The sequence below is a fragment of the Lepisosteus platostomus genome, chromosome 20, assembly GCF_059453375.1.
Source record: "Lepisosteus platostomus isolate fLepPlt1 chromosome 20, fLepPlt1.hap1, whole genome shotgun sequence".
Lineage (NCBI taxonomy): Eukaryota > Metazoa > Chordata > Actinopteri > Semionotiformes > Lepisosteidae > Lepisosteus > Lepisosteus platostomus.
In genome coordinates, this window is record NC_142630.1 from 11,015,806 (window position 1) to 11,159,984 (window position 144,179).

Below are 144,179 nucleotides of genomic sequence, written 5' to 3' on the forward strand. Positions count from 1 at the left end.
GTCAGTGAGCTTGCTGCAGTGCAGATTACAAAAGAATAATGCAAGGAGGAGCAATGAAGGATCTCTCCTGTGACAGATCACAAGGCCATCTGTCATTGGGCCATACAAAAGTCTGCATCCAAACTTCTTTTAGGCCCTTTTATTTTGTAAATGGAAAAAAAGATCAGATAATCTGGTTATTTTGCTGACAAGATTTATTATTCCTTGAGGTAAAATAGGTTCCTGTTTGCATATCTGATATAAACTTCCAATATATAACTAAAATAATAATAATGATTTTAAAATTGATTATTATTATAGTTATTAGTTTTAATTGATATGTTATTTTTTATATATTACATGTACCAATGTTTGAAGGAGTTGGGAGAAATAAGCTTCAACATTTTGTGAATATCATTTTCACACAACAGAACATATTACACCTTGAATATGATATGTACATGTAAGAGTACTGTGAAATAGTAAAAATCTAATTAGATTTTACATCTTTCTACATTTCACAGCATTTGAAATTTACACAAATTGAAAAAACTGTATCTTTTTAGCAAATTCACTGAAGATCGTTTCCATTGTTTGAAGATCGCTATTGTTTTCACAAAAAATGTTGGCAGTGTAGAGTGCTTTTCTGGGGATTAAAAGAAAAGAAAAACAGAATACTTACTGTACTATAAGTAGAGAGAAATTTTCATTATGTACTGTATGTGATATCAAAAAACGGAAGTCTGAAATGACATTCAATTGCAATTAAAATATTTGTTGTTATTACCAGATGTGTTTATTGGTTTGCTCTTATTACATTATTATAACTGTACTGCTATTATACACAAGTAGTGCAGTTTCACTACTTCACAGTACAGTTTCAATGTAATCATACAAGTTCAAAAACTGTATTAGTATTATAATGTAGTTTTAGAAGTAATGTTTCTTACAAAAGATCTAGATTAAGTCCCTTTTGATGGTGTGTTAGAATTATGGTAGATAATACTCAAATTATGTACAAATAATACCAATATTTCTAAATTTTAAGAAAAAATATTTTTATCTATGTGCCATTTCATTACATTACATGTTTACATTAAGGGTCCATGTTCTTTTATGGGACTTGTATTTCTTTTTGTTATTAATGGAAAATGCTTGTACTGTAGATAAAGCTATTCTCTGAGGGTTGTGGCACTTGGGGTTCACCTGTAGAGTATGGTTTGTGTTGTCTGAGCTGATTCAGCTCTCTTCATGTTATGGAAAGAGGACAGCCCAACTGTCATGTGAAATTCTTATTTAGGCTAACTAGAAAGTCTGTGTGAATTCTCTGTTTGTGTCCTTACATTCAGTATTTACTGTAAATCTATGTTCATGCTACTGTACATGTCTCCTTGTCCTAAAAGCTACATTTCTGGGAACACAAAAGGTTGTGCAGAGCTGTACCTGGTTTATAAAATGCACACTGACGTGTTGGAGTCTTAGAGCAGTGTGGGTAAAGGTATGCTGGTGTCTTTTTCTCCTGATCTTTCTGGAGCCTCCATAATAAAGTTATTTCAAAACTGCACTTTGACTTCTTGCATCCCGATACACCTTTCCAGGCAGCAAAATAAAAAACAAAGCTATCTCCATCCATCAATCATTCCATTTTTAACCACTTATTCCAATTTACAGATGTGGGGAAAACGGAGCCATTCCATTTCAGGGCGCAGACACAAAAACACTCACACTGGGTCCAGTTTTCCCATTTTTCCCATTAAAGTCATTTAACCTGCCAGTATTTCTTTGGACTGTGAGAGAAAACCGACGCACCCAGAGAAAAACCACACGAACATGGAGAGAACATTAAAACATCATACAGATAGCAGTCCAGGACCAGATTTAAACCCAGGGCCACAGCACTGCAAAGCAGCACTGATAACCACCATGCAACTGTGTCACCCACAAACCTACCTCCTGTCACATATTTCAAGTCTTGGGGTATAAGTGACAAATGAGAAACACTAATAAGCTCCCCTTGTCGGCAACATGAGCCCTAAGACTCTTTCTTAATGTAATTTGCTTTGTGAGACTGAATGAAGTAATTAAATAGGTTTTTCAAAGGTTGTGAAATGCCATGGTGGTTCGTTGATTCCTGATGTGTTATTAATTAAGGAAAAAGAAACTTGTCTGTGTCTTGACTTACAATATGTTATATCTGATAGCATATAAAAGGTTCTGTATATACGTCATTTTTTCACTCACCCCCTGCCTTCTAATTTATATTGTTCTCAAGGGAGATACTAGAAAAACTAATTTCCTTGCTTTGCTTCAGCATAAAAAATGTACTTACCACTGGGAATTATTTTTGTTGTTTTATATTTCTCTCCTGAACTATGTATTCTTGTGTTATAAAGGGTCCTTTGTGTTCCTCTGCTTTCTTGTATATCCTCTTATACTGTAAACACGGTATAAAGTTAGCATTATAACACTAAGTTTTGTATTGCTGTGCTATTAAAAGATATGTAATAGTAATATACCTGTACTGTATATTTTAAGAATGTACAGTATAATGCAATATACAATATTGTAATCTATCGAAGTACATCTAAAATAAGTTTTCCTCAGGCTTCTCCATTTTTAATGTCAAATGTTATCTTCATAAAATTGATATTATGGCTTACATTAATGAGAAGTATTTTCTTATTAATTTCTAGCTGTTTCACAATTTGAATATGCATTGTGCTAATAGTGGTGATTGTAGGTAAAAACATGACTGACCACATCCTTGTAATGCTCCAGTGCTTCAGCGCATAGCAGGCAATCCAATAACATGCTTGTAGAACCCAGAGCTTGACCGCCATCATATTTTGTCAACGGTTCAAGGTCTCATGCTGAAACCATTGGAGTGAAAGTGATGTATTGCAGGTTATCGCTTCTCTTCTGCGGTGTAATTCATTAGCCTGTCAGCTGAAGGTTTAATGTTTTATGCCACAATCATTTTGCTAAATGCACCAATTATTTTAATTTCTAATGCCCGCAATTTCAATACAGATATATGATTTGAATACAATGATTATTCATCATCATCTCCTTCATGAGTCAGAATTGTTCATGTTTTTCATGGAAAGAACAGGGGTCAGCAATATTTTAAATCCTATTGAAGTAATTATCTCCCAGTGTGACTTTATTTAATTTAAAAAAATAAAAATCAATTAATGGCTAGAACAAATCATTGTTGTAAGTAGCTGTGGCTTTGATTTGTGAAGAAAATAAAAAAGTATGCCTCATGAATTTAGAATTAATATTCAGCAAATGTACCACCAGTATTCAAAGTTGTACGTATACTGTAATGCAAGTTAGGGCATTAGCATTTTAATGTTTACATAAGACATATGTTTTGCTGAACCATTGAATGTGAAATATTTATTTTTCTTCCAGGGATTTTGTAAATTGTTTGGGGATTTTAGGATCTTGGGAAACAGCAATAAGCTATTCCTTTCCAATTAATCTTTTTTTCAATGGCCGCCTAGAGTTACCATGCTGATAGCATTCCCTGTCTATTCAACCATTATTTAAACAATGGAAAGATGTTACAATGGTTATGGCGGATTAGTGTACAACAGTTCTTTTCTCAATAGTCTTAGTACATATACAGTAGAATTCAAATTAGACTTTCTGTCTAGGGTGAGAGGAGTCATATGTTCTCAGTCCAACCTTGAGTCCTTTACTTTTGAGAAAGGCTACGTGTTTCCACAACCTTCACCAGACCAAGTAATATTCTGCTAATGGATGGATCATTTACATTATAAGCCCTAAAAGCTTTCTTTGACTGTTTCCATTTAATATTCATCTACATCATAAATTATTTTAAAATGACAAACTGTACTGTACTATACATGTACAGTAATACAAATATAGGTGATGTCAATAAATGTATTATGAATGTTAAGTGTGTAAATTCATACAAACAGAATAGTACATGAATACAGTGCATTTACTGTACTAACTGTTAGTCAAGTGGAATAAAGTTGAAGTGTTTTCCATGAATGTTTCAAGGACAGTGCAGTTATTCACTTCGCATACCACTGAACTAATAAGATTCTATCCCACATTCTCAGGAGAGAGCTGCTTGGCTTTATAGTGATATACCTGTCCTATTGCATTTTAACTCAAACATTTTTAAACGTTTCTATACACACAGGAGTACTATAGCCTAGATATTTTTGATATCCATCCACCTTAAAGCACTCAATTTTCCTTCAACTCCTGAAAATCTATGAAAGTGTGGTTTGCTTCACCAACAGGCTGTTTGCATGGATCCTGTTAAGACAACAACTTAATGAAGAGGTTTCATTCAAAACCCATTTTGTTAAAAAATAAATTTCAGTTCAGGGTAATTTTCAGAGTTACACCCCACAATACTGGCCAGTGAGATGCGTGACTCAACAGCTATGGAGTCAGACACAACTCTGCTAAAAGCAAGAAACCAGCCAGAAAGTAGCTTCTTCTCTAGAGATATACAGTACCTAGTTACTGTAAATGCTTACATCCTGTCTGAATAAATTGGGTGATAGAACCCACCAACCTAATCTTTATATTGTCACCCTGCCAGAGCATGCCAAATGTCATGATCCTATTACCCTTGTACCAATGGCTATCTTTGCTGGCCACCACCAGGCTCACTGAAGTCACAAAGGTGCATAGGATTTATGATGGTGCCTGAGCCAAGGGACATATTCTCATATTCAAACCCCATCACTATATTGATTGACTGTATATTGCCGTTCTTCCCAGATTTTCACAGTGCATGAAGAAATCTTTTCACCATATTGGAGTGTATGTGCCTTCTGTAGTCTGTTCAACATAGAACATGAAGCAGGCAGAATAATGCAAACGCACATTGTTTTATTGCTAGGCATTGGTTGTAGCTTTATTTTCTGTAACTATTCTTTCCTTTCTGGGTAGTCCTGCTGTCGCCACATGTGTTGGGAATTCTTTGCAAAAATAGATGATTCAGTGGAAACAGCAAATACATGAGTTGTTAAGGTATTCTGGTGGTAGTGGAAGCTATTATGTTTTATTTTACTGTAATTCATGAGGTACTGTTTTATGCTATAAATCATAACACACCAGTGCTATGGGACTGCCCTGCTCAAGTGCATTATTTTGGGCTAGTGGAAGTGTGTTTTCCACCTTGGTTCATAACCATGGAAACTACTGTTTTTTATTGCTATCAGTCTGTTTCCATTATAGGCTCCACCACTTCTTATCTGTTTGCTGTTTATCTATGGAATATGTTTGCGTCCTTTTAGCCTGCCTCTCATTGAGGTGTTTTGTGTTACTAATTTGAAGTCCCAAGGGGAGATGTGTGTTTTGGATGAATTCAAATGACAGCCTGTATTGTTATCTCTTGAAACATGTACTTCTTGAATTCTATCTGTGACATGCCCTAGTCTCAGCCAAAGTGGTCAAAGGGATCTGTGCACATAAAAAGACACAAGACCAATGAAGTGAAGTCCAGGCACATTGTAGACGTTTTCATTTTTTTTCAAAATCCCCAAATATTGTAAATATTTGTCTTTTGTCTTTGTCTCCTAATGTCAGAGTAAGTAGTCAAAATATATGATAAAGCCTGGGGAGGGGGTTCTGCAGGACAGCATGATTGAAAGGCAGATTAGTACGTCTGTATGAAATACTGCGTAATAACTTCTGAAATTCAGGAAAAAATTGACTTTCCTCTCATTTGTATTATTTCTTCTGTTGTTGATGTTATTATATTACATTTATAAATAAGTCAGTGAAGCTGTTAATTAACACTATTACAAGTCCAGAATGATCGTCTCTAGAAAATGTCAAATGACATACCGAAACCGCAAGGTGAAAATGCATAATTAAGAAAACATATATATGATTTCACATCTACATCTAGTGTGATTCTTAGGTTTCTAAGGATCTGATGCTGGTAGTCTGAATTTTATCTCTTTTTCCTCTTTGCAACTGCTACTTGAGACAATGGCAAATCTGTACATGTCTACAGGAATCAAATGAACCATGATAATAATATACAGTATCTGAAACACTACTGAGTGTTATTTAGCAGTGGGTTAAATTTATTTTTTTGTTTTAATTGGGCTTATTTAATTCTTTTCAGCTCTTAACCAATGTACTGTTACAGTTAGCCCCATTGTAGTATTTGTACAGCATTATACAAAAAGACAACCTTTTCCCAAATTGTTTATATTTGATATTGTAATTTCATTTTTCATAATCAATTTATAATTTTATTATCATTTTGAGGGAGGCCTCACACATTGGCAGGGTAATACATAAAAGAACATTGGCTCTTTTTTCTGAATTCACTGAAAAAAAGCCAATTTGGAAGCTAATGTGAAAATTACTGTTGTAAACCTTTTATTTATTTTAAACAACACAAAAAGAGAAATATTTAGGAATATTTGTTGTGTTTTTAGAACAAATTCAACTACAAGTTTGAGAGCATACAGGTAACGTATTCATCAACAGATTAACAATGGTGTCTCTGGTCAATGTCCTTTTAAAGCTAGAAAATATTGCTGCCTATTTGAGAATTATAAGAAACTTCTTCTGACAGTTGAAATATGACAGTTGAAATATAAAGTAAAATGACTCACAAATATGTCTGTTTAGAAAAATGTAATAACAGGATAATAGTTAAATCTGGCAACTGTGATTCCCAATTGGTTCAATTAGGTCTGACAGTGAAACCATCAGTTGTAATTTCCTTTGTTATAGTCAGCTTTTGGGCCTTTCAGTGTCCTCACAGTGAAATGGGAATAATCAAAGTCAATAATTAGTTGGCTTAAAGAGCGGTGCCACGGCATGTTTCAATTGGCTTACTGTTGCAATAACATTTTCAGGATGTTTTATACACCCTCTATGAAAATCCTGTCCCTACCTTCCTTTGGCATTAACCCTATGCTTTGGAAAGTTTTTTTTCATGTGTAACATATCTTCAAGCAACTGCTAGTTGATATCCAAATAAAAGATGAGAGGAACTATGGTGGTGTGTTCACAGTGGACCCAATTGTTTTCTTTTTCTCTGCCATTGTCCTTTGGATTTTGGAATGAGGAAAAATGGAAATTTGGCTCTTTTTCAAGGCTGCTCAGCTCTCAGAAAGTCTCACAACAGATTTGGCAGCCTGTAGAGAAGCCAACAGATGTGATGGGCAAGCCCAGAGCAGCACTGAAATCCACTAGAGTGCTTCAGAGAGAGGACAGCGTACCTCTGTCTGAGTTACGAGTCTCAATCCCTGCTCTGGCTTGTCAGCCTGGGATAGAGTCATAGGCTAGAGATGAGGTGGTGTTCTGGATCTTAATAAGTCACTAATCGGTAGAAGGGCTAAGGGAATGGAGGGGGTGGGAACATTCTGTTCCTTGGGAAATTGCTTAGAAGAGCAGGATAAATGATGAAAATGTTTGTATTTACATTAACATCAGTCAGAATGGTTTGGCAGCATAAGTTAATTCAGTTGACCCCCGGATGTAACTGATCCTCAAAATATGTGCATGGTGAAGGAAGAAAATTCAAAATATTAAAGTAGACACACAGAAAAGATATGGAATACAGCAGTAATAAAAAGGCACATAAGACAATTAAAGATAAAAAGGACATTTTTCTATGCTACCCTCTCCATCAGCAGGTGAGCACATCACCCATGAAAAATGTACAGGCATGTTCCTCTATAGTTTAGTAATACATTAGACTACCATCATTCTCGACAGTATAAAAGTCTTTCAAAAAGAATATGGTACTGTATACACACCTACTCTTTAGGTTACAGTAATGCAGAAATGAGTTTTGTATACAGTATACAGTGTACAGTATACAGTATGTATAAAATTGTATACAAACTAAATGTATTTTTTATTTGTCTGATGCTCTTATTTGCATACAGCTTGGTATTTTACTGGAACACTTAAGGAGAATTAAGGAGAATTACAGTACCCTTACTAATGCTACCAAAATAAAAATAAAATTTTTTTACAAAGAACCAAGGCTTTCTTTTACTTGGTTGGATGGGATCCTGGGACTTTTATTAGGTTTTAGGTTCCTGTGGTCAGGATTCTGAACTGTAATAAAGGGTTCTGGGTTTAAACGCCAAGTCCAGTATACAGTATAACATATAAGCAAATAGAGGAATAAGACCGGAAATTAATATCATTATCACATGCCCCTCATAAAATACAGAAGGAAAGTGCAAAAGTAAAAAGTGAAGAAAAGTATTTGATTACAAATGCAGGACATTGCTGCATATCTGAAATAACAGTGTTTTGGAGTTAAATGAAGAGAGTAGTTAATCATCATTGTCAATAGGATAGGCATGAGGTACTTGCTCATTAGTCAAGTACAGTAAGTAACTCCTTTCCATCTTTGAGGATTTAGTAAAGGCTATATTTTAGATATGTTCCTGTCAGTCAGGAAATGTCTCTCTAAAGGTTATTCAAATGTTCCTGTTCCAGACAAGTGCTTTGCAGGTTTTTAATAAAGAGCTACCTGGCATTATTTGTGAGAGCCAGAAATACGGTAACACTCTTTTCTTAAATGAGATACAGTTATCTGAAATTTCCTTGTCTAAAACAGTTTCCAAAAAGCACTTAATTCTATTGTTTTTTAATTAAAATTTTTGCAAATTTTGTTCCTTATAATTTAGCTCTTGTACAATTAAGAAAACACAATTCTTTAAATGTAAAGTATCATTTATTGATAAAGGGTGATTAAAATTTAGAATCTTTTAATAAAGATCTGCCTGTATAAAAATTATATCAAAATCTTGTTAAAATTAAAAATATATCTTTGCTGTGTAATAATTTTGTACTGCAATACTTTAGTTGACATTAAGCAAAGTCATATACCTGTATAATCTTCATAAAAACATTTAACATTGCTGTCTGTAAATAAAAAATACTAATAAACAGGATATATGATGTACAAAACCATTGCATGTTTAGGAATTATGAGGTTTATGAGCATTATGGTATGCTTTCATTGTTTTGCTCCCAACACAGTGTTTGATGAATAATTAAAAAATCTTTTTTTTTGTTTCCACTGTCAAATACCGAATTGTTTTGAAGAAAATGGCATTCTGTAAAGGGATATTGTATTACATTTTAATCATTGTTGTTTTGCCTAATCAATTGAATAATAAAACTCATAATTTATTTACATCTTAATCATTATATTAACTGTTCTTAACCATTTCCTTTACAAACTTATACCTCTGCTTGTACTTTAATATTGGATTCCTTAATGTATGTCATGTGCTTTGGGGCTTCTATACTGTACAGTTCTGAATAATTCCTTTAAAATGGAAAAACTAACCAATTTGAACAGCGCAGTAAGATATCATAGATTTGTAAAGCTTTAAAGTGGAAGTTTATTGTTAAATTTTCAATACTGCAAAAGCCTAAGCAATTGCTTTCAGGAATATCGATTCCCTTTTAAAGGTTTTCAGACCCTTCATACAGTGCCTCATTTTAAGAAATTACAAAAGGATGCATATACATTTTTTTATATTTTATTCAAAACCTGAAAGCTTAAAATGAAGACTTCGAAGGGCACGATAAGTTACAATAAATGTCAGCAAAAACAAATGAGAAAAAAATAAACTATACTGTATTTTATAATTCAGACCAGTGAACTCAATTGTTGTTGGAAGCACCTTTGGCAGAAATGATCCCGGCAAGTCATTTTGTTTAAGTCTCTACTGCCTTTGCACACTGACTTGGTACACATTTTGCCCAATCTTCAGATTTTTTCAACTTCTCTCAAGCTGCCTGAGGATCGGTTATGGGCAGCAGTTTCCAAATCTTTCCTCAGATCCTCAAATCGATTCAAGACGGGACTTTGACTAAGCCACTCAAGAACATTCACCTTCATATTGATAAATCTTTGCAGTATAGCTTATGTCCATTGTTGAATGGTGAATTTTGTCCTAGTTTTACTAGGTCGGACATATATTTGCCAGTATTTTCTGATAAGAAGCAGAATTCTAACGAAATCCAGCCACTGCCATGCATGACAGTAGGGATGCTGTGCACTGAGTGGTGCAATATGTTAGGTTTGTTTGAGATGTAATATTTTAGACCAAAAACAAATTTGTCTTGTATGACCACACAACCTTTTTGCACATGTTTGCAGCATCACTTAAGTGTTTTATTGCAGATTCCATGCAGGATTTGAGATGAGTTTTCAATCTGCCATACAGGCCAGCTGTGTGGAGTGACTGGAATATTGTTAATGTGATGCACAATTTCTCCCATCCCAGCCTCTGACCTCTGTAACTCTTATTTACCATTCACGTCATAGTTACATCCTTAACCATTTTCCTCCTTGACTGGCTGATCAGTCTGGATGTGCAGCCTGATCTAGGCAGTGTCTGGGTGCCTTTCACTTCTTAATGATCAATGTGTTCAGGCTCAAAGAGATATTAAGGGTCCTCCTCATTACACCTTTCCCTGACCTGTGCCTTTACACAACTTTATCCCTGATTTGTTTTGAAAGCTCCTCAGTTTTCATGTTTGCAACTTTGAAACCATGTCAGTCAGTAATATTGCACATACTGTACCTGTAGATAGAAGCCACTCAACTGCTGTAATTGTGTGACTCATTAACGTAACTTTGTGCACCTAAATTAATTTAGGTTTGCCACAGGAAAGGGTTTGAATATTTATGCAATCATGACTTTTTCATTTTTCTTTCATATTGAATTTTACCTTTTTTGTTTTTTGTTTTTTGCTGTGAATGTGTGGAGTAGGTTGTGTATATAACAAATATTAATTGCTATTTCCAGCTGTTAAGACTGCAAGTGTTAAAGTAACAAATTTTGGGTAACTGGGTAAGGATCTGAATACATTTTGCAAAACACTGTATATGGCTGACTCCATTAATAGTGTTCTGCTTTTTAACATTTCAATCTTGTTATGTTACACCATTCATTCTAAAGTAAGAAATGTTGTTTGCTTAAAAAGACCTTTTAAGGGCTCAGTGTGCTTGTTTCAACCTTTTAAGTTATTGTTGGGGGACTGTATGGCTGTCATGTTATCTGTTTATTTCATTGTAACTCTGTTTCTGCAGTCAACAAAGTGCCCTGTAAACAAGATGCAGCATCCCAGTGGGCCTCCCTGTTTAACATGTTCAAAGCAAGAGAAGTACAAAACAGAATTTCATTTGACAGACTGCTCTATTGCATTCAGCTGAAATCTATGGTATGTGATGTTATAGTAGGATAATGATGCAGGCTGATTTGGATGAAGAGCTTTCTCGCTAGAAAAAACCCATGAGTGTACACATTTTCAGATTCATGGAACTGGTGCTTATAAAGTTGGCTGGCCTATTCAAAGCACCGAATAATGAGAAATGTTCACTGTGGAGAGATGGAAAGTGGTATACATACAACTGGGACTTAGGAGGATGTGTCTCCATGGATAACAAGTGGTACCAAGTCTAGGCGTGCTGGTGATTCATTTCCAGTGGGATGCACTGCACACTCTGATGCACTTAAATGATATACCATCCGGTGTGTACAGTCATTGTCCATGGGATTGCTTTCTCTGTGGTCCCATTAATGTGGGTGCGAAATTTCTATGGTTCATAGTTTTATTATAGAATTTTGTGAGTATGCCAATTACTGTTACTGCACAATACATGGATGTACAGTATACTACATCTCAATGTTAATTATCTGCATAGATAATCAAGCTGCATGTCCTGTGTAACTAGAAGATAGAATCCTTCATTCAACCTTCAAACATTATTACCAAACACTTTTAAAATTGATGTAGTTATTTCTGATAGAATGTTTTTTTTCTAATCTGCATTATTTATGTCCAGAATGTGGTATACTTCATTGCAGTCGTAGTGAATAATTAATAAAAATGCTAATTTACAATCGAGCAGTAATTGTTAATTTGTTGTTGTGTCTATTGTTTTTTCAGACTGGAGTTCACTGGAGACATACTGTATACAGTAGATTAGTACAGAAAGAATTATTAATTTACTGTTTATTTTGTTTGCGTTAGCTTCCTCTCAGAGTTTTTACAAACATGCCATTTTGTGAAGTACTGTAGGTCCTTGAAAAATAAATTCAGGTTTTTCTCTAGGCCTGAGGAATAAGAAAGAGCATATAAAGAGCAAAACTGAAAAATGTGTCATTGCCCTGAAAGCTTGAATATACACTTATTCACTAAGTGTAGCTTTTAGCTTACCTAATTGATAACAAAAAAGATGCTGTAGGATGTCTTGAAGTCTCAGTAGCAAAACATCAGTTAGACTTGACTCCAGTTGCTGGGATGTGCGACTCATGCTTCTAGGAACAGCTGAAAGAAAAGAGGATAAATCTCTTTCACAGCCTATAATAAGAGATGACTTGCAGAATGTGAGCATTTAAGATATATAGATGCACATTTCTTTCTAAGGTTGAGCTCCAAGAAGACTTAAATTAATACTGAGTGAAAAACAAATTCAGATTTGTAAGATGATGAAATGTTATGGAATATCAAAGCTCATATGGTAATGCATGTTGCAATTCTCTGGGTTTTTCGGCACACATTCCATGAGAAAAATCAAGAGCTGATGTTTAATCATTTTGGATGCCCATAACACCCACAGGCTTATGGTCCTACTCATGCATCATCTAAAGCATGGAAAGATATATGAAGCAAAGGGGTACAGTCTGAGGTATGTCATTAACAATCAATCCTTTGCACTTCCTTGCTCATCATTTGAATCTAAGTACAGGAATATTTCTGTTGTCAGGTTTTCAATATTAACTTTATTTTGTGGCTTTTTTGAGAGATGTGTTTATGCTGATAATATAAATGTTGTAAGTGAAAAGAAACAGAAATTCAATAAAAAGAGAAAATAATACAGTATATTGTATTAATATATAAGAATTTCTGCTTTGCTTATTTTTCATTCAATGCTTTATTTTCAGTTTTGAATTAAATAGAGAGTCAATTTTGTACTGGTTTCCAAAGTGAATAATCTTAGTGTATTTTCTGTTTGGACAAGATTCAAGGAAAATTAAGTACTTTCATTTTAAACTGACACCAAAGGTCAGTATCCCGTTTCTACTCTTAGAGGTCTCACTAGATCTTTAGCATGAATAAACAACCTTACTCGACCTTGCTTTATACATAATCTTCAAAAAGGACGCTTCTCTTTCGTGCTTGCCACAACACAATCAAGCTGTAACCTTTTGTCATCGGGCACATTGTCCTTTCTGAATGCTGGAATGCACATGTTTGGCAAGTGTAAATGATAATTATGTAGTGGAATCACAGCAACTGCATGAAAAAATGTAAATACCAACTCCTGAGGGAAGATGGTCTTTTGAGTCATTGATTCATGTAGGTGACTTCTGCATATTAAAATGCACCACTATGTGCTCAGTGTGCTTTTTATTTTTTGTAAGAAAGACTGCATTTTACATTACCTCATCCTGTTTTTAGGAATGCTTATCAACTCACAATGTCTAATTAAACAGCTTAGTTTGATTGCAGGCCTTGGTTATTGGTGTTTGCATCTTTTGGGGAAACACATCAACTTGGAGCATTACCTTCCTAACTTTAACATCTTTGGGTTTTTTATTAATCATGATATCCATATCATTAGTAGTCTGCTATTCTGAATCTTATGGATTAATGTTGAGATTTCCTCACTGTGAATCACCCTCATAGCTTCTTTGATTGGTAAAAAGGGCAACATTAATATAATTTGTTTAAAAAGTTAAAAGTTTTTTACAGATTTAATTACCACGTATTTCCTCCTAAATAATATCACATGTCAAAGGGAATTGTGTATCTGTCAGTTAAAAACAGAACATAGAGTTTGCGTTAACTTTAGTCTTTCACTGTGATAAATGGCTTCATTCTAATTAACAGTTAAGTTTTTTCCTCTCACAGATCTACATTAGCAGCCTGACAGGTGCCAGTGAGCTATTGACAAGGTTTATTGTGTGTGTCAATGTCCACAGTCTGGATAGTTGTGGTGTATTTAACCCATGTCTAAATTACCGAGGTCATTATTGGCTCAGACTGCTGTGCAGTAAATAGAATTAATGTCAAAGATGCCACCACAAAAGAAGAAAGTAGATTAATACAAAGAAGAAAAATAAAGAATACAGTTGATGAATGAAGAAACACAGCTGCTTCCTGGAATGGGTGGGAGGGTAGGTCTTGGTACTAAATCAATACAGCCCACATTTAGCTATTTAGGGGCCAATAAGGAATGCCAACATCTGTCTGAAATGTGACACAAATAAGTCAATATCTTTTGCTTTTTAGTAGCCTGGTTGCAGATTGATTGCACCTGACTAGGATTCTATATGTGCTGTTTATAAGCACAAAGGATTGAGAATGTTCACCCACTCATTAGAAAATAATTCTTACCCACACATCTGGGACCATGAAATTTGGAAATAAATCATTTTATATGATGGAAATAAGCGTATTGAAAAAACTCATCTTAGTTTTATTTTTATTCAAGTGTTTAGAAACATCAATAGTATGATATTTGTGTGTTGAATTGAATCCTAGCAACAGTGTCTAATTACACTTTATTAGGTATTTAAGAAAAGGGGCATATGTTAAAGGATTAATTACTTTGTTTTTCATATAGAATGACTTGAGAAGATTTCTGTGGCCTAGTTATCAGCTGTGCAGCTGGTGACATTCAGGAACTCTTGCATTTGATCTTTTCAGAGAGAAAGTGGAATTCTAATGCTTAATATATACATTTGTTCAACTCATTATATTTGAATCATAAAGCTGCAAATAAATAACACGCAACAACCAGAATGATAGTGCTTTATTTATATGGTATAAAAAGGGCAGCAATTTCTCTAGACGGTGGTTATATAGCTACAGTATTTAATTATATTTTATTACTTATCTCAAAAAAGAAATAAGGTTTGAGGATGTTATTGAAAAGGAAAACACTTTAATTTTCAATTGATTTTTAAAGTATTTCAATGAAGTATAAAGCTTATCTAGAAACCCTTGAATTACCCCCTTTTCGTTTATTCAAAGGGACTGTAAATAACTACAAATTATGAAACAATATTAGTTTTCTGTATTCAGATATTATCCTGATACCTGATTATGAGAGTTGGAGGCCAAGATTAGCAATAACATTTAGAAAAAGGCTTTAATGATATAACAACAATGTAATCCCAAAAGAACTACACATAAGTCAAACTGCATTTAAACCGCATATTAGAAAGAGGTAAAAAGAAATATGAAAGACCAATCTAGCTAATAGGTTCTTTTACTAAGACGAATGCTAATTACATATAGTACTTATTCCAACGACTTACTTTGACTCATGGGAATTAATATTATTTAGACAGTCTGTTTCACAAAGTGAGGAGGAACTGGAAGATCCAGTCCTTGAGGTCTTTCAACTAGCAAGTTTTCTAGGGTTCTTCAAATCAGCAGCAGCCAATTGTACAACTGATCCAGTTAAGCTAATGATTAGCCCTGTTAGATCATACCAAAAACCCATAGACACTGCAGCCCTCCTGAACTGCACTATGTACCACAGCTCTAAACAAACATCCTTATAATCATGCTTAAAGTCAAAGTTAATATTTTATTATCTTTAAAAATGTAATAACAAAATGAGTGTGCATTCCCATAAATCACAACAGGTGTTCTTACGACACTACACTATAATGCTTAAAGTTTGTCCTTGTAGAATACATACATGTAGTGAAAGTTACTGTAGCTACAGTATGTTGCTCTGATGAGCTTCAGCTTTGACACACTAAAAATTATAAAAAATATTCAGCTTCATTGTCCAGAGCTAATTAATATTTTTCCCATAATTGATGGATTGATGCATTTTGCAAACTAGCAAATTCAAAATATTACACACCTCAGTCTAGCAGCATTTTGACATTTCACATAATTCTTGTGAAAATAAAAAACATCTCCATTTCAAGCTTTCCTTTCAAAAGATTTCTGGCTTCGATAGTCTCAATACACTGTTAAGATGGTCAAATAACTTCAAATAAAACCCTCATTATTGCAGAATAGAAGCAATGCTACAAAGGCAATATACTGCCATCTTGTGTGACAATACATGTATCTACTCAGTCCACTGAATTACAATACTGTCTAGAGAGCTGTATCCTGTTTCTTATGTTGAATATTGGGAAAAGAACAAAAATTTGAATAAAAACATTTATTCTGCCTAAAAGGAATAAATTTCACATGCCATTATAAAGTGTTTTAAAGTGATTGTTAAACTAAACGAAAATTCTGATTTACATAGCCAATTATGTATTAAAGCATAGAAACTTCATAATACAAATTTGTAAGATGTAGGAAAAAAAACATATAAAATGTTTCATTGTAAGTGTAAAAAACAAATTACAGAAAATAAAACATAATAATATGTGGTTCTTCTACTGCATGGTCAAACAGAAATAGGGCACTAGGAATCTTAATGTCTCTTGTGCAGTTATCCTGATTAAGTAGTAGTGACAGTGATGTTCTCAATCAAAATCTTAACAGCTAGCATACATTTTAGGAAGATTGCAATTACAGTAGTGCATTTGTCCTTCGGTAGAATTTTTACATGAATTGCATCACAGAGATAGAGAAATATGATTTTATAATGCACTATATTCCTGCACCATTTGTATTTGTAAGTCAATATATTGTATGAGCTAATTTCTCAGTATTTCATTGGATAATTTTAATAAACTGTGAATTAATCCCCCATGAGCAACTACAGAATCAGGTTTAGTATGCAGGTTAAGGGTGTTGATATTTTTGTCTGGTGTTCCTTAACTCATTAGAAGACCCTAATGACTTTAATGAGTTTAGAAGAATATCTCATTAACTGAACTTCTTGATTATTAGTTATGCAAACATTGTGGCAGCTACAGACAGAGCTGTTGAAGGTGTGACATGATGGTGGAGAAGCTGTTTGAAAACAATGATCACTGTAAAAGAAAAAAAAAGCTGTTTGTAAACAGTAAAGGAGACTATTATAAAAAAAGACTTCAGAATTTATTTCATAAAAATTGTTCCTACAGAGCCATCCCTGGAGCAATGAACCTGTTGCAATGGTGAAGGCAGTCATTTATATTTAATCAATCAGTTTGATGTATTGTTAGAGTCCAGAGAGATCCGATCGATGAGTCCTGACTTCCCACAATGCTATACTCCTTGACAATTGCGGCTAAAACAGTTGGTGGCAACAGGAGGGGCTCCATCAAAAGGTCACAATCTGAGAATAGCAGCAGGACACCTTTAAAGTTTCTCTGAAATAGGTTACAGAAAATAAAGGGTCTGTATTTATAAACCATACAGACATTATATGAATGCTTTTGTCTGTGTGATGACTAAATTGACTAAATAAAGAATAGTGCCAACGTGGAAAGAATTATGTAATGTAAACTTAAACAGTATTAATATTATTCATGAAGTCATATATAATCTAGAGCTTTTTCAGGCCCATTAGATTTACTTTTTTGGGGGTTCATGAACCTGCTAAACATTTCATTGGCAAGTTTTATTGAGACTATTAGTAATGCTTGCATGTAATCATTGATTTAGTTAAATAACTAAAAAATATTAGGGTATTTCCCTCAATGTTACTCAATCAAAGAAACTGGATAACTCAGAAGTAAAACACTATACAGTATATGCTATGGCACCTCTGCAGTATTTTGGAAAAAAAAAAATAAACTGTATATATATTGTACTGCAATTGTCAGCAATGGGCTTATGCTGTAGTTAAATCTCAAAAGCATTCTGCCAAAAATATTCCAGAAGGTTTTTCTGTCTTCTAGAGATGCCCTTTTCACTCTTTTCAGGTTTTAAGCTGATTCCTTGTATTGCTCTGCATCCTTTGTAGTTCCAGGACAATGTAAGATAAGATCGTGGTGTGATCCTTCATCACATGATTTAATACCATCTTAAGAGCATAAGAGAGGTTACAGATGAAAGGAAGCCATGCTGCCCATCTACTGTAGCTTATTTGGATGCTCATAGCTAATTAATCTGAGTATTTTATCCAACTGTTTCTTGAAAGAGGCAAAGATATCATCTTCAACACCATGGCTCTATCTGGACCCATGACTCTTTGTATAATAATAATAATAAACTTGATTTTATATAGCACCTTTAAAGGTGGCTTCTCAAAGTGCTATACAGAATGACAACAGCAACAACAACAATTAAAAATAAACAAAAAATACACAAGATACACACAATGAGAATACGCAGAGGAGACATTAGATGGTGGTACTAAATACAGTAGGAGCAGAGGGGTAAATAATGGAACCAGTTAAGTAAAGGCTCTTCTAAAGAAGAAGGTTTTGAGTCTGGATTGAAGGAGTGTAGAAAAGGTGACTCTCTGATATCCTTGGGGAGAGAGTTCCAGAGCTTAGGGTTCCAGACCTTAGAGCTTAGATGTCACGGTTAACATGTTTAACAGTGTCGAAAGCAGCACTAAAATCAAGAAGAATGAAGAAAAAAGTGCCTCCTGGTTCTCAATTTTCAGTGCAGATCTCTGTATTTCTACTTGTGTGGTCTGGTTTGTGTTGTGACTGTCGTTGTTGACAGTGATAGCTTTGTCAGTGTCCTTAAGGATTGTGAATATCTGCATCACAGTCTACTTTGTCCAAGAATATAAAGTTTAATTTTTTTAACCTGACAGTGTAAGCACTCATTAAAGACTGGGAATGTATATGATCCATTGTATTGCATACAGTTTTATCTGTGTATACATCTAACTATTTATCCGTGCATTTAGTTCACACATGTACCATATGTAGAAATATCTGTCACTTTCCAGTCTCACAAAAGGATTAGTAATTAATGCAAAAGTGTATGTATTAATGATGGTTTCGAGAGAGTTGCATTGTTTGTGTTTGGCCTAGTAAAACAATAAATTTAGCTTTGAAGAGCTGGGGTGAGGTGCACCCTGTAAACTCAAGGGCTGTTGGTTACTGTGAAAAAACACTAAAATTCTGTGAAGCTCTTTGCCCAGCAGCCTAGATACTATCCCCAGGGATCTTGATTTCCGCATGATCAGCTGTCCCCTGGAGGGGATGTTTTGACACAACTTCATGCCCACCATTTCTGCAAAGCATTTCCCCAATCAGCCTGGCTGTGTGCAATCTCTACAGTATTCTACACTGCCTTTGGATGTTTAAGAATCTCCTTTCCCACTGGGGTCTTTGCAAGAACCTGCTGTAGGAACAAAGTGAACTAAATAGCTATAGGCAATGTTCCCTTGATGGACAAAGTACTGACAGCTCTGTCACATTTCGGAAGCATGTCTTGGTTTAACTCTGCCAGGAAACTGCACTCTGTCAGTCTAGCAGCATAACTAAGCAGCAAAGTGTAAATTAACCTTCTGCATTGCGTGGACATCACCATTAACATTTCACTAATTGTTTTAGCTGCACTTTGATTAATAACCTCAACACCTGGATATGCTGATAATCCTAAGGCACATCTTGCATACCAATCTATGTTTTTTGAATTCTTTTGGGGAACAAAAAAAGATGCCATGAAAAGCAGTCTGGTACTGCTTGCAGAAACAGTCAATAAAGGTCAGGAAAGCTAAACTCTTCACTGGTGCTGTAAACCACTCACTGTAGTCTGTGGCATTTAACTTACTGTAGATTGTGAGGCTCATATCTGTTTTGATGATTTAAGCGTTCCTGCTGTCATCTTTTCAGAGTGCCTTTTAATATTTACAAAAGTATACAGGGGGGAAAAGTGTTTTCTTACAGTCACCGCATGTCTTACTGATAGTTGGTCTTTAAGGAAAAAAAGATTTTCAAATTGCCTCATTGCTGAGAATTTAGTTTCATCTGCCTGGTGAGACTTGTTTGTTGCAAAGAATGGTTGTCCAATTAAATATCCCTCCATGGGCTATTGGTGGGATCCCCAAGCCCGTATGGGAATGAATGCTTCAACTTTAATCAGCCAGAAAGAATTCTTTTAGATTTTTTTTACAGTAGATTATACCAATGCTGTAGGAAATCATAGAATACCATGGTGATATAGTGTCATATAACAGTGAAAAAATAAAAGGCTTCTTATTCTTAGCAAGCTGTGCAAGATAATGAATAGTCCTTCAAATTTAAGAAACTAAGGAAAGTGGTTTGGAAACAAATATATGAGTGTAACCTATTTTTGTGCCTGTTTATACCAGTGAGTATATTCCAAATTCAATTATCAGAAGGGCTGTCTAGACATGATGTTGCAATTTAATTGATATTTTAACGTATATCAGGCACCTTTTCAATGTGATAACTTGATAGGATATTTCTTGTCAAAAAGAAAGCAAGGCTCAAAATGCAGATTTTATATATATATATATTAATGGAAGTAAACGTAATTTGGAAGTAAACATACTGTATAGGTCAATACATGATAGGACTGATAGAAAGACTGATAAAATCTTGATCAGTGGAAATTAGAATAACATCTCCCTTGTAGTACTGTATAATAAAGATTATGCTGTAATTCATTTTGGTACATTTTGTTAATTCAGATTATTTCAGCATTAGGCATTTATCTCCATATAAAAGCTTATATTCTTTAGAACGCAACAGAAAAATCCTTCGAGCTAACATCAAGTGGAAGCGGTGAAAAGAAATATCAAAGAATTACAGCTACTGCTGCAACATTTCTTTCTCAAGGACTTTCTTCCCATGTGTGTATAGGGAAATCTAGACCATTTTCATATTCTGAACAAACACACACCAGATAATCATGTTCCTAAATGAGCCCAGTTGTGTGCCTCCTGCTCACCTTATTATTATAAGAAGGTTTCTCTTCTGTGAATAAGCCTCTCTGACAACTGTAACAGCTTGTATCAAGGTGTTGACCTCAGTCACACATTCTCCTGCTTGCTTTCATTCTTCTCTTTGTCTCACAAGCCAAGCTATCATGAGCTGATCCAAAGCACCTGATAACAATGTCTTTTATCAGGGGGTTACGAGCACAAAGGGGCCTTCACATTGATCAAGTGCAGTAACAGCGTTGATGATTCTACCGCAGCCCGCTGGTGTTATCATGAAATTGCCACAGGTTAAACCTGCTGTGAGTGAAAAATAGGGATGTTCAATATTGCATTATTTTAATGTATGGTGTTCTAAAATAGAATAATGTTTTATGGCTCAGAAGCAGTGTCTTTCAAGCTCACATTTAATTAGTTGCTTGCAGATATGATGAATAAATAATTGGTAGGCAGACATACCTGTCTTGCTCTTTAAACTGATAAGAATTTATAATGTTCTAACACCATTGTAATTACCAGCAAATTAATCCTGTGGACTGCTATACATTGACCACAACATTCACACATCCAAAACCTTATAAGAAACAATATAGCAAAAATGGGATTTGTTAATAAATAAATGTAAGGAAAACATATAAATGTATAGTTACCACATTTTTCATTTTCTTCCATTACCACATGTATAATGTTTTCCTTGCTTTGCTTAATACTGCCATCTAGTAACAACTTCTGTCTTTGTTTGCACGCTTCATTGCAGCAGTCTGTTATGTGTGCTTGAGGTGAAAAGAATAGCAAAGGAGAAAATGCAGCTTAATTCTTTGCATGCACTTTACTGATACTCTCAAATTCCATTCACACACTGGTTTTTCCATAAAGCTCCTCTCCCTTGCAAGGATCAGCTTTCTGCATCTTTAGCTGACAGCAGCATGAGCCCACTGTCATTACCCAGCTCTCAGCAATGATGTTCAGCGTAGCAATACAACAAATCCTGTCTCATTTGATCCAAAACAGATGATGCCGAACTCTCTCTCTCTCTCTCTCTCTCTCTCTCTCTCTCTCTCTCTCTCTCTCTCTCTGTGCTTTATCTGCATGAAATTGAGGTTTACATTTAGGGTGTCGAGGAGAAAGTACACTTCTACGCAACATGGATGGAAAGCATTCGGATTAGACAATGAAGATAGTAGTCCTCCAGAAAACAGATTAGTGATGAGTCTAAAAGAGATCCTTCTGTTTTTAATTAATAGAGCAGGTTAAACTCCTGACATAACAAAATACAAAGCTTTCACATTAAAAGAGAGAAAGCCAAAAGCTTAATAGTGCAGATAACCTTTCTCTTCAGTGGTGGCTGACCCTGCTGTAGAAGAGAAATTTGCCGTGCCATCAACACTGCTGATGAGGTGCCTTTGACATAAATTAAAGCTAAGCAATAAATTGGAATCCCAGAGCAACAGAGGGATTGACAATGAATGAAAACTGTCTTGTACACTGGGATTCAGACAAACATCAAATCAAGATTCCCCATAATCGCTTTTCTTGATGATGTCACTGGTCTTACACATTGACCTTAACTGGATAGGTTTAAAAAACATTTTATATGGGTGTGTTGGCTGTTTTGGCCTTTGTGTATTAAGGGAATGAAAACACTTCAAGTGAAATGCATTTGTTTATGTGTTTTTGAAACATTCGTTTGGACATTCAAGTGAACATTATCTTTTTATATGCACTAACGGTCTAACTAACTAACGGTCATATCATTTTTATTTTGAATGTTGAACTGTTACAGATTATGTTTATCTCACAACATCATAAAAATGATCAATTACTATAATTTGTATCAAATATTTTTCTACTTATTATTTAAAGCGATACTCAAGGGCAATACTGTAGTATGTGCAGTCTTTAGACATACAGTAGGTGAAGTAATGTGTATTATAGATAGGTATAATTTATCTTTTTTGCATCCATGAAGTCACCGGAGGTTTTATTCAAATGGATGGCACATCATTACAATGCTCAGATGTATAAAATGAACATAACGGAGAGGGAATTGTTGCATTCCTAGGAGTACACAGGAGGCTGAATTGAGGATAAAGCAGCTGAAATATTATTTTGTGTATGTTGTTTTATCCCTTAGGGTACTTTTATTTGATTTTACTATACCTTCTAGGATACAATTCTATATCTTTGATAATTATTCTTCTCAGGAGAAGTGTCCAGTTTGTTCTGAATCATGTCTTGGAAATAATATAGCATTACAACAGATATCAAAAACAAAACGCCTTTCAGATTTGTAATGTGTGTTGAGAGCATGTAGTCTCAATGAATTATGGGAACAAATTAATTTTGTCCTCTTGCTGTTTCACAGCACTGGAAGAGGGCGGAATCATCTAAAGACATTTCTAATTCCACCTGTTATGTATATAAAGTCAAAGTCAGCAGCCAAGGACACTTGTTTCACCCTTATTAGTACTCGTCAGTGTGACATACTGTAGCTTACTTTGACGACAAAAACAGACTAATGCATTGTATCTTGCAAGGAACATCTTTTAAATTTATAGCGATTGTTAAGGGAACACACTTAACACAAACAATAAATCTGAAAGGTTTTTATTGTAAGATAAATATACACATATAAACTGGGTGATTCTACTGTCAGTGCAGCTGCAACTAATAAACATAATCTGTAAAAAGAATGTTATTAAAGATATCTATTTGTTTTTAGTTCACTCCTCAGCACAGCTTGTGATAGCACATCAACTCTTGCATCTCAATTTGGTGACAGTTGTTGCATGTAATAATAGCAGGTAGTGTTGTTATTGCCGCCTCTATGCTTTGATATTCTGTTTACTGAAGGCTCTGTATAAAATTGAGTGTGAAGCATGCTGTCAGTGTCATAAATGACTGTTGTTCCAATAGCTGTCTCTGTCTCGATTATGAAGGTTCAGAAACTGAAAACTCCACAAGCACAATGAACCAGCTGTTGTTCCCATGTCACACGGCCCTTTTGTTTTACCTTCACAGTTCTACATAGCTGTCACATTGAGTAACTGAAGTTACTCTGCATAAAAAACAGCTTTTCATTTGAGTATCATTAAAGTGTTTTCTGACATTTCAGGTACTAAATCTATAAAGGTTGTTTAGACCTTTAGTTCTATTAAAAGTCTTTACTGAACTGGTAGAGTCCCCAATTACATTTTGATATTAACTCAAGTAGTACAGCATTTGACTGTTTTTAAAAAAGTATTCATATTCTCAACATGCATAAAGCTATCAGGTTTTCCTTTCCTACAATATATTAATGTCAAACTCTAGTACACTGAAGGTAATGAATAGTTATAAATGGAATTGTATTATGATTTAACATAATACAGTCACACTGACTTTTACATTTTTATTCAATTTATTTGTTCTTTCTTTAGCCTCAAATAAAATGTTCAAAATGATTGCTGGAAAAAATAAAAACAAGCTTCTGTGCCCATCTTCTTCAGCTTCTGATGTTATCCAGAGGTAGTTCATTGACATATCTGTTTTAAGTTTTTTAGCGTTTAATGTACTGTAATTTATTTATCCTTGGTGACACCTTCTACAAAGATAGGAATGTAATGGGATCTGCTCCTCCTCAGCTAAAGTCTGCTTGTGTTTGCATCCATCCACCTATCCATTCAACCATCCATCCATTTTCAATCTTCTTGTCCCAGTAGAGGTCGTGGCCTGCTTGTGTGTAACTGTGTAAATTAAAAGGCCTGACAAGAAACAATTTTTCTTAGAGAAGATTAACAAGACAACCTTAAAAGCTTTTTGCTCAAGAGCAACATTTGCTTTACTTTTTTTTTCCAGATTCTGAAACTATATTGAAGAGGAAAAAGCATTTTGCTAGTCTTTTCTATACCTGTTATCTTTCACAGTACTTATACTGTACCTACAGTATAACTTTTCACATTTACTTTGAGAAAATTGGGAACACATTTTACTCTAGAGCTGAAAGCCTTGAAAATCACCCTGTAAGCACTTCATAACTGCAGCATAAATCTAGGCAATCATTTGATAAGTGGACTGAAATTAGTTTCCTAATGTACTGTGGAAGAATTATGCCTTTTTTTCACTTGAATGTAAAAATACTGTTTTATTTTCTTTTCATGGATTTTAATAAATTGTGTTGTACAAAGTATTTTGATTGAAATTTTCAAGTGTCAATCACCTTAAAAAGTATATTTTAAATTCAAATAAGTATTATTCTTGCAGTTTGTTTTCAAACATAGTGCGCCCTCTGGTGGAAATAATAGCAATGTCTATTATATATTTAGAATAATAGACATTTCTTGCATTTGTGCGGTATGTTTAAAATGTTTTTTTTTTCAATTTAGTTGTCTGTAGTCTCACAAATTGTACTATATGTATAAACAGTCAATTGACCAGATTAGTACAGGTATAGTATCAAACATAAACATGGCATATTCATATTTCCTTCTGTAAATTATTGGTGACCCTTAATTGTCTCGTTCTTCTATTTCAATGTGATACATCTTGAACCTTTACAAACCAATAAATCTCTGAGAAGTCAAGGTTTCTCAGAAATCAAGTGCAAGCTTTGTAATGCACTGAAAGACCTGGACATGCTTTTGGCATTAAATTGATTAATTTAAAGATGTTGAAAGGGGAGGTATTTAGATTGCCTCAGGCTTTTAAAGCAATACATTACAACAATTCCAGAATCATGAAATTCTGCAGAGTAACCTTGGAATAAAGGGCTAGTACAGATTAAAAGTCATGCACAAGGAAAACTACATAATCCTTTACTATTATTCTACTAGTTGTAACAGTCCAAGGTCATGCTGTGTAGCAAGTGAGTCTATTGGGACAAGGATTGTAATCAATTCTTACATTTAAAAGCAGACTGACCCGAATTGCCTGCTCATGGGAAGATAGATGAATGTATATTGTTACAAACATGAAGATCTATAATATCTGTAGTCAAGGAAAAATGTTTGTATTAATGGGTTTTAACAGGATTATTGAAATAGAGTGATATCTTTGAGTATTACATTTTATAGCAGTAGTGGTGGTATGCAAGTGCTGACACCACCAAAGAAGGTATTGCTTTCTCTTTTTAGTGTTCTAACACTAAACACTTAATCATAAAGGCAATTCCAGATACAGAGAAAGAACAAGGACTGTATACAGTAAAGCTTTTATTGATAAAATTAATTTAATTAAATACAATTAATGTTGATACTTTGAGGACAACTTGGAAAACTTGAAACTTTGAAAAGGTTCATTTATAAATAACCTGAGGAGGAGTTGCTCTGATGCCTTGACTATGAAAATAATCTTAGGCAGTTTAGGCTCCCATAAGGTTCCTGTAACTGTGAAAGCTATAGAATTAATCTTCCAAGGTTAGTGTAAGAAAGTATCTGTTCAAATACAGGTTTTAAGCATTGATGAACAGAATATTAATTTTTTGTTTCATGTTTTGAGTATTAAGCATCCTTAGCTAAAAAAACTGATTTATTGCCATGGTTAAATACTGTACCTCTGCATTGTAGCTGTACAGCTACTGCTTCACCTCCAGTGTATCACAATGTGTTTACATACAGTACCACATATACAGTACAGTACAGCAGTCCATATGTAAGCATATCTAATGATCTCATCAAAAACTGGTTCTCTCAGTTTTATTTTAAAGTTGGCAAGGGCAAAAATGTTTAGATTATGTATGTAGAGTATATGTGTTTGTATGTGTTGGATTAGAATAAATTATTATAAAATAAAATCAGATTATCCTGTAAAATAGAAGCTGAAACTACAGTAGAATGGCAAAGAAATAGGGTCTGTTTCATATAATTCTAAATGGGACATCAGACAGTTTCTATAATCTGTTTTGAACAGATTAGTTATAATCTAAGGTGAAGCTATAATATTTTATATACGTACTATATATCATGCTTATGTATTAATCTGAAGTCTAAGTAAAATCTGATGGTTACTTTTTTAGGAAGCTTTCCTTCAAATGTCATCTTTCCCAAAAGCTGCTTGGTTTTGCCTATAAGAAACATCATTAAAGTATCACTGGTATGTATTGTACTTTATAAGGGCATTTTGTTTACAATGTCTTTTGCAAAATTTTTCAGATGCCACCTGGTATCTCATTTTACAAAATTACAAAATGATGCACATTTTTTAAAATATAATTTTTATTCATTTATTCTGAATGAGAATCCTACTTCTCAGGGTAGGATATACAGTATCACAGTAAATGTCAGCTAAATACAAAGAGAAAAAAACTTAAATATGTTGATTGTATAAGTGTTCTGACCCAAAATTACATTATGGTAGAAATTACACCTGCACCTCTTTTTGAGTAATTCTGCACATCGGTTTGGTACAATTCGTGTATATGCTTTTACTAAAACTATCAAGTTGTTTCAGGAAGAACAGCAGTTTTTAAGCCTTTCCACAGAATCACTTATATACAGTACATTGAATTTAAATGTAAGCAGAAAAAATAGAGACATCCATTGCTAGCTAGATCAATTCAGTTGACTTACCCTCCCTGAGAAAAGATTATGATTTGTTGTGTATGTCACTTCATATGATCCATTACTGCAGTCTTTTGGCAATCATGCGTACTGTATTTAGCAGACCTTATTATAATCTTAAGCTCTTTTGGGCTATGCAGTTCACCAAAGAATAGAGCAAACTATCAGTCAAATACCTAAGTTCCATAAAACCTACTTCAAAATATGTCCTATTTATTCACTCTGTACAAAGTGTTTCACAATATTAAACTCCCACTTTATTTCCTGGAGACATTTCATTAACTTGAATGGAATGGTATAGGTAATTGTAGAATTCTGAATCTATCATCTCAAATAAATTTACCAAACTGCAAAAAAGTAAGCAATACTATTTGTAGTATTGGAATATACAGTTCCAGTAAAATGAATAAAACGAAATAAGGCCAGATGGGGTAGGAACATTTAACTTTAACAGTTTCTCTTTTAGACTTTAGTTGAGTCTGAAATCATTAACTACAGTATGTACAGTATATGGATGGATACCTACTATAAAGTCTTGGCATAATTTTCCAGTATTAGTCACTTGATGTTTAGAATTAAACTTAGGGGATATTATTTCTTACATGATGGTGCTAAACTATAAATTCTAGTTCCTTGTTGTTGTTTTTTATTTTCTTGTCTTCTTTTATTTTTATAGAACACACTTGTCATCTGTCAACTACAGAATATATTTAAATCTATTGAACTCCTTAACATTCAAAAATACCCCAGAGACCATTAAAGTGCATTTAGTGTAACACAAATCATCATGAAGATTGAGGTAGAGACAAGAGGTTAACGCTACCAATCAGGTTTACAAAGTTTGAAGGTTTTTGGAGCCAGTGTTTCTAGAGAATCTGTGGCACGCAAAAACCCAATTCTGTCAAACAAATTTTCCACAGACTTGTAAATCACCCTCTAATCATAACATAAAGGCAGACAGAGCAGCTGTCTCTTGCTTTGATATGATAATCTAAAGATCTACCCTAGTGAAAACTACTATCAAAAGTGCTGCAGTTGAGGTATATTTACAATTGAAGACAGGGGAAATTGTACTTGGCAGTTACGTTTCTCTAGTCATGTAGCATGTATGTCATTATTGATCCTCTTCTAAAAAGTACCTCAGCTGAAACTGCTGCTGTAGAGCATTCAAGGTCTGTGCACTGAACAAACTAGTGAAAACACTGAACTGAGTTCAGAACATTGTTCTCTTTTTAATACATATGCAGTTTTAAGATACTGTTAAGTTTTCTACTAAACTGTGATACAACAGAGTATGTAGAGCTCTGAGAGCTCTTGAAAAAAGGTAATTTGTGGCAGATTCACGTTCACATTCATATGTAATGAGCACTCCAAAGACTATTGACTTGTTGCTCATATGTAAATGGATAGAAATGTTAGTTCTGGAGAGGGTGACCTCCAATTTGTCAGAGTTGCAGAATCAGCTGCATGCCAATGTAACCATTTTATGAAAATTACACAAAATAGCTCAATAGGTAAACGTACACTATGATGGCGGGATTGAGCTCAGATCATGTCAGTAGCAGACTGTGAAGGAAGGGATTCCCCAAGCAGCAAAGCATGACTGGTTGAGGAGTAGGGTGGGATTAGCTAGCCATGGCTCTCTCGACTTTCAGCGGCACAGTGATCCCTGCAGCCTCTCAGGTGCTTGCAGGCATGCTTGTGTTGCCATTAGTGAGATCCAAGTTTCTTCACCAATCAGTACTAAACCTCCAGCTATGTTGTCTGGGACAAATGAAAAGATAAGATGCTCAGAGGTTGATGGGTTAGAGGAAAGTGTCTACATTCCTCATTCGTCCTTGTGAGCAGCCACAGGGTTCATACCTGGGAGCTGAGGAGTAAAAAAATATTATATTGAGTGTGGGTCTCAAAACCTAGGCATGTTTAATTTTTTTTCCTTTAGTCTTTGCAGATGTTTACTGTAACATTTACCCTTAAAAGTCTTAATTCAAGCACCCAGGTTTTGAATAAAATATTAAGTTAAAAGAGGTACTGTATATGCATCATTTTGCAGTTTCGCAGAATGGGACATGATAAGAAGGGTCTGAATATGTTTGCAAGGCTTTGTTATTTATATTTTGTAACTGAAGAATTTTGTAATTGATGACTGTATGTATTTCTGGTTTGTGTAAGTTGTTGTGAAACAGAAAAAGACTAAAGTGGCAAATTAAAAAAAAACTAAGGTAGGTTTTACATGTAAATGCATTGAAATGTCTAAGAACATATGAATAATTCAAGGCTTTAAGATTTTTAGTATGTTTTAGACATTTTATAATTTGTTAAATTATGTGAGCTGCAGCACATGAACGTTATTAAAAAAATGATTTTAAAAGTTACACACCTCAATATCAGTAGGGAGAGTCAAGTGTGTATATAGATGATGTACAGGGGACACAGAGGCAATAAAAATAGAGCTACTCGACATTCAGTGATCATATTATGAAAGCTGATCCTCCTAGTTAATGCAAAGCAATTATAAATGGCACTGCATGCATGACATGAGATATAAATTGCACAAAACATTAAGAACAAAATCATAGGAACATCACAGGACACAATTACTTTACTTCTCCAGCCCCCACTATAAACCCAAGAAAGTCTTTGGAAATACATTTCTATTTATAATTGAGTATGTCAGTAATGCTTCTCTAGGGGTAAATTTAAGCTTTTATTAAGTACAAAGAGAGCTTCTATATCAGGCAGTGCACATATTGGATAAAGCAAGAAAAACAGATTACAACACATTATCAGTCACCTCAAGCAAGGCACAGGAAATAGAGCAAGACTGAATGATGTGAGAAATGTTGAAATATTATTTTATTATAAAACTTTAAAAATATTTAAATATTACACTTATATTGTGCTATTTTACATCATTAGGACACTATTACCCATGAAATATGGTATTGCATGTACATCCCCCCCCCACAGGCAATTAATCCTCAAAGAGCCTTTGAACACATTAATAAATTATTGTTTTTTTCTCTCTTTACAATCACAAGGGGATAAAAAACAATATACAACACACAATTATCTCACAATGACAAAGTCTACAAAACAAGGGGAAAAAATCCAAGATTGAGCAGATCGTCTGCTTTCAATTCGTGTTCCCCCTTGGAAAAAATGAAGATTAATTTGGCTGAAGAAAGAGACACTACTGTTTTTAACTACTTGTTGTAAGACTGTAGTGCTGTGCTGGCTCATATTCTTTTACATTGTGATCTTTATAGCAACCCAAGCCCAGCTCACCAGTAAATGAAGCTGTGGTATTGGGTGGAATAGAAGGTACAGTATATGGCCATTAAGGAGACTCCCCAGAAAATTACAGTTGGATACAGTTGCTGGTTTGGAATGTCCTTGGAGTCTGCTTTTTCCTATCTCACTCCCTCTCCAAATTTGTGTGGGTTGAAAAAAATCTAACATTCAAAACTAGGCAAAGCTTGAGCCCTGATCTCTTTCTTAGTGAAATTAGAAATTCCTCCTGAGTTGGTTTATACTGTACCTTTTGTGCAGGTGTGGTAAGGTTGTAACTCAAGTAGCATCTATCCTTTTGCTAGGGAATTTAGGGTTGTGCAGAACAAATGGATGGTATTCCAAAAGCTGAACACAAACGATAAATTGAGGGTGTTCTAGGTCCCAGGTTATGATGGATGGTTGTGTTGCTTTATGTACCTGAACTTAATGTTTATCATAATAATCCAGTCAGCCAGAACATGTATCAGCACTAAAAAATGTATCGGTGAATTATTGCAGGAAAAAAGACAAAGTGGAACTGCACTACACGAATACCACTTCTCTTTCATACTATCATATTGTGTATTTATATTTAAATGCATACATTTTGTTCTTCAAAATGTTTTGTAATACCCCTTGTTATTAACAAATCAAGGACCAGCAATGAATTAAGTGGAAGTAAATCCACTTCTGCTTTGTAAACAATCAATTTTGAAAAATTGAATTAAGGTAACAATTTGTTGAAAAACATCTATGTAAAAAACACACAAGTTAAAAACACACAAGTATTCCAAGAGATACTATTTGGTATCTAATGTGAAATGGTACACCAAGTATTTACATGCAAAATGTAATAAAGAAAAATGGTTGACTGGATTATAAACATGTACAGTATTATTGTCTCTTTAAAGTTGTCAGAATAGTTTTAAACCAATATTTCCCCTGTTAAGTTGTAATTCACACCACAGTGTATTTACATTATACGAGGGATATACTCTACCATACATCATTTCCAGTTCTGAAAATCAGGTGACCAACGATGTTTAATCTAAAATTAAGGAAGAAAATTGTTTGGCATTTTACATTTAAGACTACATCCCATTGGGAAACATAATTTTTATGTGGTTCCTACTTTGTAGTCATCAAGTACTTCAGGACAAACTACTGTATGTGCTTCAGTTTATTCTGTACTGTGTTCCCAAATCTAATTTGGACCTTCAAATGTCCTCCACAACTCTCCTTCTTTATACAGGTGCTTTCTTTTTTCCCATAATTCCACAGTAAATAAAAATTGGACTTGAAAACAGTATTGTTTGTAACAGTACTGTAAATCACAAACACAAAGCTACCGCTGTTTTCTGGAACATGACTTGCAGCACTGCTGTCCATAGAACTTGTGATTGCAGACTCCATGCTGGGGTACCAAATGACACCAGCTGAAGAAGTCCACACAAGTCAAATCATCTGAGAAAACAAAAAAAATGTAATTTAAAGCGGTTATGTTTTTATTTAAACTAAATTCGAATAACTGTGTCAGCAGTTACCCACAGTTGTCCTCACAGTAACTCATCTGTTTTAGACAAAAAAACATTTTTAGGCTTTCCTTTAGAAAACCGCATCCCATTTTGAAGCTGTAAGCTAAAGTTGTTATATGTCATTTTAAAATCAGCAGACATTTAAAAGGAAATCAATTCCTGTATACATAAGAACCCTATTTTCAATAAAGCCCCTACCTTTGTGGGCAGGTGCAGGGCAGAAATGCGTGTTGCAAGCCCTGGAGGTGATGGGTCTTTGATGGGGCAGACAACCCGCTGCTGGTCTTCCTTGTCGGAGACACTGGATACTACGTGTCTGCACCCCCCCTCCACAGGAGACTGAACACTGTGTATGAGCACAGATGGTTCAGACTTAATACTACCACAACATACGCCAGCAGCATGCGATTCACTTCTCACAGACATACTGAGGTCTTTTGGCACGGACATTTACAAGAGGCAAGCTTAAAAATATGAAAAAAGTCTCAGTGGACTCCAGATAGCAGCTTAATGTCATACCTGTTGCCAAGGGGAAGAATACCATCCTGACACCACAGCACCAGCAATTCCCCCAGACGGAGGTCTTGGCTCTGGGCAGGTGCCTTTGTTACAGGCTTGCTGCAGCTCCACTATGGGTTTCTTTAAATTCCGACATCTTCTTTGAGGGAATACAGTGTATGTACCTTGAAGGTCTTTTTCACTGCACCTCAGTTCTCTGTTCTGTATACCTAATCCACATGACGCAGAGCACTGATATAAATGAAAGCAGGACATCAAAGTGTTATTTATGATACTTGTAACATAAAACCCTATTTTCATTGAAGCAAAAACCACTGTCGCTCACATTAGGATTGCTTGGGTAAAATTAAAATCCTAACTTGTTCTCCGAAATAGCAATTTCAACTCTAGGCTAGTTCTTCAGCATAAATTAACATTTAAGTCTTTAACTTAAAATTTGTTGGAATACAATTTCAGATCTGATCTCTATCATTTAAAACTTCCACAGCTAGTTTTTATTTTTTCTGTTATTTTTCAGTATTTAACTTGATGATTTGGGGGTGTCTATCATTTTTGTGGCAGTACCTCGCTCCATGGTGATGTCACCCACTGTAGCCTGTCATTCTTGGGGCACCTCCTCAGAACACAGGTCTCCTGGGACTTTGGCTTTTCATGTAGCTTACACATGGTGTCTGGCAGGATGATAGGTTTGGCTGATGGATCTGTGCTCCTGCAGTAAACGTTGCGCTTCTTAAGTCCTCTCCCGCAGGTCTTGGAACACTATAAAAACACAGACCCAGTTCCCCTCAACTCTTTTTGAACTAAGAGTGCCTTGTAAATTAAAAACACAAGAGAAAAACATATAGCTGGGCAATCTTTTTGTCAGTATTGACTGACATTTACTTTTGAAACAATTTTTTTCCAACAAGCAGGACTTTTTTGGCAAAATGGAATACTTTTTTATTCTCAATTGCTACACCTGGTATAGATCTGCATTTCTTAGAAACTTCGATGCGACACATTTTTTAATGAACTCCTGGAAATGGAATGTGTCAGAATTACAGATTTACCCATTTTTCCACTATTTTTTTTCATTTCTGGCCTTCTCTCATATAAGGGAGGACAGGGCACAGTTCCTTTTCCAGCTGTTCCTTTCAGCGATTAATAGTATGAGACAATTTTGTTTTCTGTTTTAGCATTGTATTTGCTTTCTACGGAATTTGCAGTTGCTGAGGATGTGTGTGAAGATGTGCCTGTAAATTGTGAAAAATGCACAATGAAAAAAGATCTGAAAAACAAGTATAGGAAGGAAGGCAGACACTGTAGGTAGGCAGGCATGTACACTAGGGTTTTAGACATAAGTTTTACACAGAAAGGTAAAAGCTCAGATTTCCCACTACATTAGTAAATATTTACTGCAAAGATATTTGTTTTCAGTTTCATGAACTGGTGCTAGTGATGCTTAAAATTACTAATTAAAAACATGTTGCTTAGAAAGAATTTCAGCCACACACTGTATAGTACAGTATGTCATGCTCTTTCATATCACTTTTTTTCTCAAACTAATACAGCTGCCATTGGCTGGACATTCAAGTATTTAAAGCCAACTGTTAAGTCATGTTTTTTTGAGAGCATATGTCTTTGGCTGCTGACAGATGAACCTTATAAACTATCCAAATGGAGATCCCTGTCACCAGTGATGAAGATTAATAGCTCTGTCACACTGTGGAGGGCCTCACAAGACTCATATTGGGGAGTTATGGTATAAATCTAGAAAACAAAGAAGACATTTTCTAAAAATATACCATTGCTGAAACTCATACTATAAAATGAACACAATGGTAGTGTTTCCTGGAATGTAGTGTCTTCATTAGTCACTCAGCATCTGAGATCCATTACATTCCCAGAAGCTCAAGTTATAAAGTACAAGTTTTTATTTCACGCATTCATAAATTAAAGCCATTTGAAAACAATGTTTGATTCTGAATCACAACACTGTTATGGTATTTTCTACATTCAAAATAACAGATTCTAAAATGCATATTTTCTGGGCTATAAATGCATGTGCTGTTTATGAACTGAAGTTTGATTAGTTGTTTCTCTATTTCATTTAAATACAAGTAAAAATTAAGCATGGCTGATCTTGACATTCTGCATGCATCCTCCAGATGGCAGTCCAACTGTTCTTAGGTTATGTCATCCCAGCAGTATTCAGTATGCTTGTTTTAAAAGTACTTCTACCCAATCAATATTTCTAATAGCCATAATTTAATTTATACTGTCCTACACCTACACAATTTCTGATAATGTGCTTGAACCCAGTAACGTTGAATACAAAAGGCCAATGACAAAATCAGAAATGCAGAAAAGGGAAAGAATACATAGCACAATGTCTACCTGTGTCCAGGCCCCTGTATTCCACTCGGGTTGGCAGGCCTGAGTGTTACAAGCCTGTATTTGGGCTGGGGTCTTAACAGGACATAGTGAGTGCACCACCACCTCCTCTCGTTGGAAAGTAACTTTGCGGAGACACTGGACGGGTCGAAACTGCTCTCCACCTCCACAGGTCCTGCTGCACTCACCCCAGTCCCCTGTGGACCAGCTGAATGGACATGCAATATTTCATTATGTCTCACATGACAAAGTAAAACCACAGTGACTCACATTGGGGGCGATTGTTAATAATAGGAGATGCTAATAAATACCATACAATATGAAGGTCGTATGAATAAAATACCCTTTATAATGTATTAATAGAGTAGAAAATGGGATAATAGCCATCATGTTCTGTAGATTAATTGGTGGTTCGTAAACAAATCCTAAGTGAAATATACCTGGTTATCTAATACTATAATGTGCCCAAGGGCTATAGAAACATAATTTTTGTAACTGTGTATAAAATCATTACTAGCATGTCATTGGTGGAGACAAACACTAAACTGTCATCCATTTACTCTTGATTTTCAGTTCTGTATCTGAATATCTTAAAATATAATTATCCATTTAATATTATTATCATTTGTTGCTTCTGCCTGAATTCAAATCTTTCACAAGTTCACAAGTTATATTAAAGGTTTATGAAAGTATGGCATAAAAACAGTTACTGGGTGAATGAAAATATGCAGTAGGCATAACTTAGGCTTGCAATCTTTCATTCCACTCATGAAGCACTCTAAAAGGAAGATATAGAATCAGTTGTCATCTTTCCTCTGAAATGTCCATTATTTTAGCTCTGAACATTATTTTCAGAAGTGTTTTTTGAAATGCAGAATACAAGATTGCACAGTCCACAATCCTTTTTCTTTCACAAGTAGCATTTCTGTGAAGGCTAAAAGGTTTAGCATCCTCAATAAATACATAACCTGCCTCATTTTTGCTGGATTGAACCTAAGAAAACAGACACAATGTGTCATTTTAATAACTGTAAATATTTACCTTCTACCTCTCCATGTAATGTGCTACTTCATACAATATACTAAAAGGAAATTGGTACTGTACATTACATTTATTAAACTTCTTAGCCTTCATATTTTAAAGTAACTTTTCAAAGGGCTAGCAAAGTGTGGTACACAAGCAGTGCACACACCTAAAGGACCCAGATGTCATAGGAAGATTGCACCACTTACAAATTTCAATTTTGCAGACGGCCCCTTAGCATTAAAGATAGCTTTGGCATTTAGTATCTGGGAGATACATAACCTGAGATAAAAGTGGAACTAAAATAGAGTTTGTTTGGGCAGGACAATTATTTAAATCAGCATTCAGACAATAGCGTGGCAATATGTGTAGACATCAGAAACTGCACAATTAGGGTGTAACTGTGTCCCGTGGCACATTTATAAATGGATTTCTACCTCAGTCTCTTGCTGTCATTTTCAGGACTGAAATATAATTGGGTATTTGGATTTCATTTTGTTCAAATCAGTTAACAAATTCAAGGGAAATGCAAAACTGTAATTTGGGGAAAACAGGATTATGTGAGCCTCACTGTTTACAGCAGGATCAAATAAACCAGTACAGCTGATGTAAGCAATGCAAAGTTTATTTTTTTCTTCGTGACATAAATAAAAAGATGAAATTGGAAAGGCTTCACTGCAAACCAATTTTGGTTATGCCATAATTTGTATTTCTACAATCTCTCAATAACTGGAATGAAATTTTCAAGCCACAAAAGTGAAAAGAAGAATTTAAAATCAAATGGAAACTCACGCACTTTTTTCTTTTCTCATGTTTTGCAAAGCAATGAAAAACTGAGATAAAATTAAACATCTCTCTTTAACCCCATTAAATTTTGAGCCGTGTCATTTCATGTTCGGATAACTTCAGTACGGTAATCGACAGGTTTGCAACAATTACATGTCAAATTGAACTCTTAGAATGGTAATTTATATTTTATACACAACATTTCTTGTGTACTTTCATAAGGGAAGTGACTACTATACAGATAGAATGAGATTAGGTAGATTTCAAATGTAGAGCAGAACCACAGGCACGGTAAAACCATTTAAACATTTGCATTTATCTTTGATGACATTTTCAAATTGCAGATACATCTAGCTTTTTCCCTGTGGTGGTTGATCTCCAATGGTCCACGATACACAGAAGCCTATTGCTCTTAAAAGCAAAAGATCACAGTGTCTGGCCAGAGCAGACCTCCAGATTCCTGGCTGGCTAGACTGATCTGGCCTCAAGGGGATTTTGATTATTTCACTATAATAAAACATGGATAGACCTGTCAGCATTATAGATATTTGCTGGAAAGATAAGCTTTTTTTGAGTATGTTCACTGCTTTCTTGTGTCCTTTTACAGATTTCTTGTTTCCCCCAAACTCAATTTTTATCACTCGCAATTCCAAAGAGAAACACTGGAAGATACAGTATGCATCATGCATTTTTAACAAATGTCTCCGAAACATCCCAGTTTAAATATATAGGGCTCAGGCTATAATATACCAGAAAAATATAGATTTAAACAAGTGTTTTGTCGTGCTATGAAAAACTGTGATAGAATACTGTGATAGAATGTATGTGTAATTAAAATAGCTTAGCTCTAGAATTTATTTCCTTAATTGTATATTATTAATGTGCATGTTATTATTTCAACCCATTATAAATACAATTAGATATTTTACATGAAGACATATGGAATTGATTTCCTGTTCACTTAAAAATTCTCACAAGTAACCATGGATATCCAAGCAGACACAACAAAAAGGGGTTGAAAGAGAAACGATTCCAAAGAGAAAGCTATTTGTCAGCTCTCTGTCAGTATTGTGGGCTTAGAATGTATGACGCTTACTTTTCATCTATTCAGTTAAAACTACGGTATTTGATCCTTACGGAATCAAATTAATTGCAGTCAGATCACAGCTAACCATAAATTGCTGTTATGGGTACATATTTATTTAATTCACCAATTTAATATTAAAAATGACTTAGCCCCATTCATCTGCATTACTTTTCCAGAAAGTCACATTAGCTTTCCTGCTATGTTTGTTTCAGGACTCCATCATTTTTTTTAAAACTAGACCCAGCTCTCCAAACAACATTAGCAAGAAAGACCTAACAAACCATGTAAAAGCCATCACTCTTTTTCACAAAATTTCTCTGAAGGCAATGCTGTTGGAACGTCACTACTATGAAGACGCTGCCATCACAATGGGTAAGTGGTGAGACTGATTCTTCGACATTAGGGAGTTATGGTTTGAGAGCCTGCCAGCTCTCACTCATCTTAGACACTTAGGTTCACTACCATGAACATGCAGGCTGGCTGACTGATGTCTGGAAGCTATGTTAATCCTGTTTGGATAAGAAAAATGCCTGTAGCAGAGACCTGATTTATCCACTGAGTCTGTTAGGTCTCTTTGGAGAGACCTTTGCCCATGCCCAGCGCAAGATGCACATAGAAAAAACATGAAAAATTCATCCAGCATAATGGGAATGAAACAAAAGATGAATTAACATAAAAACAATTATACTCTATGCAAACCTATAATTTCACTGCCTTCTTAGTCACTGATCCAGTTTAACAGCTTTGTAAACATTTTTTGCCATTTGAATGACAGAATAAAATTGAAAGAACAGATCCTAGTTTCAGCAGGTTTAGCAGTGGACAAGGTTGGAAGTTGTGTAGTTGTGCACTCTCTGGAGCTTATGATTTTGTAAAAGAGAATTATATCTTTCTGCTTCCTGTGGCTGAAATTAAACCAGAACGTGTAGCGGAGTAAAGAAGCATTTGGATTCTGAGGTAATATTTTCAATATAAATGTACAGTGGCTTTTTAATGTGGAAACAACTTGAGCTGTGTAATATGCTTGTATACAGTACATGTATAATGTACTGTATAATATTGATTAATGGGAAGCAGAATATGTAGTATTGTTAATGCAAAACTTCATGTAGAGAAGATAACCTCATAAACTTAACTTGCACTAAAGTGTCTTGGTGATTTTATATATCTTAAAATCATGTTCAAAGGTTAACAATGCTTTTTTGAATATGTCATGTACTGCTTCATAATTAATATGCCCCCCATATGTGTGTGTCCCTGTGATGGGCTCGTGTCCCATGCAGTGTATATAATGCCTCATGTCCATTGTCGACTTTTGTGAGCCCCTGGGTCGTTGCAAGCCAATATTGGACTAAATCGTTATTGAAAATGGGGGATTACTGCTTCAAAAAAGAAGAAAGCTATAACTTACTGGGCTGGGCATGGATGGGTGTTGCACATAGTTGATCTAATCAAAGGTCTTGTCTGTGGATTGCAGAAAGAAGAGTTGACCTGTATGCGATGATCTTGTAAACAAATAGCTTTTGTTGAAATTCGACCTAAAAAACAAACATTATTTAAGTTTCTCCAAAATGTGTAAACATATAGTATGATGCTCATAAATATTATAAAGATAAAAAAATATTTTGACAGTGATAGAATCTTTTTCTACAACACAGAAAATGTTCTAGGAAATAATATTTATACTGTATATGCTTGTATCATAATTATCAGTAAAGGAATATGAAAAAGGACTAACCTAAGAAATTAACATACAGTAACATTTATTTTGGTCCTAGGAGCATTTTAAGAATGGTTCATTTTCATCCAGTGAGAAAATTCACTTAAAAATCTAAAAACTGAAAAGAAAGGGATGAAACAGACAGAAGATAGAAGTCTGTGTACATTTCTTTTACAGCATTACCATTACCCAGTTAACGGAATCAATGACACATGGAAGTTTTTGATTAAGTTTCCCAAGAGGAGCATATATTGCTCTTTAAGTTTGCACAAAGGTGCTTTGAATAGCTTCAACCCTGTGACTATATTTTTTTTTACACAAAGGATTCTTTTTTTGCCATTGGGAATGTTCCTCACCTCCAGCACACGAGGCTGAGCAATCTGATCTGATGGCCACCCAGGTGTAATTGTGTTTCTCTGTGGTGGTCTCACTGTTGTTTAGGTGCTTGGGTAGAGTGTATTCCCAAGTGATGCCAGGATTTTTGCCTTGGAGAAGAATCTGAAAAAGGTTCATGAACAAAGAAACCATAAAGCAAGCTTTCTTGTCACCAATCTGCAGTTTTCTATCAGCAGGCAGTGATCATTATTTGTAGCCGTTATCTGCTGTGCTTTGAAAATTATGAGAGCATCAACACTGAAGACTTAAGTCCCTATAACTGGCACTTTGAAAGACTGTCAGATGAAAAGTCAATAGATGTTAACCATAGAGTCAAGTTTATGCAATACATATAACACATTAAGGAGAAACATAAGTGAGATACTGTGGCAGAAGCAAGTCAAAGAGAAGTGAAGAGACTTTCTAGGAGTAATAACAAGTTCACACTGAGGTGTACTTTTATTCAGCAGGGAAAAGCTCAATGACTGAATATCTCTTAATCTATTTTAGAGTTCTGTCAAAGGAAAGACAATTTTCTGACCACAATGCAGTCTTAAATCTTACTGCACTACATGTGTGCTTTGGTTGGAATAAAGTAAAAATGCTTTTCAGGACTTAAATGGACTATTGTTCTGTACAAAATATCTCTTGGCCTTTGGTAGCATTATTTTTTTGCTGAGGTATTCCAGTAAAAAAATAGATCAATAGCAGTTTCCAAAATCATCCTGAGATGTGCAGTAGAGGCCATAAAAGGCCATAAAAAAGTGACTGTGATTAAGTAATTACAAATCTCCAAATCAGAAGTTACAAAAACAGTAATTCATTTTCAGCAAAAGTTTTCAGCCACAATTCGTCATTCTAATGACCTGATTCCTCATTAAACAAATCATTTCAAAACAAATTTGGAATATTATAATTTATTTTTGTCTTCAGTATATGCTATAAAATTGCTGTTGCCAATGGATTTTACACAATTTAATGTAGATTATGAATATATTCCATACTTACACAGTATTAACTTTTTTAAATCCAAAGAATGTTCACAGATTTAATTTCAGCAGATAAGGACAATCTCTATGGGAAGATTGAGCTTGCTTGGAGACTTACTTTAGTTTTTAACCTGCTTGGCCACAGGTTGTCTGACCCCCAAGTCAGATGAGTCAGAAGGGTGCTAAGAGGGTGGTGAAGATAGGGTTAGTAGTTGCTGAGCAGAATATGCAAGGAAAGGAAAGACTGTTGGCTTTTAATTATATGGAGAAGGGTGCAGGAGATTGCTTGAATGGGAAGCTATGTTCTCCACCAGAACTGTTGTTGTACAATCTATATATTAGAATTTTAACAGAAATGCAATGGAAACTCTGAGGCAGTCACAAAAAACACAGCATTAGTGTTGCAAACAATATTATTTTGCATGAGACTTAAATCTACTCAGTCATAGTACTGTCAATATTAATATATTAATCCGTTTTCTGAGTTTTAAGCATTTGTTGTGATTATCAGAGCATTTTTACTTGTTTCATTTTGGTTTTAAGAACTGGCTATTGTATAATTTAACATTTTAAACTGTACTATATCTCACAATGGCAACAAAGTTTCTCAACTGAACTGGAGAGGACTTCACTATACAACACGGAATAAGATTCCATTTGTAATTAGAATTTTTTTTGTATTTAAATTCACAACATGCATGCCGTACACATTTTCTTATTCTCTACTACTACTGAGTTGAACAAATGCAACCATTGAAATGTACCTGGTGCTAATTCTAACCTGGATACCCGTACAACACCTAAAAATATATCATACAAAGGCCAAGGCAAAATCACAACATCAAATCACCAGCCAACTGCAAAATGCAAAGCTCAAATATTGGATTTCCTTTGTTTAGAAGACAAGATGTTTCCTGGTCAACAATAAGATAATGGGTTTGCAATTTTTAACTGAGGGGTGTGTCAAAGTCTTGATTTAGTCCATTTGGAAAAGTCCACTCTAATTTGAATCCATACTCTTAGAAGCTTTATGATAAATGTGAAGTAGTTGCAGTATAATATCAACAAATCATAAAGATTACACAGCAACAGGTGTTATAGGAGGTAAACATAATCTGGTGTCAGAAGCCAAAAGGTCTTTGCAATACAATCGAAAGATGGCAAGCAATAAAATTGACAAATATTTGTTCCATTGCTTCCCAGTCTGCTATACTGGACAAATTCCATCAGTTCAAGCTAGCCAGAGATTCCATCTAAATTTACAGCTGGCAGAAAGTATTACGGACACTTCCAGGTCCTTGAGCAGGAGTGTTTTATGTCTACCTTGAACACACCAACCACCTGACTTCAGACACAACACTCAGGCAGTCCTGACCACAGGCATACAGCTGTAAAATTTACAACCTCTTAAGTTGCAATAACCACTACAGTTGGAATCTGACAGATATTCCCATGTAAAAGACCGCACAGCTTTTTCTCACAGCACAAAAGTTGGGTAAAACTTTCTCCTGAGTAAATAATCCTTCTTTTCATTCCTAATTATCTTTTCAAAAGAAGATAATTAATCCAACAAAACAGATGTCACTTTCTTTCTCTATTTCCTGCTAGTTAACCCATATCTCTGGTGCTTGTCTTAACCCAATAACAATTATGCTGAAAGAATTCAATACACTTGAAAAGTCTGTATTTCATATTTAGCACAGAACTCACCAATCACATTGTTCTCCATTTTGTATTTTATTATTTTCAAACCAGATACCTCAGCTGTTTATGCCACTATTAAAACTCATCACAAAACAATATAAAATATAGTTGCAATATATATACAATAGTCTCAAACAAAACTTAAATACAAAGTGGTTAAGTTTTCATTTTATCTAAAATAACAAGCTTTGTTACAAGATTGTAAGATACTGTGGATAATATTTAATGAATGTAATGCACCATATTTTGTAAAGAATACTCTTCAAGATTTGGAAGAAAATGGGAGTAGGAATTTGAAAAGAGATTACCACAAGTACAAGTCAGATGGCTGTTAGTAATACTGTATTTTGGAATCTTTGAATCTCTGTATCCAGATTTCAGGAAGGTAAAATTATTGATATTAAATGCAGATACAAAAACATGCTACATATGTTCTATATAATAATAATAATAATAATAATAAACTTTATTTTATATAGCGCCTTTAAAGGTGGCTTCTCAAAGCGCTTTACAGGATGACAATAACAATAAATAAGAAGACTGACAGGGGACTGGAGTCTTCTTATTTATTATTTATATATTAATCTGAATTTAAGGTGAGAATAGATATTAAATAGATATTAAAATCTAATGGATGTACTTTAAACAGAAAGCACTTCAAAGGATAACTAGAAAAGAACGGTTATGCTATCAAGGAACCTATTGTTTTAATTGTTGTGCTATACTGTTGTGCTAACTGAACCTATTGTTTTAATTGTTGTGCTATATAAGTGGCGTACTTCAAGCTCTAAATTGCATTTATTTTCCTGTCATGTCTAGTCCTGATGAAATACTCACCCAGCTGAAATTCATGACTGATGAAAGAACTCCTGATGTAGTAGGACTGGACTACAATTAAACCTGAATAGTAGCGATACTCCATACAATTCTTCATGGCTTTTTAAACTAAGTGAGAGAATTTTCCTGTCAGTGCTAATTCAGTAACGGACATCTGTGTTGCAATGAACAGAAGAAATCTTACTTCAAAGACCAGCGTCTCATTAGTTGGACCCATCGCATACAGGCTTTCCGGTCGGTTAAAAGAGCGTTGATAGTCAAACACAGTCCCGGCAAAATGGAACTTTCCTGGCCAATCAACTGTCCAGTCCCCTGTCAGATAGTATTTCTTCTTCAAATTGTGGACTGCCAGATAGCTGATGGAGATTTCCATCTCTTGCACTCGGATATTGTGGGCCCCTGCTGGAATGGTGACCATTTGATAATACCCTGAAGACAGAAATTGATAAAGAAAGGAAAGGCAAGTTATTTAGTTGTTTTGCTCTCCTTAGCTGCTTCAGAAAAAAATAACTACTGCCTTTACTTTCAGTAAGGTTCTGAAGCCCTTACCTTTTGCCTGACCTACTGTATGGCTTTTTACAATACAGCTAAATGCAAATACTGATACTTTATATTTAGTTTGCCATTAAATTATTTAATAGCTTAGATACCGCTTTAAGTACACACTTACAGGGCTGTAGTGTATGCACATATTTCAGAGCCATTATTTTAAACTTTGTGTTTTCTTTACAAAATGTCTAAAGCTTCATTCATTCATGTGCCATAGGAAATACCTTCCTTGGTTTAACACCATGCATGAAGTATAAATGCAAGCATGTGTCTGGATTAAGAGGTAAAGGGACTGATCCCCTGGAAGTTTCTCTTGGCTTACAGACCTAAGTATGAAATAAGCTCTCCTGAGAAGAACAACGATCCAGTGGCATCTGCTACTGAGTTCACTCAAGCTTGTCATGTTGTAACAGCTCCATAAAATTAAAGCCAAAAACTAATCTACCCAGCTGTTCTGGGTTTAGTATGTAGGTAATGTGCAAAAAAAAGTGGTTTATGTTTTACCTGAAATATATATACATATATGTCATAATGTTGCCAAAGCCAATGTCAGAGCATGTACAGTATAGTACCTTGGTTAAAATAACAACGCTGATTGCAAAAAAACAAATGCTGGAAAGTAAGAATGCTTAGACATGCTTCATGAATATCATGCTAAAGGCTCTTTACTTGGAAAAGTGAATTTGAAAAAAATCAAAGTATATTTTGCTTTGAGTAAATTAATCTTTCTAACTATATATGAGGCTTAATAGGGATCACTGAAAACTCATAAGTGTCGTTCTGTTAAGAATTGATATACTGTAATTTTATGAAGCAGAAATTCTGAATTATCAAGTGTTCGGTGCTTCAAATCATTATTCCTTGCCCTTCTGCCTATAATAAATCAAAGTAGATTGGAAGGTGTTAAAGAAAATTGAACAAGGCATGTAGGATTTCTGGATAAAATGTGCAAATATTTTAACCAACAACTTCTAGACGAGTGGTTGTTTTCAACAATTAGTTCAAGCACCAGTGCCTGTGTATAGTGGCAACTTCAACACTTGGTGTACTAACAGATTACAAAATAAACTGTATACATATTTTTAACAGGAGATAAAAATGACACACATTTTAGATCTAATTCATGTAGAAAGAGTGGAATTTCAAATCACTGAGCATGTAGTTTACATTATGTTCATTCATTGCAGGTCTGCTCCTTGTATTAAATTTAAAATAGTTTTCAATTAAAATCCATGTGAGTACAGACCATCAAGTTAAACACTCAGTATTTCAAAGCAAGTACCACTGGATAATTTTTTTAGATCTAATTTGAGGAAATATAGCACTGGTGAGGGATATGATGAGCACTGTAATGAAAGAGGAAAAGGGCTGAAGGGAAGGTGTTCAGCCTTCAACAGAAAATATAATGTCACATATACAAAGTATGGATTTATTTCAAATAGTGCAGAGGAATGCCCCAAAGCTCAGTATTGTGCATGGTTTGTAAGTCTAAGCTATGATACTATGAAACTTTCCACAGTGATTTGTCATTTTGAGATCAAACACCAAAACTTGAAAGCTAAGCCAGTGGAATTTTTTTTAAGCAAAATGAAGTCTCAATAAAAAATACTGTGAATTGAAAAATAAAGTGAGTTGTTAGCTCAATTAAGCAATGTTAAAAAGCATTATATACTTTTGCCCTACAATAGGTGAAAACTCAATAATGTCTTCAATAACAGATGCATTACATTTAGTCTTGGATGATACAGCTTGCAAGACAGCTCGTATTCTTTAGTAAAAAAGTAGTCTTGTGAAGAATTAAGTGATAATACACACGATGTTGAATACTATTAGACTTAAAGAGTGAAACCATCAGGCTGGTTTGCTAATTACAGTTACCTGTAGATGAACTGACTTCTTTTTATAGTATTTTTTTGTTGTTTATGTCCTTTTTCATATACTGTACTGTATGCAACATGTATGGGATGGGACAAGGACTTCCAGAGTCATGTCATGTAAGTGCTCAAAAAAACAGAGGCACAGACAGCCTGGAATGTCTCTAGAGCTTTATGTTGTCTTCATTATAATTGTTAAAATTGTGAATTCTGGGGAAATAAATGCAATTAATCCTTGAATCTTTGCTGCTATGTGTGTAAAAATGTACTTTCAAATGGTAAAGTGCAGCATCCATCCTTTAGTAAAGTACTGAACCAAGTGTATGAAACAAGACATGAACCTGAAGTCTCCCTGTCTAAAAAAAATTATCCTGTGGCAGAATACATTCACAATGGCTCACCAAACTTTTTGATCACGCCCATTACCTAAATCTATTAACTCCCTCAGCATTTGAGAAGTGTGCCCTAAAGCAAAGCACTCTCCATCAACTCTGACAGACACTATACAGTTATAATCCTGCTCACTTCATGACAAAGGTTTCTTCTCAACTGTCACATTTTAACATTGTGTATTATACTGTATGTTCAAAAAAGGATGAGTTTTAGCTTATTCACCATACTGTAAATAAACCCCAGTGTGAGCACATTCATTGAATTTCAAACTAACAAGTACAAATCTGACAATAAACAATAGACAAAAATGTTTTTTTATTGCTTCTCCATGATGTGGAGAAGCAATAAAAAAGCTAAATGAATGTTAGGATATTTAGTTAAAAGTTCAAGGCATGTTATGCTAACATTGGATTTAGAATATTATGCATAATTATGACCACCATGTTGCAATCATGATATTGCTGCTGTGAAATCAGGCCAGGAAAGAGTGACCAGATACATTCCTGGGCTTAAAGGAATGTTCTACTCTGACAGACTAAACGAACTTTAAGTCTTGAACAGACAAGGCTACGAGGTGAGCTGATACAAGTTATTCAGGATCTTCAAAGACTTTAACAATGGATTTCTTGAAACAAAACCCAGAGGACACAAGTGAGAAATACAGGAAAGTGATTTTAAAACTGAGAATAGGAGGCCTGTTTTACAAAAAGGATTGTGGGAGTCTGGAACCCCACAATCCTTGGCTTCTTTCAAAAAACTGCTATAAGAGATCCTTGGACCAATTAACGTCTAGCAACCAAATTAACTAAATGGACCAAATTGTCTCGTCTCATTTGTAACCATTCCTATGAAAGTATTACCTCTAAGAACTTGTAGCTCAGTTAATATCTGAACAATTCAGTAAACTACTGTAATTCTGACATAGAATTAGAATTCTGAAGATTCAGAGTAAATAATCTTAAATACATACCATTAGATCTGTGCTGCTGGAGGTGCTGTCCCTTAAAAAATGTGCAGGTAGAGTTATCCCCATTACACACACCACAGGCATCCAGAACAGACTCTGAACCCAGAACATGGTCACACCCAACTGGCTAAAGCAAGGACACAAAATTTTCCAATGAATTTCTGAATGGGAACTCAGAACAATATACAGTATACAGTTCACCAACTAACAATATAATTTAATCTAGTTGGATAACTAGCCATGTTCTTGAACCCTTGCTTCTTTTCTATACAGTATGTCAATTATTTGACATATGGCTCCATTTAGTTTGAAATGTTTCTTATATTCTTATGTTACGCTACTCATATTCTCTAGAATATCCTGTAACACCAACAACAGATATTAGATGCATTCAATATACTGCAACTGCAATTCTACACAATGCAGAAGCACAGAACTCCTTTAGTGTCAATCAACACAATTACACAACATGGTTCCCTCAATGTGGTTTGTGTAGGGGTTTACTCTACCTCACAGATGCCATCAATACACACATCCCCTGTGTGATCAGAACATTTGGTGCCATCCTTCACTTTACTTGACATTGCAAAGAAGAAATCAAAGTCCTCGGCTATGCAGTACAGTTTGCAGATGTCTTCCGCTACAAACAGATACACAAACATTTCTGGAATTAAAAATGGTTACCTGCCTTTCAGTACATGTGTAGTTCAAGTACTGTAGGCAGCTGCGTTAGCATGTGTAGGCTGCAAAGGAACAAGTAAAGGTTTATTCCATGCTGAAAAGAGAAGTAAAGAAACACAACCTTTTGGCTGTAGAGCCTTCTTTGGGTGTTTTTCTTATCTTTCCAGCCTGAAATAAACTTTTATTTGTTCCTTTTCAGTACATGTGTACAGTTGTGTTTGTGTGAGAAGTACTGTATTTAACTGTTAAATATTACTGTTTAAAGGACATGATGTGCTTCCTGTGTTTTTAGACATAGACTGAAGTCCTTGATATATTTTAAGCTGTTCAGCTCACATAAGTGGTAGACAACACTTGTATATGGCAAATAAATGAAGTGGAGAGGAATACCATTAATTGTGCTTATCATGACTGTTTTTAACTGTGTTAAATGTTAGTTTTTTTAAATGTATTACTTTGTTTTGCAATACTCCTGACAATATACAGTAATATAGAATGCTTAAATCTATTTTTCTTCTAATGAAGAACACAAAACCTCATTTATAACACAGAGATTCATGTTAATGAAAATTATAATGAAAAAAAAAGACAATCCATTTAAACTCTCAAATTCTTAGGATGTAATGCACTACTTTGAAAGTGTCTCCTAAGCTCAAAGATTAAAGATATGATTGAAGATCATATCTTTTTAAAAATAAAATCAGGAAGCTTTCTTCTACGTTTGCCTGAACAGCAATGCATGACTGCTTTTAGAAAATAAGAAATGCAGGTACAATTCTGATGCAAAGAACTGGTAAAACTATTCTGTACTAAATGCTTATTTCTATCACTAAAAAGAACTTGTTCATACACAGACATGATGTTATTTCCTAAAACATAGCATATGCATGTATGGTAATGTTTTGCAATAAGAACAGCTATCAGGAGTCTGTGCCTTAAATGCAAGACAGAAAATCCTGGTTTAATCTGATTTCAGTGCTTAAGAGTACAGTTGCTCAAGGATAAGTACTTTACTTTCTGAAGCCTCACTCTACCCTGGAGTAACTCTGAATCACTGCCAAGCTAAGATGAGGAACACATATAATGACAGAGTAGATAGATATGTACTTCAGATAGATATAATAAAATTAGTTTTCATCTTCCCTGTGGTTGTATTTACTTGACTTTTTCACCAGTATTATTAGACTTTTATTAAACTAACACAGCTAACACTGAATGGTTTGTATTTTAGGTATTGATACTACAGTATATATCTCTATTTCCACCAAGTCTGCTGTAACTATCATGACAGCAAACCAAGAACATAATTTTTGCCCTAGAGCATCCTAATGACCTTTTAACTTCCATGCTGGAGATACAGGCTGCTACATGTTTTAAAACTCTCTGTTCAGCATAGCTTGTTCTCCTAAGAAGTTTAAAGTTTTAGAATATAAGGTAAATTCTGAAGTAGAAAGCAATCATTTAGGCACCTGTGTGTAATATGATGTGTAATGATTTTTGTGTAAAAAGAAGGCATGCATAGTCAAGAACCATTAAAGCATACAAAGTAAAACTAAACAAACATACCAATACAAGCATATGAATTAAAAAAATGTAAATATAAATATATAATATGAACAACTGCAATTCTAACATCAAGCATCATTAGGAATACAAAATGATAATGGCTCACAAACTGTGAACTGTTATTTGCTGTGAAATCCAGAAATAAGCAGCCTGGGCATTAGAAAAGCCCATCCTGTGACTATCACCATTTAAAGTGCAGTATTTTGTCTGCCTCTAGATGTTAATTGAAAGCAAAGTTATGTGTACAAAAGGTGCAATTATTACAATACACAATCCTCAGCTGTCCACTGAGAAAATCTACAAAATCTATACTGTGAGAAAAACTGTGAAAATTGCCTGTTGTTTACAATATACTGTATGTATGTTTGCAGCATTTCAGTAGCATCCCTAAGCATTATATTATTAACAATCTTTTATTGCACTGTTTCCTTGTGTCATTGTTTAATTTCATTGATTATGATAATAGCAGTTAACTGTTTCCATTTTGACACATGCTTACAAAATTGAAATATATATAAAATCTTTGCTTTACCTTCCACTTTTGTATAAGGTTTCCATTTGTAGTACCAGCCCCTGAAGGGTTTGCTGTTGTATTCAGCACACTGCTGTGCCCGGAAGTCTACACTGTTGGGCTGGCAGGCGTTGGTATTACACAGTTGGTATAAACGACTGGAACCTTGGCAGAACTTCCCACTGTACTGTGGCCTAGGGGCAAATTAGGTCACTTAGCAAATATTCAGAAAAAAAAAACTATATGCAGACATTGCTGTTTATTAGTATTGTGTACTATTTAATAAATGCTTGAGGGAAATATAGATTAAATCTTGGCTGTGGTTCTTATAGGACTATAATACATCATGAAAATTATTATATTAAGTTCACATGCATATGAATACAGGATCTTTACATTGCTAGGTTGTGTGTCATTGGTTATGTTACACCAGGGCAATGTCTTATCAAGTGTCTATAAATCAAAATTCGAAAAAAATAATAATAGTCTTTAAAATCCATACCAAAACTCCCCGGTTTTTATAGGAGTTTCCTTAATACACAGTGTCTTGAAAACATACACAGACCCTCTCTCCAACATCAGAATTTGTGAAATTACAAATGGATACAAGCTTTTTTTATTTAAAACCTGAATGTTCAAAGTTAAGACTTCCAAGGGTGAGATAATTTACACTCAGCAAAAACTAAAATGAAAACATGTTGAACAACAACTGAAACATATTGATTATATAAGTATTCTATCTTTGTAACAGGGGAGCATGTCTCTTTAGGTTTATGCCAAGGAGCTCTTTTTATATATTCCAAGAGTCTTTTCTGTTCCCTTCATGTTCTCCATATCACTGTGATATTCCCCTATCCCTACAGTGTTGTTTTACTTTGGAGATTCATGTTTTGCTCTCCAAGTGTTCAAACTCCAGTTTGAATACGAGTGCGAATTAAAGATGGCAGCCAACAACATTTCTGAGTTTTAAAATGGCTGAAACAACAACTTCAGCAGGAATAAAATGTCTATTGACATTAAGGATAAGCCCTACTGGGAAATCATAGATGAAAAGCACACATTCCGTTAGAACTTACTTTATCTGCCTAATTGCAATATGCTCTATCTTAGTTTTCTAAAATGAAACTGGAAGTTATGTGGATTACAAATAGTAACTTTATAAGTATATGTTGTCAAAGTTTCTTGTGATTTCTTCATGTTTATGGAAAATACAGAAGCTGTTCCTTTAAGGTAGAATGGCCTTCTGGGATAGGGCTGTAGAATATAAGGGTTTGGAAACGCCCTGGATTCTGCCCAAGTTTCTGACCTCTTGTATAAAGGCTGGATATTGAAGGATCTCCTAGGTAATGCTTCTGAAACTGTTCATTTTTTATTTTTGTGAAAACAAAATATTATAATAAAATATGGAGTACAGTATGCAGTCCCAGCTGATGAGAAGTATCCCATTAGCATGATGCTACCACCACCATGCTTGACAGTAGGGATGATGGTTACTAGATGATGCATTGTATTGGGCTTGCATCACACACAAGTCCAGAAAGTTCAGATTTTGACTTGTCTGAATACAAAGGTTTTAATCACACATTTCCAGTATCACTTAAATGCTTTATTGCAGATTCTACAGTATATGGGATTTACAAACCTGCCATACAGGCTAGTTTTGTACAGTGTTGTAGACATTGTTGACTGAAGCCCATTTTCTCTGCCATATACAGTATTGTAGATCTGTACTTCTTTCAAAGCTGTCACTGGCTTCACAGTGGCATCTCTCACCAGTTTCCTTGTTGCCCTGCTGATCAGTTTGAAAGAATGCCCTGATCTAGGCAATACCTGGGTGGTACAATGCACCTTTCTTGATGAATAAATACAGTAGTCTGTGTTCACAGGGATATTCAGAGACTTCAATTTTTTGTACCCGTCCTGATCTGTGCTTTTCAATGACTTGCTTTGAAGCGGTTTAGTCTTCATGGTTGAATCTTTTCTTGAATTTCAGTACCTGTCCATTGAACCTTACAGAGATAGACATTTTTTTTTTAATTCTGAAATCATTAGAACCACTTTTACTGCACACAGTCAGAGGCCACTCAGATAAATTTTGTGGCTTAAGAAGGTACTTTAGTGCACCAAAATAATTTGGTTGCCAACAACACCTTGAAATATCAGTTGTTGTTTTTTTGCTTCGAATGTGTGGAGCATATATTTTATTACAAATATTAATTGCTACTTCAAAGTGACATAATTGCAATTCTTAAAGCAACAACATGTGAAAAGGTCTGAATGCTGTATATACATTAAAATGTTGGACATACTTCCTCAGTGAAGCCTCACAGCTACAGTAAAACTGTTCACTGGATTCAAGCCAACCTTCTCAAGAGGCTATATTGTAGCAACTAATACATTATTCTAATATATATTTATTAAGGCCACTCATAAAGAGATCTTTTTTTCTCTTTAGAAATGCTTAGTGGCTTGTTAGTTTAGAACATTAAGAACATTTGACTGTTTTGGCTATCACTTAAAATCTGGTACTAAAAAGTTGTTCACATTGTGCTGTTCCCAGAGATCTGAGGTAGGATCACAGTCTCATCCATTTACTGATTATGCATTAAGCCATATGGGCCCATATGTTAAAGTACTTTACTACATGGCCTCAGCAGAGGTACAGTACATAGTCATCCGTCATTGGTTATCTGCTCATTTATACCACATTTAAGAGAATAACATAGGGGATCAATGACAGTTCACACCAGGTCTGCACAGCTTAATAAATTTTCCATTTATCAAGTGTACCACAAAAAAGCAACTGCAAATGTTTGTTCCAAATTCTATATATTTCTCTAATCAGTCTCAACAGCAAATAACTTCAAAACCTAAATCCTACATGGATGTTTTATAATGATTTAGCCTTCAGTCACCAGACACCACTCAATTTAAAATTAAACTCAGAATGAACAAAGCAAATGCATTTATTGTCAGATCAATAATCAGTGCTGCATATCATTGACAACAATAATACACTACTGTTTAAGTAATATGTTAGTGTAGATGTATGGAAAAATGCTTATTCATTTTTGTCTCTAAATACCATTTTTTAAACATCCAAAGTTTCACCATTATTAAAACATTATAGTAGTCAAGAGGATCTCAAATTTGTTTCTTGACAACATCCACATAACACATGCCTAAAAATGTGTTATGCATGCCTAAACAAGTTGCAAATATCTGATTTTGTTCCCACAATAGGTTATATACTGCACAGTTATCCTAACAAAAATAATGGATTATGTACTGATACTCACAGAAATCTATTCTATATGAGAGAACTCGCAGCGTATACTCATGCCTTCAGGGTTTCTGAGAGAGAACTGATATACTGTACATCACCATTATCACTGGTATTCAAATAATCAGTGAGCTGTCTGGACAGAAATGTTTAGATTGGAAATTTAAAATCTGAAGAAAAAAGCAGCTCATATCTTCACGTCTGCATCTGAAAAGACTGTTACAAAAATGGGGCTATACTGTAGTGTATCAATTCCTTTTCAATCCAGAAAGATGAACAATCATGAGATTGAAACGTAATGGCACAATTCTTCTTTCACTACTCAGTGAACAAATGGTTTACAAACTGATGGATACACTGTTAATTTGCGATATTAAAATGCATTTTATGAATTCTTCTTATTGACCTACAGAAAACATGACTGAGGAATGATTCTTTGTACTCCTCTATAAAATGCATAAGCCTTTTTTACTTTTCCATGATCTTTTTGTACACAAAAATACAGGCGTCAATTCACTGAAGAAAACCATTGTGTATGTTTTTATAGTTATTTAAAATCTTTTTTAGATCCTAGTTTTAGCTAGGATCACAGAACCAAGACCATTATTTTCCAGTAAGCCATATTATTTGAACTACACCACATTGTGAGTCCCTTGAGCTTGAAGTCAAAGTTTTTCCAGCTTTGTTTAAACTTCAGTTTGAAGCCACAGCCATCAAGACATTTCCCAGTCACCCCAAGGCTGTTGTTGTGAAACATGCAGATTTACTGGCCAACTATAAAGAAAGAAACTAGGTACTAACAGTTAATTATATTGTAAGGATGTTGAACTATATTATGTTCAACACAGGCACCTGCAACAACCATTGTAAAACAGTATCAACCACTAATTCCACTGAACAACTGACACTGAGAAGGAAGTGCCTTAACATACAGGCTGCTCTGAAGTGAATTTTCTTTGACATACATGTTTCATCATTTTGTACTGCAAATACTGCATGTGTTTTAATTTAAATACAGTCAATGCATGCTGGTAGTGCATATATATCTGGTAGCTTATATATTACATTTTAATGTGTATTTATTGTTATAATTTACTTATCTAGAGTAATGGAGTTATGCCACTTCCGAAGCTAATGGATTCAGTCGTTATTACAGTTTTATTCAATAGTACAGGTTTAAATTGGGTAAAATTACCATTTTTCTCTACCAAAACCAAGTCTTTGGTTTGTAGCGTACTGGAAGTATTAGTGTCTTCTAGTCCACTGTATTTATGGAAGACAACATATCTGATTAAATGAATATTTACATCATCGTGAGCAGCAATAACTTACTTCGGGCTGTTGCAAAACCTTTCTCGATACGTGACTCCGCCTCCACAAGTCCGAGAGCAGTCCGACCACTCGGACCATGATGACCACTGTCCATGTACAGCCTTAGGTCCAACATCCCCATACTTTACACATTGACCACTCCGACACCACTACAAGAAAGCACAAATCAGTGTCTGCTGCTCAAACTTAATTCTCCACTCTGCTGGAACTCTGGCAGAACAGGAAACTTCCTCAGTTGTGATTTCTAGTTAGGGATGTTTGTTGTCCCCACCTTGAAAGTGATGGAATTCTTACCTAAACAACATAAAAATGCCTCAAAAACACTGGAAAATGTAAGGGACTGACAAAGCTTCCAAAAGTTATGGAATACAATATAGATATACAGTATAATAAATGAATTATATACAGTATGTCAAATATGAAATGCAGTGTGACCAGGACTGAATCTTCCAAAAAGTGTTTTGTATTGGAAACACACACTTAGGGCCCAGCATGAGACGTGCCTTACAGTTATCTGAAACATGTCCATCCAGGTCACACTCACTGATATCTTTATCAGACATCGGACTCACCATATTTTGTCCACACATAGTTCCTTCTGCTGCTGGCATGAACTTTGTCTCGCACCTATGCCCTGTTCTGTGGCACCACAGCGATTTACAGATGTCCTGAAAAGAAAAATACTGACTTTTAGTCTAGTATCTAGCCCCAGCAAATTAATATTGACACATTCCTACACAGTGTTATGATTATCATGTTAGTGAAACAAAATTAGTCATAAAGATAAAGAAAACAACAGTGTAGTGCTTTAGGAACTGGCAACTGAATTTTAATGTTAGCTTTAATTTAAAGAGGAACTATGTTTAATAAACTCAAAAGAAAGGCTTCAAGCCATGATGTGGATGTGTGCCATTCTGGCTTTGAGCCCGATTGCATCTGGCAAACAAAGTCAGTTTTGAAAGCTGGTCCCACTGAGCATTAATCTAACAGTGGAGTCTGTTTGGTTTGTGCACTGAGTCCATAAGAATGCATGGCTAATTAGCCCTCTTCTACTGCACTATGCAGTCTGAATCTCAACACAAACTGCTGCTGTGAGATAGCTGAAATCCCTTTAATTAAGATGTTGAGCCGCTCACGTTGTAGCTCAAATCACAAAGGCTAAAGCTTCATGTTTAGAGACAAAAGCATGGAGGTATACAAAGGACTATGTTATACTATAAGGCTAATCCTGAATTCGGACCTGGTGGATGTTTTGTTTTCCCAAGGCTGTGTTCTTTCAGTCTAATGATTATTCATAAGGGATTTGCATATTAATGAAGGCATAGCTGCAACAGGTGTGGAGGTGTCACTGATCTTTCTAGTTTTTGTTTTAATGTGCTCTATATAACTAATGTTTCTGCAGTAAGCTTGTAGCGATCAAAAGCCTTACACCAGTGCCTTCAGCTCATTTGATAAAGCTTATTCTATAAAATGATGAGTAGAATTGCCAAAATTGTATTGTGCTTCACAAAGCTAATTAGACTAAGGTAATATTTCATTACATTAAACCATGCCATCCTTGAATTATTTTTTCTATTTCTTAGCATAACAGCCAACCTTTCGTTTGTAATGTTTTCTGATTGCTTAGCTTCATTTAGTAATGATCTAAATGTCTTTGCACTGTTATTTATTGTGAAAGGATTGGGAAAATACTATCCAGAATTACCAAACAATTCAATCAGGTACCTTTATAAAGTCCAGACTACAGAGCTTTGCCTTTGAGCCAAACTGCCATTTGCACTGAGTATCAGCATCGTACAACTGTCCAGGGAGTTTGTCTGGGAATTTATATTGTCCAATTTGCTTTGGTTCATCAACAAGACAAGAAGCTTGAGCTGTACTGTGAAAAAACACACTGCATCATTAAAACAGAAATTTACAGAGTGGATAACACTTACAACAAACTAGCATTTACTACAATTTAAGAAACGTTAAATAAAAAAAAGAAGTGTCTAAATGTGTTATGGTTTGGGTATACAGTACCTCAGGAACCTGTTGAGATACTGCCGACTGCAAGCAGACCAAGAAAAGACTCCATTGTTTCCAGCTAGTGTTGGAGACATGATGTTTCCTTCAGCCTTCTTACATGGATTCCCTTCACCATCATGAATCATACCAAAACTGCAAATATTGTGAATAAGAGAACTTGAATTAACAGATGTAATAAGCAAATGAAGAAAGCACTTGTGTCTAGCCATAAGAACAGATAACTACTGTATATCTATATGGTTACTGTCAAGTACTGTATTTTAATCTAAATAATCAAGATGCAATATACAGTTGTTTAGCACTGTCTCATATAGTTATTCTTTGCCTCACTTGGAAGTAAAGATGATATGATTGAAAGCATACATGATTGATTTATAGTATATACAAAATAAAACCAACAGTATGTTAAAAAACCTAAACCTTATTCTTATTCTAAACGCTAAAATCCAGATTTCCATTCTAAATATTCATAATCAAATGGTTCATTTCATTCCACATTATTTAGCACACAATAGTTTAGTTATTTCTCTAGACAAACAGTCTTGTGTGGGTGAGAATTTTGAAGTAAATGTATGAACAGGATCTTAAATATTTAAACTGTTCCTCTTATCTCAATAACAAAGTGTAATTAAAAATACATTGCCTGTAGCCGTTTATATTGGTTGCAGACATTTTCACTGAGTAGATGAAGCAATCAAAGATGCCCGATGTTCCTACTCACATTCATATTCTTCTGTTCCAAGAAAACTTGTGTTTTCTTGGAACCAACAGGTCATGAATTTTAAAACTAGTGCCTATGGGAGGAAACCCACATGAACACGGTAAGAACTCTACTCAGATAGCACTATAGGAATTAAACCCAGGGCCTCAGCACTGTGGGGCTACCACTGCACCCATGTGCCGCCAAACCATTCTATGTTGCTTCTATGAATATGGCATTCATGGAAGGTTTGCAAGGAAGAAGCATCTTTTGAGAGTGACCCACAAAAAGAAGCAACATGAATTTGGCGGGCTACTGTACATCTGAATGACAACTGGAACCATAAGATCAGATAGAGCAAAAATCGAGCCTTAGACATGTTCAGCAGCACTATATTTGAAGTAAAAGAGTGAAGTCTTCTCATATTGAGAAAACACTCACGTACACTGTGAAATATAATGTGGCATCTATTATGATTTGGGATTGTTTAGCATCAAAATGTCCTGGAACCCTTTTTAAAATATGGGGAAAGGGTAAAACCAGGCCAAACACCTGGTTTCCTCAGCCAAGAAACCCGAGCCTTGTCAAAAATGGGCATACCAGCTTGACAATAATTGAAAACATACATCCAAATCAACAAAGAAATGGATCTGCGCACAATATAAATGTTGTTGACTACCCATCTTAACCTCCAGACCTCAATCTATTCAATCATTTGCAGTTCAAACTTATGAAGGCAATAAAAACAAAACACAAAGGATCTAAAGGACCTAAAACTTTTTTTCTTGTAGGAATGACCACAAAACCTAACCCTAACCCTAACCCTTACACCCTCAGAAGTGACAGAATCACAGTGAATACAGCAGGAAGTGCTTTGTCAGTGTAAACCATAACAGAGGAGGATTTAAAAAACACCAACTACAGGGGTGTGAATAATTATGACCATTGGGTTTTATGGACTTAAATTATGACAAATATCTGGTCTGTGTGATGATATTGTAGCATGATAATATTATCCAATCCATAAATAGTTCTGTAATTTCAGTACCTACTTCATTGGAGATAGAAATCAGGGGCTCTGTGGCTAAGGATCTGTGCCTGTGGCTGGAAGGTCGCCGGTTCTTATCCTGCGGCCGGCAGAGAAATCCTATTCTATTGGGCCCCTGAGCAAGGCCCTTAACCCCAACTGCTCCAGGGGTATAACCCCAAGCTTCTCTCCCTGTCTGTGTGTCTGTGTGTCTCAAGGAGAGCAAGTAGGGGTATGCAAAAAGACAAATTCCCAATACAAGAAATTGTATATGGCCAATAAAGTGATCTGATCTGATAGAGGTAAAGAATGATTCAATCTGAAGGGCATTTACTGTACATGTGGATTAATTTGGTTTTACTCAGCATATTGACTTCTCTATACATAAGCACGGCCACACATTAGATGTACTGTAGGTCATGTAGTATGGACATGTCCAGCCTACAAGGATTTGGGTATTTCTGAACAGAACACCAAATAGACCATGACGTTCTATAGACTGAATCTGGTGAATTCCACTAGTTTGGTGGAAGGGCTCATAAGCACTTACTGTAGTTCAGCCTGTCATGCTTCAGGATACATTTGATCTTTACAATGACACCTAACACATTATTGTTAATATACTGTAGTTCCTACAAACGCATGTCTTGGTTTTTTTTGTTTGTTCTTCATTTCTATACACATAAACTGCATTCTACAGTATGAGGGTACTGTAGTTGGGTGATGATTTTACAGTTTGTGGAAGAACTAATAAACTACATTTGTCATCCTATAGAGCTTATCTTAAGGTGGCCAAATCTTACTATGGCAGTTTAGTCACCATAATGTTAGTGCTATTTATGAGGCAAATGTTGGTAGCTGATATGGGACCAGTTACCTGTAACCCTATTCCCAAGTTTATAACTAGCTAATTTGCTCTTACTCTATTTGTTGCTAACCTCATCAATGTGTCTGTAGTTTGTTTTTTTACTAGCAGGCTTAAAGTCTGCTGCTGTTGTGCTAAAGTTAAAAAAATGGGTCTAGACCTTCAAGTATTTAACCACTAATATCCTACTTCCAACTTGCCTTTTCTCACAAAAACTGAAAAAGACAGTGGTAATCAATGATATTTTGTTATGATATCTTGTTGATGACTTCTGACTTTGGGTCACATAATATTCTTCTCCTTCTGAATTGCGATACTTTGATACTATCAATCAGAATCCTGTTGGAGCACAACAAAACCTATGGCTAACTAGAACGTCCCTTCATTGTTTAACTCCTAATTGGCTAACATAAGTCAACTATGACAGTTTAAGATCTGATATTGCCCTGTTTATAGTGTCCCATAAGGTTGTGTACTAGGAGCTTTACTATTTATAATAAATCATCATGAGCTTGATTTGCTCTTTTTTGCAAGACATTTACATTTTGAAGACATTTACTTGCAGACCAAGTCAGATTTTACTACTGAGATTTCTGAACTTTACATGTGCATATCTGACCTATTAAGGTATAGATGCAACAAAGATGTAACACAGCTTCTTAAGCAAAACTATGTAATCAGCTTTGCAAAGTTGGTGACTTCAGTGTTGTTTTTTTTCCATCTGTGTAAAATTAAAGACTGTTTATGTGATACAGAAACATTGATAAATGTCTTCATTTAATTTAGATTAGACTACTGTAAAGCCTTATTTACTGGTTTATTTACTAAAGATTTAAAACAGGCTTCACCAACTCCAGAAACAGTGTGCAAATTTGTGTGCTAACTAAAACTACTTTGCATCCACATATTGTATAACTCCGGTCCTCTGTAATTTGTATTTGCACTCTGTGAAACACAAGAGTGGACTATTCGTCCACGTATAAGGTACTGAATTGTCTAGCTTCAGGTTATCCAAAGAACATAGTCAACATTGTTATTGTGTCAATGATGAGGAATACTTAATGAATCAATTAGATTTAAATATGATGGATTAGGTACATCAGCTAATTTTACTTGCAAAGCAGTGCAATTTCCATTTCTGTCACCAAATATGGGGACAATCAAATACAACAACAAATTAATAAACAGTATAAGCATACTTGTGGCCTGATTCATGAGCAATGGTGAAAGCCAATCCCAGTCCTGTGTCTTCATTTATAGTGCAACTTCGGTATTTACTGCACATCCCACTTATAGGTGCAAAACCTTACAAAAGAACAAATATTGTTAATGTTGCTTTCATTACCATTGTTTCTGTTATTTTTATGTCCTAGCTAAGCAGAAAAAAATGACATAGAATGCAAATAAAATAAGTATACCACTACAATAAGTTCAAAATAAATTAGTAAAATGACAATAAAGCTAGCAGAAACAGGAAGAGAAACACAATTGCCTTGCAAATACAAAATGAAACAGTAAGAACTAAAACAGTATAGAGAGGTCTGGATACAGAGCAGTAATGTAAACCAGATATGTATACTGCCTATTCCTTGTTCCTTTGCAGACTCCGCATGCTGACGCAGCTACCCACCTGAACTACTGTATCATGTCTACACGAATACATGCAATTAGCAAGTTACATTGACAGTTTGAGATTGTAAGTGCAGAAATGTGTTGGTGAAGGATATAGTTCATACCAGAGAAACCACAGGAGCTATAATAATAATAATACACTTTATTTTGTATAGCACCTACAGTATAATGGCTTCGCAAAGAACTTTACAGAATGACAACAACAATAAAAAAAATACACAAGATATGCACGATGAGAATACACAAAGAGAGCAGACAGTAGATGAAGGCAATGAATACAGTAGGAGTAGAGAACAAAACCAGTTAAGTAAAAGCTCTTCTGAAGAAGGTTTTGAGTCTGAATTATCTATATAAGCCAATGAGTCCTGATTGAGTACCAACAGGTGGTCAAGGAATGTGGAGAGCCATTCTACAGCTGAGGGACAAGAACTGGCAGTGGATCTGGGAGAATGGTGAGTAGGTATAGAAAGTCTGGGGGAAGAGGAGTGGAGAGGGTGTTACAGCTACTGTATAAGAGTCAGAAGACTGACAGGAGCAGAGTGGAGACAACAGTGAGACAACAATAGAGATCTGTCCAGCATTAGGGAGCTACTAGAAAGTCTGGAGTAATGAAGAAGTTTGAGAGAAGCAAGAAAGAGCAAAGAAAGGGGAATTCTGGTTGATATAAAATGGGCAGATTGCTTCGACAGGGAGGCTGATCGAGGGGCAGGTACAATAGTCCAGGTAGTAGAGCATCAGAGCATCTCCACTAGGAGCTGTACAGAACAGTTATTAAGAAATGGTCAGACTCTGCACATGAGAAGAAGAAGTGACAAAAGTGAGTCAATAGGTATTCTTGATATTAGTGAGTGATAGACAGTCATGGAGAAGATAAGTGGAAAAGAGACGGAGCCATCTAAAGAAGTAAAAAGGAGGTCAGATTTTAAAATAATCCTAAAAAAGTGAAAGGTCATACATACAGCACAAAAGTCAGGCTCATTGTCTTACTATTAGAAGAGACAATGACAATTAAGTAATTCCCTTTTTTGTGACTAAACTTAAAACTCACAAAAAGCCAAATACAATCACCGAAAACCACTAGAAGTACCAAATATTGTTGGAATAAAATGTTCTGGTTCAATGTCTAATTAAATGTTAGATTAAGAGGTACAATTTTGATAGTAGTTATAGGTGTTTACCCAATGTGTCACAGGGCTCATTCTTCCAAGAGCAGATATCTAGTCCTGTGAGCAGCACAGCGTGATCGTGACGCTTTCCAGTCTTTCCAATCAAACCGGACTGCCACTGGCAAAAGCTGTTCAATGACTGGTCAGCATGGTGGTTTACTGTTAATCCCATCTACACATTTTGAACACAAAACAATTACCATTAAATCCAAAGCAAAAGGTTAAAGTATACGGCTGTCAATTAAAATACGAACTATTTTTTAATTATTACTATAGACCACATTTCAAAATTAACGTTGCTAACTAAAACCAAAAAAATGTAAACATGCAAAAACAAGTCATGTTCATATGATTATGAAACTAATCCTATGAAAAAATATTTTTTGAAAATACATTTCAAGCAGATGTTCTCAGTAGTTTAGCAGCTCTACTGAACAGAATGAACAGCAGAAAACATTGATTTAAATGCAACTTACTGGGTCTTGTTCTAGCAGAAGAAGACTCACAACCACAATGTTTATGTCAGTTCCAATGGTGCCATCTTTAAAGAGACTGGATACCTAAAAAAGGAAACTGGACATTATTCTCTTGCACGTAATAGCTCTACTGAATGTATAAGCTACAGCAGTTTTGCAGCCAACAGTTGCTGACATTCATGATAATTCTATTTTAAAACATCCATGTCCTACAGTCCAATGCTAAAGGACTCACCATGTTCATGACTGTCAGGATGTACGTGGTGACATTTTCTTTGCCATGCTTCTCCAACATTTTCCGGTCAGCCACCACCAGGGTTTCCACATTGAGGCTGTTAGAGTTGATAGGGGAGCGTTTGAACCTTCCTTGTTGCTCATACTCATCATTCGCTACGTGGAGGTTCTCTGCGGGAGGCTTAGGAGTGTCTGCAAAAGAAGCAGAAGAGGTGTGCTTCATGGAAACAGATGAAAATATATATTGCTGATTTCCGGAACAATCCCAGATAAGATTGCATGGGCTGTTGAAAGAATAGGAAATATTCACAATCATTCACCAGATGAAGTGCTTCCTTTGGCTCTTTATTGTGTCCTCTCATTTAAAAAAATGTTAATGTTCTTTTTCCTGGACACAGTTTCTGATCCAAACAATGCTAAAACTGTAAAAGTTATCAGAACCTGCACCTCAAAACTAGGTATCGTGGCAGAACAGCTCATTTCCTACATAACAGACTAAATTCATTCCAATTCAATTATTTAATCTTCTGTATTAAAATCAAGGTAAGGAAAAAGTAAAGTTTCCTTACATACATTTCTTGCGCCGTCCACAGAAATGCTGCTTCGGATGTTTCTTGTGCTGGTAGTCTCTCTTGTACAGGTTATAGGGATGAAGATAATGGCTTACAGCATCCTTAGAGCTGTACATCTTGTTGTGATGTACTCCGTGTTCAGCAGAGCGTTTGTACAACACATGAGGGTGATGGCCCGTGGGGACTGTATAGTTATGCTGAATTGCAAGATGTGGAGGTAAGGGCATAATGAAGAATTCATCATCTTGTGTTCTTATCAAACCTGACTAGTAAACAGAGGAGAAAAAAAATTGGAAGTCTTCAAAAGAAACAATCAATTTTACATCACTCCCTATCTCAGAGTAATGAGGAAAAAGATCAATATCTAATAATGTATCTCGATAAAAAAATATTACAATACAGTGGCATATGTATTTAAAGTATAGAGAAATCTGAAGTACAGTGCATGCAGCACTTACTCTAATTTTAAACAAGCTGAACTGTGGAAACAAGAATCTCAACATTTAAAAAGCTGTTAGGAGGTTGTGTCTGTAAACACTGGACATGAATCCAGTATATGTACACACAGGAAGTATTCTTAAATGTACAATAGTATTAAGTTCAAACAAGCAGAACAATGGAATTGATTCATGACCATTCCTAAACTCAAGATGAAAGTGTAAAAAGTAAGCTCCAGACATTACTTTCATTCCTTCAAAGCTAAAAGGCATAAAACGGAAAGACCTATAGTAATTTTACATTTGTTCTTCAATTAAGAACTCCTTCTTTAAAGACTCTCTGAGTACAGACCTGTTAAGGACAACTTGAACAAGGAAATTCAACCACCTATGAAGACACAATTTACCCTACAGTTATTAATCATCCAACCATACAGCATGTTATCTGAGCATCTGTTAAAATGACTATATCGATTTGATTAGCAAACAGAGGAGATATACAGCTGTATCTGCTTACACTTGCCTGTTACAGAAGGGTTTTCATGTTTTAAATACTATCTCAGGGGATCTGTATCTGAGAAAATGTAAACCATGCTGACTGAAAGGAACCAATATTGTTTTTCATCAGTCTAAGAACCCGTCACTAATGTACACAGGGTTTTTTAATCCCTAAAGTATTTTTTTTTTGTTTTTGCAAGTTAAAACATATCAGCATCAGAAGGGCAAGTCAAGAGCTTCATTCAGCTGTGATAAATGAAGGCTGAGGTTAGAAGTTATGCAGCAGAATAAAATCTATAACTGTTGAACAGGTACACATGGGGACATAGCCATAGTCAGAATCCAAGATTGTATTCAATCATATTAGATCATGAAATAATACTGGGTTGTAGCGCAAACACCTTATTCGTTTAAACAAAAGGTGTAAAAAAAAAGATACACGTCCAGGGTGTATCTTGCCTTGCCTAGCAGGATAGGCTCTGACTCCCCTGCAGCCATGTACTGGATAAAGAAAATGGATGGACGGATAAAATAACCCTTTACAATGAAAATTCACTATCCTTATGCTATGAAATTTGCAGGCTATGAAAGGGTTAAAGTTAATTAAGCCTTATAACAAGTGGCTCTGTCTAATAGTATATTTAATACACAGTACCCTGTGAATCAAAGACAGAAGTATTTAGTCAGCTTTATAAAACTGCCAGGACAGTTCTGGAAGCAATACATTTCCATTTTTGCTTTGCCTCTGTTGTATGTTGTCTTATTATGATAATGAATGGCAATGGTTTGTTCCAGCTGGCACTGCTACAGTACTGTACCAAACTGTTGTGTTGAAAATATTCATTCTTTCACAGGACATCTTGGAAAAACAATTAAAATACAGATTTTGATTTAATTATTTTTAATCTGGTATGCAATGAGAATCCTTCTATTTGTGGCAATGGTGTTTCTGTAAAATTTATAATGGCTTTTCATGGTTAAAGCCAAGCAAGTTTTCAAGTATGTTGATAGAGAATTGACAAGATTTTACATGCTACAGAAAGAAAAGTTTGGCTAATTTATAAAGGGAATTTGAGGCTTAAGGGTACTGGTTTTTGTCACTTGATAGAGCATTAAGGGAACAAATGTATACAACTTGATAATTGTGTGTTTACTTTAAATACCTTAAATAATAAACTCAGCATATAATACTTAAATTATCTGTTCCATTCCCTTGTAAAAGAGCATATGATAAAGACATGCATGACTACTACAGATAATTATTTTCTAATGAAGAAAGATACAGTACTTGTATATCTATGCCACCGCTTTATCTAGTATAGGAATTAGATCACAACAACTAAGTCTCAGTAGCTAATGTATTTAATTTTACATCACAAGCATATATGAGCCATAAGTACATATTAAAAACAAGGCTTTAAAGTTAGCAATTTTTTAGAATGGTAAACATGTACATCAATTAAACGTCAAAGCAACTAATACTAAACCTTGTCCTGGAGCACTAACCAACTATACTGTATGAGTTACTGTACCATGCAAACACTTTCTTGAAACACACTGTATAATAGTTGGAGGTTATGAAACAAAAACAAATAGGAAACTACCAGGTAGAAAATTTAACAAATAACAATTATTTATATTGTTGATCAGTGAAAAAGAAACTCCAAATGGTAAATTTCATTTATTGTTTATAACTATTGGCCTACTCTGCGACTTCATTAAAAGCCACAAAGAATTGTGCCCAATTTTTCACACTCCATTAGTCACTTAGTTTACTCACTAAGTTTACGTACTGTAATCTGCCTAGTTTTTCAGCAAGCATTTCATTTATTTGTTTTTTAAAGCCATCAGTGAAATTCTTCACATTTACAAATTTACTGCCTTGTAGATGACAAAGTAAACAGACAAAAGAGTCAAGGAAAAGTAGGGGTAAACAGGTTGTTGTGAAAACATGTTCTGCGATGGCTGCCTCCCACCAGAGATGTCTTTCCTCACATCTGACAGTATTCATTTTAATGCAATGTCTCAAATGAAATTAGAATTGCCTGATCAATATTAATGAAAATCAAGTAACAGTAGTGCTGTAAATCAAGTGATACTGTACGTCTCAAAGCACTTCAGAATGACCCCATGACAAAACTTCAAGAAACTAATGTTACAGTACATTTTAAAAAGGATGGCAGAAATCTGATGTAAAGTCTCACAGCAATATTACCATTAGCAATAGCTCCTTCTTAAAGAGACTTTTTAAGGATAATCAAATTTACAGACATTTTAAGAGGAAGTTCTATAAATACAAAATAATGTAAAACTACTTCACTGAGATTTAGACAATAGCAAAACCTGACTGTTTATGTGTATGCTTCAGATTAATGGATATAGCAAGATGAATTGTATCAATGCATTATGATAAATTGTTCATATACTTTTTAAGAATATTAGATATTTCCCAAGAAAACCAATTTAGATATAAAAGTGCTCATTTTAAAAAGCTTTACAAATTTAGCAAATCAGTGGTTTACATTCTCTGTGCAGTTTAATAAGTGTTATTTTATCACATTGTCACAGTAAAGATCTAATGTAAAACTTAACACTTCTAAGTACAAAACTATACAGTATATGATATAATGGTGTAACTGGAACACACCTTAAGATTTACTGGATTTTAACAATGTTTTCTTTCTTCTCATTTTCAGTACTTAAATAATTTTGGTTCGAAAGATTAAAAAGGTGAGATATTATTGCATTTCTTTATTGCATCTGAATCTGGTAACTTATACTAATAGGTTTCTGTTAACTTTACTATTGACATACTTTGTAATTATAAAGATCAATAATAGAGAATACTTCCTTTTATGACAATAAATATGTCTCACTATGACTGTGGTTCCTTATTATTACCATAATCTAATTACAGAGGAAAGATTATTCCTGTAATTTAATGACTAAGGCACTTTTATAGTCCACAAATGAATCCAGCGTTGTTCTATACGCACTGCAATACCTGGGGCTGGTGTCCAAATTTTTCACATTCTTGTAATCTTCCTGTTTAATTTTCTTTCATGTGGTTTAATTTCTATAGCTAGTCATCTGTTTTTGAAAATTGAAAATTAATATATGTTGGTAGGGTATTTTACCTTAATCACAACATCACTTGACTAAGTTCTTACATTTATCTGTTTTCTGTTGTTTTTGAAACCTCCTTACTTATCCTATTTCATTTTTTAACATTTATTTTATTTATTTAATACCCCAACCTCATGGGAAACACAGAAGCAATTACAGAACAAAATAAACATGTACACATCTTTCAGAGATACACAATGTACAATATAGTGTTTTAGCCAAAAACAAAGCAGAAAGAAAGAACAAGGAAAAAAGGAGGAGAAAAATACTTGGACATGAAATATCACATCATCTGAGCTACTTTATTAATAGCAGTGTCCCAAGTTACCAATGTAGTAATGGAGACTGAGTGTAGCCAATTTGTCGATCTTTCTAAAAGCAGAATATCGTGTAAATATCTTAAGAAAACACAAGAAAAAAAAACAGCAGGCTCTTTTACATTCTCTTTTTACTATCCAACTCCTTAGAATAGCCTTCTTCACTGCAGTCATCACTGATATAAAACTCAGCTGTCGGGCATTGTCGGAGATACTGCACATCGAAGAGTACCAGAACTTCTGGGGTTGGGGAACAATACAGTAGTTCCTAATATGTAGCTTAATACAGAACCTACTGTACATATTTCCAAAACACATGACATACACCTCTGTGTATATACTGTAAGTCTCCATTACTCCAGAATTACAGAGCTGACAGGTAGCATCTGTTGATAACCTCATCAGAATTCTCCTCAGTGAAGTAGCAGAGGACCGGTAAATAAATCTAACTGGCTAACATGGTATGTTTTTTGATAACATTACCCCAGTCTGATGTATGGCTGCAGGTAATCAACTGTCCATTCCAAACTGATAACTCAGGGAGGGGCATAATTTTGTGAGAAATAAATATATTTTGTATTGCTAAAACAAATCCAGTTTTGACACAGGTATTCTTAAACAGATCCATTAGTGGATGAAAGAGAACGGTAATTCCAAGGGAAATCAGGATGAGATGAATTATTTTAAAACGTTAAGATTTTTTTCAGTTTTGCTCAGAAATTGTTTAGCTCCAAAGCTAGTGTTTATGAGACTTTTATGCTACCTATTAACCGGAGCAAAATCATCCAGAATGCACTCAAGCTGGGACACAGAAAAGAGAGACACTACTTGTTAGCTATACAAGCTCGTATTCTTGATAACCCTAAGACAATTAACTCAGACCTCATTAGCATCTTCCTGTGGTGGCATGGCATGATACTGTAAGTCCAAACATTTCTCATGATATAGTAATCACAGACATTAAGCAACATCCTGAAGGAGCTAACAGTACAACCAAGCCTGCTGTTAACACATTACTCTGTTCCTGAGCACAATTATCACACATGTATTCTATTTGTATCACAGACATACCAAACTTTACTGTAAAATATCTCACAACGTTTCACAGCAGTTAACAGATGTAGGTGCTTTTGTTTGTTAATCATAGGAAATCGCTTCCATCTGTGGTGATGTGGCTCTTTTGGATGTTTCAGAAGCCAGGGTATTAGAACAAAACTAAAAAAAAAGGTTTTCCGGACCTAACCCAATAAATATCTTAGTAAGCCTATTTTATTTTGGTATCTACTGTAAGTAATCAATTAAGATTGTTGAGATTAAAGCTAGATTGTTTAGATTAAACCAGTGAAGATTGTTTTGTATCCAACACCACTAATGTGCTCTATAGCATGACGTATCTTTTAGCATTTTTCCCACCCAGCCAGCCTAGAATTGGCCAATGTTTCTGTACATCACAGCTCACAGCAACAACTCAAGTACTGTGAGGGATAAACGAGGAAAGGCAGACAGGCCTCTCAAACCTTTCATAACCCAACAGCAAAAATCCAACAGTCCTTCAAGACAAGAATAAAACACATGGATTGGAAAAGTGCTAGAGCACTACCCATCCATAAAAAGAACTGCATATCTGAAGCAATCATAAACCATTAAGTCTTGTTTGCAAGTTTCTGAAAATGATGATCATAACTAAGCTACAGTAGAGGGTCATTTGTATAGAAATAATGTTCTAGGAGACAGTCAACATTAGAAGGTAATACAGAAGGTTATAGAGGGTAAACCTTAACTAACATGTTAACAGACAAAGAGCAAATGATATGGTGTATTTAGATTTTCAGAAGACTTTTAACAGAGTTCCCCATAAAGGATTAATTCTGAATTCTGTTCTGTAGACAGTTGGCAGATAGTGTGACTGCAGAAATGGATAAATTGGTTAATAGAAAACAGAATAAGATAAGGGAAGAATGCAGGCTCTGATTGGGTTGATGTAATTCGCAGAGTACTAAAGTGATGTGTGTTAGGAATACAGCTTTTCCTAATTTCTATTAATGATCTGCATTTTGGTATAGTTTACAGACTATACTTACCTGAAAAAAGAAGGATTACTCAACACTGTAGAAGCAGCAAATGAAATTCCAAAAGACTTACAATAGAATTCAGGACTCGATAAACAACTAGCCGGTAGCTCTTAATGTGGACCAGTGCAGTGCATTACATTAAGGTAACAAAAATATAAACTACAGTTATAAAATGGGAAAAACTGAGTGTGAAGAGGCTGAGTATAAAAAAGACTTGTTGGTGTTTATGTTGGAACATTATTTAAAGCTTGTAAACAATGTGGGGATGTAAAAAAATAAGAATGTTTGGATATACAGTTAATGTATAGAATTTACTGTATGTCTATATACAATTTATATTTAAAAATAATTTAAAAGATGTTAGTTTACAATAGTAAGTAAGACCTCATTTTAGATTCCTGAATACAGTTTAAAAAATTACTGCAGCTCTGTATTCAGTCCAGAGAAAGAGCAACCAATATAGCACACATTGAACATTAAAGATATGTCCTCCTCTGAAAGGCTAAAAGAGCAAACAAGAACAATAAGCACCCCATGGCATGATGCTGCCACAACTAGGCTTTGCAGTAGGGTAATAATGCTTTGCATTTACATCAGAAAGTTTACTTTTTGTATTGTGTGACCACAAAATTGCCTGCCACATGTCTTCAGTATCATTTCATTGCTATTTCAGTAATGACATCTTTTTTGCCGCTTGCCCACATACAGTAGGCCAGCTTTCGAAGTAGCAGTTGTCTTCACAGTAGCATCACTAATGTATTTCCAGTTTGCCATTAATGATGATCAGTGATTTGGAAATTTTCTTGTATAAATTGGCTTCCTCTTTCTGTCTCCTGATTTGTGGCATTCAACCATACTCTACCACTTCATCCCTGACTTATTTCAAAAGCTCTTCATCTTTATGGTTAATTTAACATATCACTGTGTGAGTTGTGGCTTGAAATTCAATATCTGAGAGAACTTACAGAGACAGATGCATTTACTCTGACCAAAAGTTAAACTACTTCGAACATATCGAGAAAGCAATGATTACACATATTTTGTGAGTTCTGTCAAGCTTAACTTTTGCTTCTGAACTGATTAATGGCCACAGAAAAGGGGTTAAATATGTATGTGAGAATCATCTTATCGCCTTAAAAACTCAATTACATATTCTCAGCAATTGTATGCTTGATTGGTTTTGGGTGGACTGCAGAAATTCTAACTATAAAGTGCTTTTGTCTAGAGTCATAATAAGAAATTCAGACAGCATTAAAAATATGGATTCTTTTAACAGCATACAAAGTTTTGACATTTAAAGTCATTTCTCAAAATAAAATGCCATGTCATTTAATTTTAGTACATCCATCCATCTTCAATTAGTTTCTTCTAATTTTGGGTCATGGGGGAACCAGAGCATATCTCAGCAAGCAACAAGCACAAGTCAGGGTAAACCCTGGATATGATGCCAGTCTATTGCAGGCAACATGGAGACACAAATACATACAGTACATGCTCACACCTAAGACCGATTTTCCAAGAAGCCGATTAACCTACCAGTATGTTTTTGGACTGTGGGAGGAAACCGATAGCACCCAGAGGAAACCTGCACAACCACATGGCCAACATAAAAAACATACACAAACAGTACCCCAGGGCTGGAATTAAACCCAAGAGCCCAGCAGTGTAAGGCAGTAAAGCTAACCCCTATACAGTACCACCATGTCCCCTATTTTAGTACATATATTTAAAATTGTTTCAAAATTGAATTATTTTGGCTTTTTTGTTATGTTTTCATTTTACCGTCAAAGCATAGATGTTGTGTGTCAATGAGAAACTCTTTGAAAGATTGTTACAGACTGAGAGACTCCAAAACAGATAAATGCAAGGCCAAATCCCACAGCAAAATACAGACGTTTAACAAGTCAACATTTAAAGTAAGGTATTAGGTAATTCAGCGTGCTTTCTGAACTCAAAGACACCGCTTGTACCCTTTAGACAGCTATTTCTTGATAGTCTTACTTTGCATTTGATGCACCCTTTAGTTATCTCGTTAAAAGTACACTATAATAGTCTCATAGATTAGAAGGTAATGTTTCAAATTATCTGTTGCATGAAAGGAATTTTTCCCTCCTAAAACTCTTAGTCACTTACAGCAATCAGGCCGCCACTAAGCATTATTCAACTCTCCAAAATAATAGGATATACAGTAGTACCATTAGTCATCTAGAGTAAATTTAGCTATATATTAAAATTAGAGATCCACATATCTACTGATGTTTGTATAGAACCCATATACTGTAATGATACAGACCTTCTGTCTGAAGATGTGCTTGTGTTGATTTCATATTTATAGAATAATTAATAATTACAATAATGTGCATCTTATAAATCCTCTGTTCACCACCCCTGCTCATCACCTTCTGAAACTGTTGTTCTAGTTTGAAATTCTAACTTCTGGCATCAGTACAAATAAAAATATTGCTCTGCTAAACTGAATGGGAATTTTGTGTTCTTTCTCCTTTCACAAACAAGGTACATTAACACTGCTATTAACTATCCACCTAGCAATTTTTAACTGCTTCTTCCAAATTAGGGTTGCGTAGGAGCCAGGGCCTATCTTGGCAAGCAATGGAGACAAGGCATGGTACCCTCTGACTTGGATGGGACACCAGACATGCACATACTCACACGAGGGCCAATTTTCCCTGAAGCCAATTAACCTACCACTATGTTTTTGGACTGTGGGAGAAAACCAGAGCACCTGGAGAAAAACACAGTGGGAACATAATAGGTGATTCTAAAAATAGAAGATTACAGAAATAATCAAACAGGATAAGTAATAATTAAAATCAATAACTGTAACCCCAAAATTGTAAAAGATATGCCAAAAATATACAACCATATTGTGCAAGTTTGAATACTTTTGCAAGGCATTGTATTTTTTGCAGATGAAAGAAGAATCAATATTTCTAAATGTTTTTTTTTCTTTCTGCTTCTTCGTGGATCTAATTTCTATTTGTTTCTCTGCAGTCTGTGTGCAGCTGCTCAATCAAACATCTACTGTACTGTTGATGAGGTGCAAATGTTTATTTTCTACTCAACACATTCTGAGTACAGTATAAACGTGGGCTGTGAACAATTGTTCATTAGCTGCCTTGAGTCCATAAAATACCACTACTACATCCTTACTGTATATAAACTACTGTATGCAGTTACTTTTAAGACACCCGTGTATGCCATTATATTCCAGTTTAGCAAGTGTGTTTCTTCTTTGGAGGTCATAACAGAACCTGAAAGAAGCCCAGCCTAGTTATTATAAAGCTCTAAATCACATCTACATTTAAATGTAGTTATCATGTGACCACAGAAGAAGAACTCATAATGGCAAGAATTTTCTTTGGTTTTGTCACCATCCACACTGTCAGTTAGCATGATAAAATGTAGAACCATAACTTTTCCAAACTGTAAAAGGAATTTGCCATCTTTCAACCAGGACTTTTTATGTGTCTCAGCTTAAAAGACTGAAACAACATAGTATAAAACACAGATACTATATCCCCTCAATCAATGTTAAGTCTAGGATCATCTGTGCTTTAGCAGGATTAAAAGAACATGTTCATGATCATAAATCAAGAGAACTCTGCTACCTGGATTAGGTTTAACAAAATGTCAGAAAACCACTTTGTTTTGGTGAGATCTATGTATTAGTATTTCTGTTATCTGACAGGGTTAGGTCTATCTCCAATTTTATATATTTTAATTATTTTAGTATCCACTGACTTTTATGATCAAAACCGTTAAATTATGTTTCTACAAACAATATCATAGGCATTTTATAAGCTGTGGAAAATCAGTCTACGTTTGTAGTGACATTTCCAGACTTGTTCAGGTCAGGTTTAAAATGTAATGCCTGTAAGAACCATTTGTCAATATGATAGAGGGGGAATGTGAGTGGGCAGAGGAAACTGGTATCAAAGAATGACAGCAGGATGAAGGAAAGACGTAGCATTGCAAGAGTAGCATTTACTGATGAAATACAGGACACCTGCTGAGAAAAACATTAAGTAGTGACAGGGTACATCTAGTTCAGCTGCTGTTTTGTGATTGAGGTACAAAGACTACTGCTCTATGACCTGATTACTTTGTCAGAGACAGCTGACCATTTCTTTCTAAGTTGCTGCTCTAGACTTCTATGGTATGAGACATTCCATGTGTCAGTTTCCATGAACATAAGGTAAGAAAGATACCGGTTAGCCTTCGCTGGCAGAAAGTATTTTATAAAACACCTTTTTATACAGCACAGGTCAGTGGCATTTACAGGTCAATCCTAGAGTTCTAAGTGCCTCTCTTTATGATTTATGTGGTACAATTGGTTGGCATTGTATCCAGCAGCCATATCACCCTGCAACTCACAACTGGCAACCCACTGAAGCTAAGCAGGTGTGAGCCTGGTCAGTACCTGGATGGGAGACCTCCTGGGAAAAACTAAGGTTGCTGCTGGAAGAGGTGTTAGTGGGGCCAGCGGGGGGCGCTCACCCTGCGGTCCATGTGGGTCCTAATGCCCCAGTATAGTGATGGGGACACTATACTGTAAACAGGCGCCGTCCTTCGGATGAGACGTAAAACCGAGGTCCTGACTCTCTGTGGTCATTAAAAATCCCAGGGCGCTTCTCGAAAAGAGTAGGGGTGTAACCCCGGTGTCCTGGCCAAATTTCCAATTGGCCCTTACTAATCATGGCCTCCTAATAATCCCCCTCTATAAATTGGCTACATTACTCTGCTCTCCTCCCCACTGATAGCTGATGTGTGGTGAGCGTTCTGGCGCACTATGGCTGCCGTCGCATCATCCAGGTGGATGCTGCACATTGGTGGTGGTGGAGGGGAGTCCCCATTACCTGTAAAGCGCTTTGAGTGGAGTGTCCAGAAAAGCGCTATATAAGTGTAAGCAATTATTATTATTAAAAGGACTATGAGGTGTGGTGCACTCTAACAGCAGGAGGGAAAAACACTGTCGAGGGAGGAAGTGACAGCAGGCGGCAGCATCAGGAAATGGTACCTTTTCCAACACTCTAAACACTCCCAACATGATCAACACAACATTGTGGAGGATAATGGAAAATATTTGTTATCTCCATAATGTAGTGGTCATTTTACAATTTAAATTGTAAATACAATTCTTTACATAAAAACGTATTTATTTATTATTATTTTTTTGATGTTTATTACTTTGACTTTTTTAGTCTTTACTTTGGGCTCTTTGTATCCCTGTTATCACAAACTGTTGGGAATTGCCCTTAGCATTCATCCATAATTTATACTGTAACTGATCGGACTCCATATGTGCCGTGTATTACAAACAGAAAGAATGGTATTACAGTATATTCTAAATATAAATGGAATTCTGTTTCCTATTAACTGACCATTAAGACAAGTATACAGTAGATATCTCAAAACCTACAGTCCTGTTTGGGCTTTCAGCTGATTTTTAGAAAAACTGAATTGAGCACCAGCAAGAATTTGTACAGTATCTGTATTCTGGTTTGTCCTGCAATGCAGGTGGTCACTATGAGCTTAAGCCTTGAAGCTCTGCAGCTGTGAAGTTGTATAAAAGCAGGAAACCGAAGTAGTTGGGCACAGGCTCTGGCCACACCACTGTATGTTTAACTGTATGGCCACAAGAAGAGTATTACTACAGTAGATTATAGGTTGGCAACTTACTCTCCAGGGCTGGTCATTGGCAAAGAGAAAGAGTACAACTTTAAGTTTAATCCTGAAAAAAGGCTACAGGAGTTAACCAGACATTGAAAGTTACACCTTATTTAGAAAATAAGAGCCAATGAAGGGATTTTTTTCATTTTTTGAATAGACACACTATTTTCTACCAATACCATTTGACATTATTGTGCACTTTGTAATAACAATTACAAGCTCCACTTGTGTTTTTTCTTGTATTGTGAGGTGACCTACACTCTGCCCTTGATGTGAACAATACTGTACATATAAATCTATGAATGGCAGAAAACTAACAAGAAAAATAACTGAGCTTATTCTGTTAAAGCTTTTCTCCTAAACCCAAGTAAAAGGTGGTGTGTCAGAATCATACACAAACAGGCTGCCCAAGTTGTTCAATAAGACAATGAGTATTAATGTTTTTTCCAATAGAAAGTTCTGCAAGATACCACTGGTCTTTAAGAAAGTATATCAGTACCACCCACCACCCATGAATTTCTTAGGGCCTTAATCATAGAATCATTTTGTCAAAGAGCAGAAATATTATGAAACCAGCAACAGCTTACAGCTTATACAGTGAATTGTACATTCTTGTTAAGATTTTGGCAATAATAAAATACATTTTGCTTTATATTCCTATATTAAAGGATTTACTACCCAAAATGTCCTTATAGCAGATGTTTTCAGAAGAGAAAAACATTTACATGTCCAGGACTGAAAAGTGCATGTCTTGACAACAGGTTGTCCATCACCTACCCTGCTAAAAAGGAAACTGCAACTGTTTCAGGAAAGAATTCCAGACTTCACATTAGCAACATCAACAAACAAATCCCAAGAGCTGAATAAACACATCTTGCTTGGGCAGCTGAAAGCCAAATGTTCACTGGCAGAAAAGGTGTAAGTGACACACCTCAGCCTTCTGCTCATAGAGAGGCAATCACAAACTCTACCCTGAGAAACACAGCACCAAAATGCAATCATCCAAGACTGATTTTAGGCTATCAGGGGGTTAAATACTTTATAAAATTAATACACATTTGTCTTTAAAACACAACATTAGATAATGTACAACCACTTCAAAGCAAGTGAAAGAGAAAATTATCGACCACAATAATAAAATATGAGCAATTGTGTTAAGAAAAAGATGCAAGGTACTTGAAAGAACGTCACCACCTTAAACCTGTGATGTCACATCAGCTGTGCTCAAAATTGTAATGTCTCAACAGCAGGCATGCAAAGTAAAATTATCACTTTTTAATTAGAAATGGACTAATTGACAGCACTGGATGTTAGCCGATAACTAGAAATTTACTTTGATAGTTATATGAAATAAAGCAGTGGTTTGGCTCGGAAAATCTGAACAGAAGTCATTTTGGGGCAGCCTTGTTTTGGATTTCAAAGAATACCATTTGCAGATATCAGAAAATTGGTGTTGCCTAAAATCTAAATGTAATTTTGCCATGTGAGCATTTTAAAGTCTTTATCCATTAACCATATGTCATAACAATTATGACATTACAAGTGGCTTTTCTTTACATAATTTCCACTTCTGGAACCATGTAAATCACAAGACATTTTCATTTTCCCTCATTTTAAATGTGATGCTAACTTCTAATTCAAATATCTATTATATCCCTAAATACATATCTGAACAAAATAGGAAATTTCTTAAACATCATAAAATGGAATTCTAAGAAAGCCGTGCATTTCTTTTTTAGTATGAAATAAGATAAGAAAGAAATTAGAGAGAATTTCTTAAAATAAAGTATAATCAATGTAAAAAGGGTTTCAACAAACTAAGCCCTTTTAACCACAAGAATTACCTTTAAACTATATTATCATTAGTGGCTACACTGAGACTGTTTCCACCTTATCCATTAATTGAGCAATTGATCTGAGACTTTCCAATTTATCACTGAATTTTAAAAAATAATCTTAAGTGATCTGTTATTTGCGCACTTTTAATTTACACTCAGATTATAAAAGGTTAAAAAATAACATTAAGGTAGGGTCAGCAATGTTTTCCATTACTATTGTACAGGAAGTTACTTCTACATAATGATCTGTGTCAAGGCTATAAGCAGGGAAACAGAAGATTTAGTGCTACTGGTGTCTTAAAGTGATGCCACTACAAAATCTGTGTTTTTACCCTTCAAGTTACTTGAAGGAAGAAATTTGCATAGTCTTCAACACTGAGATCTCACTTTAACAGATACTGTACTTATATTTTGACATTGTGATACTAGAACAAACCTAATATTAATGAGATGGTATCATTTTACATCAGATTTGTGAATGAAACAGCATGGGGTGTTGAACAGCACAGGGTGGTGCATGGCCATATTTGGTTCTCATAGAAGAATGGGTTGCTATTTTAATGAGGACCCTCATGTAAATCAATCTATATAACTAATGCATATATAAAAGAGAGAAGATAGGACATAAAGTGGTCGGAGTAGGGGCAGAAAATTAACTTGTGCCACTTCAATAAATGGCTCAGCAGAGAGAAGAATTTAAAAGACATGGCTATGACTTTGTGCTGCTGAGCATAGACTAGCTGAGGGCTTGGGAAAGGTCATGGGCATGTTTATCATGACTGGACATGCTGGTCCACGCATAGGAATCTCATAAAGGGTAATCAAACCGTTCAATGTTTAACAATACTGTGTAACCCAGTAGGTTATCTAATGAGATAATTAATGAGGTAAAAATTGGTGTCTCATTCTGTGAAGCAGAATCTTTTGTTTTGAAACAAAATGAAAAGGTAAAATCGTTGCAACCAACTAGCAATTCAAATATACCACCCAGTGTCCCTCTAACATCCTAAAGTTGTGACCTAGAGGTAATCCAGTTTCCATGCTGATTTATTCGAGATCAAGCTTTTTAAGAAGGCTCCTAATACTGATTAATGGAAGATTGACTGTGATCTTAAGCTAACGGATTTCAATACTTAACTGAACAAGCCCCTTGTGACCCCCCGCCACCACCACCAACTACAAACCTCTTGAACAAACTACAAGACGGCCTGTTCATAATCTTTTAAATTCACAAAACTAACACAGAAATTCAGCAACATCAGATAGGTGTTTCGACTGTCCTAATTTTCAAACAGATAAGACTTTAGAATGTCCACTAACATAGGGAAACACAAATTACCACCCATTTAGTTCTGGTCATGAATTGTCAAATTCCCTCCATTTATTATACCTCTGGTTCTGTATAATGGATTAAAGAGCTCTTGAGATGTTCTTCAATTCTATGTGTGAATGGTATAAACCAAACTCTAACAATAGCTTCAAAGCATATCCTAGGAGTGCTGCTGCCATCAACAAAAAAGTTCTTTAAATTAAAAATTAACATTCTTGAAGAACAAATGGACAATTATCTTCAAGTGTCCAAGTAACTGCACAGGCTCATAAGCTCCCATTTGCATTTAATCCAAAGCTTCTTGTGAATAAAGATGGCAAGTGGGGATAAACAGGTTAGGGTAGGGCAGTGTTTATTTTTATTTTCTCCTGTTTCACTCACTGTAAGTGACATTGGAGAATATAGCCTCAATTTTTTCATGCAGGTTTTCCTTCTTGAGCGAGATTGAGTGTGTGTACATTCAACATACAGAAGACAACTGAATAGCCAAATCCTCTAGGTCATCCAAAAAAAAATAGATCAAAGAGCTCTTCCAGTCTATTCAAATGCAATTGCTTCCCAATCACATTGTGGTGTTCTGTAGTTTTAAAGAATGGGTCACTGCTGTTTTATTGTGAAGAAGCTACCACTAATGAAAGGGACAATAAAAAGATTAGTGCTGCCAACCATGCAGGAGAAACATCACTTTTGGTTTAATTGCAGTGAACAAGGCAGATAGGGAAGCAGGACAAACAGCAGACAAAAGAAGAGGGTGCAAAGAAGGAGATAGAGGCTATTTGCAAGGTATGCTTCATCACAGTATAATGTACAAGGTGGGCATATGACTTGTGTGACTCAAACTTTAACCACAGCTTCAGAAATATTTACAAAGAGCTGTGTATCCTGTTTCTACTCCTGCATCTTAGTTTCACAGATTTGGGATTTTTTTTTGGTAGAACACTGACTTAGGACGCTATATCCTGGAAGCCCCTAATTTCACATATCACACATTCTGTTAAGCATTTCACAGATGGCAGCACAGATTTCAAAAGGGGACAAAAACACATGTATGACCGGGTACAGGCTTTAGCGTTCTTGCACACAAATTAAAACCAAGGAGTACTACAAGAAATTTAAAAAAAGGTGTATCATCAAATAAACAGGGTGGCTGAGGATTTTGCCTACCATGGAAGTCTTCCATTTATGTAAGGGTGAGAACAACAAAGAGACATTGTAGCCAGGAACTTTTGTCATAAAAATATTTAAGGTAACTATAATTCGGCATCAAAGGTTAGCTCTCCTAAAACACAAGCAGAGAAGGTTTTGGAAAACTAAGGACTGGAAGCTTCAAAAGGATAATACTGTTTTAATAAGAGTGCTGGTGGTTGAGTGGGAGTGATTGAATGCACATGTGGTACCTTAAAACACACTCTCTTGTAGAGCTTCGTATTGGCTTCAGTATAACTCTTATTTCTAAAGAAACTTACAGTAAGTGTCATCATGGCCGAAGACATCACCAACCACAACCAGCTGAGAGAAAACTTACCAGGCCTGTACACGTTGATATGGCTGCTGAAGAAGCACTGTGATTCCTGATAAATCCCTGATAAAAACAATTGCTGAAAGTAGGCTCTTGTAGTGTAGTGCCTTCTTTGCTGACTGTCTGTACTGTGAAGCCATCTGCTAACACATTGGAGGGTCTTAAGTCTAAGTGCACCTCTGTTCCAAATGCTGACAGCTTGTAGTGTACCGAGTCCTTCTCAGACTGCAAAGATCTCCTCTTTCTGCTGTTCTCCAAAATATCGTGAGAGATGTACCGTCCCATGGAGTCTACTTCTATAGGTGTCACAAAAACATAATCTGAAATGAAATATACAGTATATGCAGAACTTCATTACCTAATAATTCAAATTACACTAATAGTTTAAAAGTTTAGTATTTGCTATTTTCGGTTTGTGTAAGTCCCCTATCATAGAAGTATTGACACAGTATTACAGGGGATTCATTATATACTGAATCTTTCAAAACTTACTTGACAGACGATCAGTCGATAAAAACAGAAAAAAAAACGAAAACCCATGCCGAATTAAGCATGTTATATACGGTTTATCTGTCTCGTTATTAATAAAGTACTACTAGTAGTTTCAGTTGTAGACTATACTTAAGCAACTTTAATCAAATCGATTTTCGTAGCAAGTCAGTAAGTACAGTATTTGTTGGGTACGGGGTTTTCAATATTAAGCCTTTAACTATTAAATTAAGTCCAGTTTAAAAAATATTTAAATTATACCAGCACAATTAATATTCCAAACCTCTTTGATTACACACGCCATCTTACTTCATCATTGCAAATTCAGAACAGGAATAGCTAAGTGCAAAGTTAAAAGCTGAACTCTAACTTGTTCCGTCACTGATAAATCAAACTGTGTCAGCTGGTTAGCTAAACCTGATTTGCAGCGGGCGCCAGCTACTGCTTTTACAGGGAATCCCTTCAGTCGATGCGTTTGACCACCGCAGACGCAGGATTGAGGGTCAGTGCCATATGCTCCGTATCACCTGGTGAAATAGTGTCTTATAACTACACACTTACTGTAAGTTAATTATTATTAAGTAATACATAATATTTTCACATTTTGTTTTCAATATTGTCAAATGCCTTGGGGATAAACGTCAGGGATTGTTTCCCTGTCGGTAGCGGAGTTATCGGTATTTTCTAAATTGTTTAATAATTTTGTTTTTATTATGCATTTTAACAATAGTAGCATAACGTTTTTAAAATATCCTCTTGTAATACAATACGCTAGCTGCATCCCTGCCTGCACCCTCGTGCTGCTGAAAACGTTTAGCAATAAAATAAGCAAAAGTACTAACCATGATCCAGTCCACTGCTCTCACTGCTTAAAGCTGCTGTTTCAGAAGAGACAGAAAAGGAGCAACAAATCTGCAATATCTGCAAAACAACACACAGGGATTTGTGAAGACACGACATTTCACTCATTTGCAAATATTATTTGAAAATAAAGATATGTAAATCTACGAAATGACAAAAAAAGAATAAAAGACACAGAAATAAAGATCTAAAATGAATTGGTCACCTGCCTTCATAACATTCCCAAACCACAGGGTTGACAAAAACTTCACTGAACTGCAGCTTACTATTGGAATATGCAAAGTCCATATCAACAGGAAAAGGCAATCCATTTTTGTCATGCATGCACGTCTTCTGTTACCTTCGCCTTGAAAAATGCAAAAATAACCCTCGACAGCGCTGAAAGCAAAATCTGGACATTTTACTTGTTTTGCCTTTGCTTGTTTCTTACTTGAAGGCGTTTGAATCCATTGGATTTAATTGCAAGAAAAGTGCTGTGTTACACACTGCTGCATCAGGTAGCAGGGCTACTGAGCTGCAGAGTTTGCTCTGCTACTACTGAAAAGTGACAGTCGGCTCGTGCTCATGCTGTTCAGCAGCAGTAACCCTTTCTGAAGGACCAATCAGCGCCAGCCATTCCCGGAGAGGTGTACTGGAAATTCATTAAATGCAACCCGCAGCGAAAACATCATGAATTTCCTGATGAATACTTTTCGGAGCATCATTGTTTAAAACGGGTATTTAAATCTCTCAGATTGTACGTACACATGTATCTTGGACAAGCAGTAATATATGGAGCGATTTAAAAGGTACACGTCTTTAGCACATGGTGTTAAATTTCAGTGTATACTCAAATTTATCTAAAAAACGATTGGTTTCATACAAAATGGAAGTACAGTATAACTAATTTGTTGATTGCCGACTCCTGTCCCTTAAAAAATATGAATTGCATATTTCTCAGCACTATTCAAAACTTTTTCTACCTTCAGGATTACTGTAAGTACGTCTTAATTTTAAAATCGTGTATTCCATGCAAAGCAAATAAATTGAAATAGCATACATAAATACAATATATGCGCACAACAACCAAGACACGTCACATTGTGTAGCAACATTAAGGTGGATGATAGAGAGATTATCAATTTTAAAAGTATTAAGTAAACAGTTACCTTTAGTATAGCCCCAGGCTTCTATTTACGGCCTGGATACTAGGAAAGCTGTTACTTAGCTGCTCTGGAGAACCTGTTTGAAAACTAAGTATAGCTACAAAGAGTATCAATGCCAGTTAATGGTTCTGCAGCATCTCACTCCACACTTAACCATTTCACTGCTAGTGTCTCTTTCTTATTTCAGTTTAATTACAGGTGTTGAAAACTGTGAGCCAAAAGGACATTAATCCTTTGTAATTGCATGGCATTTTTTTACTTTGTGAAAATTTCTGCAATGGCAACATTTTCCCCAAAAGGGTCTTTTTAAAATACAATTTTAATGGATTAACACTACATTTTCATGCTGAATTAGTGCAATAATGGTGTTAAACATTACACTAAGAGAATGTGTTTTAGAGCTCTTGCATTCACATTCAATATCATAAAAATGGAACCTTACCTGGTTTAACACATAGGAAATGTACCTCAATAAAATCCAAAATGCAGTGACGTAATGTTTAATTACCCCCCATTTCCAAAGAACAAAAGTAAAATAAATGTAAATGTAATTCAGTTAATTTGATACATTTCTGCTCTTTGATGAACACATTGCTATAAAGACTGACACCAACCACTTTAAATCTGACGGAATTATTCATTTGATTTTGAGGAATATAGATTGTATTGTTTTTTAATGTCATTATACAATATTCCTCTTGTAAAGTGAGTTTCACCATCCCCCCACACACAAATCCTTTCCATCTAACCCCATCTCTCATTGGGTGAAAGGCAAAGCATTTTAAAACAACAGCCATCTATGCCCTGTCAGTCACAACAGGTTTCACATTAATGCATTGATTTTCCCATGAAGTTCAAACTCCATGGAAAAAAATGGCAGACCAATTGTATACTTCTCCACTCCGATATACAAATACACTTGTTAATTTCCAAGTGCTTTTTATCCTGAATTCAAGAAATATAACTCAGCATTTTCATGTTTTAAAGGCAAGACCTTTGATACCCAGGTGTAAAATAATGATTTAATAGCCAGTTAGTCTCTCGTTCTATAAAACTACAGCAAAGCAATTCATCTTGTATTGTAAAACTGAAATCGAAGTGAAGCAGCACTGATGAAAGGAACTTTATAAATGACAAATTGTGATAATCTGTCTGGAACATTGCTGAGGTGGACTATCTATGTCGAGTTAATATTTAAATGTACTCTAGAAAGCAAGCAAACGTGTAATTATATGTCAACAATTAGTTAAATTTTACCTTCACCCAGTCTTTTCAACTCTTCAGGTTACTGTCTACTATCCTGTTTCCCCACATCACTTCACCCTCTAGGGATATACTGTACTTTGCTGTATATGAGATCTACATACGGTACTGATGCCAAAATTAAATCTAGAGTATCTCCTAATAAATCAGGAAACATTTATCTATGCAGATAAGCATATGGTCATTGATTTTATTAAGACCCAGAAGGATAGAAAACCTCAAAACAAATACAAAACCTTGGTAGCTCAACATTCTGTGCCCAATTCTGTATTTCATCAAGCTCCATAAATTTTAAACAGATTTCACCTTTTATTTACATTTCAGATAAAGCATTTCAGAACGTTATCAATACTTAACATTTGTCCTGTCAGAATGTTGTCAGTTAGTGTCTTGTTAAGTCTATTGCAGTAAGGTTATTCATCCGATGGGTAATTCAGTAAATACAATATTACTTAACATTTACATTCAGATGCAGTTGAAATAGAACTGCAGTAAGTGCTCTCTTGAAAACCAGCTACTGGTACTGTACAATAAGTAATTTTTTTTTGTAGAATAATAAACTGCCTTTTTTTACTGTTGCTTCCAATGCCTTTTGAAAGTCAAGCACTGTTGATGTACATGTACACAGAGATTAAAATAAATGGAATATTACAGAAATTGTCAAAGGTAAGAAAACATATGTCACAATGGATACAATATTCCAAGTGTTTTCCAAGTGTAAACTGCAGTATGTAAGATTTTGTGTCTGTGGTCTTTTCTATCTCACCCTGGACTTTTTATTTTTTAATTAAATATATTTTGCTGTTGTTTTTTTTATTCTACATTTTATGTGCTTTGGTAGTTATTTTTTCTGAGGCATTTCAAGTGTAAATCTTTTTTGCCAGTTTTAAGTCATGGTTCTCTGTATCTGCAACTAATTTATGGTTGTTGTTTCCTTGTAATTTTATTTCTAGTTGTATCTATAAGGTCTTGGTCATGGATTTTTTTTTGGTTTCTGCAATTTTTAGTAGATTATTTTGGGCATCCAGACATTTTTGAGACATATGTTTAGCGGTTGCCACAGTGGCATATATGTCTTTGTCTTTAAGAACGACAAAGTTTCTAGATCTGTTTAAAAATATTTAGGTGAAGTTGTTCTTATCAATTAAACCCTTGAATGAAAGCATCAGGGACAACATGCAAACATGTTTTATACTGTAGTGTGGAAATCGTCTTCTATTGCAGCTTCTTTGATTTAAAACCTATTATTCACATAAAAACGTGAATGATATTTAAAATCTCTATGCTTCCAAACAAAACAGAAGTAAAGTATCTTGGAAACTCAAAGTTTGTGCAATTCAGAGTATGAATAACTAAAAGTACAACGTGACATCACATTGTGAAAGTTGTCCCTAGAGAATGTTCTACAGGGCAAGATGCATCATCTGCAAATACATCAAATTCTGCACAAAAAACAGGGGACCTTAATCATCAGTTGACATTCTCCAGACCTTTATATGAACATTCAAAGGATTACTTTATCTGTAAAATTGCTACCAAATATACTGTACATTGGAAAAACCAAAAGATGTTTAGATTACCACTTATCAGAATTTACAGGAAACGTTCACGATATTAGCAGATTACTGCAACTTGCCTGTCACTCTAATAGTGGTAATCAGTGTTATGAGTCAGTGTTCTGGAGCACATGTCTCACACAAAGAAAAGGAACAAGAACTGATCTTCAACCTAAAGGCTTTGAAACCTCTCCAAATTAACATTGTGACATTATAACATAAGTCGCAGACATTTCACGTAAGTCTACTGCATTACTGTGTACAGACCCATGACTACTGTCCCACTGTTACATTTCTTTCTGAATAGTGCTTTCTCAAAATGCCTTTTTGACCAAAATGCCCTGAAACATAGTAACCTTGTGTACTAAATAAAAGCTTCCTTTACTTTTTCAGTAATTTGATTGTAGCTCTATAAACAAATAAGATCAGATTCCTTAAGGTACCACAAAAGAAGAAATACTTACAAATTGCATTATATAAGAGAAAAAACATTTTGCTGGATAATTATACTTAATGGTACTAAATGGAGGTCAAGTGATATGGCAGAACTTCCATTAAAGAGGCTTTAAAAAATGCTTTCTCTCTTGCTGAAATATCACCTACTTTAAACCTCCTTGTTTAGGAATCTGTACTAGAAAGAACGTGAAACTTGGCAAAGCAATAAACAAATTACTTCTAAGAGGTCAACAGTGTGAAGTTTCTTTAAGGATTTGCTTATTACTTCCTCAGTGTTCTCATTTATACAACCTAGATCAGAGAAGTGTGGTTTTGAAACAGACACAAACATCTGTAACCATAAGATTAATGAAAAACTATATTGTGGGGATTATAAAATGGGTTTTCTTAGCCTGGCCCTCATCTTGAGAATAATACAAGAGCTGGGCTATTTTGTCAGGTTTTGAAGAAATTGGCTTTAGAACATACAGTACTGTATAAAAGTATCTGCATATAGTACTGTAGATGTACATACAAGGGTAATTTTTGTAAGCATATTCATTATGTTTCATACATAATACAAATACAGTTCCTTGAAAAAGTATTCACATCCTCACTAACTTAACATTTGATGAATTATAAGTAATATATGTTTTTCAAATGAGCAACTTTATTCAAAACTGTAATGCTCAAGTGACACACTGTTATACAGTATGTGAAGGAAGCTTGATGTCAGCAAAACCTACAACGAAGATATACAATTTGAAATGTATTCACCCACCTAATTTAATACCTGGTGTGAAAATCTTTGACAGCAGTTGCAGCTGTCAACATTTTCAGGATACTCTGCCAGCTTTGCACAGTGGAGTGGTAGAATTTTATCCATTCTTACTGGCAAAATTACTTCAGTTCTGACAAGTTCATTGGGGATTGTTGATAGACCGCACTCATCAGGCCTTGTCATAAATTTCTATTGAATTCAAGTCAGGACCTTGACCTTGCCACTCAAGAACATTCATTCTCTTCCTGTCAGACCAACTTCAACAAGACTTTGGCCTTGTACTTCATGTCTTTGTCCATCTGAAATGTGGATCTATGACCCAGTTTTTAAGTTCCTGGGTGACTCAAGCAGGATTCCCTTAAAGGTTTCTGTTATTTTTGCACCATCTTTTTTCCTCCAGTCTCAACCCACTTCCCAATATTTTCTAATGAGAAGCCGCCACCATCATGTGTGACAATTGGGGTGGTGCTGGCTGAATGATGTGCCGTGTTGGACCAGCGCCAGATGCAGCACTTAGATCAAAAAGTTTGTCTGCTGACAATAAAACCTTGACACATGTCTGTTGTATATCTCATATGAGATTTAAGGTGTTTTGTTCAGAAAAGGGTTCATTTTTGCCCTACTATTACTTTGAATCTCACAAATAGACCTTTGTAAATCTTTCAATCACTGTTGGCTTCATAGTGGTATTCCCAACCAGTTTCGTACTTACCCGAGTTGATCAGTTTACAAAGGTGGCCTGATCTACGTACTGTCTAGATGTACGATGCACAGCCTTCCATTTTCTAACTGCTTTAACCAATTCAGGGTCGCAGTGGAGCACAAACCAGGGCCAGTTTTCCCAAATGCCAATTAACCTACCAGTACGTATGTCTTTGGACTGTTGGAGGCAACCAGAGCCCCCAGAGAAACCCCTTTCCAGGGGATTGAATACCTTTGAAAGGCATAGTGTAAACGAATTAGTATATTATATATACTGTTTTGTGTTTTTTTGGCGTGAGCTTATATAGGATCAAAAACCTACTTTAGTTTGTGCCTTTGAAAGTCAAAGCTTATACAGAAGAAATAACGGTCCCACACTATAAGCAATATTTAACTAAACAGCCCTTTTTATATATGTACAGCATTGGATATAATGATTTAAATTAATACATATTTAAATAATTAGATAATAATCTAAAAGAAAAAAGTAGGTATACAATGCAACTAACACATTCTAATAGTTCTTGCATAAAAATGATGGATCACCTAATCCAGTTTTTGAGAGTACTGATATCGGAAGCCATAATAATCTTAAACTATCTATGCTCCTCTTGTTGAAATATCCTTCCCAGGAACCCCAGTGTCAGAACTTTAAAACACAACAATGGAAGTGCTTTTTCTTATGTAATTCGAGAGGCAGTGTATGACCCTCTGATGTGACTGATGTGACAACCATTGACATTGTTGAATGCCAATATAATGTTGTATTAGGTACCATTTAAGTTTTATATAAATGTTATTATTGTGTAATCCCCGATTTGAGTCTGTCTATAATTGTTTCCAGTTTACTTTACCAGGGACGGCTGTATTCATTTATGTACTGTATTTGCTTATCAAAAAGGACAATACAGCTCAATTTTATAATTGCAAAGGACTTTCTGAGAAGATGATTGGAGATCAGCAAATACACACGTGTGCATTGAACAATTTATTTGGATCTGATAAGACTACAGCTAATCACATACACATTTTCTTCTTAATCCAGGATCAAATCCTCCTGGTATGGACTGTTAGCCTGCTAAGCACATGTGCAAGTATTGCAGAGAATACAAAATGTTCTGCTGTTATTAAGAAAACAACCAGATCATATTTTCACAGATGCACATGAAAACAAGTCAAAATGAAACATGCATGATTTGATGATACACATTTGGTGATTTATTTTTCTGCAATGAAGCACATTTACATTTAACAGGATGTGGGCGTTGCCTTTTCATTTAGATCCTAATTACCAAACATAGCATGCTCTGGGTATCATGTCAGAACACATTAAGTAAAGTATCAGAAGAAAAAACTTTCACCTTAATTAATTCAAATTGCAGCTTACTGTACATCTAAAATCTATCAAGGTGTGATGTGTAGGAGTGCTATCTCATAGAAATACAGTGCAGCATATATTATCCTGTGGTGTTTCACATTTGCAAACAAATTGTAATTCAAATAAGGTAAGCTGCTCTGCAAAGCCATCTGGAGCCTTAAATTTAAACCTACGGACAAAAAGTAGTTTGATAAATTCTTTGTTCCGTGTTCTAATCTATGCGCAAACTTTTTTAAAGTTGCTAAGAAAAAGATAGAAAAATATTCAAGTCACCTTTTCCAGGTATCAAGATTAATGAACAAGTGAGAACAGTGAGAAGTGCTTTCTCAGACACATTCCTTTTCTGAGCTCCTTAATCACAGTTTAGACAATATTATTTGGCCTGAGTCCAACCCATCTGAGAATCCTTGTTAAGAAGCTGAAACAGAGCTGAACTAGAGCACACCAAGAACTGCCTCAAAAACTCTACCTGAAAATGCACTGTTGGTGGCCCTCAGGCCACTTGAATGGAATCCAGCAGAGGCACCTGGCTCTTCTCTGGACAACTGCCAACACTGTAGCTGAGTTTGACTTTTTCAAAATTTCTACATCTCAACTTAGATTTAGTTTATTGTTGCAGTCTATTGCTCTTCCTTTATGGTAAATCTCCTGTTGGTGATATTTACAGTACACAAAAGAACTTTTCTTTGTCCTTAAAGGTTTTTTCTACTTTTCTTTATCTGTAGATATTTTATTACTGACCTGAGGCAAAAACAGCACGTTGTTTTCTGTTCTATTGTGAAGCAGGTCAACGAATCGGTTTTCAATCAAAGGACTGTCCTCTTAAAGATATGTCCGTGCTCCTGTCTAATGTTTTTACCTCTTTTGTAACCAAATTATGACAGGGGTCTCTGACATGAGAATAGTAGACTCAAGCTTTTATTTGTAAATGGTGATACCATTTAAAACTATCCTTCAGCACATGTCGGACTTTTTCAAGCCATGGTCCTCATAACAGTGAAAAATGAATGTGCATACGACTGCAATAGTTTAAACATTTTGTGAAAAGGGTGTAATTTGCACTGAATCTGTGTAATCTTCTATTATAAATGTTTTCTACCGACACTGGAGAGCACAAACTTTGCTTAAGGGGTGGGTAAGGTACATGAAATATAAACATACACAAAAATGTTGCTTTGTATCATATTGTATGAATTAATATAAAAACAAGTCCAGTCCCTTACTTTTTTTCAATCAATAAAATAGCCAGCTAGGGTGAACTTAAGACATGTATCATGCCTTCAAAATAAAACAAATATGTTTATAATAAAATCTACCCACAGCTGAACTTATCTTTTTCTAAACATTTACATCCTATCATTTCATCTTATGTATCATACAGTCTTCCTATTTTGTAACTAACAACTCAGGAAGTCCTGGAATCAATAGTTTAGCGTTTCAGCTGAGTCCATATCACTCATGCTGATCCCTCCCCTTGGACACATAACTACTATTCTCTAAGGCACCTTCGATAATTTTTGTACACTCCTGATCGTGAATAATACTGCCAGATTTAAACTAGCCTTTCTCCACAACCAATCTGTAACCTTCTCCCAAGACACTCCATAATCAGACTCTCTCATAATACTCAATTTATTATGCAGCTTCATAATCCTTTCCCCCACTTCCAAAAATACAATGGTCAAAATTAATATTCTGCAAGAAAACTGCAGTTTGGAACTTACTCCCTCCTTCTCACAAAACTTTCAATCCTGGGAATTTGCTTAAAGAATAATTACAAACATTAAGTAATTCTTAAAAAACAATTCTGCAACCTTTTTGCATACTGTAAATGGCTATTCAGAACTGTAGATATGTAAGCTTTCTTTATTTACGTCTATCATGATACCCTTAGTCTTCTCTTCTTTCCCCTACTTTTAATTGTTTCCTTTCATCTCCCCTGGACCTTATATTCTTTGCTTAATATCTGGTTTGTCACTTCTGACTCTTGGCCCACACTTGAATTTTTTTCTCCAACACACATATTCTTTGTATCTCCTCTGCACCTATGCTAGAGGGCAGAAACATTCTGTAAACCAGCTCCTTGGCTGATTTTGCCCAAACAGTGTATGCATATGTCTAAATTGCTTCTAACGTTGACTAAACCTTAATCTCTTATTGTTTTTATTGTATAAATTAATGACTGCTTCTGTGTAAGGGCAGCATAGTGGCAAAGTGGTTAGCACTGCTGCTTTGCAGCTCTGGGGCCCTGGTTTCAATTCTGGACCTGTGGTGCGATCTGTTGAATGTCTGTCTGTGTGAGCCCCGTGATGGACTGGCGTCCCATACAGGATGTACCCAGCCTTGTGAAATAGGCTCCATCCTCCATGACCCTGAATTGGATGAAGCATGTCAAACACTGTAGCAATGCTACATTGCATGTACTGTACTAAAATTGTCAGGCTTCACAAGTTATTGCTCATGTATGTTATATAATCAGAATTTTCAAAAATTTGAAAACCTTTCTGCTTTCATTCTATGAGTGTAAGCTAGCATGTTATTGAAATATTCAACCTGTCTACCTTGTTTTATGCACTCACACCACAGGAAAAAACAAACTTTCAGCTTCAGAAAAATGGCTGGGTAACTTTTTTTTTTGTCTCTCACAACCATTTGCACAACATGATAATAAAAAAAATAAACCATGCAACATGAATTTCTTCAAATATACCTTATTCATCTCTAAAACCAACCTTTAATATTGCAAAGTTCAATCTACATTACCCCTAATTATCCATCAGCCAACACTATTTTGGTAAACCAATGTGCATGAAGAAAACGCATATCATAGCAAATGCTTTATTTAGCAGTCTGGGGTTTTGGGTTAATTCCAACTCATACAGTACATTGTATATCCAGTCATACAGAAATGTCTAGATATTTATAAAAATTTAAAGAAATTTGTAAAAGGGTTTATACTACAAACATTCAGTAAAAGCATCTGTGAACTCAAATCGAGTAAAATGTATCCTTAGAATTGCATGTTCTCACAGAATTTCCACAAAAGAATCACTTGGGAAAAAAAGAACCATTTTTATCAAAAAACCTAGATATGTCTTAAGATGTTATAACTGTAGTTGTGTAATGTTTTTTTTAATTACACCAGATGCTGTGTAAAATGAAAAATTACTTTTTTAACCTACATATCTGGATAAAAAAGATATGGCACATATACATATAATTTAAAATAAGCAATTTCTCTGTAAAGACAAAACTTTACACCACTACATCCTCCTTGAAATAATAAAATAATTGGAACATAAAATATTGTGAAAGCTGTTTTTTTAATCCTAATTCATCATTTTTCTTCCCCTGAAAAAGAGAATGATTACTGTGGTAATTTAGCCACTAAACTGGCTTGTGTTCATTTTGATTGGGCTTTAAAAATCAAATTGAATATCATTTATTATTTGGTTAGTCACATAATTCCATTACCAGTTCCAGACTTAATAATAGATAAAAATATAAACAAATCAAAGAATAAATGGTTGGATGTTAAGATTAGTAATTCACAAAACTAAAATGCTATCGTTACTTTGTCTCTTATAATTACATATAATTTTGAATCATGGAGACATGATTCATTGGGAGGAATTCATAAAAGCTTGATTATAATGTTATAAGTATCAGTGGGGAAAAAATAGTTTTATTTTCCACTATTAAATATTACAGGGTGAAGTGGTGGTGATATGTCATAGTATTTTTCCTTTCTACATTTTGTGCATACAGGCAGGTTGTGCCACGTTATTTTTACATACAGTATTGTAATATGCAGTGTTTTGCAAAAGTATTCAGACCCTTGCACAGTTTTCACAATGTATTGCTTTAAATTTTGCAGTCAAGATACTCTGTAACAATTAATATTTATCAAACAAAAAGAACTAAATAGATAACTAATCTGAATGAAAAATGGAAAGGTTTGATAACATAAGTAAAATATTCAAACCCTTAGCACTGGTGAACCTACTGTAAATCTCTGGCCTCTGTCGGCATGCGATAAAAAGTAGCTCTTATGATTTCAGAATAAAAATATTTATCTCAGATAGGTTCCTTGATCAAGTAATGAATTCCAAGCAAAACACCAACCACGAAGACAAAGGTACTTTCAAAGAAAGTCAGGGATAAAGTAATTGAAAAGCACAGATCAGGAGATGAATCTCAAATACAGTATATTGAAGTCTCTGAAAAGCCCTGTAAGCACAGTCAACTTAATCATCAGAAAAGGTGTATTACACAGCCCAGACACTATCTAAATTAGTCTGTCCATAGTAAGCAACTGAGCAATAAGGAAAATGAGAGGCGTCCATCTCCACCTCAGTGGAGATGTCTCCATCTCCATCAGTTTGCAATAAGACACCTCAGTGATCCTGCAAAAATGTGGCAAAAGGTGTGATCAGATGAGACCAAATTGAAACGTTATGGTCTAAATGCCAAATGTTATGTTTGATGTAGACCAAACACAGCACATATCCAAGAGTCAACACCATCCCTGTATTCAAGCTTGATGGTGGCAGCATCATGCTATATGGATGCTACTTCTCAGGTGGGACTGAAAAGCTTGTTAGGAAAATAAGATGGAGTAAACCAAAGGCAAATATTACAATAAAGTCTGTTTTAGTCTGCTAAATACTGTGATGAAATTTCACTTTACAGCAGGACAATGACCTAAGCACTAGTCCAAAGCTACACTGAAGTGCATTAAAAATAAGAAAGTGTCTGTATCAAAGTCCTGATTGAAATCCTATTGAGAATCTGTGAAAAGATTTACAACCTGTGTCCATAAGCAATCACCAAGCGCTTTGAGAGAGCTTTAGCAAAAACTTGTAACTTACCAAGATGGTGTGCAATGTGCCTTGCCAAAAATATAAGCAACTGTAATTGATGCCAAAATACTTCCACCAAAAGAGTTCTCAGGTCCAAATCTAGTTTTTACTGACATCTGCTGTAACTTATCTTACCCTTAAAACTCTTCAAAATCTTAGAACATTTAGTTTAAGAGTCATTATTTTGAATTCAACTTTACATTTTCAATCTAATGGAGCTAGCTCCACTGTGAAGCCCACTAATTCTGAAGTACCTGAAAGATCATTTTTGAGGCTGATATTGTTTCACATTTCTATGTGTTGACAATTTTATTTGCAAACTATTTTACTGTACAAACATTTTAATTTCCATTTCCACACTGTTGACACTAAAGCTTACTTCTCTTTCAGAGGAACCACTAGACTCACATCTTAAACTGTAGAGGTAACCATTTTTTTCTGACCTAATTCAGTTAAATAAACAGGAGCATTGCCATCTCTGAGACTCATTTATAGCCATGAGAACCATAAGGTTACATGTTTCCCGTTTTCTTAAAAAATTAAGTGAATCATTGAGTGAGTCTCAACTGAAATCAGTTGTAAGGAATCTAGTGGGCTTGATGAATCTTTACTAAAATGTAATCAAGATGTTGAGGTACTCCTTAAAGCTTTCTACTTCCATCTAACAAATATAGCTAAACTAAAAAGCATATTGATGACAAATCATTAGCAGCATGCTTTACATGCTGAAGCTTGATCGTATCTAAAGGACACCCTACAGTATACTCGTGGTCTTTCTTTATCTTCCTTCTTTTTGGAACTTCACCAAATTCTTATCAGAGTGCATTCCATTGGTTTTTTAAATTCAACACAGTACATTTGTGACTTGACTTTGTATAAACAAATCAGGTTTGAACTTTGTATGAACAAAAAGACCCCCTCAAAAAATCCATTAAAAGCATGGTCAAAATATATATTCAATTTGGTAGGCTATTGTTTCAATGCAATGCAATTTAAACAGAAACTGCCTAAGTTAAGAACTGTGAATTATTTGTCCCTACATAAATAAGGCAGATTTATAGAACTTACAGTAAGTAATTCTGCTGTAGTTAGAAAGACAAAGATCAATGCAAACTTGTGCTTTTTCTGTCCACATGTTACAATGTCAGTCTAAGTCTAATGTTTTTGAAGTGGCAATCTTCATCATATGCATTGTCATTCACATGTATTGTTCTAGTATAATAATCACCCACTCTTCAGACATTTGGTTCATCCAGAACTGAGCAACAGAGAAGTACAAGATGATCTTCTTTAAAGGAGACTCCCTTGTGGTGTTAACCACTCCAACATGTGCTTTCAATGGAAGTAGTGGCCGCTAGTCTAATCAATATCTTCTGGCATAATTAGAGACTGGTCTGGAAAAAAAATATACTTCTTTCGTGTATCCTGTGGTCTATAAGAGAGATGCCTTTGCACCAGGGCAGTACCACTTTCTAAAACAAGATGCTTGGTCTGAGATTTTTTTTTTTCAAATGTGTCTGTGAACAACAGACGCATCTCATCTTTGTAGAGTGACAGGCTGCAGTGTTTCCTTTGCTTCCAAAAATAAGGAAAAAGTATAGCTTCCTTTCTCACAAAGATTTACTTTGGTTATAGTTATGGGTCAAATAAATAGTTGGCAAGCACAGTTACATGATAGTATTGCCTTGTGTAGTTTGTATACTTGGATTATGGTATTTCCAGAACAGCTGGGTTTACAGATAATGGGTTGTTGGTATTGTTTACTTATTTACTTTTAATAAGTAGATATCAGAAAGTAGTGCATTTCTATGAACATAATTCACATGCAAACACATCTGGCAACCCTGCCAAAGAAGCTGTGGCATGTGCATGCAGTTTTGTATGTTGATACAAAAAACACCAAGTGCTCTGTTCTTTGTGAGTATGCTTTTTTCCTTACTGTCAAAATGATGACCGTCATTTTGGATTGAACCAAAATTTCAGCTTCATTACATTTAAACATATTAGCTTTGTCGAAATAAAACAATTCCAAAGTAAATATGTTTTTAAGTGAAATTCAGTGTTATTAACAAAACTTTGGTAATGGAGTATTGCTGTTTGAGCTGATACAGCTTTTCACAAATAATCAGAAATAAAGATTCTTTCAAGGGCACCGCAGCAGTGTGACAGCCTTATTGCCTAACAATGTTTGGGACCTACAGTAGGTTGGATTCTGGAGTGTGGTGCCCTCGATGTGCAGTTATATCCTTTGTTCCCATGGGTTTGAACCAGATGATCCAGTGTTCTGCCACAGACAACAGGCTGCCACAGAATGGACTGTCATTCTCTTTTAGTTGAAAATGTATTACTAATACCTACTATAGAAATATGTAAATAATAATAACCCCTGAGATTTACATTATGTTCTTGCACATTCATCCCATTCTCGTAGTTTAGTCATTTTCATTTTATTTGCAAATATGTCTCAATATTTTTAGAACTTAACAGAATGTACAAATTTGGAAATAAGGTATTTTGTAACATGGAACCTCCATCTTCCAACTCATATAATGTATTTGTGTTTATATTTATTCTTGTAGGAAGCAGGAATGTTTTTGTAGGGATCTAAACAAAAAATCATTCTTTCTTCTTCTTTGCATGTTACATACAAACAACATATTAACATATTAAAGGAAATGTGCACTTAAATTGTACACCCAACAATCATCAGAAAACATCTTATTCCCAGTACAGGTCACTGAAACCCTAAGCAGGGACTGTCCAGGAAGCAATGGGCACCATGCAGAACTACATCCTAGTCTGGAAGGCTGTCCATTGCAGGGCACATAAACATGAAGGGACAAACGCATGAAGGGAAGACATGACACTTCAAAGAGAAGTATAGCATTTACACACTTTATCTATAGGTGCATTGGAGAATTAATAAAACACTGCAATTTGCAGAAGTTGTACTTTAATGAAGTGAAGATGCCACAAAAAGCTGGTAAGACCTTTGTCAGAGCATTCTGTTTTCCAAAGATTTCACATTCAAAAATTAGTTTATTGACAAGATAAACTCAGCACTTTTCCTGCATCAGGACATACAAAAAAAGTATAATGATTGTCATATCTTTTTACATAACATGAAGTATGAACATAAATGTTTGGTATTTACTCATTGCTAGCAGGTATACAGGTGAAACCCCTTTCAAGTGTGAAGACAAGGTGAGCATCAAAAATAGAAGAGGGTACCCCTGTACCCTTGTGTCTCCACGCGGTTTGGTACAGACACTGGGGCTTATCAGTACCCCATGCCACTAATTAACAGGCAGTTATCTAGTTAGCTACTGTGATATTTAAGTCCTGACTGCAGCCTTGCTCAGGGTTCTGTCACTGGGTTTTCTCCAGTCTCAGTTCGCACTGCCATGCACGGCTATGCTTTGCTTTCACCTTGTCTAGCTTGTTGTGTCCCAACCCCTTGCTTAGTTTCCCAACCGAGTTGCCAGATCCTCCATGGCTTGTTGTCTTTGTGACTATCCGGCTACATACCTCACCTGCCTGAGGGACTGTTTTGGATACTCCTTTGAACTCTGCTGCAAATTTTCTTTCTTCTGCTCCCTGCTTATCTCCACCTGTTTTCCTCGTCTCGCTGTACACCAGCCTGCGCCTGGATTCCAGTTCCTGCCTTGGAATCATCGCACTCTCACAGACTGCTGTCATATTACAGTAATGGCACCTGCCTGAAATTTGTACCAACCCATCATTATGACTTTCCTTGGATAAACATTCCTTCCATTCTTCCTGCCTTTACCACGTAATACATTTTTTTTATTTTGTTGTCAGTTTCCTCCTTAAAGTGAACAATATTTTAGACTCAGAAAATTCTATAATTGTGTGGATAAAAGGTTATGATAAGATTAAAATGATTACTTAATTAAAACTGTAATTAAAACAATTTTTGTCTTGGTACAAGAAAGGCAAACATAATAACTAAGTTTTTCTGAACATTGTTCACATACGAGAATTCTGCACTTTAAAATTGTTTGTGCAGTGAGGCCAACGAAAAGGTGTACAGCTATTGTAAAAATACATTTGAGATGCCAAATCTCATGTTTTACTGCTGGTACAAGAAGAATGGTGTGTTATCACTCTTTCTCTCCAATGGAGTATTCCTTCCAAATGCCCCTGGCATGGAAACAGGGCCGCTTTGTAGCATTGCTTATGTACTGAAAAGATCATCATGTGTACCTCTAGAGAAATGGTTACAGCAGCTCAGCAGGTTGAATAGGCTTTAAATGGATCAAGAACTAGCTAAAGCATTCTCGTGAAGGACAGAGCGCCTTACTATTGATTTGTGTGGGTTTGAGTCATGACGGGCACACTGAGAATACACAGTGGATGTCTGCAGGTGTCCTTTGAACAGAGTGAATATTCAGTGGCCTTTCTGCCTGTTTCTCTGGTTCACAGTTTCATCTGTGTTTTCCTTAGCAGTGTTTTCTTAGACAAGGCTGTGTAAAAATTGTCTGCAGAAACCTCAAATTAAATACTGAAAAATGATTCTCATAGCACAGTGTGTAACACCCAGTTTCTTCCAACTGGAATTTTTTTTTTGGAAGCCAAAACTTCCCCATAAGAATCGGTTTTCATTTCCCCATATCTACTGTACCCTGTTGAGATATGTCTTTCAATTGCTTTTGTTATTTTCATCTGCTGTCTTTACAAGAAACAAATTTAAAACATAAAATCAATAATTTGTCTCAGGGTGTTCTTTTTTATGTTCAATAATGAATAAAGCATGGAACTACAGAAATAATTAGTTAAACACTTTTGTCATCTGGCTTGAGCTAAAAGATTGGCCTTTTGTATACTTTCAGTGGTTTAACAAAAATGTTCTGTAAATATATACAATATGTTGAAAGGGAGTTTCTTGCTTACTTGAATCACATTTGTTTCTTTTTTTATTTTTTCTTGTCATGAAAGCTTGTTAGCCGGTTTGTAAATAGATGCATTTTATCACATACATATTTTGGAAGGTGGGAGCAATTATGTTGGGTTTCAATTAAAAGTATACTGCTGTTACTATATACTACCTCATATAGAAGAGGATTTTTTAACCAAAGGTAGAAGTGTTAATACTTTTACTTCAGTATCAATTTTGAGCTTAGCATTATGTAACAAATTTCCTTAGTTGAATAAATAAGTTTTACTTATTTAGTTATTTAGAATTTAGTTCACACAAAAATCTGGATCTTGTAAATGTGGCTTTAAAGGAACAATGCTTGCGTGTAATCTGAAGTACAGTATAAAAGAGAAGCCATCTGATACACCAATACAGTTAAAGTATTTAACACCAAAACACAAATGACTTAAACCATCATCGATTGTATCACCAGTTTACATCAACATAGTTATATTATATGTGCCAAACCTGCTTTTAGAATTGATACTTAATTGATTGTTGTTAAAAGGATATCTTTTATTTTTTGCTTCAACCAATTGATATACAGTTCACTTCAATGGTGTGACATTGTTCGGGTGGGGAGCTGCTTCAGCATGCGTAGTCTGAAAAAGAACAAGTAATAGATTTATTCCATGCTGAAAAGAGAAGAGAGAAAACACAACTTTTCAGCTGTGAAGCCTTCTTCAGGTGTGGACATTATTTACAGTAGAAGTCTTTCCTGATCCTTTGCTCCTGAACCTATTAATATAATATCAAATATCTTTACTTGCTCATAAGGATCCCCAAATGATTTTAACAGAATTGGTCATTTTCCAAAAATTATGGAGGGCAATTTAGAGTAATTTACAAATGTAAACATATGACTGAAAGTGCAGGAGCAAAACCCACCTGTTGTTTCTGAATGTTATAGGATGAGACAATGCCCTTCAGCATAGATGACACTGATTTAATTATAAAGCCATTCCATTCCAAAATATACGCATGTTCAAAAACAAATTCAAGACAACGACAGTATATTAATCTGTATACATTAAAACAATGTTTTCTGAAAGGATGGTCACATCCTGTGATGCAGTACATTTGATCCTTTAAGGAAGATCATTTATCTTATGCCTCCAAAATAACAGTTTATATTTACAAATAATTTAAACCTGCTCTGCAGAATGCAATTATTCAAAGACCACGCTCAGATTAAAAAAAATCCTATGTAGTAAGCAATGAAATGTAAAATCATTTTAATATTGTATTTATAGGTTTATAGACCTTTTAATGCCTAAATAAGTGTATAAAATATACAATTTAAAACTTACTTCTAAATACAATAAAATGAAATTCCAAGTACACCCAAACATATTGTAACAGAATAGTTTATTATTCTTAATTTAGAACTTCCCTTATTTCTTGCTAGAACAATTTCTAGCAAATATTTAATGTACAGTACTGGACTCGAACAATAAACTTAAAAAGAGTAACTTAAAGAGACAGCAAATAACAGCAAACTGCTTAGATTAAAGTTTGTTATGTTTATAGAAATACAATTTCTGTTGAAGTTAAATGTATATGCACTGTTTTGTCTCAACTTCCCTTAGAAGCAATAGCAAACATTTGCCTGAGCTTAACCACCATGATCACTTTCTATTTCATCCATATCATATGACATGTAAATTCAATTTGTTCAGGAAGCTCCAACACTCCACTTGGTTGTTTTTATATGTGTACAATTCAAGATTTAATCTTTAAAATTTCAATTTTAAAGGTTTAAAAACTTAATGCTGTAGAAGAAGCATACAATACATTGTACTTAATTCAGATATGCATAAATTGACACAGATGTGTGCAAAAGGTCATTCACTTAATTTAAGAACAGTTTGTGCAAGGTGGAATTGTTGAATAAATAATGAAGGAAAGAGGTAAAAAATATCTGAAACAAAAGTAAAAATAAATAAAAATAAAATTTCCACATATTTCTATTTCTAAATAGCTATCAAATATTGATAGCTGTTTGAAGACCTGCTTTTGTGATTTGGGTGTCCTACAATTTAATACGTTCATTGAGCTTGCTACTACTTGTTTTGTGATGAGGTTTGGACTTTACAAATAATCCCACATGTTGAAATAAACAGTGCTTTCAGAAGTGGTTGTAGTTAAACATTTAACTCTCCTTAGTACAGTAGGTGTGTGATTTGCTTTGAAAACATGAGGAGACATGTCTTCCCAAGCTCATGAGCGTTGAAATAATAAACTAAACCAAACACACTTTGGAGATCCTTCCATATAAATGCTGTACTGTCAATTATATTTAATTTTCAAGGTTTTAAACCTTTTTATGTAATTTTGTCACCATCCAGACAATGATAGTTTATGACCTCATTGGAGGGCACCTTATTGTGAATGAAAAGCGTTATCTCATTTGGTCCTTAGAGTAAATATGAACTGACAACAAAGCAGTTTAGTGTTATCACATGAAGCTTCTTACCTTTCACTAGGTATTCAGTAGCTTGACAAAAGATGTGTACAATGGTGAATTTAGGTTAAGTATTATGATGAAAGACCAAGCTCTCACTTACAAATACAAAGGTTTGTTGTGCTTAAAAATGAATGAAAATAAAATAAAACTGCATTGTACTTCAAATTAATGCATTTTAGAGAAATAAAATGATGAAAAATCTGAGAGAGATCTTTTTTTACTAAAGTAAATGTAAGGGGATATTAAATTGCTGATTATGCATTTAAACCTTTAACACCCCAGGCAATGTATAATGTTACAGTATGCACTACCATTCTATATTATGATACTTTACTCACTTTATTTCCCAAAATGGTTCCAGGAATTCTCGATTTATTGCCATTATTTTCTTAATTTGTGATCTCAGTCATACCCCAAATTACATAAAGCATCATTTTAATTAGCGTATTCTATTCATGTCATGCCTTGGCACTATTTAATGTGTGGGATATTTGGTACCAGATTGAAATAATGCATCTTATAAAAACTAGAATTATTTAATGGTCAGCACTGCAAGTCAGCATTTTCCTTCTTCTGTACATCTAAATAGTTACTACATTGCAAGTATAAGGTTTGTTTACAAAACATAACATGGCCTGATCCTGGATTTTTGTATAAAGAAACAAATCTATTTCTATTTAATGTTAGACTTCAAGACACAGAATATAAATCAGTTTTCCCAAATACAACAGTCTATATTTTACCACAGTAACTGTAATTAGATCATCATTTGATGACAAAGGTAGAATAAGTAAAAGAATAGCCCTGCCTTGTGCCCTGTGATTCTGGGTCTGGCTCCATGTTGCCACAAACCATGCTAGGAATAATAAGCAGCTTTCTAATAATGGATGAATAGTTCAATAAAAAAATGGTTAATATTAAAAAGACAATATAATATAATATATTTCATTCAAGCTATTCAACAACATATTTAGAGATGGCATAAACTGAAATGGAATTCTAAAAACTTTGTATCTATACATTTCTTTTCTATTCTTATGCTATAACAGTTCGAGTGTAACATTGCTAAATGTAAGATCTATGTACTGTAGTTTAGGAGTTCTGGACTGTAAAGATAATTGCACCTGTTTGTCTTCCAACGTTGCATGAAGTACAGTAACACTACATTAAAACTCATTCATTAAGATACTTTCAGGCCAAGCATCTCATGGCACTCTTGAGTTTATGCCCTACTTTATGAGTGACTGAAAACCAACAGCAATGTGTGGTTGCACCAGTGGGTTTTTTGGGAAGTATCAACAGAAACCACAGCAGGATCTCAGTCTAAGTCCATGACAGCAGTGCTTGATTTGTAAGATTCTTTCTGGTTTGCTCTCAGGATGTCTGAGCTTGATTTATTTAGTTACATTCTTGCGAGTTATGATAACACTAGATAGGATGTTCTATGAGCTCATTCATACAGCAGAACATCTATCATTGCAATCTTTAAAATAGTATTCGGGAGTACAAAATACATATCTAACAGAATATTGCTCATTTTAAAATGATAGGAGTGTCTTACCTTTTCAGTTTTCTTATCAAATTAGCATCAATAACCATGACAAGATTGTCATTTTCTATTAGTGCACAATTCCTCATGCTTAGACACTGTTAATCAGCATTGTATACATCGTTGGTAAATCAAACTTTAGATCTTAGTATCTTTAATTAATGTTTACCTAAATGAATGCTTTTTTCAATAAATAAATGTAATGAACTGGAAATACAATTTTGACTTCATTAACCCATTTAATATTCATTTGAACTTATGGAATATGAAAAGTTACCTTAAAGCAAGCATAAGTCTAAATGAAATTTAATACCCTGGTATAAATGCATAAGAAGGTACAGTAGTTGTTTTTTTAGTATGGTTATTTCTCTTGTTATCCTTTAAATCTTTCATTTATTAAACATTTATTGAAGGTATTTAGGCATAATTTAATGTTAATTTTATGTGCAACTCTATAACAAATTAACACTTCAGCAATACAAAATTGAGGGTTCTTGTATTTCTTGTATTATTTCTTTGATGTTTTTTTTCAGATTCCCTTTAATGTTCTTTTTGTAGTCTGAATCTTTAATTGCTTCATGAAAACATATCTGCTGATAGGACCACACTAAATGAGACCCACAGCCACCATTACCACACACAACACCCTCTTTGAGACAGATAATGGCCTGTTTCTATATTTGTACTGCCATACAGTAAATTCCAATTACGATTTTGGCATCCAAAGTCGTTTACAGTGTTGTAGTTTTATATCTCAATAAGAGGCATTGTTAGCATTATAGTAAGTGAAAGTAACACAATAGAAAAAAGGAGAAAAGCTTCATTCATACAAATATGTACAAAATGTTAAAAAAAGGAAAAAATGTTTAAGATTTTAAAAAAAAATAATGAATAGCTGGTTGAAGTGAATTATCACATTTCTATCTACCATTCATGTCACAGTATTTTGGCATCCAGTTAAGGCAGTTATCATGTCTGGTTTTCTGTTTTATCAACTGCACAAAGAAACTTCACTGTGTAACAAAATTTTAAAGAAAACATTTACACAGGGATGACTTTTGAATGTTGAAAGATCTTAAAAACAGATATCAGTAAAAGGTTGCTGGATAGACATTTTGAAGTGCAAACTTAAATGAAAATAAGATTATTATATTACAGTGCAAGAACACATCTGATTTTGTTCCCTTGTATTTCTGTCACAAGTATTTTAATGTGAATAAAAATGTATGCTTTTGATTAATAGTTCATATTTTCTACAGCAATCATCTGGAAAGCTTTGATGAATATTATGAGACTTATAAAGAATACCTGACAGGGATTACTGAAAGTAATTTGGATTCATGCCATGTAAGAGGATAAGCAAAATCTGTTTTGGGAGCCAGTGTCAGTCACTGACACAATTGAAGTAGAACACAGATTTGGGTACCACAAAGCAGAACTTAAGCCTATTTGTAAAACCACACAAAAATTAAAAGAAATCCTGTTTTTCTTAGCCATTTTATTAATATACCTTTTTATAACTCTTAACATTTTAAGAATATAATATAGAAAACTAGCTAAATTCATATATTTCCTAAATGGATATATTTAGAAAGTGGAAAGTGTATATTTCCACTAAAAACTACCGCCCTTGCCACCACACACACTACTAACCCTTTGTCCTACTTTTTATTTAATATAAACCAGTTGTTTAAGCAAGACATGAGGTATGAAGGAGATATAATTTAAAATTTGTCTGGTCTGAAAGTCTGTATAACCCAGACCCTCTGACTGAGAATGCACACTTTACAATATATTTTCTAAAATGTCTTGTTTTTACTGGAGAACAGAAGCTAACCTTTGAATGGCAGAAACAAAACAGAAATATATCTGGCAATCTGCTATAGCAGGAGTAATGCTGAAACTGCAATACACATTCTCTAATAGAGAAAGCAATGCTCAGATTTTTTTTTACTTTTCAGTCTGGATATAGCAAAGAGCTTCCATTGTCGAACCACTTTGCATTTCAAGAAATGCTTACATCTCTTAAGCCCTAACCCAATGTTATTTGGCAAACCACAAATACCTTCAAAGAATGACTAAGTAAATTATCAAAGCGTATTTTTCTAATTGCTCACGGCCCAATATTCTCATGTTGATTTTACCAAAATCATCATGTAATTTAACCCACTGTTTTGCTATTTCTTAACAATTTGTTAGTATTTGTGTCATTTAAAAGTTGTTGTGTTGTCATGAAAGAACATTTTCCTTTTCAATTTACATTTAACTAAGATATTAATTTTATGTTATAGTACATTTAGTTATAATAACGCAGATCAGACTTTATGGAAATCATACAGCCTACACTCTATTCTCACAATTACATTCCCATCTGACAGTACCATATATCAGAATTTCTGTCCTTAACTTCCTGCATGTCAATTGGCATAAATATTCAATTAATTTAATACAAATGTGTTGCTTTCTATGTGGTTTTTGCCTGTGTAGTAGAGATATTATTCTGAAATTACGGATTCATTCCTTTTTTTAATTTTCTGTTCTGTGGGCCATATTCTGCATAGAATGCTTACAAAAGCATTGCTTGAAATTTGTGCTTTGCTACCACACGTTTAAAAAAGAGGAATGAATATCTTGGTATGAGTCACTTCATAGCAAATTGAATAATGAAAGCTGTAAGAGCCAGATTTCCATATTCCACAACAACGTGCCAACATGAAGCTATCACCCATGAGGAAGCAGTTCTACTGCTGATGACAGCCTAGTGCTGCCACATGGCATAGGCTTTTAGCCCAGAGGCATGGCAGTCATTCTGCTCTCTTTACTGAATCCCACAGCGACATGATAATTCTTAGGCTTATGGTTATGAATGTGTGCAGGATCAGCAGGAATGGAGAGTGGTCAGTGTGAAAATGTTTTTGAAGTCAGTTTGGATGTTGAAATTATAAGTTGCACAGTAAACATTTGTTGTAAAAATAAATCAAAAACACCAGAGAAATCTCAGTATAAATAGCTTTGGTTCAAGATCTTTTGATTCCAGATGAAGTGTTTCTTTCAGAAATTCTGACTTAATTTGTGGGACTGGTTCAATTACTTTAGGATGTATTGATTATTTGTTTTTTTTATTATTTATTTTAGTTTTCTGAGGTTGCACAACTTGTTTATTTGAAAGATAAATACATTTTCACAAAACAGGTAAACACAGGAATATTCATCCAAACATATGTTTTATACAACACTTTTTTTTTGTCTTGGCAATGAATACAAGTGCTTAAAATGATCACTTTTATTCATTGCCAAGAAGACCACTTTTGTATACATTTATGGAAATGTTGCCTTGAACTCAAGCTACTTGAGAAGGAGAACAAGGCTTGAGGCATTTCATTTCATCAAAAGTAATGAAAAAATAACAGATTTAACATAATATTTTAAATTATTGTGCATTGTTTAAATACTGTATATGTATTATCTTATCGTTGGAATAAATTATTTCTGAGATTTAACTCCTAAGCAACCAGCAACTGAATACATAAAGGAATATATCAATATTTACCAATATACAGGAATGGAACAGAAATGAAATAATATGGATAATATTGTTATATGCAAATTTATTTTAGCTCTTTTTGAAGTATAAAATCTGGGGCAGTATTCAAGCAGTAATTACAGGACAACGATATTGAGCTGTTTTCATAGGGATTTTGTGACCGGAGAACCATATACTGTACTGAACTGTTCGGCTCTATTAAATGTATCCATCAAAACATTCCATGAACTCTTTTCATTCATGGAAAGAAAAGAGAAAACACAATTCTAATCCAATGCAAGTCACATCAAGCCTTAATACTTTTGTATAACACAAGGAGCAATGAATTAAATATGATATGTGTATCTTTAAAAACTAGTTGGGGGTACAAACTGAGGTCACAATTAGGTCATTCTCCAGTGTGAATCTGTAGCTTATTAATGACTCAGTGAACAAGGGAGTGTACATTAAAGCCATCACTTTCTTAAAAAAGGAAAGACTGCATGCATAAGCAAAATATTTTCAAACCACCATAAATGCAGGAGTGCTAGACAGCATAATGATGGGAAAAAATGACTTCTTACCCGGTGACTTTAAAGTCTTTGAAGATCTGTTCCGGTCAGCATCTAAATTCTGGCTGAGGGGTGTTAAGCGGAGCTACATCACCATAGCTCCCTCACTATAAACTAGGAGGCCACTGCTGATCCATGCAGCCAAGCAACCACTGACCATTGTCTGAGGTCAGTGCCTGGAAACTTGCTTCATCTTTTAGGCTCCAAGGTCTCACAATAGAGCAACATGAACCCATGACCTTTTAACATAGGAGGACAGCACACTAGATTATTGTATTGTAGGTTTCCAAGTTTTGCTTTTAAACTGAAGTTATAAGCAACAAGCAATAAATACTTTTGAATAACTGACATGAAATAGCAGTGCAACAATTCCAAAGTTTCATTCATGAAGTAGCAACAAGAACTGTGAGATCATATATGGTAACTGCTCCCCATTTGAAGTTTTGAAGAGGTTGTTCAGTGTGCTGTCATGCAGGGCCAAGTTCGCTTTCTTTAACTGGACAGCAGGAAAGAGACTCCCATATATGCCTCTAGATTAGCAGGGTAATGTTAACTGTGAACCTTTGTACACATCATTAATTTTCTGTATCTGTGATGTTGAACCTTTACATTGTTTCTAAACTTATTGTCCCAATTAAACAAAAATTAGGAATAGACATCAGCCAACTTGAGTTTAAAGCACACAAACAATTTTTATATAACAGGTTGTTGGCCACATGTTTTTCTCTTATTCTTTTTAGGATTACATGCACGACATTGCTACAGGATCAGCTATCACTTCTCAATTCCTGACCTCCCTGACTACAATTTAATCTATATTTTGCTGAATTAAGGGACACAAGGAGAAATAATGTATGTGGATACATGAAAATGTGAAGTATTTATTTTCATTTTAAAACAGTACAAAATAAATAAAAACCTTGACCTGAATTATGATATAATAAAACTTTCCATTAAAAGCATTTGAATAAATTTCACTCTTAAAATTTGAAATACAAAACACACACTACAATTGTGTATATTTCATAGGAAAGAACAAGTTATTTTAATTAGCTGTGAAAGTAAAAGGATGTTTATTGAATAGAATAAACCCGATCTTTTGAAACATAGAAGTTTACAAAATGGTGAGTTGTATGATGAAACAAGTCTTAACTAGGCCCCAAACCTTGAATTTAAATAAAATGTCTGCTTATTGACAGATTAGCTCAGATCCTTTTATATACAGCTGAAGCCATAAGATAGATAATGTCAAACAAAGAACACTGACATAAGCAAAGTGTATATCACACTGAACATCACAGTTTAGGTGGGTTATAATTAAAGAGAAAACATTTAAGGAAGGTAATTACAAGTGATCTTCACCTTTCACTGTTAAAAAATTCCCTCATACAATAACTGTTTCTTTTGCTTGCTTTGAGCTTTAGTACTTGCTTAGGGTGATACATATAGAATAGAATCAACTTTGGTAATTAGTAATGAAACAGACTACAGTCTTCTGTCACAGATAGCGTATTGTAGTAATACAATTTGTAAAATGTGTGTTTTAAGTAGCATCTTCACATTTTATTTTATTTTAATTAAGATACCTGTATTACATTTTGATGGGTGTGTATTTATGTTTTTTGTAATACTGTATTTGTATTTTGGAACAAATACACATATCTGTTCATTTTTACATGCTCACATACAACAGCAGTCTGCTTTCCTTAAAAATCTACCGAAGTCACGTTTAATTTTTCTGCAGACATTTCAAGCATAAATCAAATTAATGTGGGCTAAATAGAAGAAAAACTGTTTAAGTAGATATAAAATTCATTCATTTAAAGAATGCAGACAATTTGTCCCCTGTGGAAACATGTACATGTAATAAGATACATTGAAAATAAAATAAAAATGTATCCTTTCACACTGTAGACATTTATAAAAAAATTGAATTGAAATTGAAATTTTAAATTTGAAAATTATGAATGGAAAATGAATGTGCTAACAGGACAGTGATCTGAACAACATGTTTCCAGTTGGTGTTGAAATATAATCCACCAGAAAATACTGTATCTCGCTTAAACATGGCCTGTTGGAATATAGCCCATGAGGTCCAAAGCCCACTACAATATCCAAATTAATTTTCCGGTAGACCATATTATGGTGAACTATTTACCTTTCCACACAACCTTAGTCTACAGCCAAATAGTTAAATTTCTTTCAAGTTTGTATTTTAACATAATAACAAATGACAGTCTTTGAAAGGGTAATGTTGTACAGTACATATTAAAATGAATAGATATATAGAAAATTATTACTATATTTATATAAAACGAATCTGCTCATTGAAACTTATATTCTGCTTAATCTTGCTCAAAGAACTAAGGGACACAGATAATCAGAAGATAATGAGAGTCTATAATTTTTACACTATTAATAGCTTACAGTATTTTTTAAATAAAAATTATGTGTTTTACAGGGGTTTTCTTCATCACTTTCTCTGTCTATGGAGATTAAAAATACTGGTAAAGTTATAGTGTGTGTTAATTTGATTATCTGTCATTTATAGAAGCATAAGTTCCACTTGGTCTCTTTAACAGGACCTTTTCTAATGACACAAGTTAAAGAGTATGATGTTTTATGTGTGCTTCTAATACTAGTAATTATAATGTACGGTATACTTACATACTTACAGTATGTCTTCAAAATACACTTTTATTTCTACTACTAGTGTAATAATCAGAAAAGAGTCTTAAAACTCCTTTGGGAAAATTCCAATTTTTAGTTTAAAACATTTTGATGATTGGAAAGGATAAGCTGAAATAATGAGAAACTAATTTGAGTCCATCAAGAACAGAAAGTACATCAAAAAATGTTTTGGATTTCCTCTGATTTGTTTTTTTTATTGTGTGCAATTAAAGCATTTCCATGGAAACAGGAATAAAAGCAAACAAAAACCAGAAACAGAATATTTGCAATTAAAAATTTGTCCTAATTAACTGTTGGTTTTACAACAACATATCATGGAAAACACTGGGTTGACTAGAACCCACTTAAATGGAACTAGAGATTAAGAGTTTAGAAATGACTTTCAGAAACAACTTATGCTAAGCACTGTGTCGGCAAGATAAAAATCAAATTACTTCATTCTGCCCTCTGTCTACTATGAGTAATTATAAATTTTGCAAGGATGACATTTGTTTCTGAATGATCTGTTACAATGGCGATTGTTATTTCTGATTTGTGTGGGCACTTTGAAAAAGTTCCAAGAAAAAGGAAACATTTGCATTTGTCCACTGTCTGGTTCTGGACTGATAGAAGTCCAGGGTAGGCTCTTGTCTGCAATTTTCCGCCCTGATTAGTTACAAAGAACTACAATTTTGTCTGGATATGTGCGTTGGTTTAACTGTCTAGGCATCATTTGAGTTTAATTTTAAATAAATCATGTTATGTATACTGTGTATGAGACACATGAAACCATTTTGAACAGACTAAATATTTACATACAGTAATTGAAATGTTATTTATTGCTTATCCTAGCTATATTTTAAACATGGATAATGTAAGAAAATAAATTCTGACAAGGCCACACCGAGGACATATATCATGCATCTTTTGAAGATCGACATTCTCCAAGTACTTTAATGAATTATTTTTATTGTAAAAGTAAATATTATTTGCATTTCATTATATTAAATAATGCTTCTTTTATTATTATTTTTCATTCTCTCAGTACTGTATATACAGTAGACATTGTATATTTTATCATGCACAATTATTTATACTATACTTTAATCTGTAATAATGCAAATAGAGAATGCTTTCAAATGTTTCAACAATGATTTTCAGTTTATTGAATTGGTAAAATAAAAATTATGTGCGCATTCGCACAAGTAAAGAATAGATAGATTCCATATCAGAATCTACACATCATTGAACCAGAGCTGATCCTGGTTTCTGTAGTGTTAAGTGTACTAAAGAACATATGACCATGGATGAGATACAGTACCACTGCTTTAAAACAATCACATAAACACATTAATATTGTATAATGCAAATTTTTAACATAACATAAAATATATGTAATTGATTTGCAACGGTCAGAATTTACACAACGTAATATATTTAATTTAAATTTGACCTTCTGGCACAGCGACACAGAAAATGTGGCAAAACAGTTATAGATGCAACTCCTATATAACCTAGATATAAATTGTTTCCATATGTGAATTCCATCTAAGCATGTAAAGATAACCATGTGACAAATAATCCCAAAGCTTGTAGGAAACTCATAGAACTGGATAACATAACATTTCATAGCTGATGTCCTTGGATAATAGGTACAATATTCAAATTGAACATGAAAACACGAACACTGTTCAGATAATATTTCTCTAAACAACTAAATCTCAGTCTTGGTTCACCAATACTTTCTTTGAGTAAAAGAGTTAGCAATTAGCCATGGACTGTTATAATACAGTTAATCAAGCAAATTACAGAAAAGGTCATTTGTATAATATGAACAAGAACAAAAATGATCACTTTATTATAGTAAGTCCACAGAACACATATTTAAACATGTCTTGTTTTTTGTGTTTGGCATTAAAAATGCTTTCTCCCTTCTTAATCATGTGAGCATATTGTTACAGTGAGGGAGTGGCAGGTGGCTTTGAGAGAAGGCCATCTATTATTAAGGAGAAAAGCTGGGTAAAATGGGATAAACCTGGGCCAATTGAATAACTGGCACCCAGATAGTGAGATTCCGCATGAGGGAGAGGAGCAGATTGGATAGGCTCTCAAGGTCACCTTTAAGTCCCTCACAGTCACCATCAAAAATATTTAAGTTGCAGTGGTGTAGTGTTTTGAACTGCTGCCTCACAAACAGAAGGGTCTGGGCTAAGGGTTCCTTTCAGTATAGTGATAGCAGGCTTTTCCTGGTAACCTTTGTAATTTACAACCTCGACAAAGCAGGCAGGTTAGGATAAGGGATTACAGAAGTAAAATGCCTCACAGATAAATCTGAGTACAATGCATCTTGTGACATTTGTGACAAATGTTACAAATGTTAAAAATTGTATCTTACCCTTGTCAAATATTTATCTATAGAGACATATCTACCTTGAAATCATCTTCATTTAATGGATGTATAACTTCTAATTTTATTTAAATAATGAAAATAACCATATCATCTGTTTTAAAATGCCTGTTACAGTAACTGACAATTTAAATTGTATTCTGAAAATTACAAAATCTCAAGTGTAGTCTGCTGCGTATACAGTATTATGAGAACACCTTGAAGTTAAGAACAGAATACCTGCTGATGGAAATACAAACTATACATCGAAAGGTGTATCAATCTGTATTCTATAACTTATAATATTAAACCAACTAAAACTATTAGTTAAATATAAGAAAAAGGAGGGATTAGAAAACAAGAACCTAGAAAATAAACTCAAAAGAAAATTAATAGTGTCCTTTATACAATATATTAGTGTCTAACATAGATGATTGAGCCATCAGTTCCTTTAAAAAGTGAATAATTGAAAGTCGCTGTTTGTATGGGATATTCAATGTCAGTCTTTCCCAGCTAACAAATTCCCCCTGACGTTAATAAAGCATGATTTGAAATTGAAACATTGAAACACTGATTCTAATATCGTAATTATTGAAAATAAGAACTCAAATACGGAAATTTGTGAAAAACGAAATTTCACTAATTTCAATATTTGAGTACATGCAATCGTAGGCGACAGCATAGCATGCTTGATTAAAAAATCATTCTGTTTTTTGGGAATTTGTACAACCGTGTTAAGGAGGATTGCTCTGCAATACATATTCTGATCATAATGGTCTGTGGCACTTAAACGTGCCATTGACTTTGATACCATTTGTTGAAAATCGAACTAGCATGCACTGTTCATGAAATATGTGCTTAGTAATTTTTTGAAAATAAAGCAAAAGACAGACACAGTAAATCAATCACTAACTGCTATTTTGCTTTGTGGGTTTGGCACACTGTTGGAGAAAAAAATGATTTACATGGGATGAAAAACCCACAGGGACTTGATTTGAGAAAAAATGTATCCGTTAGGGAGGGAAAAATGTTTCTCTGGCTGAATGATGGATTTCAGCAACAGATCTAATTTGAATCCAACAACATAGGTGATAGAAAACATATCTGCTGGACAGAGTTATACTGAACTATACTGAAGTTCAGTTAAGGCTCACAATTATCTGTTGATTTAAAAAAAATGTCTTTAAGCTCCTCAAATCACAGCCTTTTACTGATTTATATTTAGTTTATTTCTGTTAGAAGCACACATTCAGGAATTACAGATCTTTCACCTTTATTTAGAGGTATGCAGTATGCTGTATTAAAACGTAGCAAGACAATATAGTCCTTAGCATATCATTTATCAATATTTTTCAAATAAAGAAACATATGAAAGGTAAGAAACGAGGATGCCATCTAGCTCACCTACATCGTACAGTTGCTTATATAGTAACTGCATAAAAATCTCATCGAGCTGTTTCTTGAAAGAAGATAGGCTATCCTCTGTAACAACATGGCTTGATAGTCCACATCCCATCACTTCCTTGTTTATAAATATCTAATTGTGTTGATTTTGTCTTTGCTTGAAGGATTTGGAATATTTGAGTATATCTTTGTAGTCGTTGATATTTAAGACATAAAAGGTTTAAGTTTAAACTCTTTTAGCCTTGCAGAGAATAATTTCTGTAAGTACATATCTAGCTGTTCTTCTTTGGACTGATTCCAGAGCAGCAATCTGTTTTTTGTAACTTTTAGACCAAAACTGTACGGAACAGTTTAAATGAGGTCTTGAGTATATTGTAAAATCTTAACATAATATCCCCTAATTTAAATTCTGAACTCTTAACAAACTGTTTGTCTTTTTATTGCTTTCTCTTCTTTGTCTAGAACAGTGGTTCCCAGCCCAAGTCCTTGGAGGACATCTGTGTCTTCTGGTTTTTGTTTAAGTTTTCTGTTTCAGTCATATTTTTAAATCTGCCTTTAGCTCTCAAATAGCTGTGTGGGATTTGTAATTGGTATCAGCCCAGTACCAGTTTCAGACCTCCCCTGATTTAAGAGTCAGCTGATCTGTGACCAACTGGATCTCAGAAGAAGGAAAAAAAACACTTATTGTGGGAATTGGTTGACGCATTGTGTTTCCCACCTGTGTCAAATCATTTTAAATTTCGAATCTGTTGAGAGCTGTTTATACAAAAACAAGGGAACCAAACTGTAGAGAGTAGTTCAGCTAGTTTCTACTGATGTACTGGTGTCACAATTAATATAAACCATCAAGAACAATACTGTTTATTCCAGACCTTTACAGAAACCAGCAGACACCATCATTTTTACAGAGATAATTTACATACTATTGATTATCATCAGACACTAGATGTCAACTGATTAGCAGTTTAAACCAGATTATATCGGTAAATACCAGTTCAAACCATGCGAAAACAGTTTCTCCTTTCTAATGGAACTAGCTGTAATTCTACTAAGAAATGCTTACTAACATGTTGAAGAGAAGTAGCATAAAGCTATCCAAACTGAACTTATTCATAACTTATAAACTGAGTTATTGAGAGCTCAGTAAGAACAAAAATCAGAGAACACAAAGATCCCCTAAGACCAAGGTTAGGAACCACTGGTCTAGAAGATGTAAATTATATCCTAACATAAAAATATAAGTAATGATTAAGGGCATTATGATCAGTTCCATTTATTAAAGACTGTAAACGTAAACTTTCTGACAATAGTAGATTACTGCACAATATTTGAATATTATTTCATAAAACTTATAATAGTGTAGCACTGTAAACAATAAAGAATGACAGAATCTTATCCATCCATTTTCTAAAATATAAACCCCATAAATTCTAGCAACATGCCCTGTAGAATTCAGATTTGGGTTTAGGACAGTTCAAATAGCTGAAGTCTGATGCTTATTGCATTTGAAGATGTGGGTGATAAGGATACCTATAATATTATTACAATGATCCAGCATGAAGCAAATAATTTTAAGCACTGCACTTGGAAATAATTTGTAATGATATCAAAAAGTAGTGCAGTTTGAATTTCTTGTCTTTATTATCTAGAGCACAGGTACCAAATGCTAGTGTTTCTCTGTCATCGGTCAAGCTGAGCTTTTAACATCCTCAATCAGCTCATTATTGACTTACTTTGACCAGTACTGTATAACAATTTCCCTCAGCTATTCAAGTGAAGGTGCTTTAAAAGAGATCTAGAAAATCTGCAGACACACCAAACAAGGGTTTCAGATGCCCCAATTTAAATTTATAGCTCTCTGTCACTGTTTTGTCTATAAATAAATAAAACATAATTATTTAATCAAATCAAAGTGGTAAGGCTTTCAAATGCACAATTGACATTAATCTAATGCTTTAATGGATGCTTCCTTTCAGTGAGGAGTACTGAACAAGTATTAACTTCCAAACTTGGTTTTGGTGTTAATGTATCATTGTGCCTCACAACACTGGGGTCCTGGGTTCAATTCCTGGGGTGCTATCTGCATGGAGTTTGAATGTTCTCTTTGCATTAATGTGAATTTCCTCTCATAGTCCATAGACATACTTGTAAGTTACAATGATTGGCTTCTGGAAAAATTGGCCCCGGTTTTGAGTGTGTGCAAGTCTGTGTCTGTGTGTGCTCTGCAATAGACTTATATATAAACCTATGGTAGTGAATATTTTCATAAGCAAAATGGAACAAAGTAGAAATAAGAACAATATTAAACACAGCTTAATTGTCTTTCGTGAATTTGAGCTCCCAGATTCAAGTACAATGTTCGGTTAAATGTATTGTGTGTTGTGTTATGTCTTACCAGCCCTTAAAGCAAATTTCCTGTCTGGGACAATAAAAGGAAGTAAGGTCCTTTAAAGTAATGACTTAAATGACTGATGTTTTTGAACATACACACACAGCTTAAATTTCATTGAATTTTCAGTCACCACAAGTAAGAGACAATCTGAATTGTAGTATTGTTTGATGTAGAGTACATTTAATACAATGAATGGCATACTGAGATTGAAATCCTATCAATTGTAAGAAAAAAAAATCTGTCTGTCAAGACTTCTTTTTATTTAGGAAATCCCCTCTTCTCACCCAAGCCTTTCTTCACTTATAAGTTCTTAACATAAACAATGTTTTCACTGCTTTCCTGTGATCTGTTGCCAAGGATCCAGATGTGTGTCAAGATCATATATTGTGAATTGATGCCTTTTCATTGTGCTCACGTGAATAGCTCATCTTCTCATTAGCAGAATGTCATATTAAAAGAGATAAGGAAGTTGTCAGGATACTTCACCAACAAAAGAGAGAAACCGAGTGTTCTCACTGGATTTCCATTTTTTATTATATATTACCTTAAAGATTATGCTTACTGGTTATTAAACATATAAACTTGTGCATAAATGTACTAGTACAACATCTGTGTTGCTCATTTGGATTACACTTTGAAAATGTAATCTTTATATCTGCATTCTTGAAAAAAAATCTTTAAAAGTACTGTAGCTGATGTTTTTTGTCATCGTTTCTCCTTTTATTTTGAGCTGTCATGCATAAGAGAAATATAAAGCATGTTACTCCCTGTTCTGAGGCTTCTAAACCACTGGTATTCTTCTGAATGTATTGCATATATTCAGTAGTCTGCCTTATAATGCTAAATTGAGTTGAGCTTTGAATGTCAAATTTACCTTTGATCTGCTCAGGTAAGTTTGTAACTTCCAGACCTTACCTCCTTCACCCCCCACATCTTTGTCAAAGACCTACAGCATGGCTTGTTATAGGTTTTCCAAGGTTTGTATGGCCTTAGATTTAAAAAAAATAACAACTGACACTTCAGGATCATTTAACTTGACTTGACTTGACTTGAACTTTATTGCCATATGTAACCGGTGCTGGTACAATGGAATTCTTACTTACAGAAAGTCTCTCGATTGTAAAACAAGTGTAAAAAAAACAAAACAAAGTGCAAACAGTGCATCAAGACAATGTACAAACAAACAATAGACAATGTGCAAGTAAACATGCAGACAGTTTGAATGTAAACAATACAGACGTGTAAACAATGACTGGAGACGTACAGTAAATAAATTACAATGAGGTAGATGGTGATGGTGTAGGTGTGGTCCGAGGGGAATGGCTAAATGTGTTCGCCAGTCTCACTGCTTGTGGATAGAAGCTATTGAAGAATCTAGTGGTAAGTGTCCGTATGCTCTTATATCTCTTGCCTGAGGGCAGTGGGGTGAAGAGCTCATGCCCGGGGTGGTGACTGTCCTCTGTGATGGCCAGAATTCTACCACGGCAGCGGTCCTCATAGAGCTGTTTAATCTCGGTGAGACCGCAGCCGATGATCTTCTGGGCCATATTGACCATTCTCTGCAGTGCCTTTCTTTCTCGCGAAGAGGTGTTGCCATACCACACGGTGATCCCGTTGGTGAGGACGCTTTCGATAGTGCAGCGGTAGAAGTTCACCAACACATGTATTGGCATCCCCCATCGCTTGAGGCACCTCAAGAAATAAAGGCGCTGCTGAGCCTTCTTCATGATAGAGTCAGTGTTCACAGTCCAGGTTAGATCTTTAGAGATGTGAATTCCCATAAACCTAAAGCTGGTGACTGTTTCCACTTCCGTTCCATCAATACTGAGTGGGCTGTGAGTGTGTGGCCTGTGTCTCCGAAAGTCCACTATTAGCTCTTTCGTTTTCTTTATGTTCAAGTCCAGGTTATTGCTATGACACCACCTAAGCAGCTGTACAACTTCATCCCTGTAAGTGGACTCGTCATCATCACTGATCAGTCCTATTATAGTGGTGTCATCGGCAAACTTAATGATGCGGTTGTTGCTGTGTCTTGCTGTGCAGTCGTGAGTAAATAGGGAGTACAACCTTGGACTCAGACAGCAGCCTTGTGGGGTTCCAGTGCTCAGGGTGAGTGGTGTTGATGTTTTATTGCCTATCCGCACCACCTGTGGTCTCTCGATAAGAAAGTCCAGCAGCCAGTTGCAGACAGAGTTGCACAGACCTAATCCCCTGAGCTTTGTCACCAGTTGACTGGGTATGATGGAATTGAATGCTGAACTGTAGTCCACAAACAGCATTCTCACATACGAGTTCTTAGTGTCCAGGTGTTCCAAGGCTGTATGCAGAGCCAGGAAGACAGCATCATCCACTGATCTGTTGCTCTGGTAGGCGAACTCCAGGGGGTCCAGGGACTCTGTGATGGAGGAGTTGATGTGTGACAACACCAGCTTCTCCAGGCATTTCATCACCACAGATGTTAATGCTACTGGGCGGTAATCATTCAGGCATGCCACTTTTGTCTTTTTGGGGGTTGGAACAATAGTGGTTTTTTTAAAGCAGGTGGGGACCATGGACCGTGACAGGGAGGAGTTAAAGATGTCTGTAAACACTGTGGTTAGCTGGGCTGCACGTGTCCTCAGGACGCGAGGTGGTATCCCATCAGGCCCTGCAGCCTTACGGATTTTCACCCTGCTCAGAGTCTTCTGCACGTCCTGCTCTGAGAGTTTCAGAACAAACTCGCCCTGCACACTTGGGGTCTTCTCAGCATTGCCCGTGTTCAGAGCATCAAAGCGGGCATAGAAGTGGTTCAGCTCGTCAGGCAGGGATGCGTTGTTCGTGTCAATCTCCTGGCTGCAGCCCTTGTAGCCTGTGATTGACTGTAATCCCTGCCACAGCCTCCGGGTGTCAGCGCACTGCGTTTCAAGCCGCACTCTGTAGCTCCGTTTGGAGCGTTTTATGGCTTCTTCTAATGCATACCGTGATTTCTTGTACAGCTCTTCGTCCCCCAATTTGAACGCGGTGGATCTATCTTTTATTTTATTGCGTATGTCGTGGTTGAACCAAGAATGTGATCGATCACGTTTTTCATTTATTAAGATATGAATGACTAAAATGGCCACTTTTCTTTCCTAATCTTTCTTATGGCAATATTATTTCCATATCCAAACTACTAGATCAGAATACAAATGCACATAAAAAATTAACTTATTGTTTTAAGTTCTAAATTTCTATTTAGTTATCTCAGTTAAGTTAAGAAAATGAGAATTTCCAAATTACTGTAAGCTAATGTGTGTACTGTAGACTTGTACACTGGGGAATATATCAGCAAATATAGATGTGGCAACGTTTGTGTTAAAGCACAAATGCTTCTATTTAGTATCATGGCTTGGAAACACAGTCCTTGTTTATCTATTTGCCACAAAGGCATTGAACCCTTGAAAGCATGGTACTTAAAGATCCCCCTGCAAATTATTGGCTTGTAAAGGGAGGGGAATAAGGTTTGGTGAAATACCAAATTGCATATAATGATGTTTTACATTTTGAAAATAATAAATAAATTCTTAGTCTGAGGGATTTATTTTTGGAATCCTCTCTTAACACAAGGATATTACCAACTTTTAGAACATAGAATCACTGCTCTTGGGGTTTAGAATTAAGCTTATAGAATTACAATATAATTTTAAATTGTATTGCCGTGGCAGTAGTATTCAATAGTCAGAGACTAAAGGCAAAAAGAAATTTTATTGCAACATATTTCAGTAAGTTTTTGGGGTTTTTATGAGAAAAACTATTATGTTAAAAACAGAAAAATAAGTTTTACATTGTAAATATGTAGCTTCTATGTACATTGTATACTGCTGGTATACTGTATAGCATTAATTTTGGGGGAATAAATATCAGTCCTATTTAATCATTTCGAATTCAGAGATTTGTACATAATACGCGTTTGTCAAATTGTTGAAAAAATAACTCTTGTGTACAATCATAAATATATTTCAGAAGTGTAAGAAAAGTGTGAATTATGATATTTTGCTTTGCAAGACCTGATGGATGTTCCAATGATTAGCCAGAGAGTTAAGTTTAAGTAATAATGTTTTGGCTAGCAATGTCACACTAATGATTTATTTTGCTGGGAGTTCCTCTTAAGCTGACTGGGGGAACCTTTCATTCTTTGAGAGATAAATTAGTCATGGTTTAAAGATAAAACCATAGCCTAGTCTTTGGTGGCAAAAACTTGGGGTAGTCATCAGTTTTCTAGACCTGTCTTGTTTGATCTCTGTTCTGGTTTAATCTGAAAAAAAAAAACAATACAGTAGATAGAATTCATTCTGACTATTCATGAGATGTTTAGAAATTTTCAAATCCTTTTTATGAGAAGTATTTTTATAAACAAATAAAAAAAACATCAAAGTGATGCAGTCCAAATATATATAACATACCAACATTATACCTTTGATGAAAGACTTATGTGAAATAGAATCTTCGATCATCCTTTTCAGTCCTGTTCTAGAAAGTTCTTTATCAATAGAATCTTGGCAACTACTGTATTTGTTAATTAAACCAAATCAGTTTAATTAATTCTGGAGTTATGGAGTTAAATATATTTCGTTACACAGGACTTGTCTTGTTTACTTACTTCAGTACAATATGTAAACATTTATGTATTCCAGCAAATTCATTATGTTTAAATATTAAATAATAAAAACATGTGATTGTGCAAGCCTCAGACAAATTATGACAAGGAGGACATGGCTGTAATTAGTTTTATAATATTCAGTTATATTGCCTTCCACCCAATCAGCCAATCTTTTAACAATTGTAAAATGTATTACTTTTAATTGTTTAAAAATAAGCTGTAGGCTTTTGTGGAATTGTACTGTACATTCTTCACAACCGATATGTTCTCATCAAGACAAAAGAGAAAGACACTATTGAAAAACTTTTAAAGTGGAACAGCACTGCTACAGTATTTTTATATTTTGGGATTAGAAATAATCAGCATTGATAAGTAAATTTCAAACCACAAAAAAGTCAAATGTACGCAGTAACTTGTAAAACCTCTAATTTACATACAAAATAGACATACATTTTCAGGCATGCTCAGAACCATATTCTGAAATTCAGAACTTCAGGCAACAAAACTTCCAGTGATGTGAGACTATTACATCTCTTTAATCCAATAGAAATATTGCTCTCGACTTTAAGATGGTTTTGCTGACAAATACTACTTACTTGTTAACTCTGTTGAAACACTTCTGCAGTGAGATGTCTGCTGCACAACCTGTATTTATTTGCTCGTACATTTAATTAAATTAGTCATTACAGTGACTAGTGAGCAGTAAGGACCGCATCACATCACAATTCGTGGGGACTCTCACTCTCGCCTATGGCAAGACCAGGGATTTTTGACAACATTGGCAACTTATAGTACATTCACAAAGTGAAAAGCAACAGTTGACATACAGTATGACATATGACACTTTATTCATTGACCCCTTTTTAGAAGATTTCAGCAAAATAAAAGGGACAGATGAGCAGTAAGTTCTAAAAACAGACAAAATTAAATAATTCTGGAAATGAAGAGAGCACATTAAAAGCAAAACAGAATTTTTCAAGAAAGGAGAGTGAACTTGAGACAATACCTCAATTCTTTTGATCAGAGGAGGTGCACTAACACTAAATGCAAAACCTATGTACGTCAATTCAGCTTATACTTAGTGGTTTAGGGTAATATGTATGGTAAGTTAGAACTATATATACACCTACAGCTGAAAAAATACTGACTCTTTAAACAATGTATATTATACTGTAGCTCCTATGTGCATGATGTAACTCCGTATTGGTAGCAACCATTAGTACCGAAAACACAGAAACAGATTGAACTGATGAAAAAAATGCTATGTTTCTGATGTAACCTTATTTAGCACAAAACTGCTGGGTGTGGTTTTCAAAGAATGAAATTGTATATCAGAGGAGAAAGCTGAGCTGGCTTTATGTGATTTGTTGACAAGTTTTACCACTTTAAAGAGTTTTCAGAACACAGCCTATATGTAAGGAAATTATAAAAATCCTTTCAAGGCATATTGTATGTTTTTTTTTTAAATGGTTATCCCAATTTCAATAAAGTGTTCATGATTGATAACTGTGAAAAACAGTACCAATAACATAGTTTTTCAACATTTATTTCTCTGAGAGCAAAAAAGCAGTACAGAATACTGCTGTTATCACAATGAAAGAACAGTGAGAGATTTGCAATATAAAAATCAATATTATATCATAATTAGCACAGTGCTTTTTAACTACTTTATTTGAGTGAATTGAAACACTAGCATACAGAACTGATGTCTATAGTAGATGGTACTTGTAAATGTTCTAGTCACAAGTCTCTACAGTTCATATCTACTAAAATGTAGATACTGTCACACTTAAAACTGCTGTCAGTTTAAAGACCTCATGTGTGATGATGAATGTATCTAATGATTTTAAGGTTTCATTATCACATGAGGCCATAGACCGTGGCCAGTGGTCATCTCATTCTCCCAGTTGTTCTAAGATATTCAGCAGTGGTTATCTGGGACATTTACCATTCCTTAAGGCTGTGTCATTCCTGTCCTCCACTTTTTGTTTGCTGTTTTACAAGATAACATAAACATACAGTCACTCTCAAGCTTTTCAGATTACAATGGTATCTTTTATGCTTTAAAGTTATCTAACTAAGAGGTAGTAGTTTATCCCTACAATTTACAGATTGTTTAGTGTTGCTAATCATGTTGTGAGGTCCGTTAACTTTGCTTTCAAAGTAGTTGTTTTATCAGCAACAAGTGACTCCTGCTGTATGTGATAATGCTCAGTAAAGTTGTACTGTTCCACAAGCTAATTTCTATGTAATACAATTAAAAGAAGTATGCAATCACATATATATTGTATTTGTGTTCATTTATGGATTTGTTTGCTGTATTTATTTCAGAACACTAGATTTTATCAATAGGTATTGTGACTGCATATTGTATCTCTAAACCAGGTGTAGAGTTAATATGTACAGATGTGTAGAATCAATATGAAAGGGTCTATTCATCAAGAATACAACAGACAAAAAGGTAACAATGAAACTGCAGATGATGGAAAATACAAAGCACGGTGCTCATCACTTCCGCCTTGTGGAAGCTTTTGAGTATAGCAGTCCTAAATCTGACAGTAAGTATGTTATGATCTGCTGTTGCCTATACTTTTGTTTTTGTGTATTATATTGGGAATTAGACAATTAACTGTTTTAGATTTATGGTTTATAAATCCTGATTTTGTTATCAGAAAAAAGCCAGCTTAAATTAAAATGCAGATATCCCCTTCAATAAATTACTGAATATATAGTTCAGAGAGACATTTGTAACATTTCAGAGGGTAGATTCAAAACATGTTCTACTCTGAATGGAAAATGAGCTTCAAAGAGAATAGATTTGTAACAGGAAGAGTCATGCTGAAGCTTGATGTCTATGTGATATTTGGCAAATAAGTCCTGAGATTCTTTCTGTAATTCCTGGTCTGTCTTTCAAGAAGGGGGAGTTTAAAATCATAAGACATAGCCAAGAGCAAGCTCTGCATTTTGCATTAGCCATTTCTGTTATTACATGTCCACATTCAAACCGAGCTGTGGTACAATGATGATGAAATTAATGCCAGCAACAGGTGTTTGGGAAGTAAATAAAGGTGTTGTAATGTTATGCCGGCACTTAAAGAAATTATTAGCATGTATTTGGTGCATATGTCATGTATGATTGCCTACCATTAGATATATAAAGAAAAATATGAGACCCCTACTCAATTTCGATATTTCTAGAGTTGTTCTTTTGATTTCATGATGAAAGGACAGAGGAAAGAGAAGGACATTTCCAAAGGTTCCAGACATATTATATGGCATTACCTTTACTTTGGCTTTTCTTCCTCCACTAACGAGCCCTGTCGGGCTGAGAAAGCTTTCTTCATTTCCTCCTGCTGTTTTCCATCACTCACACAACAGGACACTGAGACAACAGTCAGCAACATCCTTTTCTTTTGGCACACATGTGCTGAAAAGATTACTAACATTTTGTTCTTCTTAGTGATGCATTAAGCTGTCATGGTTTGAAGGATTAGCAGCACTGAATGATAAGACCCCCTCCCTGTCCATGCCATATGTTGAAAATATAGGTGGGTACATAGATATTGTTAGGGTGGGGGTGTTATCCCTGCAATATCTCTGCAGTTTCTAACTGTAAAATGTCATAGTAGATCTTCTTTAATTTGCTTTCTGAGTTTGCCTATGCTGATCTAAAGAAAAGGTTACCCTTTTGTTTTTTAGACTTTTTGTCTTAACCAGAATAAAAACTGTAATACCAACTTTTTAACCAACCATTTCAAATTAAATACAAAACAAAACGTTCACCCTCTCCACCTCCACCACCAGAGTTTTCAATCATAAACCCACATACTAAAATCAGTTATTACAGGAGCTTCTTGTAATAAAGGCCTTTGAGAGATAAAAAAAAAATCTCATAACAGCAGCAGCACTCTAAGCTTTCACTATCCACCTACTGGCACTGTGGGTCTAAGCAGTGACACAAGCATGTATTGCAGAACTAAGATGTAAGCACGAAAAGAAAGAGGAGCCTGGATGTTCATATCATGGTTGAAATTCCTGGAACAATATGTGCTACAAAGTGAACTTCTTTGTAACTTCAATGTGGAAAAAAAGGTCTTGTGAAAAATTTGATTATGGCAAATTGGGGAATCGTTGTGCTATGTTTTCTGTAATGTTTTTTTTATTTAAATCATTATTAAGTGTGTAATTATGAAGCGCTCAAGTACTAGAATTCTTATCTTGAAAGTCTGTATGGTGTGACCAGACTTTTCTTCTTGGGGATTTAAAAAATACAGTAGAGTCAAGGTTAAAAATAGACTCTATGAGCAAATTATTATTATTATTATTATTATAATTATTATTATTATTATTATAGTTATTGTTATTATTATTAATGTTATTAAACATGAAGATGAGCATCCCTGACAACAATTGTTTGATTCAGCAAATTGGTAAGAATATGTGTCTCCTGACAGCAACATTAGTGAGTTGCTAATTTTAACCATACTATAATACCTGATCCCAGGATGATATAAGCAAGAGCTGACTATAGATTTTCCTAGTTATGCCAGTCAAAAAGAATTTAATATTATCAGATGTTGCAATCTGATAATAGGCCAGATGCACTTTATAAAAGCTGCTCTGATTGTGTAATTTGGTCATAAAACTGGTATGAAAGGACCTCAGGATACAGCTTGGTGTGTGATTCAATAAGAAAAATTAAAAAATAGCTCAGTATGAGATCTTTATCTTTTTTAATATTATAGATATAACAAAGCAGTATTCACATTTCTCTAAAAAAGCCATTCTCAAAGAGGGTTATTAATAACAGGAGATTTGGCATTTGCCAGTGCAGTGATTTAGGCATCTCTACATCTCTAGTCCTTCTCCAAGAGAAAGACCAGACAAGTAAAGACAAGGTTCACTGTTGAACTGTATAGTTTTGAGAAAACAAAATGCTAAATTTGTAGTTTGTCCTTACTGAATTTGACAGTAATGTCCACTCTGCTTGTTTCCAGCCATTCAAATAATATTTTATTTAATGATAATAATAATTCTGTCTATATCTAAGTGTATGATTTATTAAATATATTTTACATATATGTTTTTTATAATTACCATTAGGGTGTAATTCTTTTTTAAAAGGTTCATTTCCAAAGCAGTGGCCTCAGAAAGGTTGCTGAGTATGCTCTGGAAAAGCTGAGGCAAATTCTGAAATCATTTACAAAGCTGTTGACTAAATCCTATATACTACTGTACATACTATATACTACTTCTAAAGATGTTGAATGAGCCATGGTTAAAATCAAGAATTTCCTTCAATTTATTTTAAAACTGACTGAAAAGTCTAGTTTTTTAATATCTTCTTATCCAAACATCTTGAAACAAATGAGATTTTATCAATTAAATCTAAAAAAATCGGATCATGATCCGATATTAACTTTGGTAGTACCTCTGAATTGTGCACCACAGAAAACACGGGAAAGTAAAAAAATGTAGGTGATTCTCAACTCTAAATATCTGGCTGGAAAAAGGACTATCTTTGAGATAAATATGCATAGTATATCTACAACAAAATCACATATACTGTGCAATATCTCAGTGCTTCAGAAGCCAACAAGGATTTGGACAGAGGGTTAAGGAGTCTGTAAACAAATTGCAACAAAGTTAATTTTCTGTGTTAGTTTTCAAATATGCCAATCTCTCTAGATTATCACCCCTTCCCCAATACAGACAATGGAAAATGTCTTTAAAATTCTATGATTACAGCTCCCTTTCTTCTGATTTCTAAGAGGAAAAGAGGAGGCAGCTACAGTACATAATAATGCTTCTTAGATCATCTACACAGTACAAACATTGTTTTGCTTCAAATTAGACTCCTGTATCATTTTAATATCTACAGTATATTTCTCCAGAATTTTGCCTAAATATGTTCCAGGAATAAATAAAAACATTGGTCCTGCATATCAAAAACCAAATGTATTGTTCAGATCTTGATTAAATAATGTAGGATCAGATCCCTTTGATAAGCCTATTCTATTCAAGTAAGAGCCATTGATTGCTAGAGCAGAGTGACCATTTTACCCAAATCGGGACAATCAAGTTTGTAGAGAAGTTCCTGATGGGATTAGCTTTTTCTGTCCCTGCCATCTCATACAGGCCACGCTCAAAATGTAATAAAAATTAATTGTAGGGCAGAAAAGGGAGTTGGTAGCGGGAGCTCTGCCCCCAATCTATAGTATAGTCATATAACCTTCTATCAAAATATTTAGCTCTTAATTTTTCAAGATTCGATCAAGCATTCATGCTACCCTCAGAAGGGAAGGGTGCAAACACCTACTACACAAAAGAACACGTACCTGTATGTATTCAACTCCATTCCCTTACAGCACTTCATAACAGCTTTCGAAAGGTGTCCATCAATGCACTGCTGAATGTTTCTAAACATCAACAGGGTGTGTTTCATTCTTCATAGAATTCTCTCTAAGAAAAGGATTCTAAGGCATTGTCCTGTGTAGGGGTTGTCTTCCTGGGACATTAGAGAACTAAGGCTAACAAAAATAAATATATCCCACTTTAACTATCTTTATGAAAGATTATGTATTTTTTTCAAAATGGCAAGCATTTGGCTTTGCTGGTTTGAAGACACACAAAATGTTAACAGCAGACAGAGGGGAAAAAACATTCATTCAGACAGTGAATGTAAAAATAGAAAGAATAAAACACTGCAAATAATTATGGAAAAATCCAAACAACATTCCACTTTATGGTTTCCTTTCATATAAGGTATTATTTTCATTGTTGTCACACACAATGCAATCCATAATAACAATGGTATTTCAGAAACACAGACTGGAAACTTGGTGATTATTAATAGTCGGTTTTCTTTTTGTGTTTATTTGTGGGTATCTCTTCAAGGGACCATAAATGAACAACAGACAATACAGTGAGTAACAGTTTTATCCAGTTACAAGGCATCATATGGAAAACAGAACTTGTATAATTAATTACAAGAAGGACCAAAATTATGGCACATTGTACATGACTCATCTGAAATTATTTGAAAGTTTCATAGAAATAGTATTTCTTGCAGCATTTCTTCGAATCTTTATAGGTAAAGCAAAACATTTCACACTCCTGTATTGCAAGTTGTCTACAAAATGTTTTGGCAAAGCTGAAAGACATCAGTCTTGCTACTGTACAGTATGTACGTACAATAAGAGATTGAAAAGATCGGGTTACTTTCGTTGTAACTTTCATAGTTACTTTCATTGACTGCAAAAAGGTGGCTGATTGTATTTGCATGTGTTCATAAAAATACATGTTTGTTATAATAAATATGTTTTATTAAAAAGTCATAAAGTAAACCTTTTCATATGTGTGAACACTATATGGGATACATTTTTGTTTTTAAATCTGAAACACAAAAAAGGAAAGACTGTAATGTATAGATTGCGTGCATATGGACTAAAACATCATAAGTATGGTCAAAATCAAGGTTTATTATATAATGTTTTGTCTGGTTTCCCATTCAATACTTTTGAGTTTGTAAATGGCCTTCCTACTGTATATATTTCTATAGCTGTTATGGACATTACATTGAAAGGCAGTGCTGGAATTCAGTGCTTGAAGGAATAAAACAGAATGCTGATGACTAATGTATAAAAGCTGTAGATTTTGTACCCTAGTTTCTTTCATCAAAATTGCATTGTGTGAACCACCATTTCATTGTATGATCTACAGTGCCTGTACACAACAACAAAAAAAAAACATCTTCAGAAGAAGATTCAGGGAATAAATTTTAATATCTTAATCTGGGACTCTGAGGTGTTGCTTTCCTTTTGCACACAAAGCCTGAGAGAAGGTGATGAAAAGAGTGTGAAGAAACAGTAGAGTGAATAATGCACAAATGTGTTTTGGAGAAACTTTTCAGAATTAGTGAGGAGCATCTGTTGTCTTCTGCAAAGCTCATGTTGCAACAAGTCTGATGTTGATGCAGTTATGGGTTTAATGTTTCATCCCAGTGCAACAAAGATTTAATATCCAAACATATTAGCAACCCAGTATTTATATTAAATGTTGCCACAACATTTGCACACATGACCAGCTGTATTATTGAACAAAGTGCCAAGTATAACATTAAACATCAAAATTAAGTAGTTCCAATCTGTTGAAGTGAGGCTTTATCTTTTAAGGGTTGATGTCTTTTAATGGGTCAGTAAGTTACCTTAATCGGTTGTAATTTTTACTCTTGAGATCTGTGTGCATAGGTTGCTCTAAATTTCCCATAATATGCTGATCTTAACAAATACTAGTTCCCATTTGAAATGAGTTCACTTCAGCCCAAGAGAATAAACTTCTCATCCTAGAGACTGGGGTTTCTACTGATAGAATATGAAGTGTTTTCAGTCTGTAAATCTGTGGATTCCCCTCTAGGTTTTGATTTGGTGATGTTTATCAACAGTGTCAGTTTCATTTAGATCTGTAATTATTTTCTCTCAAAACTAGTATAAAATGGTATTTTCATGTGATTTCTATTCTTGCTAAAAATTAAGATTATTAATTAAAGGGAATGTACACTATAAAGTGTGTCAGGTCATTCTTCTCATTCAATTTTAAAATTACTCTCATTGTGAAAAAGGCTTACCTTTCTATGTTGAAATTGTAGCATAAATCTGTATTCTCAATCCCATGCACTTAATACGAACACCAGTAAGCCAGTAATTTCAACATGCAAAGTGAATATTTCTTACAAAAATTCAATTTTCAGAGTTACTTACCTTCATCTACTAAATTAGTCTAAGATGGTATCTTCATCTTTTAAATAAGGACATATCTGGATGCTACTTAGTGATTATAAGAGATGTGCAGTGTATGAAACTGTACCTAATTTATTTTCAAAAACCTGTTTCAAGTAATGAGATACAGTATGTAAAGTGATCAATGAGAGCTGTATGTGTCCTCTGTTCAAGACTGAATGTGCTGTGAATGATGGACCTTCACAGGGAGAAAAGGCAAAAGGCTGTACAGCGCATATTTTGGAGGAAGCTGTACGTGTGTTGTCCTCATTCCCTTACCTGGTTTCAGATTTGGGGTGTGAGTGCTCTGTGCCAAATATCAAGCAATACAATGGTTCAGGGAGGAAAGTCAGTGACAGGCAATACAGAATAGTATATACACGTACAGTACATGTCAGTTTTCAAAAAGCCATTACACCACAAAATGACTAAATAGAACATTAGATTAGTACTGTACATTATGTAGCGGAGCTAGTGTGGTGACGTCAGCACCCTCACTGCGCGAAGCAGGGTCCTCAGCTGCCTGGGCTGGGGGAGGTCTCCTTTAGCTCATGCGGTTGGTGCCCTGTTGCGTTACGCCGGAGACCCGGGTTCGCGCCCCAGGTGTGGGGGACGGAACGGGCGGCGGGGGGCACGACCCCGCGCGGAACCGTGACTGTCACAATTAGATGATTGGTAAACTTGCAAACAGCTATAGCAAATGAAAAGGAAGGATTTTAAAGGCTGCTTCGACCTATCAGTCCCTGTGTTTAAATTCACCTGCTCCTCTCCAGACTCCAGTTCATTTCCTGGCTCTGTCCAACATGGGGAAGTGGCAGCTTACTGGCCACCTGCCCAGGGATTTATATTGGCAGGGATACCTTAAAGGACCGGATTTAGGGCCAATCATACAATGTAAAAACATAATACACAGCAAGCATCTACTTGAACCTTTTTATAGCTCCTACTACTTGGATCAGTTACATACAGTCGAACAAATGAATAATGGAGCTATCTTAAGGGTGTTGATATGTTCTGTTTCCATTAAGTAGAATGATCCATTTCTAAATCTCTGGAAAGTTTATTATATAAACAGATTTAATGTCTTCCTCATTATGGCATTGCCAACTTTCAAGGGAAAAAGTCTTTGGGGCCATATTGTTTCATTTCAATTTTAGTCTTTCAGCACAAATATAACATTTATTAGCTTCTGTCACAGGTCCAGATGGACCCCACAAAAGCTTACTTTTGTGGAGGATTTTGTACAGAATCCTTGTTAGAACAGGAACAAACACTGAATTGCTAAGTAAATTAAGCACTGGAAGAGAAAATAAACTTTGTCTTGCAAACCCGCTTATGGGAAACCATTAAAAAGGAGTTTATTTGCTAAGGGCATTCATGTTAATTTTATTTAACACTCTGAGCAATAAAGAAATACAGTACCTCATATTCTTTATAAGTATGTATAAAGAAAATAAAATACCTTATGCTAGAAAAAATCATTTAGATTAAAAAAGATCAGTTGTGTGGAACAGGAGAAAAACATTTCTAAACAATACAAATGTTTTGCAATAACCAAGGATTTCAGTGATTTATTTCATTTATAGTGAAGTTGGGGTTTAACCTGGGTGAAGACCCACTTCCTTATTTTCACTATTTATTTCCAGTCAGGTACTTCAGATACATGTTAAGAAGTTCTTTTTAGTTTTACTTACGGGTATATACATTTATCAGAAGTACTTTCTTTGCAAAATTCTGAGCACTTTTAGAACAATTTGTTTTAAATCTACAACTTTTCACAAAAACGTATAATACGTGTAAGGAGTCAAGTTATTTTAAAATTTCATATTTTAAACATTTCTCAGCACAAAGATTGTCCTTTACAGTGCAGATTAATTGGTGAACATAAAAAGGGCTTTAAACATAGTTTTTTGTCATTTCTAGCAATGAAGATTTTTTCTAGTTAAACTATATCAGTTAACCATTGGTACATGTTTGGTGGACAAAGAGAGAGACAAAAAGATACATGAGTATTTATCAGTATATGGTTTTAATGACACAGCATGGGCAGGAGAAATCTAGTTTGGATAATTTCCAAAATCCAGCAATATCTGAAGGCAGTTAGCTCAAGCAGTAAAACCAAAGTAATTTATTCTTAATCCGAAGAGCACTTAGGGACTCATTTAAATTAGTTTTTGTGGCTTCAGACACATTGCCAGTGCACAGGGATGTGTAGTAGGAATTATTTTGGAGTAAATAGGTACTGTATTAAGTAAAGCAAATTCATTGAATAGGATGTTTTTGCACAGGATATTATAAGATGAAATAAAAGATAAATATAAAAGAAATAGGATTGTGAAACATTATTATTTCCATTGATATTGAAAGAATTGGATGAATGGGTCCTTGTATTTTAGCTTTTTGTATTGCTTTTTGTATATAAAAAACAGGTACAAATTGCTGATCCAGTTCATTGTATGTCACTTTGTAAATTAATAAGGATTTAATTTTATTTTCTAACCTAAAAAAGTAATGGGTTACAGATTGAATGGTTAAAGGAATAACAGAAGACTAAAAGAAGACTAAATATCTAATCATTGTATTCCACATGACATGTTAAAGTTTGCAATGTATCTGGGGAAAACCCTGCCTAAAGCCACTTTCATAGTACAATACATAAAAGAAAACACACAAACCTAAAAATTAATGCCTTATCCACCACTAAAATAATACATAAATTACTGATAAACCAGCTTTCCAAATCTGTGTCAGAGATGTTGCCAAAGCATTGCCTTCCATATGAATCACATTGCTACCTCTCATTGTTTCCAGTGTAATTATTGTATGAAAGTTAATATTGTCTATAGTTAAACAGTACTCCTGTTGATCATACATTTAACAAAGCTACTTCAGAAAGTGCCTGTGTGAATATACTTCTAAAAACTATCTGGTTGATTCACACTAAGTATATAATGAAATTCTAAACTATAGTCATACAGAAAATGAAATACCTCACATTAAATTTCACTGTTCTATTTAGTACATACTCATAATAAGAGAGCACATTTCAACCTTCCTTATTTAGTCTATATTTTTTTCTCTGTGTAATGGAGAAATTTTGCAATTGATCCTGCTTTGTAAATGTGGATAACATGAACTTTGGATTCCTTTTTGGTTTTGTGAAATATATACTGTGAGCTGTTGTGCTGAGGATATGAAATAAATAATTTTGTTTTCCAATTGGACAAAATGCCAGATACAGTATATAGGTTCCATGACCCTTTTTCTTTTCAACTTGTCATTTTTAATCTGTTTCAAAAAGCAATATAAAAGCAATGATTTATCACTGTACCTTTTACCCAAGACAACAGTGGCAATTTATTAACTTTGAGACCATACTATAATTTCTAATTTTCTTTTTTTTTATTAAAAACTTGAAACAACTTTTGCTGAAACCAACTTTGTACAATCCCGGATTCCAACATTTCCAAAACCAATTATATACTTAACAACGATATTGACTGCAAGACTCATGATGAAAATGATAAACAAGTTTTCAGTGTGATATATTTTTGTTTATAAATGTGTACATAATTTTATTTTGAATGCAGTTATGAAAGTGTGCATTTTTAACAGTTAAAACGACTTTGCCAAATTACTAGCAACTAATGCTGTGTGTCTGAAGATTTAGGCAACTTTCTTAATTAAAAAACAGCATACTGAGAATCAAAATAAATGTCTATGTAATTTTTAAATAAAATACACAGGTCTTTGATAGTGATTATATTTTTCTGGTGTTGTCTGGATTTATTAATTGTTCATGACTAAATATTTATACACTCAAAGAGACTTAGACTGTTGCAAAAAAAAATAATTGGCCCCATTACTTGGACAGAGATGATGAGGTATTCAAACCTGTTGAATGTCAATTCTGATGAAAATCAAGACAAAATCAGAATATATAGGAATTAAACAGAACACAGGAATGAAATTGTAGTAGTGTGTTGGAGGCTCAACTAAATCACATCAGGTTGACTTGTGGTTGACCTGTTATACTGTAGTACTGTATATTGTAATATAAGTGCATATTTGCTAAGTTTAGTGATTCTCTACCCAGTGTTGGTCAGATTTTCTTAGAGTATGTGGTAATATCAAAGCAAACTGACCTAGAAATAACAGATACAAGATTCAAGTACAATTTAGTCCAATGAGATCCACAATAGTCAAACTCTAGGAACTTGAAAATACAAATTTTAAAGAATTCTATTACAGCATATAATTGTTTCAAAATGGTTGGGTTTGTCTGCTCTTTTGTGCTGCAATGAGTTCCAGGTTGTGTCAGACAAAAGTCAAAGAAACAAAAGAAATAATAGATGATAATCATATCATGTTTTGATTTCACCAATTTGCTGAAAATAGCATGCATTTTCAGATATTTTCAGTTCGAATGAGATAATAAAACGTAATTGTTTAACAAGGAGCTTGCAGCTGCTTGAAAATGTTACAGTTTTTTCCAGTTAGATACCAATAGGATATTGAGATCACTGAGAATTATAAATAGCATTTATCATACCCGTCAATGCAGAATGAATACAATTGTAACGAACAGTTCTTTCCGGACCCTATGCGGACGACACAATCCAAAGAAGTGGGAAACACTAGGAAAAGGTCATGCAGGAATACGGGGCTGAAAACAGGGGGCGTGTCCAAAGTGCGCTGGTGCACGGGGAAGGTGTGGCCGAGGCAAACAATCCAGAAGTAATCAATAGAGGGAATCCAAAAACACAAGAATAAGTCCATAGCCAGGTGATCCATCCAAACAAGGAATTAAAACCATGAAATGGGTCGGAACCGGCGGACAGGGAACGGGACCAGGTGCTTCCAGGTCCCGGACTCGCACGGTGCGGAAACCAGATGCAGAGCCAGGCTGAACGTCAGCGCCTGGCCTTTAAGGTGGGCTGGGAAAAGGGGTCAGGTGCACAGAATTAAGTCTAAAGTGAAAGGGCTGGAGCACCCTTAAGGAGGAGGGACTATAATCGTGACAACAATCAATTGTCTCACATCCAGTAGTATTGCATTAGATGCCTCCAAGCAAATACTTTCAAATATTAAACTATAATGGCAAGGTATATGTCACAAACTGCTATGAAAGAACTGTTTGTCTTCTTTAGTGGAACTTACATCCATCCATTTTCTTTTTTTTCCTGTTGATGGGTGAGGCAGAAGTGTGTTTTGTTACAATTTATTGCACAGGGAAGAACAAAACAAGAGGAACTGCCTAGGCAAAGATCTATGTTAATATTCTAAATTTATCCTAAATTCATTAATGGGGAATTGTATGTAACAGCACACAATATCTTCCATTTGTGTATAATGGAATTGTAATAGGGACAAAGATGGAAGTGGAAACATGAATATCACAAATATAAGTAAGCATCTTTCTTGGTTCTTGGTTTTTTTCATAGTTACTAATAACAAACGTAATGTTCTTTGTTATTATACTTTATTTAGACAAAATTAAAACAAAACTAAACTGCCATTTTAAGGAAGAATGATGCCACTATTATATTGTCTCTCAAGCATTACCCTTTAAACTTAATTAAAAATATGGGATGGGATTTGGCATATTGTAAGAATGTATGGGATCTTTATTAGCTGCACTAGAAGAAAAAAAGTATTTGCATTAATGTGATTAGTCTAATTTGCAATTGAAGTCTTAGAGCCAGATTGCTGCTGTTCTTGATTCCGAGAAGCCGGATACTGACTGATGGAGGTAAAAGGCCTTACATTATATGATGTCATTCATCTTGCAGCTGTTTTTTTTAACCATGAAATGTTCCTTTCACATGGCAGTCAAATTATCCACATATTTTTTTTTTCTTTTTTGAAATACGTTACTTTTGGAGTCTAGTGATGCACAAGGGACAAATCCTGTAAAGTAAAACTCCCTTCTGCAGCCAATCATAGAGAGGTGAACATGAAACAGGCATTAGGATCTCAATGCAAAGCAGCTGGTGAACGAGTAGTGTTTCAGCTCCTGGCTGTGATGTTAAGAGATGAATGACAACAATAAGATTATGATTAGCATGTTGACTGGGCTGGTTTGAATTTGATGATTTGACTTATTATGTGACCGAGAAATAGAGAATAAGGATTTCAGTGAAAGACTGATGAAATGTTTGCTGGAACAGGTGGTGCAAAAAGTCTGTACTACTATGACTTTATGGAACCACAAAATTAGAGGCAGAATTTTACTCACAAATCCACTCATTTCCTTGTTATTTTAATATAGTAATTATGCAAAACTTTCAACATTATTATTCTGAATATTTTAAAGTTGAGTTCCAAACCTCTAAAATTCAGAATTTTCCACCCAGAAGGAAAAGTAAAGTTCACATTAAAATAATTAAGAGCCTATTGATTTGAAATGATGTAGAATTTGTATTTAAAGCCAAGATGGATGACAGAATTTCCTGTGTATTTTACCAACTTTTGACAGTTGGCTTTTCTCATGCAGATGTTTCTCTTTTGTTTAGAGAAACATTTAGTTTTTGATCTGCTTTTTTTGTGAATCCCTCATACACAAGGTCCTACACTCTACTGTACTGTACCTGTCTGTTAGGTCAGTGTCAAATCTTACATTGAACCAATCAGGCTTTTCTTTAATATCCCTTAAGGATACTTACAAAAAATTATTTTACAATAAAAAATGCACTCATATAATTGCTTTCATGAACATTACAATGAAGATTGGGGTGTATCTCCCAGGCCAGTATTCCCACTACAGCAAACCCATTGTCTCTTTTCCAACTTTCTGTCATGACTCACCATGAACTGTAAAACAATTCTGGGTGAAATGATCCCTCACTGTGGCATTGTTACAAAACAAAAGAGGGTTCATCTTTTTAAATCAAACATCCTTGAAGAGGTTTTTATATGCGTAAAAGAATAACCATCTCTAAGATGAGGTATTGAGATAGCTTCCTATCCAAGATTATTTTTGGCATTCAATAAAAAGAACTATTCAGAAAAATACCTTTAAATAACCAAAACAGGTGAATGCCCCTGGATTTTTTTTTTTCTGAAGAACCTTTGTTGGAACATTGAAGATCAGGGACATGTAGTTAGCAAACATTCCTCTTCTTAAGCTTTGAGGATGTACTGTATAGGATGAATTGTGTAGGTAATCATTTCTTGGAGGAAAATCTGTCATTATTAAATAGTAGAGGTTAGAGGTAAATATTGGTTAAGATGTACATTTTGTAAAAAACATATTTACCATTACTTTATATTGTTATCACCTGTACATTGTTACACATTCCACACGCTCTCACAAATGCTCCTAGAACATCAAAGCGACGCCCTTCCCTACCTGCACGATTCTTCTGATGCCTAGATTCCCCCCAAACCCATCATTCCACCTACCAAGATTCTCACAGCCGTATGATGGGACATCGAGGATCAGGTGAGATGAGCTCTTCAAGGTCTCACAGTTCCCCCCCAAATGCCCCCTTGACAAACTATTCATTCCCAACTCCATCTGGTCTGCAGTTCTTCAATGAGGTCATGATTCTTGCTTCACAGGTCATCTGGGCACAAGACGATCCATTGAGCTCATCTCCAGGGGTTTCTGCTGGCCTTCGCTGAAGACCAATGTGATGGAATACGTTTGGGCCTGCATCACCTGTGCCCTCAAGACTCTCTGGCAGAAGAAGGCAAGTCTCTTACAACCCCTTCCAGTTCCTATATGCCCATGGTCTCATCTTTCCGCACGGGTTTACCTTTTTGTGCTCCACGTATTACGACTTCATGGCATCCCGAAGGACATCATTTCTGACAGAGAACCTCAATTTATATCCAGATTCTTGAGGGCATTCTGGGGGCCACAGGGGCTTCCTCATTCACCACTGGATATCACCCAGAAGCTAACCGCCAGGCCGAGAGGATAAACCAGGATCTATTGACCTTCTTGAAAGGGTATGTTTCTACAACTCAAGATGACTGAGTCTCCCTCTTTTCATGGGCTCTTTTCACTTCTTCCACTAATATGTCCCCCTTTCTTTGTTCACTCGGATATCAACCCTCACTTTTCCCTGACACCATCTCTGACACTCATGTCACTGTGGTCATGATGTACTTCTCCTCCCTCCAGAAACTTTGGAAAAGAGCTAGAACGGCATTCTTAGGAACTGTACACAGACAAAAGAATCTCCACCAATAAACACTGACGACCCTTTCCGAGGCATCAAGATGAGGACAGTTTATGTGGTTATCTACTGTTGTAACAGACAAATAAGTTCTGGATCCCAAGATGAAGTTAAACAGATTAGTTTTATTGCATGCAAGGAACAATAAAACTGAAGTATTGTTCCAAGTACCGATACAAAACTTCCAGTTTATGTAGCCCTTTTCTGCCGCTTCTAACGTAGCTCATTACTACGGTAATGGGGGGAGGTCACGGTGTTCGGCCAGTTCACAGACTTTGGTCACTCTTAATGTTCAGTGTTAGGTTTCCTTCCCTGGGGGGTTTCCTAGCTGGCATCTGGAATCCTTATCAGTTATCCCCCTTTCCTGCAATAACTCTAGCCTGTTATTTGGAAGTCCAGTCCTCATGCAGAAAGGACTCAGTGAACCCTTTCTTCACATCTTGTATCTTTCTTCACTACTAAGAACATCCCTCTCCAATATCCTTCTCACAAATTGGGCCCTCGCTTCATTGGGCCTTTCCAAATTCTCACCCGCATCACACCTGTCTCTTACCATTTCACACTCCCTCCTTCCCTTAAGATTCATCCTACCTTCTATGTTTCCCTTTTGAAAACTTACCACAAGTCCTCCCTTTCTAAGCCACAACCACTTCCACCTCCTCCCCGACTTATTGATGGATCACCTACTTAAACTGTGAACAGGATCTTGGACACGTGGTGGCATGGAGGCTCCCAACAATTCCTTGTTGTCTGGGAAGGTTACGGTCCGGAAGAATGATCCTGGGTTCCGGAGGGACCAAAGCTTTATTGACGATCAACGATCAGGAGCCGCCTGGACTCGTGTTTGTTTAAGACTCCCTGTGCCTTCTCTAAGGTATTTTCCTACTGGAGCCCAGCACAGGGTCATACCTTAATTTCTAACATACATTCAGCTGAGGGGAGTGTTATACTATTGTGTATTAAACAGCAGCATTCATGAAAAAGTCATTTCTACAAGCAAAACAATAAATAAAAAGATGTTGTTACGTGATTTAAAATTCCTTTCACATAACCCAAAGCAGTCAAGTTGTGTGCAGTATCTCCCAGGGATTATTATTTATTCCCCCAAAGAAATAGGATAAAAAGCATTATCTAGCAGAATAAGTTATGAATTGTATAGTGTGTGTCACTTAAAAATTCTAATAACGTTATACTTTACTGATAATAGCATTGTACACAGCATATTTTCATAAAAATTAATTGAATTAATTTGAATCCACAAGAACCTAAATCTATCACTTTCTACTGCAGTGTTCATTAATTAAATATATAATTCTGCTTGTATAGTGGCAACCTTGCTAGAATATAGAGCACAAGTGTATGTTTTCTGCGTATGTGAAACAGGTGGTTTGAGAGACAACCATAAATCCAAAGGCAAGAGTTGGACACTTCCACTATACACTGATATCTTCAGAATACAAGTCACCTGCATGAAAGTGGATTTCAAAGCTGAGTTGGGCTTTGTACTATAAATGAGCTTTTTGAACATTGTCATCAGCATTATGTTTGGTGTAAAAATGATGAAACCATCTATATTTCATGCCCACTGTGAAATATTATGGGTGGTCTATTATGTTTTGGACTTGTTTTGCATCATTTGGTCCTGAAACTCTTGTGAAGATAGGGGATGTCATGAATTTCAACATGTGCAGAACCAGGACATTCTGGACTTACACCTGGTTCTTTCTACCAAGAACCTCAAATGTGGCCAAAAATGGACATTAGAGCGTGATTTAAAACCAAAGAATACATCCAAACCAACAAAGAAGTGGTTAATTGCAAACAAACTAAAAGATCTTGACTGACCTTCTCAATCATCAGACCTCAATCCAACTGATTGTTTGTGATTTTAACTGAAGATGCTCTTCACTACCTGAAAAAGAGTCTAAAGTAGTTAGACCAATCCTTTAATGATGAATGTTCATGAATTTCCACTTTGAAGTGCCACAGCTTCATAACATACTACAAGTGCCTAATCAGTGTAATACCTGATAGAAGAGGATTTACAAAATACAGGGCTGTGAAATAAATGTGACTCTCAAGTTTAAATTATTTATGACATACTTTATATGACTGTGCTCTGTGCAATGCTATTAAGTTTACTGTTACATTTTAGAAAAATTATACATTCTGTAAATCGTTCTGCTTTTTGATGTATATTGTTCCTTTACATCAGGGGAATGAATAATTAAGGAGGGGAACAGAATATATATTTTGTGCAAAACTGTTGAGAGGTGATTGCTGTATTTCAAATTATGATTGCTCATAGTAAGCTAACCTTTTTGTACAGGCATGTAGTTTTTCCCACATGTAGCATACATAGTTAGGTGGTCTTGGTCCCAATGCTCATATTGTTTATAGTCTTCATTGTTGCCAAAATAAATACATTTATGTAAGAAAGAATGTTGTTTTGTTTGCGACACAGGTACTGTAATTTTATGGAAAAACAAAACTTTATTTGTCCTACTGTAAGTGAAGTCCTTAGCCAGGTTTTGGTTGCTAGGGTTGCTAGGTCAATACTATATCTTCAGAATAGGTCAGTGAAATTTCTTTATGTAGCTTTTACAAGACTTTAAAACGTTTGGATTGAAAACTGTTTCCAATAAAAATCCACGTGTATCTGAAAGCTTGTTTCCTTCTGAGCTTTTGCTTTTCTGTAAAGCATTATTTTTTGTTTCTATTAAGATTATTGATGTATAGCTCTATTGTAACACACAAAGTTCTCTAAGGTTAGAACTTTAAGTTTTATGAAGATTTTTTGTTAATTACATTTAAAAAAATGAAATAGCCGTGGAAGTACTTTTCATGCAACTCCCTGACCTGCAATTACAAATGCAACTGCCCTGTTAGAGGTTAACTAAGTCCCTGCTCAATTAGTATATATATACAGTATAAGAAAGTCATCTAAAATGATGAAAAAACTATTGGACAATGCTTTATGTTTGAATGTATTTAATGAGGTTCAACATGTAGGGAGACCTTTGGAAAAGGACTTGAAAAATTCCATATATCAGGTATCACCGAAATGTAATCCTAAAGGCAAAATAATTACTTAATCTTGTAGTATGCATAATAAAGTAAAACAAGCAAGAGATTCATACCTTTTAAAAGTGTTCAAATAATTATTTAAATTGGGGCTAAATGTATCCTGTATTTAACTACAAGGATATTTTATTGTATCAGTATGTGTTGCATAGTTTACTTTCTTTAGTTTATTAGAGTAATTCCATTCATCCATTGCTCCTATTGGGATTTAATCATCTAGTCTGTCAAATGGGCAACACATTCCAGAAAGAATAAAAGAATACTTTGTCTTTGAGTCATAACATATTTGGATCATTCAATTCCTGGTGTCAAATGAGAGATATGGAAACACAAAGACAAAGAAAATTCATTGCCAAAATGATGACAGAACACCTCTGAAAATGAAAAGTCTGGTCCCCCTTAAATATTCCAAATTCATAAATTTAAATATGCCTCTGAAAACTTGATATCCCTTTTTATGATTTTCTGTAAGCATGCTCCAAGATGTTTTATAAATATGCTGTGAAAATTCCATTGTCCTTGACTTCCCAGCAGTCTTGCACAGATGGAAACTTCATGGGGTACTGTATGGACTTCTGAACAAGAGCAAACTCCCTTATATATAATACCAATGGCAGGTAGACATAACTCATAGTGAAGTCTATCTACTTTTATGTCTTGTTTATTATATTTCCATAAAGCTTGTCCAAAGTTCATTTTATCCATTTATAATGGCTCCCTTCCATCATTATACATTTGCATTCTGAAGTAACTGACTATTCAGGTTTAGAAAGATTAGCAAGAATCACGTATATACCATGTTAAGTAACTTGGTAGACCTGCATAATGTGTTCCCTATATAAAACTGCATTGGTATATTTTGGGGGTTCTGTAATATCTAATTAGAAACAAAACATTCTTATTGGGACAAGAGTTATCCAATGCATTAGTTTCTGATTTCAGTTTGCAAACAACCAGCATATTTACAGCTGTCTAAACAGATAGTTACTTGTGCCTGTTTCTTATTAATTTGTATGTTTGTGTGATGAGGCTTTCAAAGCCATAATTGCTGTTCCTTTGGTTTACGCTTTGGATTATCATCCTCCTAAGTAAAATTTAGTTGAATTTTTGGATTTATTAAAACTGTTGTGTTTAAAATTCAGTAGGATTATTTTTTTTCAGGGGATTTCGTTAGACATGTTGAAGCCGATTCTAATACTTTTGCAGAAGATTGTCTCAATTAACTGGATTGTTTTGTTCTCACAGGGCATGTTAGCATTCCTACCTATGCTGGGGACCATATAGTATGTCTTCTCATTATTGGTGCCTGTCAAGATTCAATATCTCTTTGGCATCTCTCACATGTTTATTACAATCTAACCGGACTACTGGGGATCCCATTTTATCAAATGTGCAAAACTTCACTGATATTTCATGTAACTGTACATCGCTTTCATTCTCACCTTGCTTACTTCAGTCAGCATATTAATCTGCTTTTATTGTTGTTTTTTGTTCTTTTAACTCTAAAGTTTTTTGAGGTGTCTTGACATAAGTGGCAGTATGTAAAATACAAATACTAGCAGTGTATCATATATGTACAGTGCATAACTTTCAATAGCAAATTACATGTTTCATGATGTACATTTTTCAATAAAGTAAGAAGTCACGGTGTCTAAGATTAGAAATGCTAACTACATATGCACTGTATGTTAGAGAAAAAGAGTATATAAGTATAGACAGTATGTAAGAAAAAAGAGTAATTGTAATAGTTTGGGTATACTTATACATTTATAGTTTTTACAAATACTCACTAATTAACAAAAGTGAGACTGCTATATAAAAGAAAGAATGGCAACCTTATTCCTTATACAGTATGTGAATGTATACTTTAAAGGGGAGCTGGGCAGGCACTAACTAGATGATGGTAAAAGAACAGCATATTATTTTACATTATAATACTTGACAAGACCATTAACTTTATTTTAATTAAAAAATAGAAACCTTTGCAGTAGATCGATCAGGCTAACCTGTGGGATATCATTTGTAATGCAATGGCATCCTGTAATTTAAAAGAATTGTTCATTTTACTATAAAACTGTTGTACTTTGTTATGGTCTATAGCTATACTTTTATATGTATAAAAATGTCAGTTGTAAGTATATTAAAGAAGGTTTCCGATAGAATTCACTACAAAGACAAAATTTAGATGTTGGGATTTAAAAAAATAAACAATTTTTGTAACTTCATTTTAATGCTATAGTCATTCAAGTTTATAACAGGTTCAACTGAAGGAAACACGTTTGCATAAAACATAATTACAGGCTACAAGTCTTAAGTTTTCTTTCTGTATAACCTAAGTAGTATTTAAATTTCACCACATTGAACAAATGGACTGTGATATATCAGGACTGTGAAATATAGTTTTCTGAGTTTATGATTGTGTAATCCCACAATGTTTCATATGCGGCGTAAGAAATAACTTATTTCCGAATTATTTATTGTTTTAAAGCTCATTCGCATTATGCATAATGACATAAACAGTATAACACTTTGGAATCAACATGTCATTGATTTAAAGAAATTAGTTTAAGAATCTTTACCGTGCTTGTAAATAACGTTTGGTTGAATATAGTAAAATTAACTGGTACATTAATAGTGGAAGTGACAGAACACGAACAACGACATAAAGTATTTTTAATGTGGAGGAAAATATATTTTTTTAATTTGGTATTTTTATAGCAGACATTGGATTTTTGTCATGTATTTCTATAGCATCAAAGAAATATTTAAACTCTATAGGTCCAAAGTAGACATTTAATTAACAATAATTGTTATAAAGGATACACTATTTAATCTTTTCAACTTAATAAAACTTATATTAAGTTGAAAATGCTGAATAATATATACTGTATAATGTAGAGTCTACCCCAATCATATATACAGTACATTGTATTCTTATAAATGTATTTAATTCAGTGGGACAAATCCCAGCCCATATCATTTTCTTCACGTTTGTGGTGTTTAATTGTCTTTAAATTGGTGAAAAACAGGTTATTCATTTAAAATAGTTTGTATTGTATTTTGTATGTGTTTGCTGTGAAAGCGCCAGTCCATCAGAGCCACAGCAACCACAGGCTTTCATAATTGCTTAGCACTCTACATCTACTTGCAATAGGCCTAATTATTAGTTGAATTTTAACCAAATTAGCACGTTTCGAAGTTCTTCAGCATGTGAGATTTTAAAGGGGTATACAACACGCTGAATATTACCCACACAGGATCTGGATTTACCATTTAAACCCCTAATTATATTTTTACCCTTTTCAAGTATTTTAATTGGCAAAAGTAGGGAATCTTGGACTTTCACAGTTGTTCATTCTCAAAACTAGAAGAGCATGGGGAGCAATATTGATTGCAATGTGCTGGAGTAAAAATTATGCCACAGATGCAGGTCATCATCAGATCCATTTGCACTCATAAATCATGTTTCCCAGGCAATTTCAACAAACCACAGAAACTGCAGAATAAAGGAAATTGCAGTTAAAAACTGGTAGACAAAATTACAGTTGAGAGTTAACAAGGGGATCATGTGCCAGCAAAGTCTGCCCAGAACACCGTTATAATTTGCATAAGCAAATAAAACAGGAGCAAGAGGTTCAATGGACACTCTCAGCTTTCTAAGGTTTGGAATTCTATATAAAAGGGGTTTCTTCCATTTCTTTTTTTCCGGGAGTTTTTCTTCCTAGTGGCAGTTGTAGTTTAGTATGTTACATTTATTTTTCTTTAATTTATAATGAAATAAATTCAGAGCACTCTTCTCCTATAAATTGTCTTCTATAAATAGAAGAGGTTTTGTGCAGAATTGGAAAGGACTTTAAACTCACAGGGGATTATCAATTTCTTTTACTTTCATATGACTGAAATTTGCTGCCTCCTAGTGGAAAGTAAAAGAC

The 144,179-nt window shown here is 34.8% G+C and overlaps 1 protein-coding gene across 3 annotated transcripts; it reads right to left on the bottom strand.

The window, feature by feature from the left end:
- Positions 1-29,986: 29,986 nt before the first annotated feature.
- adamts18 (ADAM metallopeptidase with thrombospondin type 1 motif, 18) lies at positions 29,987-82,106 on the bottom strand. 3 transcript variants are annotated; one of them, XM_088613732.1, is made up of 23 exons: positions 81,899-82,106; positions 81,540-81,618; positions 80,215-80,528; positions 63,382-63,646; positions 62,810-63,000; positions 62,575-62,658; positions 62,111-62,270; positions 60,500-60,605; positions 56,703-56,840; positions 56,406-56,559; positions 55,253-55,348; positions 54,681-54,829; positions 50,087-50,259; positions 47,817-47,947; positions 47,311-47,434; positions 43,709-43,953; positions 39,976-40,117; positions 39,311-39,437; positions 35,007-35,211; positions 33,195-33,389; positions 32,631-32,861; positions 32,310-32,457; positions 29,987-32,040 (listed from the first exon to the last, which is right to left on the bottom strand). In XM_088613732.1, the coding sequence occupies exons 3-23, from the start codon at positions 80,491-80,493 to the stop codon at positions 31,922-31,924; spliced, it is 3,462 nt and encodes a 1,153-aa protein (XP_088469858.1). In that variant the 5' UTR covers positions 80,494-80,528; positions 81,540-81,618; positions 81,899-82,106; the 3' UTR covers positions 29,987-31,921. The 3 variants fall into 3 exon arrangements, with proteins under 3 accessions (XP_088469858.1, XP_088469857.1, XP_088469856.1); XM_088613731.1 differs by having other exon boundaries at positions 80,215-80,504; positions 81,768-82,106; XM_088613730.1 differs by having other exon boundaries at positions 81,768-82,106.
- Positions 82,107-144,179: the final 62,073 nt, after the last annotated feature.

Excerpts from the sequence above, each read along its gene's own strand:
- adamts18 (XM_088613730.1), bottom strand. The coding sequence starts at position 81,878 with ATGACAAAAATGGATTGCCTTTTCCTGTTGATATGGACTTTGCATATT. Across the intron at positions 56,841-60,499 it reads GCTCATGAATCAGGCCACAA|TTTTGGTATGATTCATGATG; the intron begins GTATGCTTATAC and ends CAATATTTGCAG. Across the intron at positions 40,118-43,708 it reads ATGAGACGCTGGTCTTTGAA|ATTCTTCTCCAAGGCAAAAA; the intron begins GTAAGATTTCTT and ends AACCTTTTTCAG.